This window comes from Sminthopsis crassicaudata, chromosome 3, assembly GCF_048593235.1.
Source record: "Sminthopsis crassicaudata isolate SCR6 chromosome 3, ASM4859323v1, whole genome shotgun sequence".
NCBI lineage: Eukaryota > Metazoa > Chordata > Mammalia > Dasyuromorphia > Dasyuridae > Sminthopsis > Sminthopsis crassicaudata.
In genome coordinates this window covers 15,895,779-16,039,957 of record NC_133619.1, presented here as the reverse complement: position 1 = coordinate 16,039,957, position 144,179 = coordinate 15,895,779, and the positions used below count along the sequence as shown (strand labels likewise).

Below are 144,179 nucleotides of genomic sequence, written 5' to 3'. Positions count from 1 at the left end.
TCAGTCCTGTCTTAGATAAAGAGGAGGTCCTCTTCTTATTCTCCTTTCATTCTGGTTCTCATGCTATCCCATCTTCTACAACAGAATGCCCCCTTTATTGTCTCTACTCTGACTGTCCCTGCTATTATCCAATAGGTCTCCTCCATTTTATGGCTGAAAAAACTGTCTAGATTTGATGCTTCTGCTTCCATTCCTTTCATTCTCTGTTAACTCCTCTGTAGTCTGGCTCCCAATTTCATCATCCAACCACATCTCTCCCTATCCCTCCTTCAAAATATCAATAATCCCTCATTCCATCACCTTTTTTTAGTCCTCTAGACTTTTGGGAACTGTCTGGAGACTATGACACTGTCAGTCACTCTCTTCTCTCCCTAAGTTTTAATGGCAGCACTCTTTCCTCCTTCATAGTTGATTGATCCTTCTCAGTCTCCTTTGCTGGATCTTCACCTATATCATGCCTCCAACAACAGGATTGTTCTCAAGGCTCTGTTTCTTATCCTTCTATACTATTTCCCTTGTTCATATGAATAGATCCCATGGATTTAGTTACAATCTACATGCAAACAATCCTCAGATCTATTGATCTAGTCCTAACCTTTCAACTCTACCAGGTCTCTCATGATTATCTCAAACTAGATGTCCCATAAGCTTCTTGAGCCCAATGTGCCCAAAACAGAACCCATCACTACCTTCCCATTCAGATTTTCTGCTCTTTATGTCAAGGGCACCAGTATCCTCCTGGACATGATGTCTGCAACCCCCTGGACCCCTCATTCCCCCAATGGCACATATAAAACCTTTGCTCCCTTCAGTCCCTCTTTGCCATGTCCCCTCCTCTCTAGTCGCACAGTAACAGCTCAGGGAAGCCCATTCCCTTTGCTTTGTGCTGGGACTACTGCCTCAGTTTGCTGCTTTTACTTTCAAACTCCTCTCTGCCCATTCGGATCCATCATCCCCTGAAATGCCCAAGGGATTTTGCCAAAGCCCAGGTCTGATGAGACAACCCTACTTCTCTCTATAGCTCCCTCTTACAATTCCACTCCTAACCAAAGAAACCATTCTTACCTTCCCAGCGGATTGCACAAACCCAACGATCCAGGGATACTGGACTTCTGGCTACTCACAGTACTTTATTCCCTGCCTCCCGGGCTTTCCATTAACCATCCCCCATGCCTAGGATTCTCGATGCCCTTATCTCTGGATTTTGTCTTCAAGTCTCAGTTAAAATCTCACCCTCAACAAGAAATTTTGCCCATTTTCATTTCCAATGGATTGCACAGTGCTAGTGGCCTGCGCCTTTGACCTGGAGGCACATGAAGACACAATAAAAAATTATCACAAAATTGCAAATCTATACAACATGACAAACTCTTTGAAATCAAGTATATTAAAATTGCATCAGACACATTAAAAATAATTTTAAAAACAAATAGATTTTGAAAATCTAAAATGATGTTTTGCCTATTTAAATTTCAAATTTGATTTTAGCTAAATATGATCTGCTGTTGATTCACTGGTCATTATTTTCCATGGAGATAATCATTACTCCATGGAACAATAGCTTCCTATCCATTCAGTTCACAATGCAAAGATTTTTAGTTTTTAACATTATGCTACATGTCTATAATGTCACATAATCAGAAAGGAGGTGCCTAGATCAGAGTCTAAAGTACAATGTTTAGATTTTCATTATTCACAAATTTCTGATTTTTCCCATCAGCATCATTTCATAACAACCTGACCCTATGCAGAATCAACCAAAACAATTCTTAAAAAGATTTACTGATATCAACATGGTAATGGAGGAATCATCAATCAATCCAAACAATCAATATTAAGTACTTTTTGTTCATATAAACCAAGATGGCCCTGAAATTGTTTTGGAATATTAGAATAAAATAAAGACAAAGTCTCCTTCCTTCTTAATTTTTTTTCTCTGCAACATGTGATCTCATTCTGGTGACTTTCTCTCATCTTGGCTTCAGAGATACAAACATTATCCTTGTCCTCCTTCTACTTCCCTACATAAACTTTTTAGTGTCTCTGCTACCCAGCTATGAAATTCTTTTTGTTTTATTAATTTTATAATTATAATTTTTTTTGGCAGTACATATGCATGGATATGACCTTTCTAAATAAAGCTTTACTTTTTTTTTTTTTTTTCAAATTCCCATTTAATTCTTCTGATTAAAAAAAAAAAAAGCCATAAACCATTTTTAACACCTTCAACATCTGTTATTTTCTGATTTTCTGAAACGGAAGGGAGGCAACTAAAAACAAAAATAAAGTCATTTATTCAAAGATTTTCATGGCATTATTATTTCCATCGAACTGGAAGCAATTACAATATCCAACCACGAGGGAAGTGCTCAAATAAATATAATAGAAAATGATAAATGCCATTAAAGCAAGCATCTTGAAAGTTTTCTTTTTGTTAAATCATGCAAAGGAGGAAAAAAAATGGAGAATCAGATAGACTTTAGACTAACAGTAAACATAGCAAAAGAAAAGTAAACACGGATGGACAAAGGATCCTGATGTTGACCTGATATGACTTCAGGTTACAACATCCCATGAACTAAAATAATTCATATATGAATAATTACTAGATAAAGATTGAATATTAAATAATTTAACAAATTAAAATTGAAAAGGAAAAGATCGGTATGACGTCAGGCAAAGTGGAAGGGCAAATGGAACTATGACAATCAAGAAATAGTGCAAATATTTAAAACTTGGATATGCTAATTTACAAAGCCAGGGATTTTCCTGTGTTTATTGCTTAATAAAGAGTTACTAAATGTTATTACATACATCCAACACTATATTAGGTACTGTAACATTAAAGAAGTGAAGAATATGCACCCTGCCCCAAAGATCTGCTACAATAGAGACAGAGTATGCAACCATTGTTTCCTATTTCTGTAATAAATTTTATTTGCCATCTATTAGTGAAAATCAATTCTTTGAACCTCAAAACCGCCATGATACTTTTTGCTTATTCAGTTTCTATTATCAATTCTTCCTGCATTTTCTCCTCATATAAGGTTTACCTCTATGATCCTGTTACTATTTTTTCCCCTCACGTTGTAAATAGTGGTTAATGTTCATTCTGGCAGATAGTTAACGTTTATCTGTGTTGTTTTACTTATACTTCGCCACTTAAACTTAACAAGTGCCATATGTTTAAGCACATTAACATTAGAACTAATGGTTGTAACTGCTTTATTTCTATTAGTTTATTTTAAAAAGTGATGTTATTGTAAAGGTAAGGAAAATAAATATGGAGGAGAGTTTTCAGAATATCACTTGAAAATTATTTAGGTATACAGCATTAAATAAATATAACCATTTCAAATTTTTATTTCTAAACTGTTGTTGCTGAATTAAATAGGTAAATTTATTTAAATAAAGCACACACAAATCTTTCTCCAGTTCTTCAATACAACTTTTTGCCTTGTTGAACATCAACAAATAGAATAAAATACAAATATTCCTTGAATTCTCCTTAAGATCCAATGGAATGGACCTTAAGTCTTTTGAAGAACCTCCAGTGCTTAAGTTATAGAAACACAAAAACTTGGGCAGGTTTTGAGTTTAATGCTCAGGATGCTTGTGCTTTCTCCTTTAACCTAAACTTTTCATGTCTAATATGAAATCTTATGTTATAGCCTATAAACTTTACAACTAATGGCAAGAATAAAATTGCTTCAAAATATTAGTTTTTATGCCCCCAAAGTCCAATGATTAAACTTTCCTGTCTTTTTTTGGTGCAAGGATAACATGGTGAAAAGCTGCTCCAATTTCAAAGCTTTGTATGAGCTAAACAAAAGACAAATATCCAGATATTTTTTGTGTTCCACTTTGAGAGCTTTTACAGAGCCTTGTACAAAAGATAGAGTCAGTGTGAGCAACAGCTCAAGGTGTATTTCCCCTCTTTCCTGTCTTTTTGCCACAGTGCATTGGGCAAAAATAAATCTATAATTCTTTAAATTTCTAACTTCTTCAGAATAAAATAGTTATAAAATAATTTAAAATTTTAGCTTGTAAACTTCCAAAAAAAAACTTAATAAAAATTAGGTGTTTAATATCTGCCATTGTTACACATGCCTGATGTGTGACATCATTGGAAAAGTCATGGAAGCTAGAACTTATGTAGATGTAGATTAACTCATTCAAATTCTTCTTTCAAAATACTGCGATTAACAAAAATATGATAAAATAAGCTAGTGCTCACTAAAATGGAGTTCTGAACCCTGGGGACAAGAAAAAAGTGGATACTCATTAATATCATGGAATATCATTATATCATTAGAATAATATTAATATCATTAATATCATAGAAGCTTGTTTATCCCAAGGCATTTGAAAGCCATTATTAGCTTTTTTTTCCCCCAATCTTCAATTTCCTTGATTTCTTTCCTACTAGAGAGTTTATTTTCCTTTCGCTTCACCCTAAGCCAAGGGCTCCTGGGCTGGGCTATATGAGCCACCATTCCCGAATGCTCTCTCCCGTCCCTCCATCTCTTGAAATTCCAGTTTCCCAGAAGACTCAGCTCAGTAGTCACTCTGAAGGAGGCTTTTCCTAGGTTCCAGAGGTGCTCTGCATAGGTTTAGCACCTCACTGTCTCTGCATGTGCTCCTCCCTGATCTCGAGCTCCTAACATACTAGCCCTAGCACACAGGAGGAACTTCCTAACGCTTAGTGACTGACTTCCTCTGCTGCTCCATACCACTACGTCCTGACAGTTTTGTGAAACTTCATGCATCCAGAGGTTTTGCAGATAATCAAGATGCTGGCGACCTGGCTCAGGAGAGGTGCTGGAACCTGGGAGGGATGGAGAATCTCACTGGGGGTGAGATCACTGACACTACGGAGAGTCTCATTCTCTCCCACAGTTTCCAAGACCACCTCCAATAGATGATTCCACTGTCTCATCAGCCCCTCAAATAAAATGCGTGAAAACTGGTGATTCATAGATAATATGTATGAATCAATCAATATATTGGAGGTTTGTTGTTTTTTTTTTCAAAAAAAATTTTTTTTTTTTCCTGAAAAGTTAGAAAAGTCTGGCCAGTACTTTAAAGAATGAACCGTCACCATCAAGCTTCCTGTGATTCCCATTTCTGGCCGTGATGTTCTATCTCAGACCTCACATGAACTGACTGTGTGTTTGATCCCGTCCTGGTGCTTTATCCCTCTAATAGCAAGACAAAAAACAGACATTTTATAATCCTTCAAAGACCACAAAGAGCATTTGACATGATCTTGTTTCTATCCACCAGCTCTCTGAGTCAGCTGCTGCCCGTTATTCCCATTTTATAGATTAGGGAATTCGCGCTCCATGGAGGGGAAAGCCCTGTCCATGAGCTGTGGCTTACCTCTGCCTATGGCTGACTCTGACTCAAACCCTACCGGGGCCAGGCAGGAAGCCTTGGCTAATCTTTGGGATCTTCCCTTATTAATGTAGAGGCATTTTCAGTATAAAACTGATTGGGACCACATTACATTTTTGCCTACAAATATTCTCATGAATTAAAATTGAGATGACAAATAGATCTTTTCCAAAAGGAAATAACTATTAGTAACTTCTGTTTTCTTTCTAAGATGTAAAACACAGAATCCATGGCACAAAGCGGGTACTTAAAGTTTAGTACATTCAAAATGTTAAAAGTTAAGTACATTCAATAAAAGAAAGAAAAAAAAAACACAGCTCTATAAATTTCAAGAAGAAACTACATTTTAACAGAAAAATGTCAATGAAATATCTCACTCCCCTATGTCCCCCAAACTAGCACAGAGCTATCGATTAGTAAATTTTTATCCTACTAAGCCAATGGAGCAGACCCTTCTGAAATAGGAGAAAATCAACGCTCTAAACAATATATGTCAAAAGGCAAATATTAAGATTACCATACAAACTTAGTAGAATCAAAGAAATTTCCAAACTAAGAATCACATATTTTACAGTAAGGTATTGCTTCCAACAATTTATTAAATAAACTTCGCTCAAGTGATATTAAAAGCAATATTAGAAATTAGCATTTTAGAAACATAGTAATGGCATATTGTAAACTGTCTATTCATCATTATAATATGCAATCTAATAACTAAAAGATGAATATTAAACTTTATAAGAAAGTCTTTGAAGTAAAAAATGTATAATCATTTGACAAAGTTACCAGAGAATATTTTGCTACTAGTTTCATTAAGCTGTATAGAAATGATTTCTTTTCATAATAAGGCAGCACATGTTCCCCTTGTTAATATGACTTACTTAACTTCTTGTATTTCTTTACAATTACCTACAGTGATAAAATATTCAATGGTAGTAAGAATTTTGCTTCAACAACACTTTCAGGAACTAGACACACTACAAATAAACCTATTTCTAGAGCTTTTCAATAATGCAGAAATCAAGACATCTCAAAAATTGATCTACTTGGGAAATGTAGTTTTTAATATTTTTATATTGAATTCATTTAAATCATGACCAAAAGGTCTTTTCCAAAAGGAAATAACTATTAGGAACTTCTGTTTTCCTTCTAAGATATAAAACACAGAATCTATGTTTAGGTGATTACTGTATCTTTTCAGTTCAGTAACTGCAGGGTGTTTGAAAGCTACTCTGACTACTTAAAGCCCAGTAAAGAGATTACAGATCACACTAACTGGATTTCCACAGCTCCCTATCATTCAGTTTAGATTCCTCATAGGCAGATTAAGAAGGCCCAGTCAAGCAATAATCTTTTTAAAATGCAAGGTGCCTTGGTTCAAAAGAAAAAAAAAAATCCTATATGCTTAAGAATCAAAGGACCAACCAAGATCAAAAAGCAGACAAAAAAAATCCACCTCATTTAAATTTACCTGATAATTATCTCATTTAGAACACAAAAGTAACTCAAAGGTCCCTCATTTTGAAAAAGAAACTGAGGTAAAAAGCAGCAGGAGCAGCCTTCAAATAAGATCCTGTGACACCCAATTCAGAGTTCTTTCCATTCCATTAGGCATTTCTTTAAAAAAATAAATTGGGGGGTGTGTGTGTGTGTGTAATCACTGCCTATTGTCTTTACAATCATTTCACTATAGTGAGATCATCTGATGATGCATTTGGCTTGTATCCTAGCAGTTCTGACTCACAAGAAGGAGGGAGAAAATATGTCATTAATTGTTTTCTAAGACCTTTACTGATTTTTCCTTTATTAAAGGGTGGGAGAACTTGAGGAAAGGAGGACGGAAGAAAGAAGAGAGGAAGGGAAGGAGGAAGGAAGAAAAGGGGAGGGAGGGAGGAAGGAAGGAAGGGAAGGAAGGGGAGGGAGGGAGGAAGGGAGGAAGGGAGGGAGGTAGGAAGGGAGGGAGGGAGGAAGGGAGGGAGGAAGGGGAGGGAGGAAGGAAGGGAAGGAGGAAGGAAGGGAGAGAGGGAGGAAGGAAGGGAGAGAGGGAGGGAGGAAGGGAAGGGAGGAAGGAAAGGGAGGAAGGAAGGGAAGGGAGGAAGGAAGGGAAGGGAGGAAGGAAGGGAAGGGAGGAAGGAAGGGAGAGAGGGAGGGAGGAAGGGAAGGGAGGAAGGAAGGGGAGAGAGGGAGGGAGGGAGGGAGGGAAGGAGGGAGAGAGGGAGGGAGGGAGTAAGGGAGGGAGGGAGGAAGGAAGGGAAGGGAGGAAGGAAGGGAAGGGAGGAAGGAAGGGAGAGAGGGAGGGAGGGAGGGAGGGAGGGAGGGAGGGAGGAAGGAAGGGAAGGGAGGAAGGAAGGAAGGGAAAGGAAGAAAGCAGGAGAGAGAAGGAAAGAGGGAGGAAGTCAAGCTGTTACTGCTGTTATTGTCATTATCCTTTAGTCATTATCATCATTCTCACCTTATCACTACTACCATTTATATTATACTTTAACATTGGCAAATATTACAAATATCTCATTCTTTTCTCACAACATTGCTCAGAAGAAGGAGGGGGGAGTGGGAAGAAAGAAACAAAAATATATTAAGCTACTATGGGTCATGTGCTTTACACATATTATCTTCCTCCATCTCCACGATCACCCCACACCACTCTGAGAACGATCCCTGGGCTCAGAGCAAGCCCGAGGCTAGGCCAGTCCCTGAGGACTCATCCCAACAGGAACCATAAAGCTCTCCCAGCATCTCTTTGCAGCTTCTTCAGCAGCTGTGGCAGAGAAGGGGCAGAGAAGACCTTAAGAATCCCAGGGTTTTTTTTAGACCGTCATAAACATGACCTTAACAGTAAGTTCTCTAAATAGAAGATCCTTATTGGGTGGCCAGCAAAGAAGACATCCAACTAGAAGAACTTAATTCATATCAATATTGATATTCTCAACCAAAGTAAAGGCAGAAGAATGGGTCAAAGGTTCTTCTTAGGGATGTAAATAAAAAAGTAGAAGAGGTAGTTTTATTGTGAGAGGAAGGGGAAAAGATTCAGGCATTTACCAGGCATTGGGCTTTACACTTTACAAATATTATCTCATCTGATTCTCCAAACAGGGCTGTGAAGAATGGCATCACTATTCCCAATCTACAACTGAGCACACTACTGAGCCACCAGTTACATATGACAATAAACATAATTTTCCAGGGACTTCTGCTCAACTCCTATTGCAGTATTCACAGAAAGAATTTATAAAATAAATAAACAGATAACCCCAAACAACAACAACAAACTACTGTAAGTAAAGAAATGAAAACACAATACATATTTATGGATTAATGTTCAAACAAACTGTGGTAGAGGACTGTAACAAATCATTATTGTACCGTAAGAAAAAACAAATTGGTTACAGACAGACCAACTACTTGTCAGGGCAAGATCAAAATCATCAAACATGAGGCAAATGAGACAATGCTATTTCCATTTAAATTTTATTTAAAACATTTTTACTCCAAAAATAACAATGAGTACAAGATTATTACTATTCCCTACAAAAGTTCAAAAAATGAAAATAGAATTATATCAATACCAAAAGGAACAATACCCCAAGTGCATAGAAATAAACAAAGGCCTAGGAATAGAAATATAAGCTAAAAGAAAGTTCCCTTTTCTCAAAAAGCTTAATCTTAATGGAGGGAAGTAAACCCATAAAAGAAAAGAAGGGGTCTGGTGTTACAGTCCAGAAAACCAGGGACAGAGCCAGAAGAACCCTAAAAGATGTCTGTTCTGGGCACTTCCTCAGAATGGAGGTTCCCAAAGGATGTAAAGAGAGTCTACAGAGGCAGAGGCCACGGGGGAGAGACCTCCCTGGGGAAGAAAGCAGCTGAGATCTGGAGGCAAAGTCCTGAGAGTCAGGAATCAAACCAGGAGACAGGGAAGGACGGCTGACTCAGGCACGTTCTTGGAACTGGAAGTTCCGAGAAAAACTCACCAATGGGAAAAGGGGGCTGAAGTGAGAGGAATCTTCCAGTAAAAGAAGGGGAAATGAGAGTTTCCAAGGAGAGGAGCAGCTCAGGAATGGTGACATACAGAGTCAGATGAAGAACAAGAAGATGAGAAACTATCTCAACCAACAAATGATTTTCTTGACACACAGAGAGACATGACAGCCCAGCTCGAGTATAAGCTCATTTGTAAGATCTTATGGAATAGAATGATGTCAAAATCATGAGCCATATCAACAAAAAAGAACAGTGGGTCTGGGGCCAGGATAGAGCAGAGGCAGCAGCATGGGGGCAGAGGGAGGAGGGGTGGCAAGGCCGAGGGCCTGAGCACAAGGTGCCTGGGCAGAAAGAGACCCTGGGGCCCCACCAGCAGGGGAACTGCAATGTCTACCAACTAATAAGACTGTATATGGCTTTGCCTCTTCTGCGCCTCTGGATAACAAGTCTTCCAAAGCAAGGTGCTGGGGATAAAGGGGATAAAGATTGTGAAGCTCTGAGCTCCCATTCATTGGAGAGGGTCGGATTGGCACAAAGTTCTGTCTCAGTTTCTTTTAATGTAGAATGCATAATTCTGGCCCCCACAGCATCCAGATTCTTGAAGGAAAAGTTAAATGAGTCACAGAAGAAAACAAACAATAAAACCATGATAGCAGCATCTCAATTTGCTTCTCTCAGACCTAGATTAATCTAAAGAAATTAACAAGAAGTTAAGGAGGAACAGAATGTTAAATATGATGGTTCGCTGAAGGATACTAAATGGGAATAGAAAGGAGTATATCTATTTCTAAGTTGGACATAAAAGTTTCACAAAACAACAAAATAAACCCAACAACAAAAAAAAAAATCTCACAAATGCAGAAAAGCAGAAGTAATAAGTGCATTTTTTCCCTGACCATAATGCAATAAAAAACCCCAAAACCAATCCAACCCATTCAATAAAAGGCCTTAAAGCATACATTAAGGATTAATTGGAAACATACTTAACATGTTTTGGTCAATCTGCCATCTGGGGGAAGGGGTGGGGGGAAGGAGGGGGAAAATTGGAACAAAAGGTTTTGTAATTTGTCAATGCTGAAAAATTACCCATGCATCTTGTAAATAAAAGGCTAAAAAAAAATTTTTTTTAATTGGAAGCTAAATAACTTAATCCTAAAGAATGAATGAGTTAAAGAGCAAATTGTAGAAACAAGTAATAATCTCGATGAGACAACATGACAAAATTTATAGAATCCAGAAAAGCGATACCTAAAGAGAAAATTTTTATCTCTAAATGCTTAAAAAAGAAGAGGAGTAGATTAACAAATTGGACATGAAATTAAAAAATACAAAAACAACAAATTGAAAGCAATCATTAAAAACCAAATTAGAAATTCTCAAAATCAAAGAAGAGATTTAAAAAGAAAATCCATTGAAGTCACAAATAAAAGAGGGAGATTTTTTTTGGAGGAAAAAACCACCACCACCACAACTACTAATAAAATAGATAAACCACTACTTAATTTAATTTTTTTTTTTTAAAAGAAAACCAAATTATCAGTATCAAAAGTTAAGAAAGAATTCACAAACAATGAAGAGGAAAGAAAAGCAATTGTTAGGAATTACTTTGACCAATTATATACCAATAAAACTGAATGTAAATAAAATGGATGAATATTTAGGAAAATATAAATTGCCCGGGTCAAAAGGACAGGAAATAGTAGATTTGGATAATCCTATCTTAGAAAAAAAATTTAATAAGCTATAAATAGGGTTCCAGGCCCAAATGGATGTAAAAATTAATTCTACTAAACATTTAAGGAACAATTAATTCTAATATTATCCTAAATGTTTGGAAAAAACAAGTAAAGGAATCCTACCAAATTCCTATTATTACATAAATGTGGTATTGATATCTAAAAGCCAAGGAGAGCAAAACATATGGGGAAAATCATAAAGCAATTTATCTAAAGGATACTGATGCAAAAATTTTAAATATAACACTAACAAGGAGATTAGAATACTGTATCACAAAGACCACACATCATGACAGGCACATACCAGGAGTACGGGGCTGATTCAATATTAGGAAAACTATAGGAGTGGAAGAAGACATTCTGCTTTTCTGCAAGGGTTCTATAGCTGTACAAAGTTTAATCAGTCTGGGCAGACTGGCCAGAATCAGTCTTATACCTGACTCAGGTCCAACGGTACTGAAAAGTTTAATAGAGTTCAGTTGCAAAAAAAATCACTAATTGCGTGAGTTTAGTAAAGGTTCATCTCTGGAAAATAGGATAACTCAAAAAAAGAAAAATTTAAAAAACAAACAAGTTCAGAGGTTCCCTTCTACACTAGTTCTTTCGCCTCCAGGGGTACTCCTCAATGCTCTTCCCTACCCTCTTCTTCCCTCTGCTGAAGCCCAGTGGAGGAGAGGGTCCCCAAAGGTCACCATTTGTAGCCTTGTTCTCTGATTTGTCTAGAGATGGCTACAATCATACAAAGGGTATCTCCTGAGTCGCTTTTTCAATGCAATCCCAAATATGTTATGGTTGCTACAGCAATCTTTTAGAAAATGCAATAGCTAAAAGTGGAAGAATTAAGAATAACCAGGCAGTGGTGACGAGGGGCCAGAAACAAATGAGGTTCTCAAGACCATGCTCCCAAGCATGCAGCATCACGTCAGGAAGGGAAGATCTCGGTTCACCCGGTGTAGAAGGCTGACCTCAGACCCTGTGCCTGCCCCCTGCTGTCCCCCTTGGAGGCTCAGTTTGAGTCTCTCCAGTCTCCTCCCCTTTCCCTCTCCTTCACGCTCCCCGGCCTTCTTCGGCCCAGAGGAGGGAGCACCCACATACACAGACACCGCCCACAGTCTGGAGCAGGGCAAGGGCCTCTTTCCTCAGCAGGATCACATCTGGCAATGTGCTGCCCAGCACAGAAGACAGTCTGTCACAGAACCATCCATCAGAAGAGAAAACTTTTGCACACCAACTAAAAGAATTATGAAAAGGATTCTCTTTATTTGATAAAATCAAGTCTAAGTTGCCACCCTGGATATGCTGCCAGTATCTCCAGGCAAATTAAATAATGACACTGGCCAGGATTAACCTTTCTGGAAGACCACAATTTGTCTTATTAAGTGGCCAAAATTCGCTGACAATTTAGACCATTAGAGAAATCCCACAGGAATCCAACACGCGTTCTTTGTAGTTTTCATTTAAAATTTGCATATTAGCAAAGAGCAGATTATATTCCTGCAATTAATGTTAGTCCTTACCCTGGTGCTATTTCAATATCTGAGCCAATACCAAATTCACAATCTAATGCTTATTTATAAATAACAATTAATTTTTTAATTCTTAAAAAGTCTCATTATTTAGTTCTGTCAACACTGACATTTTGAAAGAAGTTAATTTTTGATAGTCAAGTCAAGTCACCGGGTGCTGATTAGTTGCTTAGAGTGTGCCAGACACTATTCTAAATGCTGTGGATACAAAAAAAAGGCTAAAATAGTCCCCGCTCTTAAGAAGCTAACACTTTTTTGATAATTTTGAGATTCAGAAAGCAAATATGCAAATTTAGCTCGTTTGTGTACTTTTTTGTGACCTTTTGTTTCTTCTTATGGAATTACAAGTTACAACCCGTGACAAAGAATAATTTCTCTAGACTGCATATTAATCACTTAATAAACAAATCAGACAAGTTGGTAATATCTTTGTCAGACGGTTTGACATAGTTCTGAGAAATAAGAGAGGCTGAAATGAGTCCATGGCTTCTTCAATCTGTGACAGATGAACCAGCCACCATAGCAGAAGCCGTAGTATTTGAAGGTCCCTAAAGCTCCTGGGTACCCAACACTGAATGTATAAAATACCTATTAATGGAGTCACTTGATTAGGCCAAGGTAATAATATCTCTGGAAGGCCCCTGTTAAAAGGCAGGAAGGCACGACTCGGCCGTCGCTTGGGGAAGCTGAGTTCCTGAAGGAATGAGACAGAGGACAAGGATGTTTTTGTGCAGGGGAAGGAAAGAAGCTGCTCCTTAAGGTGGACAGGACAACGTGAGCCCAGACTGAGGAGCTGCAATCCTCACTAGCCATCCCTTTATGCCAGACCTGCCTCCATGGCAGAGCACTCTGCTCCTCAGGCAGCTGCGCGCTGATCACTGTGCTTCGACTGCCAGCCCTCCCTGACCCACGCGCACAATGAAGTTTCCCCCATATCTCCAAGGTGAAAATGCGCAGACCAATCATGGAACAGGAGGACCGCTGGCAGCCACGCAGGATGCTGGAAGCCAGAGAAGATTCTGAGGCAGGGCGGCCATCAGTCAGCCTGAGAAGCTCCAGCTCTGCCAGAGGCCCTTCCCTGAGGAGACCGCAGACCGCCACTTGTCACAAAGGGCTTGGAGAGCAGAACCATTGCTGGGCCACAGCCAGGTCACGGGACGGGACCGACCCACTCTCCGGCCCACACCGGAAGCACCCCAGGGGTCTCATCTCCTGCCCTGATGCTGCTGCTCAGAGGCTGGTTTTAGTTCAAGTATTTGGGAGGGAGAAGTATATAAACTACTCAAGTCACCTAAATTTAAAAATTTGGAACAAAGCACAAGATTTATTTATTGTTTTCATCCAAATTAACTCTATTAGTGAAAGACTGAAACAGACAGGCCCAGTCAGGGATAGTAAGAGACTAAGTATCAGCAAATTTTAATAGTTTCTCAAAAGGAAGCTTCTAAAATCAAAAGAAAATTCTATGCTTTCCACACTGCTGCCTGCCTTGAGAAGAGAGATGCTTCCTTACTGAGGGCTTACAACAACTGGCGTAGAAGACGACTACCTCATTTGGGTTCAAAATGCACTCAATTACTTATAAGAGTTGCTCTGGTCAGTGAGAGAAATTAAGTACAGCAAGAAAGAAAAGATCATACTTTCAATGAGTCTAATCATGTTCCAATCGCGTTCCAAGCAATAAGATTTTAATACATCATCTTTCTGTTCTTGTTAGTAACAACTTAAAAAAAAAAAAGATTTCACCTTAATCCTCTTTTCAGACACCAAAAAAAGAATAAAACACATAGTGTGCTGTGACATGCGAAATGCCAAGAATCACCATGAATGTGTTCCTCTTAGCATGAACAATGAGCAGGAAGCCAGTGACAGCAGGAAGCAGGGAGACGAAGAGAAACTCCAACATCAGCAAGAGTCAGAAAAAAAAGGCAACGAGGCAGGGGAAGAAAGGCCATATTTGAAGAACTCGCAGGAAGTTACAGGCCCTGGACTGCAGAGCATAGGAAGGGAAATAAAATATCAGAAGGGAGCTGGCAGGTTGTGAAGATAATGGAAAAGAAGATTTTTATTGGCTCCTCGAGGCGACGTTGGCAACTGTAGAAGGAGTGACATGGCCAGACCTCCTCTTTAAAAGGACAATTTGACAGCTGGAGAAGGCAGAGAGCCCAGAAGCAGGCTACTGCAAGAGTCCCACTATGAGGTGAGGAGCATGGCGAGCATGGCGACGTCAAAGCAAAGAAGGCTGCAGGAAGGTGGAAACGAATGAAGAGGGCACCAAGTTGGAAGTCAGAAAGAGCTGAGTGCAAGTTCAGCTTCCACACTCCCTCACTGAGTGACCACTAAATGGGTATGATCCTACTCCCGCATCTCCAGGCTGGTGTGCACCTCTAAGGAAGGGTGCTGATACAAGTGCTGAGCCCAGGGCCCGCCCCGAGGAGAGCCAGAGAACGCCTCTTCCCGGTCTCCCCAGAGGCTGTGGATCACCTCTTCTCTCTCGGTGACTCCTGGCTCCTCTCCTGCCTGTCTGGCTGCTCTTTCCCAGTCTCTGCAGAGCTGCCATCCACCTGACACTGGGAGGAAGCACGTACTAAGTGCAGGCGCAGCACGGAGCACTGTCACAAACAGGATTTCATTCGAGTCTCACAAAAGCTCTGGGAGAGAGGTGTGATTGCTCTCCCCCAGGAAACTGAGGGAGATGAAGTGAAGTGAATTTTCCAGTGGCCAGGATCTCCCCATCAGTGTCTGAGACCAGATTTGAACTTAGAAAGGCAAGTCTTGCTGACCCAGGCTCAGCCCTCTAGCCACCTGGCTGCCCTAATAGACCTATCAGGAGAATATAAGAAGGTTTCTTTGCTGTACTGAGGGCCCTGTCGAGATTATGTCATAAATGAGCGTTTCCATTTTTTCCCAACTCTTTATAGCAATATATGAAAAGGAGTAAAGGCAGAAGGCCCTGGGAATGCCAAGGCCAGGATGGTGAAGCCAGGGCAGGATGAGGAGGGGAGTGCTGCACCAAGGACTGGAGACAAAGCAGGAAGGAGGGCAGTTAATGCACCAGTGATGGCCTGGGAAGGAATCAAGGAGTGGAGGGACACTCGGGATGAAGAACCGAGCAAAATATAAACTTTTTTTAGCCCTACAAGTGTCATTACAGTTGACAGCGCCCTTGGTCTTCGAGTCATGCTGGCTCCCCAATGTGGGGGACTCCGACTCTCCCTTCCTCAGCCACAGCCCAGTCTCTGGCCAAGGCACAGGCCTCTCTCACCCACATCTCCATCCTTCCACCTAGCCTGCGGCGGTGGCCATTTCCCAGGGCTCCTTGCCTGGAGCCTCCTTGTCTCAGGGATCTCCCCACTGAGACGCCAAAGGGATCATAAAGTCCCCGGCTGACCACACGGCCTTCTCTTCAACAAACTCTGGTGCCCTCCAGTATCAAATATGAAGCCCTCTGTTTGGCTTTTAAAAGCCCTTCCCAGCAGGCCCTTCCCGCAGTTTTGAGCTTCTGACACTTGACTCCCCTCTTCAAAGGGCCTCCATCTCTAGACTCAGGGCCTATGGCCCAGCCTCCACCTCTCAGCTTCCCTGGCCTCCTTAGGACTTTGCTCTAAATCAGCCTCCGGAGGGAGGCCTTTACCACTCACTGTCCCTCCCCCAACTAGTGTCAGGCTTGAGTTTACTGATTTGTTCCAAGGTATGGTCAACCTCACCCAAAGACAACGTCCATATTTTTCTTCTTTTTTATATAATCCATATATTGGCAGAAATCTTAATGATGACTGTCAGTGTATTTCAGGAAGACTTATTCATCTTAGCTCACCATCTTCCATCACGAATATAGGCCTGGCTTATTTCAAACACACAACCTTTCTTATTGTACATCAATTTTTTTCTAATGTTTTTCTTTTCATTTTTATCTTTCATAAATGGATAAAATTCCAATCTCTATGCTTATCTAACTGATAAATACACAATCTGTTTCTTGTCCATTACAGGTTGCCCATCATCTGGTGGTAAAGAGTAGCCATTTCAAAGCCTCCTCTAGGAAGTTTTAAAAAAGATATAGTAGCACTCAAAATATTTCTCTAACTGTATATTATATATTGCATTATTGATCCTCACATGTGTAATGGAATTTAAAAGGGGCTTTGGGTTTACATATATAAAAAGATCCAAACTCTAACTAAAATCCATCCCCATCTTCCTGTTGTTATATGCAAGAACGAAACACAAAGACTATCTCCTTAACATGGAATGAAAAAGATTAACCCCAATGACACCATCTGGAATTTTTATTTCATGATATACTCTCAATACATTGAAATCTAAGATGAGCCAACAGCTCTTACATGAACAGAATGCGTTGTAACTTATTCTCCTTTGGTGGAAGAGTGTATCCTACGCCAAACCCAGTGCTGTTCAAAAACTTGAACTAATCTTGAAGTCTAGAAATACTCGCTAGGATTTTAATAACATTTAAACCAGCTGCTAATAAACTGTCCTACAATATCAAGTCAGGACAGAAATATATATCAATCATCATATGAATGTCAAGGTATTCCACATTCTCCTGCCATTTAATCTAAAGTTAAACTTCAAATCTCTGGTTTGGTCAAGTAAAACCAAGGTTTACTTGACATGTCAATTGACACTTTTGTCCCATTTTGAGAATGTCACTCCGTGATCACTGGACTGGGGAGAAAGTCTGTAAGAAGAAGATAAACTAGTTTTCTTCAATATCAAGCAGACTGCTTTGGTTTGATTTAGCATCATTCATATTTCAGGAACTCAAGGTGCTTTGCAATGAGGTATAAAGTAGATATGTGATGACGGATTATAAGTAATTGCTTAGTTTTTCAGGGTATTGCTTACTTATTATGTGGGGGGAAAAAAAGACTAAGATTATTCCATTAAACCTCGACAATAGCACACAACAGTTACCTTCCAGAAATATGAACAACTGGCTATCGCCATGGACTTTAGCTTAATGTCTCAAAAGAAGGGAAGCTGTAAATCTAATGTACTTTCTGATACAAAACTTTGTCTTGAATCAATACAAAGTCAGTTATAGCAATTAAAGTTCCTGAATGAAAATAGTCCAGGAATAAAAAGAACTTAAGACTAAAAATAGGAATTTTAATAAAAAAATTTAATTTAATCTTTCATTTGAATCTGCATTTTCAGGCAACTGATGCTAAATGCTATCAAATACATCAAAGATGAAACCATATTGAAAACACTGGCAATATTTTGTAGAATGGTAAAAAATTTAAAGTGGATAGTTTTATTTTAAAGTAAGGCCATAGAAAGGAAAGAATAATAACTACTGTTCATGAAGAGGAACAAATGCTATTTTTTTCTTTGATAAGTGTCATACTTCATCATTTAGTAATAATATGAGGAATTCTTGGTTATATGACCAATAATATGGCAAGGTAGGCCCCGACAAGGCTAAATCCTTATGAATCCCAGAAATTCACTCATCACCTCTCACCCTTGAAGGTCCAGCAGAGGTGCACAAATGGAGTGCGCCTGAGCTTATGTCTGGGATCTATAATGGGATTCCCATATATGCTTCAGATATTGTTCCAACACACCTCATCCTTTATCAATCCCTACCCCACAAGAAGTAGAAGAGACTGATTCAGATTAGCTAGAGAAAGTAAAGGAGAAAAGCGGGAGGAAATGAAGCAGAGCGATGTACAAGCAGTTGTAAGGGGCCTGAAAAAAGGGACATGGAAACACGGTTCACCCTAATTCTGTCCTTTCAGAAATTATTTAGGTTAGAAACCTAAGTTGGTAAAAAATAAATTATCCAATGTGAGAGAAGACCCAGACAGCTTTGCAATAACCCATAATGCTGTGGGCATCAGAAAAAATGGAAGAAGGATAAAGTAAGAAACCAGGAGTAAAAGGGGGAAAGTCTGAACACTGCAGATTTCAAAAGGAAGAAAACTTGATAAAACCCAAAGCAGAAACAGATAAATTAATAAAGAGGATCCTAAAACTAGATGAGAAAATGAATACAAAATTCTCAGAAAAAAAAAACAAACATCTCTTAAAATATTACAAGATAAAGGAAAGTGAAATAAGCTTTGCTGAAACAAAGAATTCTACAGAATTATGAGAGCACCAAAAAACCAAAAAATTATAAAATGGTTTAAAAGATAAATGAAATTCATACAAGAAATTAGGAGTGAATGTCAAAAATCCTAACTCTCAAGGAAAAAATGTTAAAAACTCAAAAAAGGAAAAGTTTTAGAAGGAAGAAACCTGTTATAAAAATATCAAAAGATAGCAACATTAAAAGAATATATGATTCCTACATAAGCCAGTCACTCATCTAAAAGAGAAGGTAAGGAGATCCATTTTAAGAAACAGTTCTCCATTGAAAAACAGTTCAAGTTCTTCCTCCTATTTCCTGCACCATAGTGAAGTAAAATTGCTGACAACTTTTAAATATAGAAAGCGAAGCACCAATCACAGATCCCCCACCAGCAATTCCAATGACACATAACAAGGTGAGCAAGCAGCCAAGAGCAGGTCATACACCCAGTAAAGAAACCCACTCGCTCCCCAGACCCAGAGAGCACCCCGGACCACACTTCACAGCCCACGTTTCACCCCCCGGCCCAACCAGACTGGACCTGCGGAGACTAGTCTTTGCTTCCAGAAGGAGGTGATCCACTGTGACCGCGCTGTACTTGATTGGTGAAGGAGCACAAACTCCCGCCATGGAGCTGCCTCCAGGTCCTGCTACTCTCCCAGGAAACCTGGGCCTGCCTGGGCATTCTGCCACCTGTTCTGCCACCAGACGTCTACCTTGGCCCTCTGCTCTTCTTTCTACTTTTTGCTGCAGGAACGATAACCAAATAAATATTACCGCTGCTGCTGGAAAAAGCATGACAACTGGCCGTCACATGGCCTGCCTTAAAACCAATAGGCCCAACTCTCCTTTCCCTGGTCCCCGCTTCCCTTTTTGTGTTGTCTTATTCTAGGAGAACAGAAGCTCCTTGAAGTTAGAGACTCTTCTTCACTTTGTACTCACACGCTCAGTGTCTAGACCAGAGCTTGGTGCATGGCAGGCACTTGAAGTACTTTTTCACTCACGGAGACAAGGAAGGAAACAGTAACAAATATCCCATAATCACATCAGCAGACCAAGCACACAGACCATAGGCAGGGCTCTCTATCACATGGGGGGGTTACAGAGAAAGCACACGGGAGTAGGCTCTACAATGTGTTAGGTATAACTTATCACCCCTCACTTATCAGCCCTGGGACAACAGATAGTCCTAGAACTTCTGCAGTAAGTAATGGCTATCAGCATTCTCGGAGCTCCTCAGCCTCCCAGTAGTCCCATATTCTAACAAGGTAAGTGACTACAGACATGGCACTGCCTTCAGTCCCCGGATCAGCCTCTTTATGTGGCTTTAAGTCTCTCAGGGCTTCTTGGCCAGATGAGACATTATGCAAAAAAGGTTCTTGATTAAACCCTCCTATCACCTCCTAGTTGGGCCTGGCATTTCCATAACAAGATATAATTCAGATAGGGTTTTCCAAAGTCTAAGAGAATGCCAACATTTAGTTTTTCTTCCTCCAAATTAGGGTCTGGTATTCCCCATATGGGCCCTTTCTTAGAAGCAAGAAGTCAAATTATATCAGATAAATAGGCCTTGTCCCCAAGCAGGAAGCATTCTAAAAAAAAAAAAAAAAAAGTAGCACTTTTACAGGTGATATATAGACTTCCATCTTAACAGTACATCAGAATTTTAAGAGGTATTCATACTTTGTAGTACAATAAATGACTAACTAGAAAAACAGAAAAAATTACTGAGTGTACAATAGTACATTTGTGTATATTTTGTTGTGACAGGAACTAGATGGTTTTTGGATGAGTAATTATATTAATTCAGAATCACAGATTCTCATAGGGATCTGTTTGAGGGGATCTCCCAGGTGATCCATATGGGAGCAAAAATATCCTCAATATGCTAAAGGCTTTCCAAGAAGACTTCCAGAGAGGTGGATATATTCCTTTGGGTGGTAGCCCATTCTATTTTTGATTAGAAAGTTTTTCTTTACATCAAGGCACAGTAGATAGAGTGATGAACCCGGAGTAAGGAAGACCAGAGTTCAAATCCAGCCTCAGAGACTTAATAACTTGAGTGGCTTCTAGGCAAATCATAACAACAACAAAAACTTCTATCAAGCTTAAACTAGTCTCTTAGCCAGGGCCCCCTCTTGTTCCTAGTTCTGTCCTCTGGAGCCAGGCAGGAAAAAATCAAATCTCTTTTACCCATGACAGCTGTTCAGATACTGGATGCCAGCTCTCCTATCCCCCAAATCCTCTTCTTTTTTCTAGGCTAACCATACATGAGTCTTCAAGTATTTTCATACTGTATCGTCTTGAGATCCCTTTAATGGACCTGGTCTTTTTCCAGCCACTGTCCCAATTCTCCAATATGCTTCCTAAACAGAGTCCTCAGAACCGAAGCAGGTTGAAGAGGTAAAATCATTTCCCTAGGCTGCGATGCCAGAACCACTCTGGGGTTTTTAGGCATAATGTGACACTATGGACTCACAGGGAATTGACGGTCCCCTAAAAGGTGAGGCCTTGATCAGATAAACTGTTCTCTAGAGACAAATCTTCCATCTTGTACTTAAGAAAGTGACTCCTGAGAATCTAAATCTAAAACTTTAAACTTACCTGTATTAAACTTTATCTTATTAGATTTACCTCAATATTCTGATTTGAGATCTTTCTGATTCCTGAAATTCGACATGTCTGTTGTATCTTCCAAGTTCTGGGACATCTGCAGATTTGATAAGTATGCCATCTATGCCATTAGTCAAGTCAGAAATAAAATGTTAATAGCTCGGGGCAAAGCACAAAACACTGGGCCATTCCGTGTAAGATCGCTTTGCAAAGGGTCATTAATGAATAATTGCAAGGTCTGAGTTAGCAGTCCTAGCCCTTCTTTCATCCATTGCCCCCCAATAGAATTTAGAAACCAAATAAAGTAAAAACCCCACATAAGCAAGCTGAACATAATTTTAAATTTAAAAAATACATTAAGTTCATAGGAGTACATTCCATTTATCTGTCCTAATAAAATAAATATTAACTTCTTTCGCTTGCAAAATGACTACTGGTGTTAAAGGTATACTAGCTTGCAATCAAACATTTACCCTTCGCCACTGGTGAAAGGCAACAAGATCTCTTTACAACATCTCGTCTTTTTCAATAAATTTTGCATGAAAACATGTTATCCAAGCACAAAGTTGCCTGCTGTCACACTGGAAGTGTGATAAATGTTTAATGAAAACAACACCACACAGCTTGGTGTCAGACAACAGCTATCACACAGACCTGCTTTGATCTAAACAGACACTTAAAAGGAGTTCTGAGCTTGCTTTGCACCACAGAACTCTATAACCTATATGCAAATAAGAGCAAATTAGCATAAATGACTTCCTGCTGCATAAAGAAGAGGTAAAGAAAAATATGACAGGCTCCATGAGTATGTAGCTGCTGTCAAAACTTGAAGTCCAACATCCCCAAATTACTTTCAACATCTTCTGCCAAGTTTTAGTTAAGAACGATCTTACCAACAGGAATTTATTGTATAAAAACGAACAAGAGAAACAGCTGGAATGCTGCCAAGTGAAACAGAAATGTGGTAACTCCAGGAACTGCATCGGGGCCAAAATGAAAACTCTCGACCAACATATTCTGAAAGAAAAACCTTGTTGAAGCCTGATTTTCAGAAAAGCAGTCGGAATGTTTCCCATCAAATGAAAACGCTTACAAAACTATGGAGTGTGTGCAAGAAATCACTGTCATAAAATTGTAATTCCCAGTGATGTAGATGCTCGTTTTTAAATGGAAAGCTTATAAAACATATCACCAAAAGGCCGCAGGGCCTGGTCTCACCTCTAGACAGAGGTGGAAAGATTATAAAAAAAAAAAAAAATCCAAGAAACCCACGGGAGCCAGAGCGTAGTCTGATTGGAAGAGCCTTTTCAATCTACCAGAAAGTTCTTAACTTGTGGATTCATGTTTTCAAAATCTTTACTACACTAAAAGTATAAGATTTTAAGAAGGGAGGAGAGAGGTTTGGAAAAAAGTAAGACCGCAAGACTGGAGAAGACGATTGTGGGCATCTTGGTGTATATGCTTCTGACCTAGCAGCCATCGTTTGAAAGAGAATTTTTAAAAATAAATAAATAATCGGGGGCAGCCAGGTGGTGTAGTGAAGAGAGCACCAGTCCTGAAGTCAGGAGGACCTGAGTTCAAATCTGGCCTCAAACACTTAGGACTTCCTAGCTGTGTGATCCTGGGTAAGTCACTTAACCCCAACCACCTCAGCAAAATAAACAAATAAATAAATAATCAAGGGAAAAACTTATCTTGACAAAAAAGAATAAAAAGAGAAGCCTAACGTCACAACAAAACAAACAGAATTCATTTTAGTAATGAAAAATGAGTAAGGAGAAATTTTCTATTTTGTGATTTGTGATTTAAATCACAACTGGTTTTAATCTATTTTAAATCAGATTTGCCTTACCTCTACTCTTAAAAGTAGAACTACTAATTCACTATTGATTGGAGGAAGACACATTAAAACCATTTTTAGGTACTATCTTATAACTGTCAAATTGGTTAAAAGACAAAAAAGGGAAACATATATTAATTGATGCAGAGTGAAGGGAACAGAACCAGGAGAATATTATAAGTAGTAATACTGTTTAATGAAGAACTATGAATGACTCAGCCATTCTTAGTGATACAATGATCCAAAACAATTCCACAGGACTAGTGGTGAAGCATTCTTTCTGCCTCCAGAGAAAGAACTAATATTGTGAATATGCTATTTTTTTCTTTTGAGTCTTCTTATAAAAAATACTTAATATGGAAATGTTTTATATAACTACACATATATAACCTATATCTGATTGCTTACCATCTCAGAGAGGGGGGTAAGGAGGGAAGTTAGGAAGGATAGAATTTGGAACTCAAAATTTTAAATAAAAATGGTAAGAAATAGATTTTTTAAAAGTCCAGAAGCAAGTAAAAGGCAACATTACAACTTTAGGTTAAAATGTGAAACATCACTAATATACTGACATATGCATTACCAACTAATCTTTCATTAAAGTCCATAAAACACGGTTTACAATTGTCAGCAGTACCTTACATCATATGATCAAAATCTTGCTCTAAGAAAGTCACAAAAATCAATCTTTCGCGGTTTATCCAGATGATATACCTTATCCACCAACATCTAAAGTTTCAACTGAAACTCTGTGACAATTTTAATAAATCATTTCAACATAATTTTTAAATAAAGCCATGGTTTTTTGATAAAAAAAATATCCAAGGATATCATAGTAAAATGTATATGTATACATCTATCTAGATCTATCTCTTTAATGTGTATTGAGAAACTGCATATGTGTTTTATGTGTATTGATAAATGTTTTACTGTCAAAATAAATGTACTCAACAAGAAAATAAAATAAACTAGGTTTGTTCTAGAAGGAATATTTTTATACAAAGCAAAACAAAAACCAAGTCAACTGTTACTTGTGTGAAAAGTAGTACAATACGAAAAATCTGTGATAAAGTTTTATAGAACTGGTATCTTCCTGAAAAGCTACATGCCAAAAATCTTGACCTAAAGGCACCACCAGCAAAACTGATCATCCAATCAATCTAATGCAAAGAAGGAAAATCACTCTTCTTTCTTTTCTTTTCTTAGGGGAAAGAAAGTTCCCCATTCTTCTGATATTTTTCCGGTTATCTATCACTTCTCAAAATAAACTAGTAGTGAATTACTCGACTATATCAGTAAGGTATCAGGAATTATGTATCACATTTGTAATTACAAATTTCTAATTTGTTGATTTGTTAATTTTTAAAAATGCATATTCATTAATATTCTCCTTTTTTTGTTGTTAATATATGATTGCAAAGATATGGTTTTTCCCCTGAGGACTGCAAGAATTTTGATAAGTTGTTTCATTATTATAATAATTTTCTTCCACATTGTTGGTTCTATGATTTGTTCTCTGGCCCACTGATTATTTAAAATTTCATTGTTAAGTCTCCATTTTGGTTTGAATCTTTTGTTAGTATCTATAAAGGAAATGTACCTAATCGCACCCTTACCCTGGAGAACAAGGCCTCTTGCTGCTTACAGTGGCAGCCTGGTTGGACATACCTACAGCTCACCTATAGCTGTTATTATTTTGTTATAAACTAAGGCAAAATTCTGAACACATGGTGAGGCTACCTATGAAAAAGCCTTTACAAAGCTTGTGCAAAGGTAAACCCAGCAGGGGTGGCCAAATAAGAACCAGGAAGGGTCTCCACTGATTTGTTGTCACAAACTCTCCAAAACCTAAGGCAGGAAAAGGGGCTCCTCCGGGGAAGGCTGCCGCGATCACTCACCCGCGCTTGGCACTGTGCACTTCCTTCTCCTTCCCCCTCTCTCGCTCCTTCTCTCTCTTCTCTTTCTCTCGCCCTTTACGACGCTCTCGTTCTCGAGATCGGCTGCGAGTTCGTCGATGGCTAGATCTTTCACTACTTCGACTATGGGACCGTGGACGAGGTCTTGACCTTGACCTATGGAAAACATGTAATATAAAACAAATCAGTTTGTGTTTTAACGACCAAAAAAGGTTTCTTAACTTTTAATTGCATTTTATCAGAAATTAAGGCACTCCACTGGTGTTAATGAAGTAGGATAATTTATGAACGCACTGCATTTCTAGTGATATAAGCTCTAAACAGAGCGCCGAAGGCCAGATCTCCTTTCCTTACTACTGTCCCCATTTGTCACCCTCCTCTCCTCCCTTGCTTTGGCTAGTCACTACTGCTCCTAATTAATCTGCACTGACCTCCAGCAGTTCCAGGGCAAAGGCTGCTGTGATGGAATCAGCAATGGCGGGATTCACGATGCGGAGCCAGGAAGAAGGGATGGGTCAGTGCTGAGACCCTCCAACTTCCTCTCCATTGCTGGCTCCTCTAGCTCCAGCACCAGTCGCCTTTGAAGGTCCCTGTAGCATTTCCCTTCCATATCTTGTCCCTTTCCCCAGCATCATTCCCTCAGGTTCTGGGACGGCTTACCCAGCCCAGTCCAAATCTAGTTTTCTCCTAAAACACTTATAAGTATATTATTTCAGTCTTCTTTGAACAAGGACCTACCACTAACATCCGAAGATGTCTGAAGAGGATTGAAGGGGGGGAGGGGAGGAGAGAGGAGGAAAGGCAAGGAGAAGGAAAAAAGATGAGGAAAAGGAAATAATAATAGGGAGAATTTAACTGTTCTTAAAAAAGTTGGACAGAAGCAATATGAGGTATCGGCAACGGACAGAGAAGTCGGCGGATCACTCCACTAGACCCTGCATTTAAATTAAAAAAGAAAGCCAAGGGTAACCAGAGCCTGCCAAACCAAGCGTCCCTCAGCGCTGACACTAACAGGACACGGCCCTGCTGCCGCTCCTGCTCCTGAAAGCTCCCCCGCAGCTGGACGCGAGCCCTGCCCCACTGGGTAAATACTCTGGCTCTTGGGCCTTGATTTGGACCTTCCACTCGGCCATGCCTGAGGATTCACTGTAAAGCCTGGATGCTCGTCTCTGCAGTGATGGCGATGGCTCCGTCTCTGGGACAATCCAAAGTTTGTCCTTCCCAGGAACATTAGAGTGGGGTTTGGGAAGTACAGGAGAGAAAGAAGAGGGTCTTATATAATATCTGATGCCATTTCAGATAGTGTAAAGGGCTGACACTCTTAAAAGGTGTGCTTAAATCAGACAACTTAAGGCTAATGACCTATTGGCCAATGATTCTATTAGCATATGTTTGGAAAAATGGCCTTTTTAAAGGTTCTGTGCTGGCTCAATGTTTGGTATATACAGTATATACAGTATATAGTTTGGTGTATAGGTAAGGATTAAGGGGTGGGGTGAGAGAGGCAAGAGAACTTCACTTTGCAGCAGGACCAAGCTAGTGGCAGTTTGTCCATCTCCTTTACTTCTCCCCCTAAAGACCAAGGACTTCTGCTTATCCTGAGTCCAGCTGTTCCCGAGAACTCCTGGGAGCTAGGCCAGATTTTACAAGATAGTCCACCGAATTCTCTCAGGACGTGACATTTAGCTAAAAAGATTATTTAATTTTATTTAATTTTGCAAAATCCCATCTTAAAAACATTTTGAGAAATTATTTAACTAGTAATAGCACCATTAATTTAATTACTACATCATGAACAGTGACCACTGCATCACTTTTATCTTATAATTGGTATTTTTGTCTCATGACCTTTACTTTATTAATTTCTCATCACAAACTTTTCACTATGTGTGGACTCACAGAGGAGTTTTTAATAGGAACTGAATTAACCAGAAAGCTTGAGGGATAGATTTGTTCAGCATTTTAGTCTTGTAAATAATTAAGAGTTAACCTATCCATATAGTTTTGCATTAGAAAACAATATAGAGCATGTTATGAGCTTGAATAATTCAGAATCTTTTAGTACTTCATTATCATCCTTCAGAATAACAGAATAATTAAATATAGGCAATCAAGTATAAAAAGATTGAGTTGTAATGATGTTAGAGAATACCCTGACAATTGCTTTTTTAAATTAATCCCTGATTTAAACTTTAGGAACATAGTAATTTTATCTTACAGTGTTCATGATGAAAAAGTAGACCACTATGAAAATAATTACAGCTTATACATTGACATCAGTCATAGATGGAAAAATAGAAAAGTTCCATGAAGAAGTTGATAAAACTATAAATTATGGCAGATATATCTTGATTTTTGTTCACTTCAAAAACAAAAAAGTATGGGTAGTTAAAATTGTGGGAAAATATGGTTGTGACTACCAAAATAAAAGACAACAAAAGTCTGTCAAATATTTAGCAGCCTAGTGGATTTATATAAATAATGTTTACTTTAACTTGTGATGGAGAGAGCCATCTGCATCCAGAAAGAGGAGTATGGGGACTGAATGTGGTTCACAACATAATTTTTTTTTTTAATTTTTTTTTTATTATATATATATATATATATATATATATATTTTATAATATTATCCCTTGTATTCATTTTTCCAATTTACCCCCCCTCCCTCTATTCCCTCCCCCCGACGACAGGCAATACCATACATTTTACATGTGTTACAATATAGTCTAGGTACAATACATGTATGCGAATATCATTTTCTTGTTGCACAATAAACATTAGAATCCGAAGGTACATGCAACCTGGGCACAACATAATTTTTTTAAACGTTTTTATTGTTGTTGTTTGCTTGCTTGTTTTTTCTTTCTCATTTTTCCCCTTTTGATCTGATTTTTCTTAGGCAACATGATAAATATGGAAATGTGTTTAGATGAATTGCAGAAGCTTAACCTATATGGGATTACCTGTTATCTAGGGGAGATGGGAGGGAGGGAGAGAGGGAGAAAAATTTAGGATACAAGGTTTTGCAAGGGTGAATGCTGAAAGCTATCTTTGCATGTATTTTTAAAAATAAAAAGTTATTATAAAAAAAGGAAAATAACTTGATAGCTATCAAACATTTATTTTACTGAATTCAATGTTGTTTATTGTTTTTAAACATCCAAGTTCAGTTATCATTTTCAATCAGTTTATAAATTTCTCTATTTCTAAATGGGAGATATTTCGAAAAAAAAATTGAGGGGGGAATGCTACTCAGAATTTGTCAACTAATTAAACACTTACTTTCTTTGGTCAAAAATAAGTTATCCTTGAAGTAATATATGTATGTATGTATGTATGTGTGTATGTATGTATGTGTGTGTGTATATATATATATGTATACATATACATATATATATATATACACACACACACATACACACACACACACACACATATATTTACTTTAAAAAGTTACTACAGAAGCTGTAATAACATCCTGATTAAAAAGGCTCTGAAAAAACTGAAATGGATAAAATATGTTTATTTGATTAACACATATAAAAAGAGGCTAAACAATGCAAAATGGTTGCTACTATAAAGAAATCAAAAATTTAAAGATCATGGAAGTGGGATAGCACCCCTGGGACCCAATACTGGAGAGTGTTTCAAATAATTCTTCCTTTTTAAAAATGTTTCTTTTTTAAAATACTGATCTACGTGAGTTGGAGAAAGATTCCTAATAGTACAGTAGTATTGGACTGCGATTCCTAGGGATTTCCTCCTGTCCAGTTTCATCCCCTATTGCCATGATTTTGTACAAGCTATCATCCATGCTGGAATGCTCTCCCTGCTCACTTCTACTTCCTAGAACACCAATCCCATTAAATCCCTTTAAACCCTAGCTCATATGACCCTGCCTACGTGAGGTCTTTCTTGATTCTCCCCAAACACTCCCCATTGCTAAGGCTTTCTCCCCCACAAATTAACTTGTGTTTATTTTGCATATGCTTGCATGTGCACATGTAGCCTTATCCAACTGAATGTAGTTCACTGTATTCAATTTTGTCTTTGAATCCCCAGCATCAAGCACAAGCTTTGGTATACAGTAAGCAGGTAAATGTTTTTAGATTGACATGTCACTAGTAATACCGCAAAACCACACTGGATGGGCAATCTTGTTTGAGATATAACTAATATGATAATAACAGCTACCACTTATGTAGTGTCTATTATGTGTCAGGCACTAATAAGTGACAAATATTATCTCATTTGATCTTTATAACAACCCTGGGAGGTAAGTGCTGTTATTATCCCCATTTTAGAGCTGACAAAAATGAGGCAGAGAAAAGTTAATTGCTGGCTCAAGGCATTAGAGCCAGTAAGTATTTAAGATTGATTTTAAACCCAGGTGTTCTTTCATCCTGGCCTAGTTTTCAATCTACTGAGCCACCCACCTTCCTACATCAGCTTACAAAACACAGATATTAATGGAGATCATGGTGAAAGATGCAGCTAAACTAAAGGATCTGTAAATGAAAGTGGACAACCACAAATGGTCTTAAAGTAGAACAAATCTAGCTGATTCTAGTCATCTATTTTTCACCAACAATGACAAAAATAGAATGTTACATTTAGATTCCACTACCTCCTTCTCCAGAAAATAATGCAAAATGCCAATAGTTCTTAAAAAGACACAATCAGCCAGAGTGACTGAATCTAACAAATAATATACCCAAGAAATTGATGCTGGAATGATGTGCTTCAAAAAGTATGAAGGAATCAATTCTCAGGATTTTCTCAAAAGAAAAAGTTTCCAAAGAAGAAAAAGTTATGACTGTTATTTTGAATTTTAAAAAAATAACTAAGTTGTCACATTTGTTTCTTCATCTCCAAAAGTGTTTGGTGAGTTTGATGCAAACACATATTGAGGCTATCCTTGGTGAAAACAGAAATATGGAACAGGTAGGCATAAACTGAGTGGTGAGCTGGATCCAGAGAAGAATGCTGCATTCAGGAAACTGATTTTAATGGAAGCACACTTTTAATGAGCTAAACTGTCTCATGTTACCAAATCTCATTTCTTAACTCTAACATACTCGTTCTGGTGCTAAAACTCATAAAATAACTTATTAAAATATCAATATTACAAACAATTCAAACAGATGTATAATGGCATATTAAGAACATCTACAGGATGAAATATATCACAGACAACAACAACAACAAAAAAAAGTGTTAAATAAAAAAATCCTCAGGACACAAAGGAGGCAAGTCAGTCATGCAAGAGGAAGACCTGACAGATGGGTAATCCAAGTGGTATTCTGGTGTTAATGAAATAAAAACAAAATATGAAGAAGGTCTTCAGTGAATAAGGTAAGATTTTTATGGAAGAATTATGATAAAATTAGAATAAGAGTACCATGGGATGAAAAAGTAATATAATCTTCTATACTGGTGAAAGAGAGGAAGATACTATAGATCATTCTATATATGAACTTATTTTCTTGGGAATGGTTTCTCATAGGAGTCAAGTATATATGGTTAATTGAGGGTGCCAGTTAGAAGGGTTTAGATTAAATTTAGGTTTCACTGTATCCTACAAAGCAAATATCGTTATGATATTGTCAATCTCTACTTAAGTATTAACTTAAAAGGAAAAGATTACTTGCCTATAATTACGGCTTTCTCACAAATTCACAGAAAAACTGAGTGTTACCCTTCCCTGCAAAGTTAGCGAGATGGAGAATAAATAATATCTCAACTTACATAGACCTTAATATCTTAAAAATATGGGATGAATACCCAGATGTCCAAAGCCACCTCTCTATTTTTTCCCTACAAATCAGCCTAAATCTCAAAATTTAATTCATTTCAATTGTGATAATTTAAAATTTTCCATTTATTAAATTTGATTATGCTTTTCTTCCTGGAGCATTTGGTTAACTGAAATCTGTTAATATTAGTTTTCGATGAGTAAAACCTGACTCATGGAATGATAGTAATAAGGGAAAACTTTTGACATTACTGAGATAAGAAACCAATTGAGAAAAAAGGAATACAGTAGGTTTAAAGCCTTCCACAAGCTTTTATTTGTAGAATTACTTCTCAGACATCAAGTTTGACCCTGGTTTTCCTTGTGACCTGTAAAACCCTTTTCCTCAATCAGCTCACTGTGACTGCTTTAAACTATAGCCTTGCACTCTGTGTTCAAATCTGTAACTTAGTCTACTTAGTAATGTATTTTAACTGAGTTGGAAGGAAGCATGAGGCAATGAATCTGTCTGCCTAAGCCTATGTGACTCTGACTTCTGAGTTATATGGCCTCTGGAAAGCCAGAAAGGGCAAATATTTCTTCCACAAAAAAATGAATGACTCTTTTGCTTCTTCATGATGATGATGATTTGCACATATACATGTGTCTGTATGTATGTGGGAGATATATAGCACACACACACACACACACACACATACACACAATCACTGAACACTTCCTAAGGGCCCCCAGGTGTTAAGACTCTAAGTAAATCCAAAGCACTGTCTCCCCATTCAGCTGTTTGCTCTTTCCCAGGACTGGCTCATATTACAAGTGGACAAACAAGAATGGCAGCTCAAGGACCAAGAGATCATTACATACTTCTGCCATTGCACCTTAGGAGAATGTTCGCTCGCTGTGGCCCCAGGGAGGGCCTGCATTAGAAGCTGTGATGAACCAGAGTGGTTTCTAGGATTTGCCCACATTAAGTTACAAAATGAAGAAAACTACTATACTCTGTAGAGAGAGTTTAGAATTTGGTAAGAAACACTTCTCTGAGAGAGTCCAAGAGCTCTGAACAAAATATAGGCCGTAGGCCTTTGAAAACAAAAAAGAGCAATACTCATGAAGGCAGCTATAATTTTTACAGCATTTACTATATGTGTCAGGAGCTATGCTAACTGCTTGTTATTCTCACAACCAGCCTGGGAGTCAGGTGCCATTGTTGTCCTTTTCCCAAGAAGAAGGAAATTGAGGCAAAAGGGACTGACTGACTTACCAGAGTCACCCAGCTAGTGGAGGGGAGAGCTCCGGTGCTCCTGCCTCCTGGCCCACGGCTCTACTCACTGTGCTTCCGGATGCCAAGACCTAGCTACTCAGTAAACCCTCGTGTACCCAGCACCTCTCTTGACCACCCAAAAAACTGGCAGTCCTCCATGTCTCACTGAGAAAAATCACTACTGCTGGCAGGGATGGCACGTGCCTGAGCCATGGAGAAGCTGAGGCAGGCACTGTCGAGCTCAGAAGTTTAGCTCTGGGATGGTGAGTGCCAGGGAGGGGGAGACCAACAGACTGCCTAAGGAGGGGTGCATCAATCAGGTCAGAAACGTAATCTGTATTGAGTCTGAACCTGGGAGTAGTCCCTGCACTTCTAAGCAGGAGTGAGACAGTCTTATGAAAGGAGAAAAAAATCACTAGTGAGAGTTTTCAATGAATCACAAAGTTGATTATTTTCGAAGTGAACACAGAATCTAACCAATTATAGATAATAATTGTTTAGGCTGTAAGCGGCCATAAAACTCAAAGCTTGCTCAAAGTGCTTTACTCAGTTACTTTTCTAGAAAAACTCAACAGGAAGCCTCAAAAAAAGGTCAGAAGCAATATGGAAGTCTTCAATAAACATTTAACTAAAACATGATAAGGGCAAAAGAGCAAGACATTCTATTAGATCAAATAAATGCTTCCAACATCTATAGAGCAGAATCAATATACATTCAGTTCATAAAATGAATAATTGCTTCATATTAGTCACTTTTTCTAATTAATAAACAAAACACGTAATTAGAAGAAAAACTCTTAAAATTTCTGCCAATCTAAAGTAAATAGCAATGATGGTCTCAATAGTAAAATCCTGATAACTAAGAATGTTTACTATAAAACAAATTGTGTCTCCTTACATTAAAAAGATGTCAAAATAAACTAGCAAGATAAGTGTTAGGTTTGAATAGGTGAAAAAGATATTTGGAACTCAGAAAGCATTTTCCAATAGAAAAATATTATCTATGGCAATTAAGTCCCAAGCAAACCAGTCAATCAGCAAGTATCTAACATTTCACTAGGTTAGGAACAGAGTTAAGCCCTTTGGATCCTAAGATGGACAAGAATGGCAACATAAAACAAACAAATCCATTTAGTTAACTCATGGCATAATTAAAATACAATATATATTAACAGTACTTTTTTCAAATGCACCTAAGAAATAGAATACTGTATTCATGGAAAAATATAATCTAAGTGATCCTAGTTGTATTTAGGATTACAGATGCAGAATTGGAAGGGACTAAAGATGTCCTCAAGTGCAATTCTCTCATTTTCTTTTTTTTTTTAATATTTCATTTTTTTATTAAGTTTATAATTATAATATTTTTTAACAGTACATATGCATGGGTAATTTTTTACATCATCCCTTGCACTCCCTTCTGTTCTGAATTTTCCCCTCCTTCCCTCTACCCCCCCCAGATGATAAGCAGTCCCATACATGTTAAATGTGTTATAGTATATTTTAGATACAATATATATGTGCAGAACTGAATTTCTTTTTGCACAGGAAGAATTGGATTCAGAAGTAAAAGTAACCTGGGAAGAAAGACAAAAATGCAAACAGTTTACACTCATTTCCCAGTGTTCCTTCTCTGGGTGTAACTGATTCTGTCCATCATTGATCAACTGGAACTGAATTAGATCTTCTCTTTGTCGAAGATCTCCACTTCCATCAGAATACCTCCTCATACAGCATCGTTGTTACAATTCTCTCATTTTCTAAGGAGGAAACTTTGGCCCAAAGAGATCTGGCGACTTGCAGGTAGCAAGGTGTGAAGCCAGATCCTCAGACCCAAAGTCAGCCCTGTTTCTACTACACCAAGAACTGATAACTTCATACCTACACCTAAGGGAAGGGAAGAAAGACACTTAGGGAGACATAAATTAGCTCCTGGCTGCCAATAATTTACTAAGTCCCAGAATCTGCATAAAAGAACACTTAAAATATTTTCATATGTGAAATCAACTGGAAAAACTTATTCCTCTGGTTTCATATTCTCATATTATTCCACCACCTATTTATAATAGCTAGCATTTATATAGCATTTTAAGGTTTGTAAAGCTTTGATACTGACTCATTTGCATCTCCAAAGGAACAGAAACTTTGTGAGAGATGCAATTGTTACCCCCATTTTACAGATGATAAAACTGAGGAACATAAAGGTTAAGTAAATTGCAGTGTCACCCGTCTAGAGAGTCAAGAGTCAGAATTTGAATTGAGGTATAGCCTCGCTGCCTCATTTAATCATGCAACAAATGTGTACAACATTGTTTTTCGTTTGGGATCTACTTACATGTATTTCATCTACTTTTCCAAGAATCACTACCCAAGTAATGTCTTCCATAATTATAGAAAGCAGAAGCCTCCAAATAAATTTAATTACAGAATGGGATTCAGAGCTGACGCTATTTTGCATGAATCATTAAAATTTAAAACTGAACTCTAGAATTTCATTTCCAGTATTAAGGATATAGACCCTTGCCCAGCACAGAGTAGGCACTAAATAAATGTTTACTGATTGTATTACACTGTTATTTATTATTCAAAGACAAACTTGTAATTACACTAATAAATCCTGAAAGCCCAGCTCATCTTCTGTCTGGGGGGAGGAGTGCCGAAGAGCATCAGCAGAGGGAGGGAAGGCCAGTGGAGATGGCGGGCACGGGAGCTGTGGAGGCCCAGCGAGAACAACAGAAGCTAATCCCTCGAGATTTGGAGACTTATTTGATCCAAAGTGACGAAAGTGCCACGGTGACTCCACAGACCTTGAAATGACAGGGCTACAGTCCAGGTCTCCTCAAAACCACCCTCACACGCAGCCTGACCAGAAGGGCGCTCCTTCACACCCAAGCACTACGAGAGCAAGGTAGTGCACAAGTCAGCGCCCGTGCCCACGGCTGGCCTGGCCTTCAAGCCACCCGCTACAGTCAGGAAATCGGAGTGAGGGCATACTCCTTGTTTTGGTGCAGCAGCTGAATTAAACAGCTTGCCCAGGACCAGAGGCAGAGTGTGTTAGGCATCGAGCCTGGATTTGAACCCAGACGTCCTGATCCATGCTGGCGCTCCAGCCCCTGCAGTATCCAGCTGCTCCCCTCGTGTCCCGTGGGGCAGTGCTCGGGGCCTCCCATCTTCTTCCTCTTTTTGCCTTTCTCCTTTGGGGGTCTCATGGATCCAGCCCCCGCCCTGGGGATGGGACTTCTCAGAAGCTGGCCTCCGGCCTCGCATCCCCAAGTGCCCAACAGACAAACTACACTACACACCCCTGTGGGCTCTCCTCCTAGTGGACTCCCACTGCTTTCACCCGGGAATCGGGCCTGCTGCCACGGCTGGTGGCTTTGTTGCCCCAACCAGTCTGGTGCAGCACCTTGAGGCTCTCCCTACTCGCCGTACTCCACGGGCCAAATAAATCTTCCCGAGCAGAGCCCACAGTCCCCCCCATATGATCCCCTTCTTCGTCTTGCTGCCTCCTCACTGCCCTCCCTCACAAGTAAGAGCTTCTCCCTGGATCAGATTCTCCTCCAGCTACTATCATCTCCTGCCCCATGTCCCCCCTGTGGAGAAGCTCCTTGGGAGGGCAGTGCATGCTTCCACCTTCCTTCCCCCCATCCTCCTCTGGACTTTTGACATTCGAGCCTCATTGTTCCATGGGCACAGCGGTCTCCAAAGACAGCCACGCCTGCCAGCCCTTGGCCCTCTAGCCAATCCTTCTCCAAGGCCCTGCTCTCCCCTGGCTCTCCCCTACCTCTACGATTGCTCTTTTCCCGTTTCCTTTGCTGAATTTCATGCGAGTGGTGCCTGCAAAGAAATGGGGATCCCCAGGACTCTCCTTACGCTGTATGTCTGGGTGATCTCACCAGGTGCCATAGGTTGGATCAGTGATTCTCAAAAGTTCTCATCCCCCTCTCTGCCGACCTAGGTCCTGAATTTCCAGGTGTCCATCAGGCATCTCAATCTGGATGTCTCACAAACATCTGAAACTCAACTCATCTCAAAGGGAAGTTCCCTTTCACCCTCCTTCCCCCTGCACACTCCCATACCTCCCTGCTGCTGCCCAGAGCTGGTCTTCCTAGACGCCTCCTCTTTCAACCCGCACAGTCCCCTGGGTTTTACCTTTAACCTCCCCCTTTCCCTCTTCTGCCTCTGCTGCCCCCCGCCCCCCCCCCCCCCGCCCCAGTGCAGACCCTCATCCCTTCACCCCCTGGGTTACTGCAGTACCCTGCTGGCTGGTCCTTCTGCCTCAAGTCTCAGCTCATGTCAGTCCATCCTCCATTTGGGTCAAAATAAAGGGCAGAGCTGTCCATGTCCCCTCCCTACTAAAGTCCTATGGCTCCGACAGATCCTTTGTCATTAAAGGTCTTCATCACCCGCTCTGCCCCCAGTGCCCAGGCTTCTGACATCTTGCATCTCCTCCCACTAGCACTGGTCTCACTGCTCTCCCTCAGCCATGACATCCCACCCTCCTTTTCTTTCATTCCAGCGCCTTCCCTCTGAAGTTAACACCAATGTGCCCTGGGCTTGTAGGGTTATTCGCTTGTTGTCTGTCCCATTAGACTGTATCTCAGGACTAGACCATTTGTACTCTCCACACTTCCTTAGCATAAGGTGTGCATGCAGTAGGTGGTTTATAAAGGCTTAATTTGATTTGACATGACCCAGGGATTAGAAATATATTTAAGAAGGAAGCTTGTTATCTTTAATTGACTCAGAGATGACCAGTTTACAACAACACATGTAGATCTTAAAACCAGACTATTATCAAAAGCCCGACCATTGTATACAATTGCCCAGATAAAATACTTAGAAATATAACACTATATACTTAAGAATAACGTTTGTGATAGAAGTCAAAAAACAAATACTTCTAATGTTCCAGCTCTAGGAAGTGAAAATCTTTCAAATTATAAAGACTTCGCAAAGCACCTCCAAAACACGAGGGAACACAACGAAGGAACCTGTCACTTGCTGTCCAGCCTGCTCTTGTGCTAAGGACACTTTTAGGGAGGTCACACAAAACGGACATAAGTTCTTCCGAATACACATCACCTGGCTGGAACTTTATATCGCACTTTGAGGCCAGTGCCTCAACTATCACTTCCCTCCTTTTACAGAGAAGGAAACTGAGGCTGAATGGTTAGGTAACTTTCCCATAGCACAGAGCTGGTGAGTATCTGGAGCAGGATTTGAATCCGGGCCTTCCTGATTAGAAGTCACACTGAATCCATCTGCCAACTCATACAAACCAGAGTCAGGATCTGAGCCTCAGAGCAGGGAATGTAATTTTAAAGCATTTTTAGAAAATAATTCATTTTTATTTTCTAAAATTTTGTTGAAATAAGAACGAACCATACAGAGCTACAAAACACTACTCTCCAACTTTTTGTCTATCATGTCCTAATTTTAAAATGATTATTTTTTTTTAATGGACTAGGGGAGAAAAGCAAAATGAAGTGTGGAATGTCAGGCCAAAAAAAAAAAAGGAAGAAGAAGAAGAAAACAAACTGCTGCCATGTAACCCACCCACTGGGCCAAAGGTTAAGTCATTTAGCAAGTTCAAAGATCTTCAAAGAGTTCTTAGATCCCGATAAGCCCATATGTTACCAAAATTCTGTGAAAAAGCTCTTACTTTCCAATCTGCTTCTCATGTCTAAGTTACAGAACACACAGATGCTTGGCATCGCTCCTCAATCTTCCTAAATTCTCACACCAGATAATCAAGTTCCACCGAGAACTTTGCTGTCTAAAATTCTAGAAATGTCTTTATTCCACCAGGGCTTGGTTCACTTGTAAAAACTGAAAGTGTCCATAAAAGACCATTCAGTTACTGCACAATAAGTGTTAATTTGCTAATTTCTTCACAGGTAATCAATTAAAATGTAAAATATTGGATAAAATTAGTTGCACTAAATTTAACAGCTGCTCCATAAGCATAATTAGTTTCACAAGGGCCATATGTATGCTGAGCAGAGACAGAGTTGAAACAAATAGACAGATTTTAAAACAAGTTTGAGAAAAATCTGCATTTAATTAGCAGGTGGGCACTACAACTACATAATGTTTTTATACATTTATATTTATGAAGTGACAGAAGATCTAAAGGCTTTTTAAAATAGCGTTTATTGTTTGAATGGGAACTGTTTTGCTGCATGCTAAAGTGATTTAAATCCTTATAGCTCTACTTTGAAAAAAATCATAAATGGTGAAAGAAAACATGTGGAAAACTGTAAAACTAGAAAGAATTTGCGACAAAAAACAGATACACATACCATAACCAAAAGGAAACTACACTTAATTAAATGTACACTACATCTGGAATATCAGCCTAATAAAATGTGAAACTATTAATTTTCATTGTTCTAAAGGAAATGAGGTCAGTGTCATTTAATAATTCCCCAATTACACTGGACTAACACAATGGGTTTTATCCTCTAGTAAAATATTATGTTCTTAAAAATATCCTTATCTTACACTATTAAAATAAACAATAAATCTAAATTGTAAAAAAAATAAATAAAATTAACAAGTAAAATTAACTATTGTTAAATGTCATATTCTGAAATGTTGTAACTGGCTGACTTTTTAATTGATTAATATACTGTATTATTCTGTTAATATGCATAATATAATTATTCTTATTAGTGAAAAAATAAAAACATAAAGAAAAAGTAAATATTCAATAATTGATATTCTTTCCTTAAATAATAATTTGATTTTTTCAGTATCTGTTACACTGGATCAGCATTAAAGTCTAATGTTTTTAAATGTGCCAGATGAGATAAAGTAAAAGGAATCCATGGGGAAAATAATTCCTCCATTTAATTCAATGGAATAAGAGCTTAATGCGTAAGAAAACAATATAATTTTTGATGTGAAAGTAATCGGTATTATAGTTGCCTTATTTTGGGGGGAGCAGAGAAATATAATTATCAAATAGACAAATCAATATGCAGAAGGGCTATAATGTTGCTTTTCCTAATACAACAAAATCTTTTATATTTCAAAGATTCTGAACTTAATAACAATAGTAATGACTCACATTTATAGAGCACTTTGAAGTTTGAAAAAAGTGTTGGTTTAGAAATTTAAATTATTTATCAAAATATTGGATATTCCAGATTTCTTTTTCAATTGGGAGTACTCTCAACTAAACAGAATGAAAGATCTCTTTAAGTAATGAGCAAATTTGTACTTCTAAAGTAAAGAAATGTAAAAATTGGAGTAATTCTTCAATTGAAATCTTAAAGATTAAGATAGAATTAAACCAGAATAAAACAATGTTTTATGATACTTAATAAAAGTGTAATGGTCAAAAACATAGCAAATAAAAGACAAATAACAGATATTAATAAAAAATGTTATTTTTTTCCCCTTGAAAACAAGAAATAGGAACCAGTAAGTCAAAAGTAAAAGAAAACTAATCGGAAAGACATTGAAACATGCCTTCAAACAGCCATACCATTGATTTATATAAAATGATATAAACAGTAAAGTGGGAGGAAAAAATTTAAGAAATTAGATACTAACCAGTTCTGCTTAACAAGTAACTATGAATGGCAAGAAAAATCATCATCTGTCATGGACTTGCAACTTGCACTATATTCTTATACAAGTGACAAGAGTGGAAGGAAATAATGGTTGTAAAGTCTATTTTCAAATTTCCTTGCTTCCCACTGTTTTCAGCAAGTTCTAAGCAAGTTTCTATTAGTATTTCAAGTACACATAAATGGATAAAAAGCATTTATTAAGCACTGATAATAGGCAAATACTGGGTTAAATATTCTGTTCCTATACTCCACCTCATCCCAAGCCCCTTGATCTTGCCATCACACCCCATTGGCTTTGCCTTCCCTCATGGAGACCATGATTTCCAGGTCCCTCTCCCTTGCACTCACCACTGCCTCTTCTTCCTCTGTAGACCCAGAACCCCCCACTCTCCTCGTTCCCCAGAGCTCTCATCCAGTTTTGCCCTGACACACTTCACCTTGGCTTGCCACCATCTACCCCACGCACATGCTGCTGAACAACTGTAAAGAAAATCACAAGACTGCTGTGGCCAGGTCCACTAAAGTTCTGGGTTACATGATTTCACCTGGGCCCTCACCCCGCTGGGCAATCCTATCATAGCTCCCACACTGATCTACTACCCTGCTCTCCACAGTTGTTTTTGCAAGCCCTCTTATCCCTCCTCCAACCTCCTATGGTTACTTCTCTCTCAGCAAGAGCCTTCCTCATATCATACAGGAAAAATGGAGGCCATTTCCTGGGAACGCCCCCTTTTCCCCTTCCATCCTGGTTCTCTCTTCTTCTTGCTCTACATTCCTTCACTTGGATGATCTCATCCGTTCCCAAAAATTTAATTGCCATCTCTGTTCTAAGAGTTCCCTGGCCTGTCTATCCGGCCCCGACTTCTCTGGCGACCTCCATCTTCCCAAAGGCAACAGCAATGACAACATCTATGAGAGTGATGATGGCAATAATATAGGCCTTTATTGATCATTATCAACAAGCATTTTTAAATGCCATTGTTCTGAATCGATACTAGGGATACAACAGTAAAAATCATACCATCTCTGAACCAAAGGAGCTTATATTCTAGTAGGAAGATATACCATATATGTATGCAGAAAAGTAAAAACAGAAATTATACAGAATACATAGTAACCTTTTGGGCAGGGAAATATAAAAGGGATACAATCAACCGGGGAATCAGGAAAAGCCTTTTGCAAGGGCATAAAGGAAAAGTTGCTAAGCAAGAAAGAGATCCAGAAGAAATGAAAGATGAAATGTATGTGAAGAAGAGTAAATAGTTCAGTTTGTCTGGAGCACAGAATGAATGAGGAAGGCTAATGGGAAGCTGGGAAAACAGTTTGGAGCCAAATTATGAAGGACTTTAAATATCTTGTAAATAAAGGGTTTGGGTTTTATCCCCAGGACTCACATTGAAATACTTTGATAGATAAGTGGAATTATCAAAAATGTTTAAGGAATATGATTGTGCCTATGTGGAAAAAGGCTTGAAGAGAGGAGCGAGAAGAAACAGAACAATGAAAAGGCTACAGTTATAGTCCGGGTGAGACACTGAGGGTACCTGGTCTAGGCCAGTTGTGCTATGGGTCAAAAGAAGGGGGAAAACAAAAGAGATGTTGAGGTGTTATAATCAAGCAAACTTGGCAAAAAGATGAATATGGGGATAATTGAAAGAAAAACAGTCAAGCATAATGATTAATTTGTAAGCCTGAAATATTGGGAAAATGAAATTGCTTTAGACAGAGATGAGATAATTAAGAGAAGGGATTGGTTTAGGAGGAAAATGAATGTTTCCGTTTCGTATTTGCTGAATTTGGGCTAGCTTAGGGCATCTGTCTGCAAACAGAGAACTATAGTTAACACTCTAGGTTGCCACCTAAATTGTGCAGTATGAGTGTGGGACGGAAAGTAGAAAGAAGTAAAAAGGAATGCAAAAATACAAAATTGCCACAAATTTCAAACTAATGAAAAGAAGCAAAAAATGTAAAAACTTCTTACCCCTTGAAAAAAATTGAAGATAAAAATCCTATCCAGCATTTATCATGCATCATCTTTACAGCTTGCAAGTAATTTTGTTCCTTTTGGCACATAAACATGCATTATATAAAACCTGGTTTGCTTAAAAAGTTTCATGTGTAAAGTAAATGTTTAATTTATAAAGTAGAATTTATTTAGACAATCATAAATTTACAAAATGAATATGCCGCTACATTTTTAAAGTTTTGACTAAAATTATTTACATTTAAGGAAAGTTTTTCCCCCAGTTTATGAAAAATAGACAAAATCTTAAGAATAGAAGAAATAAGTAACAATATAGTGAGGGAAAAAGACATGAGGCAGTGCGGCTTGGGGAAGAGAGGGTCAGTTTTGGAGGACAAGAAGACCTGGTTTCAAGTGCTGCCTTTGACAAACATAAGCAGTCACTTGAACTTCTAGAACTCTCTGCAATGATAAATTACAGATGAGCCGGTGATCCGTACCAGATCAGCCCAATCTCCACTCAAAACAAATAAAACTACTATAGGTTCTGGAATTTGTGTCTTCCACATTGTTACTCAGAAATAGAAAGCATGCATTTAAAATTATTTTTAAAGGTTTAGAAAAAAAAAAATCAAGGACAACATCTTCAATTAAACTCTCATTAAGCATTTACTGGTACTAGAGACTGAAGTAGTTGCTGGGTAAACAGCCAGTCAATAAACATTTATTAAGCTCCTCTTATGTGCCAAATCACAGTGCTAAATGTTAGGTATACAAAAAGAGGCAAAAGACAGTCCCTCTTCTGGAAGAAGTCACAACATCAGGGAGAAGACAATATGAAAACAAACATATACCAAAAAGCCACACAAGCTAAGTGCGAGGCGCTGGAAATAAGAGGGGAAGCTTCCTACTGAAGGTGGGATTTTCACTGGGACTTAAAGGAAATCAGGAGGGAGAAAGGCAGAGGAAGTGGGCAGAGCTGAGAGCTGACGGTCTTGTTGGCCAGGAAGCTGGTGTCCAAGAGGAGGTGTCGGCGAGTAAGCTTTAACCAGCCTGGAAAGGTGGGAGAGGATGAGTCCCGGAAAGGCTTTGAATGCCACACAGAGCATTTCCTACTCGGTTCTGGAAGGGACAGGGAGGCAATAACTGTTACTGGGGAGGGGGGGCGGGGTCTGGGTGTCAGTGACAAGGTTAGACTTGCACTTGAGAAAATCCCTTTAGTGGCTGAAGGGAGGATGGATTAGAGGGGCACAGACTTCCCAGCAACTCCGGCAATAGTCCAGGCACAAGGGGCAAAGGGCTGGGCGGGAGGGCAAGGGGGGTTGGAGGTGAGGGGGATGCACTGCAGAGATGTGTCCAAGGTGAAACCAATAGGCCATGGCAATGACTGGGGGGATGGGGAGAGTCAAGAGCTCCTAGATTGTGGGGGAGCCCCCTACACTAACAGGGAAAATAGAGCCTCATTTATAATGAAAAGTAAGAAAGCCAGTTTGAATGAATGGTAGGGAAGGACAAAAGGGAGTAATATAAAAGATATTATACATACTTTTAATAATATAATCCGATTATAGCATTTCAAGGTAATTTTCACACAATCTCCCATTAAATAAGGTAACCAGAAAGGAATTCAAGTGAAGAAGTATCAGGTAGCCTTAGGCATATCATTAACTTGTTTGCCTCAGTTTCCTCTTCTGTAAAATAGCAGTGAAAAGTGAACCTACTTTCAAGGGTTGCTGTGAGATCAAAATATTATTTATAAAATACTTTGCAAAACTGAAACCATTATTATAACTACTAGATATTATGATATGTATATCTGGACATTATTAGTTTACTTAACATGTATTCTATGAATAACTTTAATACTTAAAATACTATCTGGCACGCACCTATTATAGTGCTTTAAGAATTGTAAAGCATTTTCCTTCTATTCTTACTTGATACTCACCACCCTTTAGGTACTAAAGGAATCATTCTCCTTAAACAGATTTATGGAAAGTAGGTTTGAAGGAGGCTCAGTATCTGGTCATACAAATATAAAATGCAATTCCATACTTTCCCCACAACACCACACCCTCGGCCTCTACTGAGAATCTAATATTTGCTTCCCACATACTATTTCAGTATTTTACGGGCCCCATGATCCCATGGTCCATTAAGCAGAGCACCCCTCACTTGTTCTCACTTTCTTATTGCAAGACCTTGGTCCACATTCAGAGCAGAGGAAGGACCTCCTCCAACAAGGTGCAGATCTCTCCCCTAAACCAGAGATGGGGGAATGTCTGGTTCGAAGGCCACGGTGAGGCCTGCAAAGCCATTTGCTAAGGCAACCACAGACAATAATGAGCTGAAAGCTAGAACCAACAACCAACTGCCCTCTGCCTGAGTTCTACAACCAGACCATTTTGGATGGCCCATGATGATGTTATAAATTTCCAAAAGGCCCACGGCAGAACACAAAGTTTCCCGCCCCTGCCTAAACCCTCCAATATCTTCGAGATCTCACTGAGACCTGGCTCTACTATACACATGCTTCTATGGCATTAGCCATCCTTTCCACAGTGGGGGTCTGTGAGTGAAAGGGCCACCAGCACTTTCACTTACAGACCCCACCATTCATTGTTCTTGGTGGAAGAATCAAAATTCCCATTGCTCCTCACTGGCTAGCCCAGGTTCCCCTTTACCACTCACTGTTGTTGCCAAGAACACTGGTAAGCTCCCGGTCACCCAAGTTCAAACCTCGATGTTATTTGCGACTCTTCATACTCCCCACATACGCAATCTGTGGCTGAGTCTTGCCACTACATCTTCCCAATATTCCCCATCTATATCTTTTTTGTCCATGTAACTAACCATCAAGCCCTCATCATTCCTTACTTGGATTTCTGCTGTGGATTGGTCTTCTAAACTTACCTCTCTCTACTGCAATGCCTTTCACTCAGCTGCCAAAGTGATTTTGCTAAAAGTTGAGTCTGACCATGTCACCCATGCCCACCAACTCAAAAAACTCAATGGCCTTACCTTCAGGGTAATATGGAAACCTATTAAACATTTAAAACTCATTGCAACCTGTCTTGTTCCTTCCTTTCCAGATTTCTCACATTTTATTCTGTTCCACACTCTAAAATTCAAGCTACAGTGCCCTCCTTATGTTTCCCACACAATATACTCCATTACCTAGATCCATGCTCTCCCTATTAGCATCTAACTCTTAGCTTCCCAAGCCTCCATCAAGACTTAGCTCAAATATGACCTTTCTTGAAGAGCTCTTTCTTGGTATCGGTAACCCTGGCTGTTGATGTCTTCTCCTGTAAGATTCCCTTCATTTACTATACATATCTCATATATTTCTACTTAATTATATGTTTTCTCCCCCACTGGGAAATAAGCTTCTTGAGAGCAGGAATTGGGTTTTTTACCTTTGTGTGTGTGTGTGTGTGTGTACCTAGCACTCAGCTCAGTGTACAGCAGAGGGTAAGAACTTAATAAATGCTTACTAACTAACAGCTGGTTGAGACAAGAGCATTTATAGAATCCTACTATTCAAAAGGCAATTTGTGTGACATGCAAGTTAGAATCAGTGAAATTCTCAATTATACTCCGTTCTGTTGTCTTTTTATTTCATTCTAGGTCTGCCTCATTAACCATATCCAATGTTTCTTTTCTTCTAGAGGGAATCCCAAGTTACTATAATATATTCTAAAAAGCAGGTTGGTCTCTATAGAACAGAAGGAGGAACATAAAGACTACCTCTCTACATCTTAGGTTAAAAGAAACAATGAGGTTTTCCTTAAAAAACTTTTAAAAGTTTTCCTTAAAAAAAAGAAAAAAAACTAAAGTCTGGCTTCATGAGAAAAAAGGTAAAAAGATCTCAAGTGTCAAAAGGAAAACCTGTTATGTGTATGTATATGTATATACATACACACATATGGAGGTTGGAGAAATATATGAATGTCTCAAAGAAATGGACAAAAGGAAGACCATTAAAAATACAGAACTAAAAATCACATCTGAAACTCTTTCTGAAAAGATAAGCTTTCAATCAGTTGGAAAATGGCTGAATAAGTTATGGTATATGAACGTTATGGAATATTATTGTTCTGTAAGAAATGGCCAGCAGGATTTTTTTCAGAGGAGCCTGGAGAGACTTACAGGAACTAAATGAAATGAGCAGAACCAGGAGATCATTGTACACAGCAACAAGAAGATTATATGATGATCAATTCTGATGGACGTGGCTCTTTTCAACAATGAGATGATTCAGGACTGTCCCAATGATCCTGTGATGGTGAGAGCCATCTAGGCCCAGAGAGAGGACGATGGGGCTGAGTGTGGATCACAGCATAGCATTTTCACTCTTTCTGTGGTGGTTTGCTTGCATTTTACTTTCTTTCTCTTTTTTTTTCCCTTTTTGATTTGATTTTTCTTATGTATGCATATGTTGGATTTAATACATATTTTTACCATGTTTATTTAGCATGTATTGGACTACCCTCAGTTAGGGGAAGGGATGGGGGGAAAGAGGGTGAAATTGGAATGCAAGGTTTTGTAAGGGTCAGTGTTGAAAAATTATCCATGCATATGTTTTGAAAATAAAAAGCTTTAATTAAAAAAAAAGAAGAAAGAAAGAAAAGAGAAGAAAAGTAGTAAAGAGGAAACATGCTTACACAAGGAATAGTAAATTAGCGTCACTGGTGTTGTCAAGTAAGAGATCCTTCAGTCAGGGTCAAAAGAGAAATAATAATTAGGTGGCTGATGAATGCCTGCTACGGGATCAGGAAGGCAGCTCTGAGTCAATCTAATAAAAAAGACAGGGATGTTGTCATCTTCCTGGGGCATACATCTAAGGCATGACACAGAACCTCCGAAGACTTGTCCAAACGGATTACTACGACCTATTTGGTGATCTGGGAAGGCATAAATGGAACTGACAGAAAGAGCTGCCCCAAACTACAGACTCTAGACAAGAAACTGAAGCCATAAGGAGTGCTGCTGGTGTTTTGTATCATCGCTCTCCACTGGGGGCGAGAAAAGAAAACGACAAAATGCTGATTTGGGAAGGAAAGAGCTGGGTATAGAGATGGTGCCTGAGAATAGGATTTGGAGCTCTCAACTGTGGCTTAAAAAGATAAACAATGATAGGCTGTAGCTAACCATGGGCTAAATGCATTTCACAAAAGGCTAACAAGAATATAATTCCCTGTAGTCATATAAATCGTTATGGGATGGAAATGGAAATAGAAAAATAGGAGGGAGAAAGCATCAAATGCTTATTATGTGCAAAACACTGAGCATATAAATAGCAGACAGCAACTTCACTCTCGAGGAGCTCATTCACTAATGGGGGAAATATTCAGCAGCAAATCAGATGGAGCAGTCACGTGGTCCTTAGGGCACAGGGATGAAGTAAATATTAATGCCTCTTCCTTAATGTCATTTGCCCTGATAAAATAATAGTAATTTCTGATGCTGAATCACGTAACATCCCAAGGACTTTGGGAACAAGAACTTTCTGGGTCTTCAAGAGCTGAGTCTGGAGCACCTGATGGAATGATCCAGATATGAAAGCACTGCTATGGCCCAGGGCTCTTGGGTTTGGGATCCTGGGCTGCCCTTATCAGGAAGAGGGAATTCGGAACACAGAACTATAAAGAGCACCAGACAGTCTTAGTCAGGAAATCCAAGAAAAGTCACAGTGAGTCATTTTCACAGGCCCGATCAGCATAAGGAGACAGACAGAAGTCTGTGGGAATTGGTGAAAGTCTGAGATAGGAAGGTGTCAAATAATCTTCTAGCACATATGACTTAACATTGATCTACAGCTTTGTAATAGGACAAAAACAGATGGTAGACACCGAGTGTCTGTTTTAATGCGGTTCAAGGAACAGAAACAAAATAGTACTGACCCAGTTACAGATACCTTCAGTTTTATATATAAAATAAGAGCACCAAAAAAAAAAAAACTGGAAATGAAATGAGAATTTTATTCTGATATAAATAATGTTGGTACCTGTAAAGAATTTCTTCTTAATGATAATTTTCATGGAATATATTTCTAGAAATGGAATCTCTGGGTCAAATGGTTTAGTGACTTCATTGACTAATTTAAAAATTCTCTCCAAAGTGTTACAATGATTACAGTTAAACAAAAAATACACTGTCCACCTATCAATCTGCCTATCTTCCTACAACTGCTCTAATACTAACTATCCCCGTCTTTTGGTATCCTTGTCAATTTGTTGAATGTGAGGTACAAGCTCAAGGGTGCTTTTAAATTTGTGTTCCAATTATTTACTATTTGAACTATTCTTTCATCTAGTTATTAATAATTATAATTCTCTCAAGAACTGATTGTTCATATTCTTCCACCAGTTATCTAAAGGGAATGGATTTTGGTCACATATCTCTTTATTTATTTATTTATTTGGGGGTGTATGAGGTGTTGAAGAAGCACTAGGATCTCTGGTGTAATGGCTTTCCAAGCACTTTTCAGGTTGCTGCTCATCTCTCTGTTTTTGGTGTCCACCTGATTCACTCAGCTCTCACCAGTTCTTCCAAGAAGTGGAGCCAGGTTTAGGGTGAGTGACAAGCCGCACTCTGTCAGTGAGCTGAAGAGGTGTTTATTCAAGCATGTGAAAACTTTCCCTGCTGGAATGGGTATATGAGAACAATCTGTTCTAATGGTTACGAAGGCTCCTGAAGCAGGTGCCGTGGATCACCTGGAGTTTGTCAGACACTGAAAATGCCAAGGCCATACCCTGCATCCCAGGCCATTGCCGTTGTCCAGACTTCTGTCTTGCCACTGGACAATGACTCAGGAAGACAAAGTGAGGCTCTATCTCCCTTAAATCCAATTCATTCACAAATTAAGACATCACCCATGATGTCACTGGTCCTCTTGGAAAATGAAAGACAAACATTTATTCTGGATAGCAAACCATCTGAAGATTTTGATACAAGTATCTCCTCACCCCCATAATTCCTTTCTTAACTATAATTTTGTTTTTTTCAGAAGTTTTTCAATTAAGGCAATTAAAATAATTTATCTTTTGTAGTAGATTCTACCCCTTGTTTGTTTAAGAATATTATTTCCTATCAATATCTATGATGGATATATAACCTGCTTCTCTTTTGATTATTCTATTAGGATTTTTAATATTAAGTTTATATGTTCATTTTAAATTTATCATGCAATGCACTATAAGATATTGGTCTAAAACTAATTTCTGTCAGATTGCTTTCCAGATTTCCCAACAGTTTTGTTTTTAAATCAAATAGGGAATCATTTCCTAAGGAATTTATGTTTTCCAATTTATCAAAAAAAAAGGATTAAGTTTCATTTTTTATGATTCCCCTTGTATGGTCTCTTCCATTGATCTGTTTCTGTTTTTTAATCAGTACCAAATGGTTTTAATGACTGCCTCTTCATAATATGATTTGAGGTTTGAAAAGATTATTCTCTATTCATCCCTACTTTATTATTTCTCTGATATTTTAGATAACTTGCTCTCCAGATGAATCTCCCTATATTATCAAATTCTGTAAAGCATCCCTTTGACTGTTTCTTGGTTGGCATTAAAACTTGATTAAGTTAACTTTGCCAGTAGTGTAATTTTTATTATACTGACATGACCTATTCCTCCAGTTATTAAAGTGGGTTATTATTTTCTAAAGAAGCATTTTATAAATAAATGAATAAAGTTTTTGTACTTTGGTAAAAACACACTGCGAAAATTTCACGAATGTTATATTTATTTTTAAAAGATACTTCCCTTTATATTTCCATACAGAAATAAATACAGAAATGCTGTTGATTTTTGTGGGTTTCTTATATAGCCTGCAATGTTATTGATGCCATAAACTGTCTTAACTGAAATAGCAAAAAACTGGAAATAAAGTAGCTATGCACTGATTGGGAAATGGCTAACCAAATTATCAGAGAGAAATGTAATGGGATTTAAAAAACAAGAAATATGATGAATACAGAGAAATATGGAAAGACTTACATAAAGTGATTCCGAGAAACATAACGAGAGCCAAGAAAACAAGATTCACAATGAATAAATGAATATAAATGGAAAGAATGACAACCAGAAAACAATAGAAAGTGAATGTTCTGGAACTACAAAGAATAAACACTGCCACAAAGAAGACATATGGGAAACACAATCCTGTATCTTTTGCAAAGATGAGAAGATATTGGGGAGGAGGGATTGTTGACAGTGACTATAGCCTTGAAATTAAGATGCTTATTCTCTGGGAAGAAAGCTATGGCTAATCTGGATAGCATGCTAAAAAGCAGATACATCACCTTGCTGACAAGGGTCCATATAGTCAAAGTTATGGTTTTTCCTCGTACCACATGTCTCAGGGTACTGGACTACATGGAAAGCTGAGGGCCATAATAATGATGTTTCGAATTGTGGTGTCGAAGAAGACTTTTAAGAGCCCTTTTGACAGCAAGAAGATCAAATTAGTAAATACTTAAGGAAATCATTGCATTCTCAAAGAGGACCATGACTTGAGGGAGCTGATACCATGAGATGCAACTGAATTGGATTTCAGTGAGGTGCAAGGTCACCTGCCTCACTCCCCTCCAGAGCCATCTGGGTTGGTTAAAGTCTGAAGCTGAAGATCAAATATTCTGACCACCTAATGAGAACAAAGGACTCACTGGAAAAGACTGATATGAAAGATTGAAGGCAAAAGGAGAAAAGAATGGCACAGAATGAAATGGATAGTTTCACAGAAGCAATGAACATGAGCTTGCTTGGGTGTGCTATAGTTCCTTGGGATTATAAACAACTGCATATTTCTGAATGACTGATCCAATTAAAAAAAAATAATATTGCAAATAAGCAGAAAGAATTCAAGTGCCAAGAAGCTATAATTGGAATGCCATAAGATTTAGTAGTTGTCCTACTAAAAGAGTGGAAAGCTGGGAATATGATGTTCCAAAGTCAAATATACAGGCTTATCACCAAAAATAACTTATCTAGCAAAACTGAATATAATCATACAAAAGGAAAAATATGAACCTCTAATGGAACTAAGAAATACCAAAAATTTCAGATAATAAGACTAGAGCTAAGAAAAACTTTTGAAATACAAATAATATAGTTGTCAAGAGAAAAACAAATATGAGCAAACAATTGGAAAGGATTAAGCAGGGATGAAGTATTTATGTTCAAATAAGGTGAAATACAAGTATACCTTCCGAAGTCTAATGTTATAGATTATAGGTTATTAAATACTTATGAAGGAAGTAAAAGAAATCAAAAGTCTTGGTAGTGGATTTGTTCTTTGGGGTGAAATATACTAGAAAAGAAAGTAGAAAGTAGGAGGAGAGACCTAGTCTCACATAACTCACACAACATACAATGAGGAAGGGGAAGGAGAAGAGGTGACAGTTTGACTTCACTTACATTAAACCAGACAAAGGAAAAAAGGCAAGGGGAGAGGGAAGAAAGGAAAAGAGACCTATGACTAGGGACTTGGAAAGGGAAGTGCAGGAGAGCAGAAGAAAACTGAGTCAAACTGAATCAAACACAGAACATCAGGGCTGAGCCACTACTCCCAATAGTTTGAAAAAAGTATTAAAGAGAACAAGATGGAAGGAAATATAAAATAAGATTATTAGACACAAATGTGAATGTGATAAACTCACTGTAAAATGAAAGAAGATAGCAGTATTGATTGAAAAGCTGAATCCAACAATATGTTCTTCATAAGAAATGCAACTGAAATATAAATATTCACATAGAATTAAAATTAGGAACTGAAGCAGAATTCATTATGCTTTACTCAAGTTAAAAAAGACATATCAATAATGATTTCAAATAAAAAAACAGTAATAATAAACTTGATTAAAAGGAGTCAAATAAGGAAATTATATTATACTATATATAATATATATGGGTAGTTAGATTAGATTGGCACAGTGGAAAAATGAGCACTGCATCTGCCTGGGGTCAGGAAGCCCCATAGTTGTGAGTTGAAATCTGGCCTCAGGCACTTACTAACTGAACAAATCATTCAACCCTATTTGCCTCAGTTTCCTCATCTGTGAAATGAAATGGAGAAGATAATGGCAAACCACTCCAGTATCTTTTACCAAAACAAATAAACAAACAAAAAAAACCCTGGCTATGTGCCAGACAATATGAAAAGCAACGGCTACATCGAAAGAGGCAAAAGGCAGCCTCTGCCCTCAAGAAGCTTATAATCTAGTGGAGGAGATAAGATGCAAACAAATAGATGCAACATACCAATGGGCTATATACATACAGCTAGAGAGAACGCTCAGAGCCCCGAGGTGTGATGTCTTGTTCATAGAACAGCCATGAGACTGATGTCACTGATCTGAGAGGGGGTGTCAGAGAGTAAAAAGGTGGCTAGATTATGAAGGGCAGTGAATGTCAAAAGACATTTTTATTTACTCCTGAAGGCAAGAGGAAGTCACTGGAATTATACTGGATAGGAAGGTGACATAATAGACCTTCATCTTAAAAAAATCCTGTACTGGCTGAATGGAGGATGAATTAGAATGAGAAGAGACCCACTAGCTGCCATTGTAATAATTAAAGCACTAGGGTGGGCAGAATCAGGAGAGAGAAGGCAGCCTACCTGAGAGAGATGTCGGGTAAAACTGACAGGCCTTGCCAACAGACAGCATATGGGGAGTGAGGGAGAATGAACAGTAGTGGATGTTTTAGGGGGAAGGCGATCAATTCTGCTTTGGGCATCCATCTCTAGAAGCTGTGAGACCAGAAGTCAGCAGAGAAGTTGGGGCAGGATGGGGAGACCTGAGAATGATCAGAACTGAGATGGCAAGTAAGTCCATGGGAACTCGTGAAATCACCAAATAAAGGAAGGTAGAGCAAGAAGAAAAGAGAACCCAGAATGGAACTACCCGTGAGAGATACCTACTGTTAGAGGAAGAACAGTCAGATAAGTTAGGAAGAGAACCAGGACATCATCCAGAAGGAAAGGGTGACCCACAGTGTTAAAAAACCTTACAGAAGTAAGAATGAGAATTGAGAAAAGGCCACCAGGTAACTAAGAGATCATAAGTAAGTTTGGAGAGAGGCTGAATGATGAGATCAGAAGCCAGATTTTAAGGGGTGATAAGTGAGAGCAAAGGTAGGAGAGGTATTTGTTATGGATGATCTTTTCAAGGAGTTTGGTTACAAAGGGCATAGGAGACACAGGACAATAGTTGGTGGGAATGGAAAGATACTGAGGTTTTTTCTCAGAATGGAAGAGACATGTTCATGTCTGTAGATAGTAGCCAATAGTCAGGGAAAACTAATGAACAGAGTGGGGATGACAGAGGGGGCAGACAAAATGTGGATGCTTGGACAGGAGAGGGGTGAGATTAGGGATTGAAGGCGCATCATCGTATGAGACAGCGGTGCAGGAGGAGAGGTGGCAGAAGTCATCTGAGTGAAAAGATGAGGAAAAGGGGAGAAGAGGGTGTTCCCAGGAAATGGCCTTCATTTCTTCCTCATAATATGAGGGAAGTTTCTCAGGGGAGAAGGAAGGAGCCATAGGAGATTTGAGGAGAGATAAGGAGTTCTGCAAGAGCAGCTGTGGAGAGTAGGGTAGTGAGCTGATGTGGGAGCTATAACAGCACTGCCCAGTTGAATAACACAAAACTTTAGCTGACCAGTCACAGCAGCTGTGTAATAATATTAAAACAAAATCAAAAGACTGAAAAAATAGAAGAAAATATAGATATTAATATTAAAAACAACAGAATTGGAAAACAAGTTGAAGAGAGAGAATTTAAGGATCGCTGAACTACCTGAAAGTCATGACCCTCCCCCCCCAAAAAAAAGGAAGAAAAGGAAAAAGGGCCGTGACATCATGTTTCAAGAAATAAAAAAAGAAGACTGCCCAGATCTTTTAGAATTAGAGGGAAAAGTAGAAATAGAATTTAACAGTACCCTTTGGAAAGAAACCACAAAGTGAAAAGCATCAGGAATAAAGCCAAAACCCAGGGTTTCCATAACAAAGAAAAAAATACTGCAAGCAGTCAGAAAGAATTTGTTTACTGAAGAGCCACACTAAGGATCACTTTAGCAGCCATCACTAGAAAGGAGTCAAATGACACAAGCTTACAACCAAGAATAATTTCTCAAGCAAAATTGAATATGATCCCATATGAGAAAAATGGGTTTTTAAAACAAAATAGAGAATATCTAAGCATGCCTGATGAAATGCAAGAGCTGAGAATAAACCTTAAAATATGAGCACAAGATTTTAGAGAAACCCCAAAAAGGTAAACATGAGTAAGCAGTCATAATGGAATGTCTGTTGTTGTTATTCAGTTACTTTTCTGTTATGCAATTCTTTGGAACCTGATTTGCGATTTTTTGGGCAAAGATACTGCGGTGGTTGGCCAATTCCTTCTCCAGCTCATTTTGCAGATGAGGAAACTGAGGCACACAGGATTAAGAGACTTTCCCAGGGTCCCATAAATAGGAAGTGTCTGATGCCATATTTGAAGTCATGTCTTTCTGATTTCGGGCCCAGTGCTCTATCCACTGTGCACCTACCTGCCCTTAAGGGACTAAACAAAGACAAACTATATTCTAATATGAAGAGATGGTACATGTATCCTCTCAGAACTCCTAAATCATCAAGAATCATAGGAGTCGAAACAATCAAAGGGCACAAGATTGGTTCTGTTATGTTCTGGTGACCTTAAAAGAATGGAAAGGGGGGAAAGAAAAGCAAGAATAGGGGAAGTTATCTCTAATAATTGAGGTGTTTCGGCAGAAATCTATACAAAGAAAGAGTAAGTTCTGGCTAATGAATCTCTTTCATTGCAACTGGTTAAGAGAGGGAAGAACACATACACATTATTGGGAAGGGAAAGGAAAGAATAAGAGGGCTTAGTCTTAAGTGAAATAAATTCTTAAAGGGTACGGAAAACAAAGAGTGGAATACATTTTATTGTTGTTGAAAGGAGTTCACAAAAAACAGTTGGGAATTACTTAGTGACTTAGGCCTTAGTTTGGTTTCAATGTTTTATAAGGAAAAATTAGCATAACCTAAGTGGGGTATCATGAGAGCCACTAGAATTCCTCAAGTTCTAGAAGTACAATACTTTTTCTATTTTGACTGCTTAGATCATCCAGTAGGTAAAACCCTTGGTAATTACATATTTTCCTGTAATGTGATTTAAAAAATAGAAGATAAAACACTGAATAAAGTTATTTCTATGATTAAACTTATGAAATTATCTTCTAAGATATGCAAGGACAACAAATTATCATAGAAAAACTTTTAAGTCTTCATTTTTCTCTATGAAATCAAAATAATCACTAAATATAATATAAAAAAATCTTCTGTTCTCATATTTTTAGTAGTATTTTGTTTTTCCAATTACATGTACTGTAGTCATATTTTCATCAAGGAGATGTGTGTGTTTATATACAGAAAACATCTTCTTGAAGATTTTATAGGGGTAAAAAAAGAGTACAAAATCATCAATTGGTGCTATTTCTCTGTGAAAATTGGTGCTATTTCTGTGAAATTAAAAAAAATTTTTTAGCATTTAACTTTTTGTGAGAACTCTTAAAAATCAATCCTTCTGTAACTTGGAATTTGTACTGCTTCAACACAGAGTTCTCCATTGCATTATTAGTCCATTACAGCGGCTCTTCCCAACTTTTATCTTCTCAAGAATCATTTTCTACTTCTTCATATATAAGATGTAAAAACCATTATTGTCTTCAAGGATGAAAATAGGTCACAATGGAAGCACTGGGAAATCTCTTCTATTTTGTGTCTAATTTTTGTCCTTTCAGTTTTATCCACAAATGTTCTTGGGATGAGCTACCTCTTCTAGATTTCATGCAAACGTTTACAAACTGATTTTCCCATCTTTTTCACTGCTTTTCACTGTCTTATAAAAGAATACTCTCTATTATCATCCATCATTCTTCTCAGATAGCAGTATGACCCTGGGAAAGAGGATTCTTCTTCAGGTATGGGAAGAACCAGACAGCTTCTGAAGGCCCTTCCAACTTTATGACTATAATTTGGAGGTGTTTTACAAGAGTTAATCTTCCCTAACTAAATGTGATTAAGCATAATCTACATTGTTACCCTTATCCATTTTCCATTTTAAGTTAACCACTTATTTAAACATGTCATGTTGGAGTATTTGCAATCCCATGCAAAACTTTCTTCTCAATTCTAACACAGTTGGATTTTAATCACTGTTCTAATTAGCCAATAATCTAACCATTCATAAACAGATTATTATGAAATGACTCCAACTCTAGCAGTTTTTTCCTACGTATTACATTATGGAAAAGTTCATCTTTTGTGATAGTTGTTCAATCCCAGCACCTTCCAATTCTTCTTTCGAACATAATATTCATTATAAACAGATGTGAGCATTCTGAGTAGTCTAAAAACCTTTCAACTATTCCTCTTTTTAATCTCAGATCATATTTTCAGATATATTTTTTTGTCATTCTTTCCAGGTTTTTACACTGAAGTTATCAAATATCAGGGTTTGCCCTGACTTGTTTTGGAAGACTTTGACAGGTTCCTCACAGAACTCCATTTCTTCAATCTCTACTAGAAGTAATGATACAAAAACTGAAATTTCCTCTATGGCAGTCTTCTTTTGCTTATATTTATCATTGACACCTCAAGGTAAAATGACCAATGTCTAAGGAAATGATGTCTTTTACTGCTTATGGGTACATAATAAAACAAATTGCATTAACTCTTTTATTTATCCTTTGCTTCACTTTCCAAGGAACTTTCCATTAGTTGCAACTTCTTTGAATTTTTTGGGTTTAAGTTATAGTAAAAGTACATCGATACGAGCAACTAGGTGGCTCAGTGGATATAGCAGCAGCCCTGAAGTCTGGAAAACCTGAGTTTAAATCTGGCCTCAGACACTCCCTAGCTGTGTGACCCTGGGCAAGTTGCTTAACCCCAATTACCTCAGCAAAAAAAAAAAAAAAAAAAAAAAAAGTGCATCAATATTGATATGTACCATTAGATTAATATATATACATATATATACACATATATATATATATGTGTGTGTATGTGTATGTATGTATATGTAAAATTATCCTGTATATAGTTCTGTTGAGCAATTCTTTCTCTGGATGAAGATAACGTCTTTTTATAGATTCTTTATAGTTAATTTAGGTATTAATAACAGTCAAAATAACTTATTTGCTCAAATTCCTTCTTAAAACAATAGAGCTGTTACTGTATTTCATTCTTCATTTTTGTGTCCAAGTCTTCTCACATTTTTCAAAGAAGAACACTGGGCTCACCATTCCTTATAGCACAATAGTAAACCATCTTAATCATATGCCACAACTTGTTTAGCCATTCACCAATTGATGGGCATCTTTGGACACAGACTTAGTAGTGTTATTGCTGGGTCAAAGAATATAGGTATTTGATAACTCTTCATCACTGAAAAACTTTTGACCGTTCAAATCTTTTGACCATTTATCAATTTGGGGAATGACTAGTATTTGAGAATAGTTTGAGAAAGTTCTTTCCATATTTTAGATGAGACCTTTATCTCTGACAAACTGTCTATACAATTTCCCTCCAATATTCTGCGTTCCTTCTGATCTTGGCCACATTTGCTTTATTTGAATAAAACTTTTAATGTAAATGAACACTGTAATGATACTTTAAAAAACCACTTTAGAAAAGTGACCCAAGCCAAAAGATGAGCCACTGAAGTAGAATTTCTAAAAAGAGATAAGACAGAGTATTAATCATTAAAGAGTGAACTCAAATAATAAAAAAATCAAACTAATTTTTAAAAATAAGATCATCAGAGTAAGGAAAATACTTTGTAAACTGTAAATCACCATCATTAGATCTTTGTGCACTATGCAAATTATTCTAACATGAATATCAGAATTAATCTGTCAATTAAAGGACCAAAACCCTTAGATTATGGCCAAATCAAAATGTACAGAAGGTAAACTATATCTGACAAAACATCTCCGCTGAAGCATGAACTAATGCTTCATGATGTAGTGGTGACCTAGTTTCTGGAAAATTATACAAACTACAGAGTAGGTCCTGCAAAGCTGGATATTCTCCCAGGCCTATGGTTTAAATACTAGCCCTGTTGAAATCATTTTTCTCTTTTTCCCCTCCTTTTTTCTTTTCTTGGCAAGGGGGTACTTTCTGATTTATTAACATGTTTTGTTTTTACATTACACACATTTACAGATTACTCTCTCTTCAAGAGAGGGCCTTGTAACAAGGTAAAAAATAATTAGGCAAATCTCATAATGTAATAACCTCACCTCATCTTTCATCAGTTTATAAAGTCCTTAAAATTGTTCATTTTTATAATACTGATGTTACAGTATAAATTTTTCTTCTGGTTCTGCCAACTTTACTTTCCATCAGCTCATGCAAATATCTTTCTGACATCATCTATTTCTTCATTTCCTATATAGCACTTCATCACATCAGTTTCCTGTTAGGTTCAAGGAATCTCATAGCCAAGTATAATAATTTTTTTAGACATATTTTAAAAATATATTATCTACTATATCTTAATAAAGTTTAATTTTATCTGAATCAGAACCAGAAGGGAATTAAATATTATAAAGCAATTATGTGCCAAGCACTGTTGCAAAGCACGTCATAATTATTGTCTCATTTGATCCTTACAACAATGCTGGGAGGTAGGTGCTGTTATTATTCCCATTTTACAATTGAGGAACGGAGGCAAACAGAGGTTAAGTGACTTGTCCAGGATCACACACAAAAAGAAGAACCTAAGGCTGGATTTAAAATCAGTTCTTCCTAACTTGAGACTAATGCTGAGCCTTGAGTCTCTCCTCTCTTCCTTCTATACCACTTCACCTGGTTATTTCTTCAGCATCCATGGGTTCAGCTATCATCTCTATGAAGGTGATTCCCAAATTTACATAACCCACCCTAGTCTCTTTTCTAATCTGTGGGGCCCTATCCAGGGCCCTAAACCTTTTTGTAATTCATATTTAAAAGCTTGCTTCAGTTTCTCTATCTTCTCAATCATGAAGGCTCAGAATCTTGGGGTCATTTTCAATTCTTCAATCACACTCATTCTACTTACCTAGTATGTCCAGTCTCACTGTTTCGACCTTCACAACACACAGACATCACCTAATTCGTGTCCTTATCACCTCTCAGCTGAATTACTGTAATGGCCTAATTGGTCTCCCAATCTCTTTTCCTAAAACAAAGATCTGCCCATATCCTTTCCCAATTCATTAAATTGAAATTGTTTCTTATCCTGTTCATGTACCTCTATGAAACAGAAAGTCCTCTGAGGAGTTCTAAAACTCTTTAATTGGTCTCTTTCTGGTCCTTTGGTCTTCTTATACTATGATTATTACTTTCTTCCACAGTCTGAATGATCTGGCAAAAATGGTCTTTTTTCTGCCCTTCCCTCACTCATGACACTCAATCTACTCCCTCCATACTAGAGAACTTTCTGTTCTTTGATTCCAGAATGATCTCATTTGTCACTTCTACCTCTAAAATAGGCCCTCTTCTCTTTTAAAATGCAGCTTAGATATCATTTCTACATGACATCCTCCCATCCCTCCCCACGAATGCAGCAACATAATATCTTCGAAAAACAAAGTGAAAAATAAACCTACGAGAACCCAACCATCTTAAGTCAACTGAATATAATCTAGTTTATTCAACCAAAAAATAAGAGGAAAAAAATTTTAAATAAAGAAAAGCAGTTCTTAAGTAGTAAATAAGTTTATACAGCAATTCAGTCTGTATATGATGAAATCTACCTTTTTTTTTTCATATTTTGGTACTTTGAATTATATATACAATTACAGGGACTTGTTCACAAAGCATATAGGCCTGAAGAATAGCTATCTGAAAAAGTAGGGTTATGTTAATTAGAAGTATTCTTGCCCCCAAGCTATCTTTTTTTTTTTTTTTTTTTTTTTTTAAGCTGGGGTTAAGTGACTTGCCCAGGGTCACACAGGCAGGAAGTGTTAAGTGTCTGAGACCAGATTTGAACTAGGGTCCTCCTGAATTCAGGCCTGGTGCTCTCTCCACTGCGCCACCTAGCTGTCCCAAGCTATCTTTTATTTAGCTACTTTGTGTAATATATATTTATCCTATTTTAATTATTCATTTATTTAGTTAGTTTGCATCTTGCATCTTTCCCATTAGAATGCAAGCTCATTACAAATAGGGACTGTTCCTAACCTATAACTGCAGGGTCTGGCACATATTAGGAGCTTAATAAATATTTGTGGATTGATTAATTTCATTGGTTTCTTTTAAGACTCAGATGAAATCCATCTTCTGCATGAGACCTTTGCCAATCCTTCAAGTTACTAGTGCACTCCACTCTAATATTCCCTTCTATCTCTGTACATGCCCAGTTATTTATACTTTGTCTCTCCCATTAGAATGTGAATTCCTTGAAAGCAGAGACTATTTTCGCCTTTCTTTGTATAGTCAGCACCTAGCAAAGTGCCCTGCACATATTAAATGAGAGATAGATATCTGCTAACTGACTGTATCATGTATTACCAATCCAGTTTCGTGAAAAACTGAACTGGGACCTTGAATTTAATTCTACTACATATATTTTCATACGAGACATATAAAAATGCTTAGGTTATACAACCTTCCATGTTCATTAAATGGTTACCATTAATTCATAAAAAAGTAACACCTAATAAATTGCCAACCGATTGTTGAAATAGCATATATTATTTCATTACTTTGTTGACCAAAGTTTAAATCTATTTAAAGTGTAATCTCAGAGATACTTGAGAAAGATGATTAACATTTAATTACAGAGAGAGGACATTAATCTTTTACAATGCAAAAATTAATTAAATTAAAATCTAAAAGGGGATTAAATGTGAATAAGTACTTATACTGCTAAGAACTTAAATATGCTCCAAAAGTAATTTCCCAAGTAAACACACATAAATATACATTGACCAATTCTAACAAGATCCAATGAAGAATGAACAATTAATAGTGTTAGTGCAATGTAGCAATAAATTTAGAGAAAAAGTAATTGATTAATACTGATGATAATTTCCTCTACTCCAATACCTAAAAATACAAAATACTAAGAAAAAATTAATTTTGATACATCTATTTTCAAGTTTATTTAATTTCAAGTTCAGTTTTTTATAAGAAATTCACACATATAATGAAAGCAACATATCTTTGTACTACATCTAATATCTAGACTTTTGACATCTCTGTCTCAAAGTGTAAACAATAATTACAAAAAATATCTTTAATCACATTAGAAGAACAAAAGATAATTTACCTCTTAGATCTGTAGAGAAGGAAGGAATTTGTGGCCAAGGAAGAACGACAGTACATTATGAAATGCAAAATAGATAATTTTGATCATAGAAAGTTAAAAAGGCTTTGTATAAACAAAACCAATGCAGATAAGAATAGAAGGGAAACAGTAAACAGGGAAAAACAATTTACATCAAAGAGTTCTGCTAACGGCCTCATTTCTAAAATATATATATAGAACTGACTCAAATTTATAACAATACAAGCCATTCTCCAAATGATGAATGGTCAAAGGATATGAACGGATCCATTTCTAATAATATTTTTTAAATGCTCTAAATCACTATTGATCAGAGAAATGGAAATTAGGACAACTCAGGTACCACTACGTACCTCTAAGATTGGCTAAGTGGACAGGAAAAGATAATGATGAATGTAGGAGGATGTGGGAAAACTGGGACCCTAAAAATACATTGTTGATGGAGTTGTGAAGTGATCCAATCATTCTGAAGAGCAATAGGGAACTATGTCCAAAGGGCTCTCAAACTGTGCATACCCTTTGATCCAGCAGTGTTTTTACTAGGCTTATATCCCAAAGAGATCATAAAGAAGAGAAAGAGGCCCACATGTACAAAAATGTTTGTAGTCCTTTTTGTAGTGGCAAGAAACTGGAAACTAAGTGGATGCCCATTAGTTGGAGAATGGCTGAATGTTATGGTATATGAATGTTATGGAATATTATTGTTCTACAAGAAATGATCAATAGGCTGATTTCAGAGAGACCTGGACAGACTTACAGGAACTGATGCTGAGTGAAGTGACCAATAACACTGTACATAGTAACAACAAGATTATATTTTGATCAATTCTGATGGATGTGGTTCTTTTCAAGGTGAGGTCATTTGGGTCAGTTCCAATGGTCTCTTGATGGAGTGAACCATATGAACCCAAAAGGGGGATTTTAAGGACTGAGTGTGGATCACAACATAGTATTTTCACTTTTGTTGTTGTTATTTGCTTGCATTTTCTTTCTCATTTTTTCCTTTTTTGATCTGATTTTTCTTGTGCAGCATGATAATTGCAGAAATATATATAGAAGAATTGCACATGTTTGACACATATTGGATTACTTTCCATCTAGGGGAGGTGTAAGGGGAAAGGAGGGAGAAAAAATTTGGAATACAACATTTTTGCATGGGTGAATGTTGAAAACTACCTATGCATGTGTTTTGAAAATAAAAAGCTTTATAAAAACATACATACATATATATATATATATATAACTTTAATGATAAATGACATTTTCAAGGGGAATAAGCAGCAGCCCTCAAATCATAAAGCAGTCACATACAGCCTCAATTTTATTCTTCCATATAGAATGTAACAGAAATAGTTTGGGACTTAAGAGTGAGTAAATCTAGATTCAAATCCATAAAGCTGAGTTTTTTTTGTTTTGGTTTTTTTTTTGGATTGCCATTTGTGTTATGAATCCCTTTGGCCGTCTGGAAAAATCTATGAACTTCTTCTAATAATCATGTTTTTAAATAATTGGAGGAAATACTAAATTTCAATTGTAAGATAGTGAAAATGAAGATCTTATTTTTTCCCCATTCAAGCCTTTTCAGAGTCCATAAACCCTAAATTACAACTTTTTAAATAACTGGAGGAAATACTAAATTTCAATTGCAGGATAGTGAAAATAAAGATCTAATTTTTTTTCCCATTCAAGCTTGTAGACTTTTTCAAGATCCATAAACCCCAGATTACAATTTCTCCCAGAAAATTCTAAATTAATGTAGGTTATATCATCATTACTCCAATTTGATACAATTATCAAAACTTTAAACTTTAACATTCATTCTTATGATATTTAAAACAAAAAAAGAAAAATATAACTATCTACCCAATGATCAAGAACCTCATCCTAATCCCTACAGCTTTTTGGGTATGGTAAATGAGAAGGAAGGAGCATATGAAAAAAGGTCAAAGTGAGACAGAGAAGAGTCTGAAAAGAAGAAAAGACAAAAAGTAATATAGCTTATCATGCAGCCTTTGGGAAATAGAGGCAGTTACAATGGAATGATATGCTCTAGACACTACTCAATGCCATTTCTTCCCTATTCCTGCTACAGAAAAAAAAAAAAAAAAATCACTTCAAAGTATACAAGAAGTTGTCAACATCTTTTGGCCACAAATTTAAAATTTCAAAATACCATCATTTGTCAAACTTAAGAGTAAATAATAACAGATTTTTAAAAAATTTCCTGACTAGAACTGGTAGCAGAGAACAAGAATATAAAGGACTTTGAATGAAGAACAGAATTTGATCCAGGAGGCATTGGAGTTATTGGGCGGAGGGGGAGGAAGTAATGTGAAAGATGACAAAGGTGGATCTACATTTTAAGAAAATAACTTTGGTGAGGGAAAGAACAGCTTGGAGTAGGAAGAGACTTAAGGCAGACAGACCCATCAGGAGCTTTGCAGGTTTGAAGTGGTAAGGGTTGCATCAGCATGCTGCTAGTGTCAGAGAGGAGAGCACATACAGCAGCGAGGTTGGAATTGAGAGATTGTTGCAAATGGAGAGATCACTGAAATTTAAAAGCTTTGGCAACAGACTGATATGGGGGAAGAAAGTGTAAGGAGGTGAGGATGATCCTGATTTGCAAGAATAAAGGTTTGGAAGGATGCTACAGGAATGGGAAAGGTAGAAGGGAAGGGAAAGGTTTAGGGGGAAAGGTAATGAATTGAGATTTGGACATATCAAGTTCAAGATGTTATCTGAAAAGCAATCGAAAAAATTAGGCTGGAGCTTAGCAGAGATTAGAGCATAATAAGTATATTTAAGAATCACCAGCACAGATATTAACTGAATCCAGGAGATTACCAAGTAAAATAGTACAGAAGGAGAAGAGAAGAGGAGCTCTATCAGGGTCCTTAAGTTCGATCTTTCCTTAAAAAAAAAAAAAAAAAAAAAAAAAAAAATCAGAATTTAGTTTTTGCTTTTCTGACTTAATTCCCAAATAAATAGAAAATTTAAAAAGAATAATAAATAAAAATGTAAAATAATATTTAATAATAAAAGTATTGCAGTTTGCATTACATGTAATTCTAACAATATCCATTTCAATAGACATATCCCCTTTACAAATCCCATGATTATTTGCATAAATAATATCTAATAAAGTAAAATCTACTGACCAAATGTAGTCTTCCCACTTTAGCAAATTTAAAACCATAACACCAGAAAGGAGACTTCTAGATACTTCAGGCAAACTTTGTTATTTGCCAGTACAGATATTAATTGAATCCAGGAGAGCTAAGGAGATTACCAAGTAAAATGGTATAGAGGGAGAAAAGAAAAGGAATTCTATTAGGGCCCTTAATTCAATATTTCCTTGAAAAAAAAATCAGAATTTAGTTTTAGTTTTTCTGACTTAATTCCCAAATAAATAGAAAAATTTTAAAAATGGACAAAAATGTAAAATAATATTTAATAATAAAAATATTAGTTTATATTACATGTAATTCTAACAATATTCATTTCAAGAGACATATTGCCTTTACCAATCCCATGATTATTTGCATAAAGTAATATATAATAAAGTAAAATCTACTGACCAAATGTAATTTTCCCACTTTAGCAAGTTTAAAACCACAACACCAGAAAAGATCTCAGATTTTAAGAGACTTCCAGATACTTCAGGCAAACCTTGTTATTTTACAAATGAGTAAACTTGAACCCTAAAGAAGTGACTTACCCAGAGTCAAGGAGCCAGCAAAGAGGGGTAATAAGAATGAGAAAGATGATGAAACATAGAGTTAAGAGGTAGGAAAGTTTGTTTGGATTTTAAATGGGAGGCGAAGGAAAGGGGGCAAGGGAGAAGGGCTTAGAAGAATCAGGATTTTGTAGATATGGACACTCCTTATGCAGATACTGAACTGAATCCAAGATTCCAGTCGGCTTCCCATAGTTCCCTCTCTATATAGGCCTTACCCAATAAATCAAATGTTCATTAGTTTTTTTTTATTTTTGTTAAATTAACAACTCCAGTTATCAATCAAGCCATTCAACTGTTATTCTAACTCTCTCTCTCTCTCTCTCTCTCTCTCTCTCTCTCTCTCTCTCTCTCTCTCTCTCTCTCTCTCTCTCTCTCTCTCTCTCTCTCTCTCTCTCTCTCTATATATATATATATATATATATATATATATATATATATATAAAAACATGTTATATCCTATCTGTGACTAATAAAACTATAAAGTAAATCCTCCCTTTATGCCCAACATCAGTCTAGACTTTCTTTGTTAAAATAGCATGTTTAGTTTAGGGCCTGAAAATGAAAGCACAACATTGGAAAATTTAGAGCTGATTCAAAACCAATTGTTCCTTACTAATTCCTATTGAAGTTTTGAGAAATGTGCCTAATGAAGCCAGGCTAAAAGGACTGAATTTATGCCCAAGAAAAAGATCTCTGAGCAGTAGACAATTTCAATCTTTGAAACTATGAGGGAATATCACAAATGAAACTGTACAGCTACTCTACATTCACTGGAGACAGGATAAAAGGAACAGCTTTAAAACCGGCAGAAAGGTTTGGGGTTAGATACTAAGAAGAATGTGTTGATTTAATTGATACTATGAAAACTGTGTAAATGGGGAATAGTTTTAAGATACTAGCTGTCTATTCCCAGCAGCTGAGAATAGACAAGGTCACTCTCAGTGTCCCCTACAACACTGATTCATACACTATCATTATTCAAAATTCACAAGGTGGGGAATACAACAATATTATTTTCATTCCTGTCATTTTTTGGTGTCCCTCATTCAAAAGGTATCCAGGATATCATAAGATGACGTCTTGACTCGTGCATGAATTGGATTTATGTGAGACAGTCGTGCAAAGCCATCAGTATCATTCTCTTTTCCAAAGTAATGTCAAGATGACTGGAGATAGTCCTGGATGGTTAGACATCTGTAATGTCCAATCAAGCTCAGCATCTGCTTCCACCACCTTTGTGGCCATTGGAACAAACTGTCCTCATCCACCCATTCCTTGGGAAGAAATTCTTCACACATGTGGGGTAGACATTTCTAACTCACTGATGGGTTCGAGGTTGTCAATTACTCTCAACCTGATTTAGTCCTACAATAATTATTAATGTAATCAGAAGCATTTGATTGTTTCTATCCAGTAAATGAATATTAAAATAATTCCCTTTTATAAGCCAATGTCAATAGAATTCTTCAAAAACCCTCAAAGAAAAATATTTTTAACTGAACTTAGTCATTAGAATAAGGATGTGTTAGAAATCTGGCATCTGCATTATGGCTGCTACTGGATACTGGTGATAAAAGAATGTCATGGTCATAACCTTTTTTGTATCTGATCACACTTTACAAAGCATGTTTTAAAAACTATCTGAAATCCAAAGCATATAAATGTGTGCAATTCTAAAATTAAGATAGAACTATTGTGATAAAAACTACACAGTCTCATTTTTAAAGCAATATTTGTATTATTTGGAATTAAACAAAAATAATTCCTGTGCTATTTTAAAATCACCAAACCTATTTTAAGACTCATTTTTATTTTACTTTGCTCATTACATTTTCTCTCTGATTATCTTAACGTAAAAACAAAAAAAACTTTTTAGATTTTGTTTTAATTGAGTGGAAATTATCCTTTATTTCATGATATTTAGACAGAAAATCCAGTCTATTAAGATGATCCCTAAGTTAATAAAATGTTCTGGTATAGCAGATATAATTCTATAAGCAACATATTTTCTTTTCCTTATATTTCAATTTTTAAATTTCAAAATGACTTACCAAAATTTGAACAAAAAAATTGACTATATTGAAAAGGAATTGATTGCATTGAGGGATGAGAGTTGTAGTAGCTAAATTAATTTGCTTTAAACTGCTCAAACAACAGACTAAAATGCATCATAATTAAGTCAATGCTTGAGAAACATGCACTTACTTGACAAGACATTTAAATCTGAAATTCTTTGAATAATGAAAATGTAAAGGGAATAAACCACACATTTAGTTTCAATAAAATTGGCAATACTTTACTATATCCTACATAAATAATTTTAACCATAAGTTTTATCATTAAGTCAATGATTAGAACCACATTTTTCATAACAAAAGGGAATAACTGACCTTTATTTTATTAGCCTACAATTTGCTTCACCACTGTTTTCTTAAGCTACACAAATGGCATATGTACCTTGACGATATCCCACAGATGGTTATGATTATATGCAACAAGGACAACGTACTTATTGAAAACCTTCACAGACACTTACCTAATGGGATGTCACATTAAATCTGATCTCATCAGATAAAATAACTATATGCCTATTACATTATAAGTAAAAATATATTGGAAATTGACGTTGAGCAGTGCCAAATTAATTAACACAGAGAAAGAGGATACTAACATATTTATGAAAGAATGAGTTTTAAAACAAATGTAAGTATTACCTATCTTACTCCCGTGAAATACTCCAGAGAGAGAGAGAGAGAGAGAGAGAGAGAGAGAGAGAGAGTGTTTTTTGCTGTCAACATTCTAGATATAGATGCCCCTAACTACAAAACTCTGGTAAAAGTCAGAATTCGATTTGACTACTTCTTGCTTCCTCTCTTAATGCTTAATGACTAATTCCTTAGAGATATCCTTAAAAGCCCTAAAATGTTGTCCTTGGGTAGAAACTTTCACTCAGCAATCAATCGGGAGCAAATTAGATGATTGTGTTGAAATGTACTGCACTGTTTAAGCTAACAAATGAATGAAGAAAGGTAGTATATGGGAACATATGCCACTACACTGAAGTCGCTAAAAGGGTCTGTTGGAAGAATATTTGGTTTCCAGTGAAGCTAATATGGTATAAGAAGGGACAGTGATGAAAGAATAGCAAGTCATATGGAAATCCAAATATAGTGACAGACACAATTATTTTACTAATTGCTAATGAATACAGTCAAGTGGCTTCAAAAGGCAAAACTTTGCTCGGACTACTTCAGGTTTTGACCTCTGCATGAGCAAATGCATTTCAAACTGAAGCCCACCGAAATTGATTAACGGCGCCAGCCAAGGCCAGCGTGTAGTTGAAGCTTTTTTCCATCTATCACATGGCCCCAAGGATAGTTAAATGAACCTTAAAATGGCTACAAACAGCTCAATGACTACACAGAGTCCTGCCAATTAGAAATAATTAGGCAGTCATTTTGGTGGTAAGTCTTTTTAAGTGCATACATAATGATGCAATGATGCTTATTAACGATCTCACATGAGCTATGCTCAAACAGCCTGAAATAATTATGCAACTATCACAAAGCCTTGCACATCTCCTCTGTACTTCACCTTAATGCATTGAAAAATCCACTTCATTACCTCCAGTAATTAATCCTCCATTAATTGCAGGAAAAGCCCAGTTTACCATGCCTCATTTCTAATTATCTTATAAATAGTTATGGTTCTAATTAATGTGTTCATTAAGATGAATCTCTTTCTCAAAGCCATGCTCAGAGCAAAGGTTCGGCTTTTTCTCTCAAAAGCCTAACTATCCATAAGGTGAGGCCATTTTGGTTGTATTTGCTTTTATTTTAGTATATTCAACCTCCTAATTGGCATTTAAAATCTAATTTGGAAGACCTTCAAGATGGCTACATAGGGGAAAATAGGGGGAAAAGAATATTTAAAAAAAACTCTTTGCCAATCAATAAGCTTAAAGCTTTAATGGGAAAACTTTTAGTGCATTGTTTTTTATTTAAAATGCCTAACGTATTTAAGTGCACTATATAAGTCAATTTGAATTGCAGACAAACTTAGTTTTCCTCTTTGGTTCAATTAGAAAATAAGACGCTGATGGATAAAATGTTTGCTAGCCTAAAATACATTTAAATTTATACAAATTACATATCTAAATCATCATTGTAAAATAGCTATTTTTAATATTTCATATTAAAGCTATTTTTGCTAGACATTAGAAAAATTATACAGGTTCACAGCATTTCAAAGTATAGCTAGCTTCTAGTTTTTAATAGCTCCAATTTTGTTATTTTTTAAAAAATATTCTCATAGTTCTTTAAAAAAAACACTTCTTAATACTTATTTTTAATAAACTAAATACAGAAAAATCCAATTAAACATTTATTAAGGACCTACTATGTGCAAGAGATTGTGTTGAATTTGAAAAACCAAAAGGAAACAGAATTGTAACAAAAAAAATCCATTTTACTTACTACCAAAGTAAAATACCAAAATTGTTTTTTACATAGGAAAAAAACCAAGCAATTCATTTTTATAAATCAAATGTTTAAAATTCTTTAATAAAAACATCAGAGATTGTTGCTTAAGTAGTGACCCTGTCTTCTTCACTTAAGATAGGAATGTGATAAATAAAAAAGGTTTTACTCTGCATATGATTGATATCCTTTGCAAAAAGGTATTACTCTGCATATGATCAACTGGTCTTTGCTTCTCTAATTTGCTCATGCCCCTTAATCTTTTCCTTCTACTACAGTCTGCATGCATGTAAAATAAACCTACATAATTGTTTCATTTAAAAAAAATACTCTCAAGACAATCTGGAAAAAGACCTCTCATTCATTCAGAATTTAGATAAATTCACTTCTTGGCCTGATTTTCTAAGGAAAACCATTCCCCTTTTATGGTTCCCTCTTATGGCTTAGAACTTTGATTCTAAACAATGGCTTATAAATTAATTTTAAAGCGTAAAGCCCCTAACAGTTTTTAAGAAAGTTGTGGGACACATAACAAAAGCTACCTGAGATATTTATGGCCCCTAATTTCACAGCTTCTCTGTGCCACACACAGGCCATTTAACACTATGTTTTTCAACTACAAAGTGACAAATAGAGGTGCTGTTTAAGTTTCACTGACCAACAAAAGTATAAATATGTATAGGAGAAATATGAAAATGTTTGTGTAATACACTTTTAAAAAGAGAACCAGGTTTGCAGGGCTTGATTCTGAACACAAATGCCAAATAACTAATCCAGGTATAGTTAGTTAACTGGTCTAATTCTTCAGTAAGCTATTAATGGATGATTGAAACAGGAGATAAAATTTACCAAAATACAGAACAATACTTGATTCCACCTCCCAACACACACTATAGTTATGTCCAACTATTTCAAAGTGATAGCACCTAAAATTCCCCAAACCAATTAGCAATAAAGGCATGTGTGAAGTACTAGAAAGTGCTGTAGATCTGAGTCAAATTGAGTCTCTGACGATGCCCCCTAGTAAAGTGACAGTGAGCAAACAACTTAAAACTTCATATTTCAATTTGCTCCTCAGAAAAATGGGGTCACAGTAACAGCACTAAGCCCAAGTGGCTATTGTGTAGATCAAATGGGATAAAATGTTTTCCAAACCTTATAGTTCTATAAGATTATAAGGCTATAAGGTTAACTATTTTTGTTAACTATCATCATATTTATATTCCTTTTTAAAATACGTATAAGTATGAAAAGAATAGAAGGTCACAACCCACCAGATAGTTGGGAAGCACTCTAAATACTGAGAATAGAGTAAGGAAAATTTCATGGCCCATTGCTCCTGGGAAAATGAAACAAGTTAGATTATCTTACAGTCTCATGCCTTCCATAAAGAAACTAAAAAGTAAAGATTTATCAACATCTTTAATAATATGCCAAAATTTTCTTTAAAATAATGCAATAAGTGTCATAGTGATCAAGTTCCCATTTCATGACCTTTAAGGTCTTTCATGCCTAAGCTAATTTCTTGAAGTCTTCTTGTATAAAAGCCTCAAGCTAACTAGCCTCATGAGCTAGCTCTTAAAAACAGTGTGAGAAACAGTGATCCTATCGGAGAAGGCTGAGAACAAATCTGGAGGCAAGGATTACTAAACAAATCCCAATAACCACAACTGTTTTCTAGTATACTTGATTAGAAGCTGAATTTATACCCAGAAAAAAAGCGTTCATGTCTCCCTGCTGAGCTATCTCTGGCTCTTCCCTCTCCTCAGGTAGAACTTGAGGTCCTAAAAGGAGGCCCATCCAGTTTCTTTGAGGGATCTTCAGCACCAGTGTCCTCTACATACTCTGAAGCCTCACAACAAAGTTGTCCTGATGCCCTCTGACTCTAATGTTGCTTACCTTCCAATGCTGTATGTGAAATCTAAACATATATTTCACTTGAGTTCTGACAACATTATGGCAGTTATGTCAAAGGAGGGATGTGAGACCAGGTGCTGAGATAAAAGACTAGGATGTGTCCTCCCCAATCACATCAAGAACAGCCTGGGAGTGGTGACCACAGGCAGCCAGAGGCCCTGGGGCTCTCAGAGCAATCCATCACAACCATTTCCGTGGCTTCTAAAATGGCTTGAACACCAAAATGAAATAGTCCTGCCCATGAGAAGCTTGCATTTTAATGAAGGAGACAGCATGTACTTCAATAAGACTAGGCAAAATGAATGCCAAGGGAGTGGGGGATGGAAGGGGAGGAGAGAGATACCATCAGCAGAGGGGAGAATGTAAAAAGGGTTCATATAGAATAAATGTCCTGGGTTTAGATACAGACACACTCATTTTCTGTGTCATGGACCTTTAGAGCAGGAGACTGAAGCATAAGAACACCTCAGACTGTTTTTAAATGCATGAAATAAAATATGTAGGATTGGAAAAGAAAACCAATTATACTGAAATAGTTTATCTATCTATCTACCTTTGAAGGTTCATGGATTCCAGGTTAAGAGACAGAGTCAAGCAAATTGTGAAAAACAAAACAAAACAAAACAAAACAAAACAAAAAAAAAAAAAACAGCTATTCCAAGAGATGAAAGGTGAAGGTAAAACGCAGCACAAAAGCTAGGAGATGGGAGATGTCATGTCCTGTGTGACAGACAGAATCTGGCCCGCAAGGCTCCTGCCCTGAGATTTTTGAGACACCCTGTACTAGAAGACTGAAAGGGTGGGAAGGAGCCAGATTACACAAAGCTGCAATCACCAGAGCCCACATTTAATCGGAAAGGAACAACTGCCACCAGAGCAATTTGGGACCATGTAAGATTGCTAAAATGAGGAAAGGACCAAACCCAATTGCTTTCACTAAGCTTATTCATGCCACAATCCCCCCCCCTCCACATCGCCATAATATCACTTGCCACAAGGTCCTTGAGTGACCCTGATTTATAAGGTGATTTAAAATAACAGCTGTTAAAGAATTCCAGCCCAGAATCAAACATTTCTGAGAAGCTAACTTCCCATCCCCAAAGATCTTACTTGTACCACCCCTCCTGCCCCACTGTGACAATCTCATTCTTGGATGCTACCAATAACCAAATTGTGAAAATTCCTTTAACTCTCAGCCTTTCTAATAGTCTTGTTTTCACAAGCAAAAGGTACATTTTACCAATTTAGGGTCCATCATGCCTGAGCCCTTTTCTTTTTACTTAGAACAAGGTACCAAATAGTTCGCACAATTCTCAACCATTTTCTCTCACCTAAGAAAAGGACAAAGATTATGAAGGACTGTTCACAAAGTGATTCCAGTTATTCCAAAAGGAAGTCCTGCATAAATACAAATTTGTAGTAGTAGAAACATGGGGGAAGGGGAGCATTTGCTGTTTTTTTTAGTGGGTGAATGGCTAGGAGTATTAAAGAATCCTTTTAAAAATCAGAGGCCTGAGGGAAGGTCATAGATACAGACACACTCATTCATCATAAAAGACTTCAGGGGACATTTTAATAACTACCTGTGGCAGGATGTCTCTCATATTCATTAAAGAATTCCCAGGGCAGACTTTCCCTTCTCATTCATACTCACAAATATACAAAATGGAGTCTTCCCATCAAATGTAGTGTCAGTAGATGTATTTAAACAGTAGTTGTATCACTGCATTCATTATGACTGTATGCATCAGATAAGATAAAAGCTTATAGCATTGCAGTGATCAAACAAAAACAATTACATTAAGGAAAGCCTATTAAAGCTATTTGATGTTCACGTTTATTTTTAAAATGCTTTCCAAAGAATATACACATGTTGGAAATTGACCAACCCATGGACAAACAGCAGAACTGACTCATTTAATTAGTGGTTTTTCTTTTAAATAAAGAGCTTTCATGAAAAGGGTGGGGTTTTTTCCCTCCTTTTAAAAATGAAATGTGTATAGCAATGAAATAATTTCTTTGTGTAACTTTGGCTAAACAGGGTCACTACTCAACCATACCCAATCAAGTACATAGCACACAGAAAATGAAGAGGAGCCAGACAAGATCCTCTGCAAGAGAATTCATTGGTTTGCCTCTCCCTTAATAAAGTACTATTAATCAGGCTGCACTTCATGAAAACCTACTGAATTGAGCTCTTTTCAATGTCTATCCACTCCATGAAAGAGCCAATCACAGTCTCAGGTTCAAGCTAAGAAGAAAGAAAAAGAGGAGGCAACAAGATAAGAAATCTTTCTGTCTTTGTCTTAGAAGAGATTTTCATTGAGATATGTAATGAAATTTTCTTCTTAGCTACAAAACACTTCCTGAAAGGCAACCTCAAATGAAAACTCCCAGGAATATTGGAGTCAACTTTCAGAATTCTCAAGTCAAAGGGAAAATATTGCCAACAGTCAGAAACAGTTCAAATATTATGGAGTCACAGTAAAGATTACACAAGATCCAAAGGAGTTAGGATTACAACTAAGAATCACTTACCCAGAAATCTTCAGGAGAAAAAACACAACTTTTAAGCATTCCTAATGAAAAACTCAGAGCTGAATAGAAAATTTGATTTTCAAATACAAGACTCAAGAGAAGCATAAAAAGGTTAGCAGGAAAGAGAAAGGATAAGGGAATTCAATAAGGTCAAACTATTTACATTCCTAAGAACTTTTTCATTATTAGGGCAATTAGAGGGCATATATACATATTTACATGTGGGGGGGTAGGGGTAGTGGTAATATAAACATATGTATATTATATATACATGTATAAATACATGTGTGTGTGTGTGTGTGTGTGTAGACAGGTAAATATGAAATCCAAAAAATTAAATTTAAAAATCTAAAAAAATTTAAGAGATGAGAAAGAGGAATGCATTGGAAGAAGGAAGAATGGAGGTGTAAAATGGGGAAAATTATCTCACATAAAAGAGATTTTACAGTGGAGAGGGAAATGGGGAATGTAGGTAGCAGTACTTGAACTCTCATCAGAATTTGTTAAAAAAAAAAAAAAAAAGGAATAACACACATTTAGTTGGATATAGAAATCTATTTTACTGTACAGGAAAGTAAGAAAGGAAAGAGATAAGTGAAGGTAGGAGGGAGGACTGATAAAAAGAAGGGCAAATTGGATGAGGGAGGAAGCAGTAATGAGAAGCAAAACACTTTTGAGGGTGGACAGGATGAAACGGGAGAGAACAAGGATAAGTAGGGGAAAATGGGATGTAAATAAAGTAGGGAAATACACAGTAATTAACTGATAAAAACTTTTACATCAAGTAACTCTGATAAAGTTTTTCAACTACATAGAAAACTAATATATTTATTTAAATATATTAAAATTAATAAAATAAATAATATATAATAATAAAAAATAAAATAAATTAATTATATTAAAATGTATATTAATATATTTATTTTTAAAAAAGGAGCCAGTCCCCAATTGATAAATGGTCAAAGGATATGAACAGACAGTTTTTAGAAAAAGTAATCAAAGCTATCTATAGGCATGTAAAAAAAAAAATGTTCTAAATCACTCTTTATTAGGGAAATGCAATAAAACAACCTTAAGGTACCACTTCACACCTATCAGATGGGCTAATATGACAAAAACGAAAATAACAAATCTCATCACTAGGGAAATGGATGAGCAAATGGTATATGACCACGATGTTAATACTATTGTGCCACAAGAAATGGCAAGCAGGATGCTCTCAGAAAAACCTGGGGTACTGTACACAATAACAGCAATACTGCACAATACTTGACTAAAAATGACACTTTTGAGGATGGACAGGATGAAACGGGAGAGAACAAGGATAAGTAGGAGAAAATGGGATGTAAATAAAGTAGCTATTCTCAATAATACAATGATCCAAGACAATTCCTAAGGTCTTATGATGAAAAATGCTATGCAGCTCCAAAATAAGAACTGATGGAGTCTGAATGCAGATCAAAGCACATTTTTACTTTCTTTTTTGCTTGTTTTTGGTCTGCATTTTCTTTTATAACATGAATAATGTGAAAATATGTTTTGCATGATTACATGTATCTAAAAATATCAAGTTGCTTTCCTTTTCAATGAGGGGAAAGAAAAGGGAAGATAACCCAAAGTTTTAAGAAATGAATGTTCAAAATCTTTTACATGTAAATGGAAGAAAATAAAATACTGAATAGGAGGAGGGAGGGAGGAAGGAAGTAAGGAAAGGAGGGAGGGAGAGAGGGAGGGAGGGAGGGAGGAAGGGAGGGAGGGAGGGAGGGAGGGAGGGAGGGAGGGAGGGAGGGAGGGAGGGAGGGAGGGAGGAAGGAAGGAAGGAAGGAAGGAAGGAAGGAAGGAAGGAAGGAAGGAAGGAAGGAAGGAAGGAAGGAAGGAAGGAAGGAAGGAAGGAAGGAAGGAAGGAAGGAAGGAAGGAAGGAAGGAAGGAAGGAAGGAAGGAAGGAAGGAAGGAAGGAAGGAAGGAAGGAAGGAAGGAAGGAAGGAAGGAAGGAAGGGAGGAAGGAAGGAAGGAAGGAAGGAAGGAAGGAAGGAAGGAAGGAAGGAAGGAAGGAAGGAAGGAAGGAAGGAAGGAAGGAAGGAAGGAAGGAAGGAAGGAAGGAAGAAAGACACCTTTTGAAAAAGAGATTACAAAGTAGCCTTGAACTAGCACAGGATTAGGTGCCACATGGTAGCTCTGCAGCTCATCATCCAGTTCTGGATCACAATTCTGGAATGGAGAGGGGAGGTAGTAGTCATGAGGGAACAGGCACCCTATCCCTGTAAATGACCAGATCCCTCCACAAATCATATCACATGAAAAGCACCAAAAACTTAGTGCCTAGACTGAGCTGTGAAAGCAAGAAACAGAAGTTCAGGGCAATCATTGCTCCTAAAGGTGAGCAGTCTAACTCTGACATTAAGTCCATGGTCAAGAAATAGGCCAATAAGCAAACAACAAAAAGAAAACCTGGCCACCAAAATATGGTATGGTGCCAGGGAAGATCAAGACACAAACTCAGGAGACAATAATATCAGAAGCTATTTGTAAACAGCATCTCCATCCCCACCCCACCCCAAAAAAAGAAAATTTCAGACTGGACATAAATCCAACAAGAATTCCTAAAAGAACTTAGACTGATTTTTATCCTAGAGATCAAAGGAAATCACTGATAGTTTTTGAACTAGGAAGTAAAATGGAAAAGTGATTCTTTAAGCTTAATCTGTTGTAAGTATAAAGAATGGATTACAGGGGGCAGCTAGGGGGTGCAGTGGATAGAGCACCAGCCCTGAATTCAAGAGGACCCAAGTTCAAATCTGGTCTCAGACACTTAACACTTCCTAGTGGTGTGACCCTGGGCAAGTCACTTAACCCCAGCCTCAGGTAAAAAAAAAAAAAAAAAAAGAATGAATTAGAAAGAGAAGAAAAGATGTGAATATCTGCTGAGGGAAAATTACAAGAGTTCAGGCATGTAATAATGAGCTAAAATAAGATAATATAGTAGAAGCAGCAATAGACATGAAATCTGACCAATCAGGATCAATCCCCTTAGGGGGAGCAGTATGGCCCCACACAGAGAGTAGAGTCCCTGTTGTGAGGAAGTTGAGGATCCCACGTGAGTTGTCTCTGGGGCTTTTGGTGGATGCTGTTCCTTCATTCCACTGCTCTTAATTTCATCACCTCTAAAATGAGGAATAGATATTTATGATGTTTGAAGTCTTTTCAAGCTAAAATTAATATGAAGAAGCAGAAATGTAAAAGATGAGATTTTTATGTTTATATATCTAAAGGAGGTTTCAGTAATAAAAAAGAGTGAAGTCAGACTACTTCTCAATGCTAGAGGGCAGAGTTTTTACAGGGGAAGTTATATTATCTTTGATTTGTATTCTGTCTGAAATCTTACTGAACCATACCAAAACTAGGGCACATTTAAATCAGTTATTTAACTACAATAAGTTAAACCTTCTTATCAGTAATTTGAATGATTAAATACAAGGCAACCCCATCATATTTTTAAGGATTAAAAAGTTGCATGTTATCAGATTTTGGGACACAGTTTTTAGGGAATGAGGCAACAGTGGGGAAGAAACTAGGATGGGCTGGGACATTTAAATTCACCTAAGTTCAAAATGTTCCCTGAAGTGGACAGAACTTCAAACATCATATCTGGGTGAATGATTAGGGATCTGGTAGGGATCTGGTAATCTACATTTTTTTCCATATGCCTGCTCTTCTTCATATTTTCCCCCCATCCACAACAATCCCTGAAGTAACCATCAGATTACCTTTATGTTGGTGAATAATTATTATAAGGAAGATAGTTCTTTTAATTCTACTCTGCACATCTATTAAGGAAAGATCAAGATGAAAGAGGATTCTATTATATCAGAAGACACAAGTTAAAAATAAGAAGCACTGGCACTAAGAAGGGTAACAGGGAAAGGGGAAAGATTCTCCTTTGAATATAGGTAAGAATGGGATAAAGAGGTATCAACAGCTCCATCCCCCCTTCAGCAGGCAGACTCTGCCTTTAATACCCCCTTGTACTATCCCTGGGGAGCCCACCTTCCTTGTTCTTGGTACAGTGGGCAGAGGGCCAAGCCTGAAGTCAGAAAGACCTGAACTCAAATCTGTCCTCAGACCTTGGCAGATGGGTAACCCTGGGCAAATCACTTTTAAAAAAGAAACTTGTCTCAGATTCCCCCACAAAACCCCTACCTCCCAGAGTTGCTGTATGAAGTGATTACACAGTTCCTTGAACAAGGAGCTAAATAAATGCTTGTTCCCTTTCCCTTTCCCCTTCCCCTTCTTACTGTGTCCTAATAAGGATCTAGGTACAAGTGGTAAAAGAATATGTAAGTAGGATCTAGGTACACGTGATAAAAGAATACGTAAGTAGAGTACTATGCTTGGAAAAATTAAAATTATGAATCTCATTGTTAGAGCCCTAATCTTCTCTCCAGTTGCCATGCCCAAATCAGATTTTACTTCAGACAGAGCCTCAGATTTAAAAGAGGGAAAAGGCAGACTGAGATGGCAGGTGATTTGCTCTTGACAGTAACAACGGGTACCCATTTGCCTAAAGGAAAAAATGCTATAATGGATGATTAGATCTATTATAATTCTACAGTGTAGATACACTATGAGAAACCTTGTTGTTGTTTAGTTATTCAGTTGTGTCCAACTCTCTGTGACCCTATAGATCATAGCTTACCAAAACTATCCATGGGCTTTTCTTGGCAATGATAATGGAGTGATTTGATACTTTCTTCTCCAGTGGATTAAGGCAAAAGAGGTTAAGTGACTTGCCCAGCTAATAAGTGTCACATCTGAACAGAGGCCAGCATTTCTGACTCCAGATCCAGAATGCTATCCAACAGTTTATACTTGTTTAGATTATTCAAAGAACCAAACTAGCCTTTATGATAATTGTTTTAATGAGGTAAAAATTTGAGTTTCAAGTTCCAAACAATCACTGTACAAATGAATTTTGGGAATGCAATTACATTATGAAGTAAAGACTTTTTATACAACACATGTAAAATAAACTCATAAAAATTCTTTGAATACTTAATTGCAAAAGTGTTTACAATTACATATGCATTTCTTAATCTAAGTGCCTTGATAAACTAATAGCATCAGTAATTGCAAATAATGGGGTCACAAATAATAATCAATTAGTACTTGGCAATCATGCGATCACTTTGCAGATAAAAAGTAATTAACAATGTAAAATCTTTAAAGGGCTAAAATGAAACACATTAAATAAACTGGAAAACTGTTTTCTAACTGAAAAATAACATCGAATTACATGACCAAAGGAAGCGCAGCCTGTGTATTACAGTGAGATCTCTAATCCAACTGCCCTCTGGGTAGCACCATCCTTATAAAGACTGTTCAGTGATGCTTCAGATCATATTTATTTTTCTGTTCAGGTCAGAAATCCTGAGTTTTGTGATTTTCTCCAAGATATCAAATTAATTCAGTAGCTGGAACTATCTCTGACCTGGGGAGGCTGACACATTCTTTATGCAGAAGCAAAAACTGGCAAATGCAGTCTTAGGCGGCATAGAGTTCCATGCCAGATTCATGGGGAGGGCAGACGTATTTATGGATTTCTTCTCCCTCTCTTTTACTGTTTCAACAGTCTAGCTGCTGAAATTATCTAATTCCTTTCTGGCTTCTTATTTTTCTGATAAAAAAGGAAAGAATAAGTTTGGCTTAGTTTTCCCTCCATTTTTTTCACTTCTCTCTTAAATATAATCTGGCTACAACCTTTCAGGATCAGAATTCTCTCATCTACTGTCACTGACTCCCTTAGTCAAAGTCAATAACACAAATGATTCTGTTCTTTTAGCCAGCAAAGACAAAGAAAAGTTGACGCGTACCAGCATTGTGATTAGCTCCTAAGCAACTGGCCTATGACTCTCTCACTAAAATCACCCAGTTATTAAACCCAAAGTTGAAGAATTTATGGTGGTTGGATTTTCCTAACTACAGACATTTTTCTTACATTTTTCCCCCTGAGGCTGGGGTTAAGTGACTTGCCCAGGGTAACATAGCTAGGAAGTGTTAAGTGTCTGAGGCCACATTTGATTTCGGGTCCTCCTGACTTCCGGGCTGGTGCTGCGCCACCTAGCGCCTCCTCCCCCTTTCTCTTACATTAATGTTTCTTGGAGACCTGGAAGATCCTTGATGGGCCCTAGCAGACTCAATCATTTCAATCAATTGATCAACACACATTTATTCGATTCCTATCTCCTGCCCTGGCCTCTTCCTGGCAGCCAGAGATCAGACAGATGTCATTCCACTGAGTGCTGGTCTCCGAAGCTGGCTTCTTCCCGCTTGCAGAGGACCCTTTCTCCCTCCAGGAAAGCAGAGAGGCACTATTGCCTCACATGGCTCTTCTGATCCAACCTCCTGCTGCCAGCAAGATGCCATTACATCTCATCCCAGTCCTCTTGGTTGACTGCTTCCTTCCAACAGGAGATAAGACAGACACCACTTCGCAGGGGCTGCTCTCCTGAGCTGGCCCTTTCTGCCTGAGCAGAAAGATGCCACCGAATCACGTGCCAGGCTCCTGATCCGGTCTTTTCCTGCCAGCACGGGATCATAGAGCCCACAGGCAAGTCCCCTGGGTCGGTCTCTTCATCTGCAAGGGGTCCTTTCCTGCCTGATGAGGACAGAGACATCATTACTTCCTGATCCTTCTGCCTATCTCCTGGCCCTGCCTACCTGCAGAAATAAGAGAGAAACACTGCTCATCAGATCCCTCCACTGGCCCCATCATTTGATTTTCTCGCTATACTGAGGACAAAACCTGAGGCTGAGCTCCTCATGATGTTATTAACACTCTTGAATCTATTTGGCAACGATTATCTTACTATTGATCACACTCCTTAACCCAGTAATCCCAAATGCCCAGTTCTCCATTACCTTGAACCCAATCACCCTAAAATCCCACCCCACTGTGCCCTATGGAATGGTTGCTCCATAAATGACAAACTTCCCTTCACCGTGAACCTTTTCCTGTTTGTCTCCTACCATCTTCTGGCAATCACTAAAACCTGGCTCTCCTCTGATGACTAAACGCCCCTAACCCCCCTTTCCAGTAGCGGCTCTATTTTCACTCATTCCCCTCAGCTTACTGGTCCAGGTATGGAGTTAAAATTTTACTTGCTCCCCACTGCCACTTCTGAGTTCTCCCTCAACTCCACCACCATGAATTCAACAATCATTTCTACACTAATAATCTCAAATCTATTTACAGAGCCTCAACCCCTCTGCTGATCACCACTTTCTCTCATTTTTAATTGCCTGTTTGACATTTTGAACTTGATGTTCAGTAGATATCTTAAACACATTATCTTTGCTCTTAAATACTCCCCCCTTCCCCCCTCCCTATAACCACAGAGAGCACCATCCTCCAGTCCTCGGGTTCACAGTCTAGATGCCACCTTGAATCTTTAGTATCTTTCATTCCCCATGACTAATGTGTGGCAAAGATTTATTGACTCCCCCTTAGCGACATCTTTCATAGTCCTCTTCTGCTCTCCGGAGCGTCAAGAGCCGTCTCAGCCCCTCTACACTATGACACCAGCCTGATGCTGAATCTGCTTGACCTAAGCTCTCCCCACTCCAGTCCATCTTCCACTCAGACACTACAGAGATTTTCCTACAAAGTGCTACCTTGGCACTCTCCACTCCTGCTCAAAACAAGACTAGCAGCCACGATCTCATCCAAGCTCAAATGAAAAGTCCTGGTTGGCATTTAAAGCCCTTTACAACCTGGCCCTACCCAATTTTCCCAATCTCCCTAAACACTACACATCTCCCAAACCCCAATATGCTCTGGGACATGGCAACGTTAACCTCCCAGCGTTCTTGAACATGACATTCCAACTCTGCTCTAGGCATTTCTTTGGGTACTCCCTCATGCCTGGAATTCTCTCCCCCTCCTCAACTCTGCATCCAGGCTTCCCTGAACTGCTAGAATTCTTTCAGGTCCCAGACAAAACTCCACCTTCTATAGAAAACCTTTTCTAACCCTCCTTTAATTCTAGGAACTTTTTTCTGTTGATTATTTCTCAGGGAAGGGGATAACCATTTAAGTGACTGTTATGTGTTAAGCACTTTACAAATATCATCTAACTTAACACTTCAACAACCTTGTAAGGTAGGCACTATTATTTCCTATTTTTAAATTAAGGATACGAAGGTAGACGACTTGCCTAGGGTCACACACACTGTAAAATGTCTGAGGCCAATTTGAACTGAAGTCTTCCTGATTCAGGGCTCCCTGGGATAGAGCTGTTTCCATGCTACTCCCTGCCCCCCCCCCAATACACTCTTGTTAGCTCCTTGAGAACAAGAATTGGGGTTGGGGGAGTTGCCCTTCTTTATATCCCTAGCACTTGGCACACTGAAGATGCTTAATAAACGATTACTGATTAACTGCCTACTACCTGCAAAGCACTCTTCCAGGCAAGGAAGAGACAGGCCAAAATGCAACAGTCCCTACCCTTAAGAAGCTTACATTCTGTCAGGAGGCACATACATAGAAGAGCAATGGCAGGGTGGACACTAGCAGCTGCAGGGACTAGCAAAAGCTTTCTTTGGAAAGGGCTACTTGAATTAAGTTTTGAAGGAAACCAGGAATTCTAATCTGTAGAGAGGAGAAAGAAATATATTCTAAGCTTGGAAGACTTGTAATACAAAGACAAGAAAATGAGAGATGAAGTTTCATCTGAGAAAAAGAAATGATTTTGATTTGACCATAAACTACATAAAGAATAAGGTATATAAGGCTAAAAAGATAGGCTGGAACTGGGTTAGAAAAGGTTTTAAATGGCAAATAGAAACATCTGCGTTTGATCCTGGTGGTCCCAGGGGCCACAAGTTTTCTGATCAAAGGTCTAGGTGAAAGGCAATGAAGACCTAAGCCAAAACAGGGTGAGAGTGGAGAGAAGGGAGGGAGGCAAGGGAGGACAGACAGAATCAATAAATCTTAGCACCCGACTGGCTATATGGCCTGAGGAACAGTGGGAGGTCAAAGGTTATACTGAAGTCACCAAGCTGGACTCCTTAAGAGAAATTGGAGCATGGAAGAAGGATAAGGCTGAGGGGGAAAGTAATACATTCTGGCTTTAGGCTTGATAAGACATCTCCAGGGCAACAGGTACCCAGGAGGCGGCTGGATGGAGGACAAGTGCATAAGGCTGAGCCACAGATGCAGAGGAAAGGGCCCAGAACAAGTCCTGGACATTCATCTGCAGCAAGGGGACTGCCTAATCCAGGAAGAGAGACCCAGAGGGCTCAGGCATGTGCTAGGAAGTCTCAATGAAAGCTGCCCCCTGCTCTCCAGAGCTAATCAGGCCTACCTACAACAGAAGATGACACAAAGCACAGAGATGTGATTAGCTCTAAATTTTATTCTCCACCTCAAAGACAACAAACCAGGAGTAACCTTCTGACTGGGACATTCCACTGCCAGCTACACATCTCAAAGAGGGCATTAGCAGAGAAAAAGGATTCCTATGAACTCTGAACTATCCATGGCAGCAAAAGAACCAGAAAAAAAGTTGATGCCATGGCCTGGGGAAGGACCAACCAGAGCATGGTGCATGAATGGAAAAGAACACTGCCATACTACAAATCCAGCAAATATGGTTACTAGAGAAAGCACCCACATGCCCTTGAGGCAAAGCGAAATAGGGAGAGCCCAGAAAACAAAACATTGACTATAAGCATAAACAGAAGGAGCCACGACACAAAAATGAAGCAAGCTGGACCCTAAGGAAGAGGTATGATACCACCAAACCCTCCTCTGTGAGAGAGAGAGAGAGACAGAGACAGAGAGACAGAGACAGAGAGAGAGAGACACACACAGAGAGAGAGACAGAGAGAGAGACAGACAGAGAGAGAGAATGTGTGTGTATGTTTTCAAGAAAAGGCAGAAGCATCAAAGAGAACAAATCCAGGAAACTAAAAATAGAGTATGTTTAAGGGTTCCCCCTCCCTTTTTGTATTTGTCTAAGAACAAAAGGAATGGGGAACTACTCCAGCCTGAGGTCACTGCCTCCCCACAAACAGGGACATACTGGAGATGGAGAAAGGAAGGAAAAGAAATGAGCAGTGTAATACAAGCCCAGAGAAACTTAAAAAGGGAGGCAGATTAAAGATGCTAGAAGGAAAAGAATTCGCAAAAACCCTAGACAATGTTAAGCCAATTAGCAATTCCTTTAATATCAAAATTTTCTACCTGACAAAGATAAAGTATTTTATGCTTAGGGAAGCCTCTTTTGCCAGCAGTAGGTGTTACTTCAAAAACAGAAAAAAGAAGGTAGTAGCTGGAGATACAAATTATATGCCATAATTTATTATTAAAATATAGTGTAGGTGAAGAGAAATATTCAGAGGGAAACACTGGCAAATAAATGCAATATTTTATAGCTAGTATATTGATGAGAACATATATATATATATGTATATATATATATATATATGGCACAATATGCATATAAAGACGTGTAATATTTACATATATGCATATATTTATAAATAAATCACAATTTGACACATTTCCTTTGTAAAAATTATTTTGCAAATTAAGAATTCACAATCCTAGAGCTTTTATACAAACTATATAGAGTCAATCCCTATCCAATTAGTTTATAATACCTTTTAACTATGAGGCACAGTTCAATTGAAATAATACCTCCTATTTGGACAGTGCTAAGACAAATTTCAGAATAATTTCACAATACCTAACATTAAACATTTCGTTCATGAAGCAAATTTTTTAATCTATTCTGTAGCAACTCTATTATTAATTTTCCAAGCGCTCAAACAAGATCTTTCTCACATATCATAAAGAAATATGTGAATTCACAGTTACTCACATTAGGATCCTTTTAAAAAAAAAAAAAAAAGGGAAAAAAGCATGTGACACAGGCTTCCCAAAAGTAAACTAGTGGTATAAATGTAGGGAAAGATATAAGTAAATATAAACATAAGGAGAAAACATAGAAAGAAAATCTTAACTTGGAAGAGGGTTTTATTCTCTCAATTTGAAAAATTGAATCAAAGTATTACAATTTATTTCATGACAGTTTTTGTAAAGAACAAGCAAGAGGGAGAACAAAGTATACTTTAAACAGAAATTTCATTATAAAACTATGTAAATCTACTTCAACCACTTGTCTTTTAGGCCTAAAATTGTTTTAAACCTTTAAAAGTTATCAGCATAACTCAGCAGAACCACACATGCACAATTCATATTTTTAGCTTTTTCAAAAGCTAATAATAATAAAAGGCATCAAAGTACCTGTCACTAGCAGCTATCTGCCCTTATTGATAACTTAAGAGCCTTTGGCTTTGCCGTATGAAGTTTAATTTCCCAAAGCGGTCAATTAGATCTTGGTAATATCCTCATTGGTGAGTTATTGCTTAAGGATATCATGGAAGCCTCTTCTACTACCTTCATCCTTGCTTTGTTTCCTGCAATTCAAGAAGTCTACTTTTTTTTTTAATTTCCTTTGAGGATATCAAAGATCAGGATAACAGAAAAGTTAAGGGAACAGTGTAATAGTAACACAACCTCTACTGCAATCTCAACAGCCAAATAGAAATCTTACAAATTGTTGGTTTATTGATATAAGTAGATTCAGTCATGTTCTGACCTTGATGTCTACTAAGAATTTAAACAAGACTGAATGTACAAATGAATTCCAACTGTTCCACTCATAAAATATCATTTTTTAAAATAAAATCTGAAGAAGCTTTCAATGTTTACTTTAAATATATAACTAAATATCTCATCCCTAGATTATAAAGGTGATTCATCCCATTAAAAAAAAAAAAGGCTTGATTTTTAGATATTTAACCAGGTAATTTTGTAAGGTAGTAGTCTTTTAATATGTGAATAACTTTTTTAAAAAGAGGAGGCAATCTCATTTACGTAAGGAAATCCCTATTAAATAACATTTCCATTTCTCTAATTCTCTCCCTTTAAACATCTCAAGTTTCCTTAAAGAAACATTAAATCATCAATGTTTGTCATATGTTAATACCAAAAATCTCTTTAGAACTCTATAAGTAGATAAGCTTTATAGTCTACAACATTCTCAAAGTCAAGATAAATGCCTAATACTGCAGCCCAAACACCTCAGATGTGCTCTCTCAGAGTTAGGGAAGCTGGACAACATAGGGGATATGCAGTCATTCTTTTAGACATTCAAAAAAATATTCTGTAAACAGTGCTTTAGGGCTTATAATAGAGTGCTTTCCTCAAAACGGGCCTAAGAGATAAATCAGACAGGGATCAGGATGAAATCACTGAGACTCAGATCAAATTATACCCAGCACTTGACCATTCAGGGCCAAAGCCAGGACTAGAACCTTGGCACAGTGACAAGAGTGCTGGCTTTGGGACTCTAAGTATCTGTATTTGGAAAGCTGCTAAAGCTCTCTGCCTCTCATTTGCCACATTATAACATGAAAGAGGATGAACTAGAGGATCTCTTAAAGTCTCTTAATTCCATCTTTAAATCTATGATTCTAAGATTAAGACTTCTGATGCTAGACAGAGTTCTGATAACAATTCATTTTAACACAATATGCACTAAAAATGAAGGAGGAAATGGCAAGCCACTCCAGTATCTTTGCCAAGAAAACCTCAAAATAGGCTCATGAAACAACTGAAAGGAAGGAACAGGTACTTAAGAGTGCTAGGTTGTGACAATATTCAGGAAGCTGAGACTAGAGTCAAAAGAACTGAGTTCAAATCATGATTTAGACATGTACCAAGTATACAAAACCTCAGGCAGTTCACTCATCCTCACTTTGCCTCACTTACCTGAAGGATATAGAACCCCATCTAGTCCTTGAAATAAGGGAAGGATTTCAACAAGCAAATATATCGAAGAAGTTCATTCCAGAAACAAAAGAGGTGGTGAACAAAGACTAAAACCAGAACAGAAGATAGAAGAATCCCATCTACCTCCATCACTGAACATGTGGAAAGGGAGGAATGTGACATAATCCTATTAATAAAACCAGGAGCCCCATTATGAAGGGCCCCGAGGGCCATACGAAGAAGTATAAAACTTCATTTATGAAATTTACTGCTTAAAAAGCAAAACTGAACAAATGGAAAAAAGATACCAAAGCTTATGAAGAAAATGAATCCTTAAAAAATCAGATTGCATTGTTGGTAGAGTTGTGAAATGATACAAGCATTCTGTAGAGCAATTTGGAACTGTACTACCTGTGTCTGTATCTCAAAAAGATAATAAAAGACGGAAAAGGAATCATGCGTGCAGAAATATTTGTAGCAGCCCTTTCTGTAATAGAAAGGAACTGAAAATTGCATAGATGCCCAGAAATTGGAGAATGGCTGAATAAGTTGTGGTATATGAATGTAATACGATGTCATCGTTCTATAAAAAATCATGAGCAGGATGATTTCAGAAATGCCTGGAAAGACTTACATGAACTGATGCTAAATGAAGTAAACACTACCAAGAAAACATTGTACACAATTAAAATAAGATTATTTGATAATCAACTGTGATGGACTTGTCTCTTTTCAATAATGAGGTGATTCAGGCCAATTTCAATAGATTTATGAAAACGCCATCTACATCCAGAGATAAAACCATGGACACAAATGCTTTAATTTTAGGATCAAAGCATGGTATTTTTCCTTTTTTATTGTTGTTGTTTATATACTTGGTTTTTTTTTCTTTGTGGTTTTTTTTCCCTTTTGATCTGATTTTTCTTGTGCAGCATTAGACAGTTAGAAGGACTCTATACAGAGAAAGTGAGAGAGCTGCTTATGGAAAAAGGAATGAAATGGGAGAAGGGAAAGAAAGAATGGGGTGGAAAATATCTCATATAAAAGGAAAACTTTTACATTATAGGTAGTAATGAGGAGGAGGGTAATATTTGAATTCATTTTCATAATTTAATAATTTCATTTTTTAAATGATAATAATGAAGCAACATAGCAAAATTTGTGTGATACAATCAATGTAGTTCTAGCATATCTGCACCAATGTGTGCACCAATAAATATGTGTACCAATAAAATAGAGAAAGAACATATCAGTGAATTGGGGATGCAATTTTTAAAACAAACCTAGAAAAAGAGCAAAATAAAAATCCCTAGTTAACACCAAAATGGAAATCCTGAAAATCCAATGAAATATCAAAAAACATTTTTTTTTTTTTAATCTCACAGAGCTAATAAAGAAAACTTGTAGTGTTACGGATGGTTTTCTGGAGCAGTCTTATTTCAGCAGATTAATTACCACGAGAATAGCCAGGTGTTAAGTCCAAATTCTTTATTATCTCCTTGCTTGGGGCTCGGCTAGCTTTCTGGAAGCCCTTCAGAGCAGCCTTGGTCTCAATGGGGGAAACAGGAAGACAGGCCAGGCACCATGGTGGTGTGAGATGGAGTAAATCTCTCTTCTTGGCTCCAAGAGCTTGAGCTTGAGCTCCCACCTCCAGTCCTTTGTCTTCTCTGAGTCTGACCCTGGCTGAGTTTGTCTCAGCTTATATGCTCTATTATAATTAGATCATTTACAGTATACTAAGTATAAACCAATCATTCTATAACTAGGGAACCATTATTTGTTGTAAGATTAAATCAATCATATTGAACTAGAGAATTATTAATCACCATGTTAAACTAAATAACCAATGTCTTATCAATTCCACTGACATAGCACCTCGTAAGAGTCTTTCTTTGAAGTACAGAGTTCTGGCCCACAACATCTCCCACTTTTTTTTTGTTTTAGGACATAGGTGGTGATGCACCCCAAAAAAGAGGTGATCACGCCCCTCCTGACATCTCAGGAAGGGAGATGAAAACACCAAAAGGAAATAGGTAATGATTTTATAATTTTTTTGTGGTGGCAAATAAATAAAAATTGAAGGGAAGCCCATTAAAACAAGGGAATGGCTGAACAAGCTGTGATATGATTGTGATGGAATACTGTTGTGCTATAAGAAATGACAAGCAAGATGATTTTTAGAAAAACCTGGAAAGACTTATATGAAGTAATTTACAAAATGAAGTGAGCAGAAGCAGAAAAACATTTTACTCAGTAATAGCAGTATTGTAAAGATGATCATCTGGATTGATTTAAACGAGTCTTATCAAACCAATGACAGATGACAATTTCAAAGGATCCATAATGAAAAATGCTATTTACTTCCAGAAAGAGAACTAATGAGCTATGAGGGCGGAATGAAGTATACTTTTTTTCACTTTTTTAATATGTCTTGCTTTTTACTATTGCTAATTTTTTTTTTTTCACCATGGCTAAGAGAGAAATATGTTTTACATGGGGGAAAAAGTGTTTTATACATATTGTCTCATTTGATCCTCATAACAACCTTGTAAAATAGGTATTTTACAGATGGGGAAGGTAAGTCTGAGTGAAGTTAAGTGACTTGTTCATAGTCACACGGTCACTAAGTGTCTGAGGTAGGATTCAAACACAGGTCTTCCTAAGTAAGTCCAATACTCTCTCTGATGAGCCAATTAGTTACTACAAAGATCAAGTATGAGAACAGAACAAAGATCACTGAATTTAGTGACAGGAACACTATTCATAACATTTAAGACCAAAGTTTCAACTAAAACTAGATCGCAAGAGTTTAGAGAATGATTGAGTGAAAAGCAGGTAGAGATACTGAGAGCAGACTACTTTTCCTAAAAGTTTGGTAGGGGAAAAAAACAAAAACATGTAATAGGATCAAGGGAGGGGTTTTTGTTGTTGTTGTTGTTGTTTGTTTGCTATTTTGTTTTGTTTTACTTTAGGATAATAAATATAATTCATATCATAGAAATAAAAATATTTATATATTAAGTGGTAAAGCCATGGAATCTTTTATCCCACAGATAATAAAGGCCAACAATAAAACATTTGGATAAATTGGTAAGAAAAAAATTTTTTTTAAGAGAAGCTAGAAACGTTTACAGAAACTTTCCTTTGAAACTCACCTATAAAGTATCCTGCTGACTTGGTGATAAGACAGCAACAATTAAGTTTACAGAATACAATTATGATTTTTCTTCATTTAGTGAAAAGCTTTAATGGAGCACTAGATATCTTTCATGAAAATAATGTTATCAGGATAGAGTTAAAATGTACAATATAAAAGATATCCTGTCCAAGATCCATTAGCAGAAGGTTTATATTTTTCTCTTTGCCAAAATAATCCTAGAAGGAATACTTAGCAGCATAGCAAAAAAAAAAAAAAAAAAAAAAAAAAATAATAATAATAATAATCTCTGACAACAAACTAGAAGGATAAATTGTATTTTGTCAGTAGTAAGCTCAAAAAATAAAGACAAAATCTTTATTGATTAAAGTGTATTCGTTTGGTCTATTTACTTAAAATTCATTTTTATAAGTTCTAGCAAAGCCATTTTTTTAAAAATAGATTTTAAAAAATAACCCAAAGACTCAACATTATATACCTTTAATTCTACCTGAAGTTATAAGTAATATAATTCACATCTGTTATAAGTCACACATTTAAAGGACTATTTTAAGAAAAATGAAACACAATTCCTAAAAACATGAAAACTAGTATAGATACTATTTGGTCATTAGACCTTCATAACAATCAGATTTGGACCGTTTTTAGCCTATCCATATTCTCCAACTGCTGTCCAGTCTTCCTCTACAAAACCTCCACAGAAGGCCCATCTGATATTGCCAGGATGCCAGGAGAGAACAAAAATTACTGCTCTCTTGATATATTACCAATCCAATTTTTTCCTCATCACACAGTTTTCTGATGACCACTAGTTCTTGGTCACACCTTACTAGTGAAATATGGGAATAATAGGAAATTAGATATAATCAATCTAATAAATATATACATATAAGATAGTTAAATTACTTCTTTATTTCAAGAAATCAATATTATCTTTTATTAGCACAGAGAGACAAGCAAAAACAAATCAACTTTTCAATTTGTTGTAATGAAAAACAGATAAAGATGGGAACTTCTACAAAAATAAAAAATTATCAAACAGTGTATATCAACTTATATATGACAAAAATACAAACTAAGGAGATACAATATTACATTTACCAAAGAAAGACAGTCTCAACTATGAGAGAAATTCTAAGAAAGATGATTATGAAATGTTTCTTTAACAAAGTAGCAAAACATCAACTTTTTAAAAAAAGTTTTTCTTGAATGTTCTACAATGTGGGGAGGAACTTTTTATTTTTTAGCAAAAGAACACTACTGGTTATAATTAGAATGAGTGGGAATGAGTGGGTAAAAATAAAGAGGAAAACAGGAATAAGATTTTTTTAATACACATATATCAGATATGATTCATATCTATACAATTCATTACCAATAAAGGATGGCTTGGGGAAGAATTACTGTGTACTATTATTTGGTTCAGAGTGACTACCTGTTATAGTGGATAGAGCATTCAGCCCGGAGTTAGGAAGAACTGAGTTCAAATATGACCTCATATAATTATTAATTGGTAAGACCCTAGGTAAGTCACTTAAGCCTGTCTGCCTACAAAATGAGCTGGAGTAGGAAAGAGCAAACCATTCCAGTTACTTTGCCCAAAAAAACCCTAATGTGGTCATGAAGAATTAGATATGACTAAAAACAACTAAACAACAAATTGGCTGGACACCATCTCTCCACTGTATGGGAAATCTTGCCACTGAGGAGTCACGATAGAGCACAATAAGGAAGAGAAGTAATGGAGGAGAAAGGCAGAAGAAGGGGAGAGCATTCTCCAAGGATTTCCTAGTAGTATTTACTAGCTGCTACATCACTTGCCCTGCTCTACACAAAAGAGGTCATCATGCTAAGCACTATATGAAGAAGAACAGATAAGTTCTGATGAGCCGTGCTAATGGAAGAAAGCCTGAAGTAACCCAAACTGACAGGTAACCCACTCAAGCTGGCTCGGGCCCTGGCCCCACTATGCAGGAGGATAGAGAAGTGGCCCTGCTCAGAGAAGACAGGAAGGGTCCTTCCCAAAAAATTCCATGTTCACATATCTGATCTCAAGAAGGGCTAAAAACCATCCAATATGAACCGCTTCTGCTAAACAAAATGAGGGAAAAAGGAAGGATTTAGAGAACCATATTTAAATATGTAGAGAGAGACTTCAGGGGGAAATACCTAGCATGAAATTATGAGAAAAGAGTGCTCCAGCTAACTGCCAACTTCTCATTTCTTAAATCTAGCTTTTAAGCATATTTCTGGAAAAGAAACTACTCATTTTGGATGGAACAAACAAATGGGTCAATTTCCAATGTGATTCTTTTGCAATATGAGCAGATTTTAATAACACTAATCATAAGATTTTTAAATCATTTTAAGGACCTGAAAAATAGAAGAAAAACATTGATGAATACTTATCCCAGCTATGTCCCATACCTAGAGCTCTGTTTCTCCTCATCTCTGCCTCCTGGCTTCCTTCAAGTCTCAGCCAAAGACTCATCTTCTGCAGGCTACATTTCTCATAGTGTCTTTCCTCTTCCATTAACCCACAATTTATCCTGTCACCATCATGTGTGCAGACAGTTGTTTGCATCTTTTCTAGATTAGACTAGACAATCCTTGAGAATAGGGACTTTTGTTTGTTTGCCTTTCTAACTAGAGCTTGTTGCACCATAAGAGGTACTTAACTGCCTGTTGACTATCTTAAGATATATTCAGATAATTTTTTAAAATGCCTTATTCACCTACATAATAGGCCCAATGATGAATTATTTTATTGGATTGTATTGTTGTTATATAGATTATACAAACACAAACATGAAGCCAATTAACAAACCAAAATATTTTGAAATTTGATACTTAACTGTCCATCATTTTGCCCATTTAGGTCATATCTGAACAAAAGAAGTCCTAATTAAAGCAGTTTTGAAATAAGTGAAAAAATTTTACACAGTTAAAAAAAAAAAGCCAACTCACCCATCTTTAGGCTACATAAATAGGAAAATATACCTAAATGCATCACTTGCCTCAAAAAAAAAAAATTACATATGCTACTGGTCTCAAGCAAATGAGTATCAGCAAAAATTTATTTTAAAATGTAGGTAAAATTAAACGCATCCACAATTATATGTACTGACTGACACTTTACAAATAAGCATCCTCTAAAAATGAATAATAATTTATGTCAATTCAGGAATAAAAGAAACAGTCACTATCAATACCTAGCTAGCCAACCTGACTGACGTCTTTTCTTTCTTTGCAAAGCTATGTCATTCGATGATCACGATGTCCAAGCTGAGGGAGCCTCTTGGTTTTATGCCCAAGAACAAGGCAACCCTCTTTGGCTTCCTGATGAACTTCATTATTTCCTCTACTAATCTTTGATGAAATGCACTTCATCTGAGAAAGAACCAGAAGAAAGAACCAGAACTAGAAGAGGAAAACCAGGAAATCATGCCAGACCAAAACCAAAACAGATCCTCTGTATAGGGCTAGTTAATAAGTACACCTCCCTCCACTTCTGCCTCACATGGAGGGAAGTAGAAAAGCAAACTGACAAAGAAAGAGGGAGAGAAAACAAAACTCTGCTTGAGCAGGTAGGAAAAGGGAGAGATTCAGAGGTGGAGGCCCTGAGTTCAAATTCCGAGCCTGTTGCTCATTGTCATTTTTAACCTTTTTAACACAACAGCTCTGGGGATTTACACATAACATTAGGGGGCCTGAGAAGGGAAGGCACTTCCAGACTCTCTGCACAAGCTCCTGACCATTTCCTATCCTTTATTGAGAATCTTGGACTCCAGCCTCTTCCCTCCCCAGCTATCTCCTCACCATGCTCCCAATCAAAATAACCCTTCACTTTCCAGCCCCCTTTATGTATCATTCCATTACAATATAAGTTTCTTAACGGCAAGGACTTGTCTGCTTTTATTGGTATCCTAGGACTATAGCATGGCATCTGGCATACAGCAAGTGCTTAAGAAAAGCTTCATCTCTCCAGCTCATCCCAATGTGGTTTCATCATATATCTGGAATTATAGGATCATAAATTCTGAGCTAGAAAAAACCCTAAAAGCCATCTAGTCCAAGTTTCTTATTTTAGGGATAAGTAAATTATTGGCTATAAAAAGAAAGTAATTTGCCCACAGTTACCAAGATAATAACACATTGGAAGAAAAAAAGCATAATATCAATTACTACAAGATTTTATAGGATGTACTTATAAAATAGAATTATTTAATGTTCAATTATAGATCTGTTCTTGTTCACTGATAGTCATAACTTAATTTCAGCTTATTTCCTCTTTCTCATTGATATTAATAAATTAAAGTGATTATGGACAAATATTATGCCACAATAATATTAATGAAGATGATGATGGCTAGCATTTCCAGGAGCTGTGCTAATGTTTTACAAATATTATCTCATTCAATATTCACAACAACCCTGAGAGTTAGGTCCAGTGTATTATCACCATTTTACAAATGACAAAACTGAGGCAGCAGTCAAGTCACACAGCAGGTGAGTGTCTGAGGCGACATTTGAACTCAGGACTTACTGATTCCAGGCCCTGAACACTATTCCTGGCTGCTCAATGACACAAAGGATAGAGTACAGGCCCTGGAATAGGGAAGATCTGAATTTACTACCCAGCCCGACCATTAACTGCTCAGTATCCCAGACAACATTCTAAAACTGCAAGATATAAACAAGTTACTTCACTGGAAATCCAGAAAAAAGAATATTGAGAAGGAATAGCAATAATCTTTGTGAACACCTCATCTATCATTTGCTATATGAAATGAGTACACGGAAAGCTGTTGAAAATTACCTAATACCAATTCTCAATTTAAAGCTAACATCATATGCCAAAACCACAAGGTGGTAAAAGCAACATTTATGGGCTGCATGAATCGAGCCTTCAACTGTCCCAACTATAGAAGACTCAAGAATTAGAGCAGAAATAGTGTAGAATATTAAAAAGAAAATTTTTAATATTAACTGAGAAACAAGACAGTTCTATAATTATCATGGTAAAATACAGCTTAAGATCTACACATAGTCTTCAGATATAGATTTAAAATATTCTCTTCCCATAAATTGCTACATAATTTGAGTTCTATTATTCTAGCAAAGTATCATGCACTAATAAGAACTATCCTAATCTTCACCAAGCAATATTTTCAAACTGATGTTATTATTCTCATTTCCTTGAATAATATCCATACTCCAGGGCCATTTTCCTTCTCATATTCAATATCATGAATACTTGTATCAAGATTCCTTTCTTCATATCCTGTCACAGTATCAATCACTGCCTCCTGTCCACTCAATCCACTTTTGATTTATCAGCCGCCGTCTTTCTGGACTCCATAACTCGACCCAAACCATTTTAACAAGACATTGACAAATAGCACCCAGTATCACATCAACCTGTTCCACTTAGTAAACTAAGAAACAGTAACTGTGACATCTCTGCATAAGTATTCCATTCTATTCCCTAGACTGATGTATATTAATGAGGAGATGGTATTTGAAATGCTTCTTCCACATCAGCATCTGATATGATCAAATTAGGAAATGGGATGATTTATTAAATTTTGTAGAGCTGAAATATTTCTTTATATCGCTCTATGTGTGGTTTCAGAAAGTGAGCTGTTGCTTTCAATTTTTCTACCGAGGATGTGCCTGCATTTCACAGACGAATTATTGTCTTTAAAAAGATTGCAAGAAGGCGAAATGTTATTAAGCAAATGCTCAGTAAAACAAACTAAATCAGTTTTAAAATTCCTAATTTAATGTAAATCTTGGTTGTTTCACTGAAATTCAGTTTGTGATCTTATTAAGTCATATTTGCATCGTACTGTCTTGCTGTAGGACAATTTTAAATTTATAGCATTACCAGGCAGCTTCACTTCTTGACTTTTAAAATATGTCCTAAATAAAATAAATAATTGCAATATATGCACACATTAAGTTCCCATTTTCAGAGATAAGATAAGAAAGCCCAATAGGTTAATAAAAAATACAATATAATCAAAATACTAAAACAGACTGATAAACCATACCTGGCAACTCTTATGATTTTCATAATTAGATGCTAGCATGTTTTATTTAAATGCTTATCTATTTTAGACTCAAAAATAGCCTTGTGAACTTTAAAACATAAAGTATGCTTTTCACATCATATTTTTACATAGAAGAAGCTTTTAATAACTTAGCAATCAAAATCTAGCACTCAAACTCAAAGTGGAAATGAGAGGGATTAAATATAGCGATCAGATTGTTTTATTAGACATTATCCAAATCTACACCTCAGTTTCTAACATCATACCATCCAGAAATTAGACTCTTTGCTTCTTCAACACTGTCAATACCACACACACCATCCAAGTTTAAATTTCAGCTATTAAGACCCATGCTCTTGCCTAGAACATCAGACTTTTCTGAGGTGTTACTTAATTTTGCTGACCTTTTCTTTGTCCTCCTTTTAAAAAATGTTTATTTTAAGGAATAGCTGCTTAAAAGGGAGTGGAATAAAGGATACAATGGGAAATCTAAGTAATATTAAAACAAAAGATTTCCAAAAAGTCTTTCCGTTCTGCCTTTAAACAGAAAGGTATCTGTCAGACAACCATTAATTATCTATTGTTCCACAGTCAAATATATGGATTAAAATTAACCAATGCTAAGGAAGGTTTGATTTAGTATCCTAATTTTAAAATAAAAGCTAAGATAATAGAATGGAATGACAGCACCCAAAGAAAAGTTATATGAGAATAAAAAATAAGATCATTACATTCATATTTGGTTTTGACATCACATACTATACTATGCCTTGCTTTCACAATGGTATCAAAACTTCATTATAATGGAGAACTGTGATATAAAGTAGAAAAGAAAAATCTTAGAATTGACAGATGGTCATTTTTTTTAAATTTAAAAAATTCACTCTTTTCCAAAGGATTTTTCATGTACTTAACAATTTGCTAAAATTTCAATAGTATCCTTCTGATTGTGCAAATAAAGGCCACCTCACAAAGTTAAAATGTTATAAATCCCTCTTCTACTTGCCTTAGCCAGTGGTATCTAAGCAATGAAAATTATCCAGAAAGAGAATAAAACAGAAGCATATATATGCACACAGGCAAAAAAAAAAAAAAAAAAGCATTATGTAAACTAAACATGATCTTTTAGCAGTATTAGACAAGAGGAACCTAGATTTCAAGCTGAGGCCATCTCGTCTAAAACTTTCATTTTAATGGTAAGGTAACTTGAGAACCAGAGAAGTAAACAATTAAGTAATAGAGCTGGAACTAAAACCAATGTAAAGGCTGTCCAAATCTTTCTACTGTCTCAATGGCACATTTAATCAAAAAATAATATGTACAATATTCAGTTCTAATCTCATCTCAGTTCAAATCAGATAATACACAAATAATACTATTTATATGGTAAATATAATACTATTTATATTATTAGCAACAAAGGAAATATAAAGATGACTAAAACACAATTCTTGCCCAGATGAAAATGACATTTTAATAGTAGATAAGAGATACACCAAAAATAAATAAATTAAAACAAAACAAAACAAAACAAAACAAACAAACAAAAAAACAGACTTTAAGTGTATAAGGATGGGGGAGAAGAACTAATTTTTACACTTCTAAGAGAGATCAAACTTGTAGCCAGTGGCCAGAACCTGATCAAAATGTCAATGGGAAATGTTTAACAAATAAATAAATATGCAATATAATACACAGATGTGGCTTTCTAGTTTGATATTCTACCAAAGCAGATCAACTCCTTTTCTGCAAGCCTTAGAAGATAGTCTCCACTAGCAGAGTCATCTCAAATGGAAATGGATCCCACAGGCTGCATATAGGTTTAGAAAGCCACAAATTAGCATAAGTTTTATTATATTTTTATTTATTTTAAACATCTCCCAATGATATTTTAATCTCCTTTGTTTTACAGACCACAATTTGGAGAGCACTGGCTAGAGCAAGGTCACAAAGCCAATATGCATCACAAACAGAATTTGAACCTTGGTCTCCCAGGTTCCAAAGTCAGTTTCTCCATTAAACAAAGGATGCTGCCTCAGACTTATAAGCGAAAGAAAAGCAAGTAGTAGGAATTGTGAGTCAGGAAAGATCACCTTAAGTGGAGAAGATTAGAGAAAGCTTCCTTGACTAGTGGCATATGATCAGGGCCTGAAAAAATCTGTAGGATATTTCAGATCCATATACCTTGAACCCAAATATCTCACGTGAATTTTCATCTCATGCCACTCGCTGATTTCTGAATTTTTCAAATGAATGTCTTGAAGGCATTCCAAACTCAACAGGTCTAAAATAGAACTCATTATCTATGCCTCTCCTCCTTAATACAACCCATTTCTTCTTCCCAATCTTAATCTTACAGGCAGTCACCCAGGTTCCCAAATGTGGAATCATCTCCTGTTGCTCATTCTCATTCACCCCATGCGTGTAATTCACGGCCCAATCATCTCTTCCATCCATTCACACAGCCCCATGGCAAGTTCAGGCCATCTCCACTTTCCCAAGGACTATTTTATTTGGCCTCTCAGCTTGCCCTCAGCTGCCAAGTGATGTTCTCCCACCAAGGGAATACGGGCTCCTTGAAAGCCAGGGCTATTCCCCCTTCCTTTGCATCTCTATCACTTAGACAGGGCCTGACACAGAGTTAGGCTGTAACACATGTTTGGTACCCAGTGGCGTGCTGACTGAGGACAGGATATTTCAAGTCAAAAAAGGCAGCCCATGTCCAGGGAAAAGAGAGAATAATTCAGTTGGATCTTAGCATTGGTGGGAAAGGAGAAATAAGAGATCATTATTAGGCTAGAGTCAGGTCACATAGGGCCTAGAGTCCTAAGCGAAGGAAGCTGAACTACCGAGCAGCAACAGAAAGCCAGCTGACCAGTCAGTTTCTGAGCTGAGAGGTCATATAATTAGGTTGGCAGAACCAACCTGTGGAGGAGAGGAGAAGAGAGAAGGAGAAAGGAAAGAAGGAAAGGAGAAATTCATCTGGGAATTATTTCTGATAACATTAAACTACATGAGTCTCTTCTCCATTGACTTCATATTTGTCACATACAATGCACGTCTCTTAGTGCAGTAATTGTTTTATATATCCCTCTTTATCTATTCAACTGGATTGTAAACTCCATGTGGACTAAGAATACATCTTATACTTGTTTTGATTACAAGTATCCCCTATAGTGTTAGACACACATCAAGCAATCAATAAATAATGGTTGGTTCCAGAAACTAGCATATTAAATAATTAATATAATATAACAAATATTCTTTAAAACATTCTGGCTAAATCTGTGTATTTTTGAAAAAAGAAAGCTAACACAGATTAAAGGGATATAGTAGGATTCTTTATTAATTCCTTCAAAAGAGCTCTTGTAATGAATGGTTGAATGAGTGGTGACAGAGGAATATGCCTGTACATTATCAATTTGCAAGGAGGAAAAAATAGAAATGAAAAAGGAAAAACAGTATTAAGAAAACAGTAGATGTGTATTCCACAGGATAATGAAACAAAAATTCTCTTGTCTGCTAGTAGTTTAACAGAAAAAAAAAAAAATCCAAGATTATCAAATCTTGGTAAAATAATTATAAATTGGGTTGTTTTTTTAAACATGCTTTTCTAAATTATAGCAGTGACAACAAAATAACAAGAAAGAAAGAAAGAAAGAAAGAAAGAAAGAAAGAAAGAAAGAAAGAAAGAAAGAAAGAAAGAAAGAAAGAAAGAAAGAAAGAAAGAAAGAAAGAAAGAAAGAAAGAAAGAAAGAAAGTAACATCACTAACTTGAAAAAATAAGAGGATTAAAAGGTCTATGGTTAGTTCTAAAGAAGCATTATGACAGAGTGGAGAGAACTGGCCTTGGAGCTAAGAAAACTTGGATTCGAGGGCTGTCTCTGAGACATCTTTACCATGTGATTGAGGCAAAGGTTCCCCAAAAATCACCTAGTATACTTCAATACTTATTAAACAAAACCAATAGAAATCCTTTAAGCCCTGAGGCATTGTGGGAAAAAATTACTAAGACACTAAATAGGAACCAAGAAAATTGGGGAACCTCTGCTCTTAAGTTGCAGAGAGAGAACAATCTGGACTGGAGGATTCTTGTCACGTAGAAACTCCCAATACCAATGAAATCAAAGAATTAGGCCATAGGTCTAAAGACAAATCTGCCAGTTTTCAAAATAGAGTTTCTTGTTAAAGAGGAGCAATTCAATGACTTTTGTTTATAATATTATAGATATAAATATATATGAATACAGTAAAACAGATAGGCAGCACACTGTATAGAGCACAGGGCCTGGAGTTAGGAATGCTTGAATTCAAATCTGGCATCAACTGTGTATCCTTGGGCAAGTCACTTTACTTCTGCCTCAGTTTCCCCAATCTTAAAATGGGAATAAAAACAGTACTACCCTCCCAGGGTTGTTGTGAGGATCAAAAGAAATAATAACTATAAAGAGCTCTGCAGACTCAAAAGTACTACAAAATACAAGCTGTTAGCTATAGCAATAGTAAAGTGCAAGGTGATAAAAAATTATATTTACAACGAGCCTCTATTAAACAGCGACATGTTAAATATATGATCATGAATTATTTTACAACCTACTGACAAGACCATGAATTTCCTGATTTTTCAGTTTGAAAGCATTATTAACTGCTTTAACTTACAAATAAGACTGAAAAGCTGAAAGCAAAGCTTTCAAATTTTACATGGTGCTCTAATTACTACAAAATCAAAATCCAGTGTAAATAAATAAGGACTTATTGTACTTGCTTTCTTTTTGTCTTTGGTTAGGTATCTGATTAAAATATATACATTAAAAAATCCATGCAAGAGAAGAAACAATTTTAAAGGTACTCAGGTATTGACTTCCAAACTCTCTTAACAAAAGCAAGATACCAAGGGAATGGAAATCATTATGCTCTCTCTCTCTCTCTCTCCCGCCAAAATGTAGTGACTAATAACTAGCAATTCACATATCTACTTTCTCATTTTCATCATATTTTTACAGGATGTTATCAAAGGAGAATATGTAGATATTCACAAACTATTTTCTACATGGGACTTCTTCCATGTCATCCAATTGATGGATACAAAATGAATACAAGAAATAAGATATTATTTGCTGTATTTTTTTTTCTTCTAAAGGCAACCACAGACTTAAAGACACTCCTCCAATAAGATCTTTTATGATATGCTATAATCACAGAAGATTCCTTGATAGGAAGAGATCTTTGAAAATATCTATTTCAAGTCATTAATTTTACAGCTGAAAAAACTAAAACTCAGAGAATTGAGGTATCCAAGAAACATGCAGACTAAGGATTTGAACTCAAGCCTGCTGAATTCAATCTTCTCCCCATTCTACCACAACATCATCTCTTTTGTTCAAAACGATAATCTTTCTTAGTCTAACATAGTGATTGTTTATACATAAATGGCTGCTCTGTAAATCTGTTACTACCTTTATATATTGACAATCCTGTTAGAAAAATTGCATAAATTCGTATTTTAATCATCCATTTTTTTTTTACATATACAGAAAAGAATGGCTACTTTAGAGGACTCCTTAACCTAAATCTGTACTATTTCATGGCATACTCACAAGAGCCTTTAGTTTTGATTTCTTGAATAAACAGCAAAATATGCCCCTAGCTAATGAATAAAGATTCATGGCAATCAGCCCGGAGATTCAATAAACAGCATGAAGTCCTCATATGGGAATCCCTAGTTCATGAGTGAGCCTGGCACTTCAAATCCCTAAACCACCGGACACCAGCTGCACTCAATAGGTCTTTGGGATGTCGCATAACACTCTGCATTATTACAAGTTCCCATTAGGCAATGAAAGAAAATCAACTCTATTGTAAAGTCTTCAATCCACAGGAAGTGACCAGTAATAGCAGCCAACAAATCATATGGGATGAGTGAAAACCATTATAAAATGAAAATGTGATAGAAAGTTATAAAGTAGAAGGGAGAATCACATAACATTAAAAAAATAAAAAATAAATAGACTGCCTTAAAATTTAGATCTTCAAAAAAGAGTTCTTGAAAAAGTTTGAAAATTGACTCTAGAAACTATCACAACAATCTTATAATAAAACCAAACTGGACAGCATCATATATCTCTTTATAACTTACAAAATGCCTGATATATATTGACTTATTTGATTGTTCCTGTGAAGGTCTGTCCTGATTCAAAAGCCAGCACTTATCCACTATACCATATTTAAAAGGTGATGAGGAAGAGATTATAAGGTCCCATATTTAAGGGAAATGGCTGGCCTTTATTAATATATTTCTCATTAGATACATAAAGCAAAAAATAAACTACAACCAAAAGTTAAAACTATCTACCCTTTCCACAAATAAGCAAATTCTTTAGGAGTTAACTATTTCTTAGCATAACATGGATCATCAACTAAAGTAATTTCAAGGAGTAGCTTGGAATTAATCATGCCAGATATAAAGTTAATAAATTACTCTATAACTTTTTATAAATCACATATAAATTGCAAACATCTGGTACTTAAATAACTATTTTCCACCTGTTTTTATTCCTCAGAATCTAAAAATCTCTCGAATTATTTTGTTCATATAAAACAACAAAGTTCTTTGTATTGCTTTGATTTCCTTAAAATAACGAAGTTTTCCTAATTAAAAATGGAATCACACAAAGAGTATAGTAATAATGCTACCTCAAGTTTTGGGATTATATAACTAACACCTTTTGTGTATAAACACACATACAATTGACATGAGGCTTCAATCCAGCACATTGCTCACATAATGAGGTATTCTTATTAATTTAATTTTCTTGTTAGCTCAAGGCTAACTAGGAAACGTTCAGTTTTGACCTGTGATAGGAAAATCTATCTAAAATAAACAAATACATATAATTATTCAAGAGAAGACAAGTACACTAACATACTGTTAATGGAACTATGAATTGGTCTAATCTTTCTAGCTATTCATTTGGAATTCTTCGGAAAAAGTTAATTATACCTTTAACTCTTTGAAGAAAGGATTCCATTACTAAATATAAACCCCAAGAAGTCAAAGGAAGGACGATTTCCATATTTACCAAAATATTCATAAAAGCACTTTTTGTAACAATAAAGAACCAGAAACAAAGTGGATTCTCACACATTGGGAAATGGCTAAATAAACCATGATATATGATTTAATAAGAGCAACATTGTACAATGAAGTCAACTTTAATTAACTATAATAACCATTCCTTACCTAAATAATAGCTGCTTCATCATGATAGAGAAGGAACTACAAGGGCCAAATACTGCATATATTATCAGACGTAATCACTTTAACAGTTATTTTTGCTTATCTATTTTTTTCTTTTTTTTACAATGCAGCATTTAATTATTGTGGGGAATTAAGAGGGAAAGAAATGCTCTACCTAAAAATGACTGAGGCAAAAAGAAAATAAAACAATAAAAATTATTTTAAGTGCTTATGTGTTTGTATGTACATAGATACATTTGATATTTCACACACATATATGTGCATATACATACACTTCTTTCTTGCTATGGTGAAGAAGAATGTATTAAATATAATTTAATCTTTCTCTGATAATTGGGACGCTTTCATTGCCTCCATATCATCTGGGTAAAGGTAAGTGATAAATACACACTACAAATGCGTATGAGATTAGATTGTGTAGGAACCCCTGACCTTCTTTCTCTACACCCCACAAATATACTCAGTGATCTTCATTTATAAAACAGAGATGATATATGCCTTGACAGCATCAAAGGGTTGTTATGAAGATCAAATCATATAATATCGGCAGAAGAATGTATAGTGGTCTAGTGGAAAGAGCTCAGTTACTGAGAGGTTCAACAGAGTTGGGTCTCAGACTCCTATCGAAGAAATCTAAAAAATCAGAAATCAAATTAGACCTGACTTGACAAAAGATTTACATGTCTAAAAAGCTAGAAAGCGTTACATGAATGAGGTGTAACTAAATTTCAAATAAGGGCACCTAGGTGGGTTGGCGGACAGGAGACAGGTGGACCTCAGTTCAATTTGGTCTCATACACTTGCTGTGTGACCCTGGACAAGTTACTTCACTGTTTGCCTCAGTTTCCTCATCTGTAAAATGAGCTGGAGAAGGAAATGACAAATCATTGCAGTATCTTTGCCAAGAAAACCACTAATGGGTCATAAAAAGTTGGACATGACTGAAAACAACTGAGTAACAAGAGGTCCCAGATATGAGCTTGCTTGTTCTTCCTTTGTCTCTTATTTATAACATGAGAGCTGGACCTGAGAACATTTAAGATTCTTTCCAGCACTAAATCTAAAATGGAAAGGGAATAAGGATTAATTAAGCACCAACTAAGTGCCAGACCTCATGCTAAGTTTTACAAATATTACCTCATTTGATCCTTACAGTGACCCTGAGAAGCAAGTGCTGTTGCTACTCCTACTTTACAAATGAGGAAACTGAGGCAGGCAGATGTCAACAACTTGCCCAGCAACATTTAGCTATGAGTGTCTGAGGTCTCACTGGAAAGTCCACTCTATCCTCTGCACCATCAGACCACCCCTAAGATCCGATATCTATCATCTAATTAAGGGAGATGACCCTGAATAACTGCATGCCCCCCATCTCTCCCTTTCAGTTCTTTCTTGAGCACTTACAGAAGAAGGTGATCTCACTACCTTTCCAGGGCTTCTACTGCTTTTGCCATAAGGATGGCTTCCAGATCTCCATACCTAGCAGCCTTCTCTCCTGAGCTGCAGTTTTTCCACCTGGATTTCCCATTGGCATCTCAAACTCAAACTGTCTGAACAGAATTCATCCTATTTCCCCCAGAATGACCCAGCTTCCCAATTTCATTTGAGGACAATGAACTCTGGGAAAGCAAATGTATAGAGGGGCTAGAATTCTGGAGAGTATACTTGAAACAAGGATACTTAGAACAAGGTGTTAACTCAGTGGAATTGATGAGATGATGGTTCTTTGGTATATATATATATATATATATACTTAGTACTTAGCATGGTGATGTAATGGTTCTCTAGTTCATACATACACAGTGTGCTGTAATGATGTCATCATACCAAGGTATTTAAAAACTGAGAGAACTGGAAATGAGACATTCCATCTTTGACCATCCTCCTGGTGGCTCCCCTGCTTCCTGCCCTCCTCCATTAAGATCAAGGCTGGTCCTGAGGTCCTCCAGAAAGCTAGCCAGAACAACACCAAGCCACAAGAAAGATACAAAGATAGAAAAGGTGCAGGATAGGTCTGAGGGACCCCCAGAGACGGATCAGGAGCCCTACAAGTACAAATGGCAGACATGGCATCGCCAGCGAAGGAGACAGCCAGTGGACTAAGACTTCTCAAGGAGCCGCAGGGCCCTAAGTTTGGGTTAACAAGAGGACAAGAGAATAAGCAGTCCGAGGTACATCTGGAAAGAAGGCCAAGCTTACAGCAGGCCTGACTCCAGCACTAGGGGAGGGATTTGCCAAGACGAACAGGATTCTCTTGGCTAGGACTCAATTGAGTTTGAGACACCAATGGGAGATCCAAGTGGAAAACTGCCCAGCAGGCAGTTAAGGACGTGGACCTGGGGCTCAGAGAGAGGAGGCCAGGAAAGGTCTGGAAGCCATCCTCAGGGAATGATGGGAAGCTGGTGACCTCACCTATTTGTGACCTCTCCTGGGGCTGGCAAAGTGTAACACATCCACAGGGCCACCTGCTCGTTTATGGTCAGAGCTGCAAGTGACTTCTGCATTACATGAGATGTCAGGAGCCACAGAAACAACCAGAGGGGCAAAGCTGAGAGAGCGCAGGGTCATAGGACCCTTCTCTATGCTTACCATACACCCAGGTCCTTTCCATCTACAACCCTGCAAAATGCTAAGGCTTAATTCTCATACGTGTGCACACACATCCATACTTTTTGGGGAAAGTATGAAAAAATATTCTACAATCTATAGAAATGATCATTAAAATGACTGGATATTAGATAAAAAATAGGGAGATTGATCAGCAAAATATATTAGGAAAACAGACAAAAATAAACGAACACAATAATATAGCATTAGTAAACCCTAAGATGGTAGTTACTGGGGAGAACTCATTATTTGACAAAAAGTTCTGGAAAAGCTGGAATGAAGTAGAAATTTGGCACAGACGAAAATCTTTCATTGTATACCAAATTACACTGAATAGATATATGACTTAAAACATAAAGATGATATTATAAGAAAATTAAAGGAACAAAGAAAAAACTCCTTTTCAGACCCATGGACAGAGGAAGAATTTAAGATTAAATAAGCAAAAAAAAGGGGGGGTGACAAAAGACGAAATGGATAATCTGATTATACAGAATGTAAAATCTTACACAAACAAATCTAATGCAATTAAAGTTAGAAAGAAAAACAGGTAACTGGGATAAAAAAATCTTAAAAAAATCTTTTCTGATAATGGTCCCACATCTAAGATATATAAGGAATTGATAGTTATAAGACTAACAGAATTCTCCAATAGAGAAATGGTCAATGGATAGATAGAACAAGCAGTTTTCAAAGGAAGAAACCCAAGCTATCAAAAAAGTCGGAAAAAAAAAAAAGTTCCAAATCACTAATAATTAGAGAAATACAAATTAAAGCAACTCTTAAAGTTTTACTTAAAGATGACATATTGAAGGGCTATGGGAAAACAAGGACACTGATTCACTATTAGTGAAATGACGAGGGCAGCTAGGTGGTACAGTAGACAGAGCACCAGCCCTGAAGTCAGGAGGACCTGAATTCTAATTTGACCTCAGTCACTTAACACTGCCCTGGCTGTGTGACCCTGGGCAAGTCACTTAACCTCAAATGCCTCAGCAAAAAAAAAAAAAAAAAAAAAAAAGGAAGAAACCATGAATTGGTCCAATCATGCTGGAAAGACATTAGGCACGATGTCCAAAAAGATATTAAATTGTGCATACCCTTTGACCCAGCTACATCACTATTTGTCCTATTCCCCAAAGAGATGCCAGAAAGAGGAAGAGGACCTATATGAATAAAAATTTTTACAGTCGCTCTCTTCATATTAGCTAAAACTTGAAAACTATGGTGGAATGAGTAAATAAATGAAATAGAACATTATTTTGCCATAAGAAATGATGAAACAGACAGTTTCAAAGGAAACCCGGAAGATCTCTGATACGAAGGGAGTGACCAGAACTAGGAGTACAATTAACAAGATGATAATATTGCAGAGAAAAATAACTTTGAAAGAAAATAGTGTTATAAGTGCAGAAATCAAACACATTATCTGCCTCTTCCTAAAGAGGCAATGTAATGAAAATGTTAAATGACACAGTTTTAGACACGATCAATGTGTTTTGCTAGATTAATATATACTTGTCTTGAGTTTCTGCTTTTTTTAATTGTTCAGTGGGGGAAAGAGAGCAAACTAAGACTCTAAAACACCAGAATCGAGTGGATTCATAGAAGGTCAAGAGGAAGGCAATCCAATGGGAGAATTTAACATTAAAAAAAAAAAAAACAAAAACACAGCCTATAGATGAAAATAGTAGTGCAACTTGATGTTTTAGGGGGAAAAAAAGAAGCTACCTTCTCGTTCTACTTTTTGACCTTGATCTCTGAGATCTATAGGATTTTCCTCGGCCCCTCGATCTACTCCGACTTCGTTTTCTTCTAGATCCATAAGAAGAGCTACTACTGGAACGGTGCCTGCGTCTGAAACAATTTTACATTGGTTATGCTTTAATGAGAACTGGCTGATGATGTTATTTCTATTGACGTGAATAATATAATTTTACAGATCTGAAATATCACCAATTTTTTCCATGGATTTTCTATAGTCTTCTCTGAACTACCCACTCTCATCCTTCCCCCACCTTAAAAATACTTTCCCTTCAATTTCTATAGTATCTTTCACATTTCTTATTGAACTTCCACTACTCTAATTTCAAGTTGTAAATATTTTTTTATCTATAATACCATGAAATAAACTTCCTGAGGCTGGTGACTATATTTGAATTTCTTTTTAACTCTCAATAGCACTAGGAATATTGCCTTGCAAAAAGTAGGTAGTACTTAGTGTTTATTTAACGAAGTAATTAAGTGTAAAGCAGAGAGAAAAGTATTCTGCTTCCTTTAAATAAACAGAAACAAAACAAAATGTTTCTCTTTTAATACCACTTCTACTCACAAAACAGTATCTACCTGAAGATAATCCAATTCCAGAGGAGTAGTTTTTTGAATAATGTTAGCTATTCTGCTCTATGACTACATTGCAGTACACAAATGCCTCATGAGAATGTACTAAGAGCTTAAAATGTTTATGATTTCTAAGACAAAGATCTGAATTTTTCAACTAGTAAAACAATAGCCCCAAAACACAAGTTGATGGAGTTATTAAACTCTATCTGGAATTTCCTCCACTTTGTTAAATAAGTGAAATTTCTGAGCTCACCTTCTATCATAAGAATGTGAGCGAGGCTGGAGATCTCTAGACCAAGATCTTGACTTGGACCTTGATTTCCTTCCTGTCTTCTTACGGCTGAAGGTTCTACTCTCTGAAGAACTACTTGAAGATGACCTTCTTCTATGTTTTTTTTTCCTCTTACTTCTACTCTCTTCTTCAGTATCTGATGAACGACGTCCCATTTTTATAAACTGAAATTAAAATTAAAATTATAATTACTTCTAAGATAGAACTGTACCATATGTATCTCTCTCTACATATACACACACACACATATATTATTCTTACAGCTGCTAGATGGAGAAATTTCAGAAGAGTATTTTGTAAAATTAAAGTCTTACTTTAAAAAGGCTGTAAATGTGCCAACGTCCTTGATGTGACATGAGAAACAGCTAAGTTATGATTTTTTGGCATTTCAAAGAAATTGCTTTTAGAATTGATGGCTGATTTAAATTTTCCCCCAAATCTTCAAATGCCTTGCAAGAAAGCTAATGCCAATAAAGGACACTATGGAAGTGTCTTTTGTATCTTAAGCTACATTTATCATCAGAAAGCATGGCATATGTTTGGAAGACTTTCTACCTAGTCTTTCAATTTTATATTTTCTGAAAACAAAAGATCTTCAAAACAAAGACTAGAAACTAAAAATATTTCAAGCCCTTTCTTTTAAAAAGTGCACTTCTTGAATAGAACCAGAAGATCGCTGTACACTTCAATGTTCTATGAAGATGTATTCTGATGGAAGTGGATATCTTCAACATAAAGAAGATCCAACTCACTTCCAGTTGATCAATGATGGACAGAAACAACTACACCCAGAGAAGGAACACTGGGTAGTGAATGTAAACTGTTAGCACTACTGTCTATCTACCCTACTTATACCTTCAGAATCTAACACTTAACGTGCAACAAGAAAATGGTATTTACACACATATATTGTATCTGGGTTATATTGTAACACATGTAAAATGTATGGGATTGCCTGTCATCAAGGGGAGGGAGTACAGGGAGGGAGGGGATAATTTGGAAAAATGAATACAAGGGATAATATTATAAAAAAAAATTACTCATGCATATATACTGTGAAAAAAGTTATAAATAAAATTAAATTAAAATAAAAAAAGTGTATTTCTAAAATCCTTTAAGTAACTCATTCCCTGTAAGAGAAGAAATATTCAAGACTACTATCTTTGTGACCTCCACCAATACTACAAGCTTCAATATCTTCATGTATGATGAGTAGGGTTATATGGTCTCAAAGATCCCTTCTATTTATTAAGTTCTATGATCAGTTGAGAAATGTATATGCAGCCAGACTAAGACCTGAGAAAAGAAACATTACAACACCATCCCTGTGCAATACTGATATTTATTTACATAATGCATATATAAATGTCACAGTTTAGGAATGCCAAAAGAATGTAAGTTCCTCAAAGTCAAGACCTGTTTCATTACCATCTCTGTCCCTGGTACACAGGACAGTGCCTGGAACAAAGTTGGTGTTTCCTAAAGTCTTACTGATGATTATCATTAGGTGGAGAACATTCTAGAGGAAGCAAGCAGGATAGTGAAGGATCTCAAATTTTTGTGACATGAGTTTTTCAGCTTGCAGAAATGCGTGGGAGGAAAGGGATAGATGAGTGCCTTTAACTATTCAAAGTGTTGTCAATTCATCTCAACAAGAGAAAGCAAAAGGTAGTATATTTCTTTGTTAGTTAACTTGGTATTTAATTGCTTTTTTTGAATAAATAATGTAACTGCATCAGTGGTAGAAATAAAACTAAATTCAAAAGCTGGTTTTTCTAACTAACTAAAAGAGAGAGAAAACTAAAATGACAGAAAACCTTCGGTCACTTCCACTTAGCCTTGAGTTCGACAGGATGAAAATGAGGGGAAATGAGGAATAATGACTTAGTGCACACCACAAAGCAAGTAAAGACCTCAATGCTCCTGGAAGCTTCATGACATAGAAAACCAGGAAATCTGAGTTTATGTTTCAGCTTCTTTCTATGATCCTGGGCAAATAAATTTATCACTGCAGGACTCAGTTTGTCGCTCTATTAAAAGGAAGGATCCAGACAAGATAACATTCAAAGATCCTTCCAATTCTAATATGATTCTATGAATTCAATGGTTTTTGATTCTCCACTGTGCTTACTGTGAAGGAGAATCAATAATAAAGAGCTAGTAATTCACTTAACTAACTAGACTCCAAATTAGAATGGAGCAAGTGCCTGGTGGAGATCAAACCAAAAGAGATAAGAAAGTGAGGAGGAAGCAATTCCCAATTCCAAGTGGCCAGATGGACAAGGTTTCATGGAACAGGTAGCACTTGAGCTCTTAAAATCCTTTAACAGGTAAAAATGTAGAAGCTGCTCCAGACATGTGGCCTGGCTAGTGAAAAGGCAAGAAAAAGCCAGACAGGATTAAAAGGAGGAACAGCTCATATTCCAGTTTGGCAGCCAGGGTACAGAGGGAAACAAAATAAAAGAAAATTGGAAAAATGAAATTCTTTGAATGACTTCAAGTATCACATTATGCAACTACTTTTATAAGTTCTCATTTACTCATTACATCAGCTGCCCTTACCCCTACACATAACATTGTTAATGCATAACTTGTCTGCTGAATATTTATATATTTTACAAGTTGTTTCCTTTATTTTTGCATTTACAAAACCGTGACTCACCTTAAATACGAATACCTGGAGTACAGGAACTAAAGGTATTTTACTTCATCTACAAAGGATTGGGTTTCCTCAACTTCAGAACATTCTATAAGATGATATCAATTCGGAAAGTCATACCTCCTCAGCACCCACATTCCGTCCCTAATAGCTCCTCCCAGATTTTCCACGAGTTAAGGATAGCACCCACAGAATCTTTAACATTTCTCATTTAGCTTCTTTCTTGGACTTTTATCAGTTTATTCTATAAACTGAAATAAATCTGAAAATATAACTCCTCCCTAGATCATTTCCTTATCTGTACTCTAACTCCCCAGGACTTCATCGTGTTGGTGACTATTTGTATGGGCCCCCCTGAAGAAGGGGCCAGGGGCTGCCTTTGCCTTTCTTTGGAACTCTAATGATTAGCACAGTATTTGACCCACAGTTGGCACTTAGTAAAATGTTTACTGACTCTTTATTCTGAGGGTCCCATACATGAGGAGACAAAATAAAAGCTCTCTGGATAATGAATTGGTCACAGGTTTCTTAGGAGTCCCATCTATTATCTTCTTGTCAATCCAAACCAACCACCTACAAAGGCAACCACCAGTGCAGAAAACCCAGCCACAAGATGACTGCAGCTGCCAATCTTTAACACTGGAAACCTAGGATCTCAGTAGAGTTCTTCACAGCACAACTTCACCCAATTCCTCAAACAAAAAGACAAGGAAGATACTGATTACTGATAACTATTTTATAACTTCAGATAATATTCCTTTCAAAATTTTTTTTTAAAAATAGAAAACTACAATCCATGTTGCCAATTGAAGACATAGAGCCAAAATGAGATAATCCATGGAGAGATTAAAAGGTTTCATGACGGGGGTCAATTTTATTGCATTTTTGTGTCAAGTTGTTGGTTCTTTTCCAGTTTTTAACCCCTTTTTGGAGGCTGACAACTATATATATATATATATATATATATATATATATATATATATATATATATATATATATATTCTCATATGTTTTTAAAAAGCCAAGGAAAATAAGTGTTCCTAAGTAGCACAACTGTTTGAATTTTCCTTGATTCATTATATCTAAAACCAAAATCACCTTGCATGATAAACCTGTCCTTTCCATCTTCTCTCTTTTCCCATTTTTCTCAAGCTCTTGAACATCTTCCATATAGTCCATGTGCAATCAGCTAATACAATGTCATTTCTATCTCCCATTACAACTATCTTCAGGTTCTCATCTCTAAATCAGAGACATCTCAGGTGTAATCCATATCTGAAAAAGAACGTTTCTATATTATATACTGGGTCATCTCGATTTGTTCCAAAGACCTCCAGGAAGAATTCCATGATTGTGCCCTTTGTAGCTAACCTCTTCAGAAAGGTCTTCTCCAGTAGGTACCTCTCTTCTTAATTCCTTACCATCTGGCTTCAAACCTCATCAATCCACCAGAACTGCTCTCTCTTTGGTGCCAGACACAATGTCCTCTGGTCACACCTCGTGCTCCTTGACTCTCTCTCTGTGCAGCCTTTGACACGGCTGGTCACTCACTCATCCCTGATAGCCTCTTTTAAGTTTCTGGACACTCCTCTCTTTCTTCATTCCCCTCTTACCTCTCTGACCACTTTTTCTGTCTCCTTCGGGGGATCCTCTTCCAGATCATACACTCTCACCATAGGTGACCCTTGGAGTTTTGCCCTCTTCTCCTTCCTCTATCCTACTCTCACTCAGTGATCTCCTCAGCACCTTTGCTGATGATTCCAAAATCTATGTATCCCTCCCCAAGCTCTCTGCTGACCTCCAACAACCTCACATCTCTATTTACCTTTGTCCAGTAGACTTCTAAACTCAATATATCCAAGATGGCACTCATTATCTTTCTCCCAGGACCCTTCCATATAACTGAAGAGTACCACACCACCCTTGCAGTCACTCAGGCTCACAACCTAAGAGTCATCCCAGATTGCTTATTATCTCTCACCTTCCCTGCTTCCCCAATATCCAAGCTTTTGCCAAGTTTTGTCCACTTCACTCTCAAAATCTCTCTCCAATACAGCCCCTTCTCTCTGACACTTCTTCTACCCTGATACAGATCCTTATCACCTCACATTTGGATTGTTGGAATAATCTGCTGAGGAATCTTCCTGCTTTGAGTTTCTCCCCACTCTAATCCATGTTCCATCCAAGCACCTGATCATGAAGCCCCTCTATTCACATATACTATTGCCTCCAAGAACAAATACAAACTTCTACCTTTCCTTACTCCCCAACAAACACTCTTCAATTCAGGAACACTGAGCTCCTAGCTATTCCACAAACAAGATATTCCATTTTCTGGAATTTTCTCTGGCTGTCTCTAGGTTTCAAATATCTTCCTTTCTCATATCTACTTACTGGCTTCCCTCAAGTCCCAACTAAAACCACACTTTCTAAAAAAATCTTCCCTAATTTCTAATTCTGGTGAACTCCCTTAGGCAATTATTTCTGGTTTATCCTGTATACTGCTTGCTTTGTATATTTGTTTGCATGTCTCCTGAGGACAGGGACAGTCTTTGGAGTCTTTGTGCATTCCCAACACTTAGAACAGGCCTTGGAATGTAGAAGGCACTTAATATTTCACACCTGATTACTGATTCCATGCAATTCAAAGCAGTCCATCCCAGTTCAGAAGTTATGATAGGGCCAAAATTTATCTTTTTTGGATTTTAGTTTTGTCCTCCAGTCTCATCCTTCTTCAAAAGGCCAGCCCTTTAAATACTAGAAAATAACTTTTCTTCCCCAAACTAATTCTCTCTGTTGCTTCAACTGATTTTCAACTGGTGTGTTCTTAATGTTTAGTTTCTCTTCTAAACATGCTCTTTCCAAATGAGTTACCCAGAATTGCCCAACATCATCTGATACGGGCTGAAATGCTATGTAGCTATTGTTATACTATAGATTCATAATGAATTGGAATTCCATTAACATCCCCAGATCTTTTTAACACAGTGTTGTAACACACGGAATTTATTCCTGTTAAGTTTCATCTTAGGAGGTGGAGCCTGGTGTTATCGGTCAAGGTCTTTCCAAATCTTTGCTCTGTCATCTCAGCTTCTTGTTGGGTGCATTTTGGGTAAGTGTGCCCTCTGAGCCTTCATCAAGCAGAGTCTGTTCTGATAGGATCTTAACAGGCTATGGTCCATCTTGCCGCTCTCGAACTGATGGGGTCCACTGCCTAGCAAAAAGGAAAAACGCCTGACTGGCATTTAAGGCCCTTCATTACCCAGCTCCAAACTACCTTGGCAACCTTTTCTCAAACCATCCTCCTTCACACACTCACCCTTTCAGGAAATTCGACCATTCTCCAGGTCCCTTTGTCTTCTTACTCTAGATGTTGCCTTCTCTTCAGGTAGATACTCCTAACTGTTCTCAGGCAAAATTAATCACTTCCTCTTTATTTTCCTCCTAAATGGACCCGGCTCTGTCCTTGTCCCTGGTCTCATCAGCTCCTCCATTACACGGATTTGTGGTCTTGTCTTTCCTCTATTTGATGGCAGGAGTGACCCAGGCTCCAGTTATGTTTCTCTCCAGAGCCCAGCCCAGGGCCCTGCACAGGGCAAGCACTTAAATGTCTGTTGAGCTTGTTGTATAAGTCAGTGTTTTCAACTTGGCAGTTACTAAATTGAAGCCAGATACTCCAATAAACATTGTATAAAATTGTTCCAGAATGGTTTTTCACATTATAATATGGGTACTCAAATATCGCTGTTCAATCTTTTGTGGCATAGCCATCCCATCCGATCACTAATTAACACAATGCTCTTTTTATGAGATGAAACGGGACTCTGGTTTAGTCACTTCACGTCTGAGTTGAGGACTCCTGTACATGAGGAGGATACTAACATGCTACTAATCTCACCAGATTACGATGAGGATCCAAAGTATATAAAGCTGCTTAGAAACAAACTATGGTACTACAGAAGACTTTTGAGAGTCATGTAGACAGGGGCAGCTAGGGGGCGCAGTGGATAGAGCACCAGCCCTGGATTCAGGAGGACCCGAGTTCAAATCTGATCTCAGACACTTAACACCTCCTAGCTGTGTGACCCTGGGCAAGTCACTTAACCCCAGCCTCAGGGGGGGAAAAAAGAGAGAGAGTCATTTAGACAGCCAAGAAGGCCAAATACATCAATATTAAAAGAAATTAATTCAGGCTATTTGCTGGAAAGTTGAATACTGAAGCTTAAAATGATTTGACCACATAACGAGAAGATAGAACTCACTGGAAAAGACTGGTATGGGGAAAGACTAAAGTCAAAAGGAAAAGGGGAAGACAAGGGATGAGATGTATAGATAGTATCATGGATTCAACAAACAGGACCCTGAACAGGTTTAAGAGACAGCAGAGGATGGAAGGGCCTGTCCATGGGGTCACAACGAGTCAGACATGACTCCACAAGAACAAAAAAACAGAGTCATATAGTGATCAGCTTCTATTAGTTATAAAATCTGAGGTTAGAAAAAAGACCTCCTCAGAGTCTCCTCACTCAACTACACTCCAGCTTCTTCTTCTTCTTTTCCCCCCCTGAGGCTGGGGTTAAGTGACTTGCCCAGGGTCACACAGCCAGGAAGTGTTAAGTGTCTGAGACCACATTTGAACTCGTGTCCTCCTGAATTCAGGGCTGGTGCTCTATTCACTGCGCCCCCTATACTACAGCTTCTTAAACTATGGGGTCTCAAAACTGAATGTGGGGGTCACAAAATTATGATTTCTTATCAGTAAATATGATTGTACATTATTTCATATACCCAGAGTCTCAGACAAAAAGGGTCATGAGTGGAAAGTTTCAAAAGCCCAGGATCCACATGGTACCACCACTCTCCAAAAAAACTAAGGCTTCAAAACTAAACTGTGGCCAAAAAAAGAATGGCTATTCTGTAAGAAATAAGGCTCAATCTCAGGGAATGCTGGGAAAATGCCCATCAACTGACCCAGAGTGAAGTGAGCAGAACCAGAACCGCTTATACAATGACCAGGACACTGTAAAAACAAAGAACTTTGAAAGCCTTCGGAACCTGACAAGCACAATGCCCACCCAGGATTTCAGAAGTCTGATACTCACCTCTTGACAGAAGAGTGTTACGCTCCGTGGGCGTGAGTGAGATGTGTGTATTTTTGGACAGAGCCAATGTTTTGCCCAGCTGTGCAACACAAGGGCTTTGCCTTTTACTTTTCAGTGACAAGAGAAAACAGATTTTCATTCATTAAATAAGACTTTTAAAAGCTGCACTCAAGGCTTGTGTCCGTCTGGCCGTTAAGCTAAAGGGACGCAGCCTCACTGATGGTCAGTCCCACAGGCTTCTGAAGCACCTAGTCCTGGGCGCTTGCAGCCCCGTAAAGAATGGACAACCCCTACTCGTGCGGAGCTCACACCCCAGTAATAAAACTGACCTGTGCGGTGCTCTTTTCATTGTGCAGAGAACTCTGCAAAGATGAGCTCCCCGCGTCCTCTGCTCAAGCCCAGCAGTCCGCTCGGGCCAGTCCCCCACCCAACTCTCCGGGATTCGGGGACGAGCCTCCCCGACCCCTGCCCCGGGACAAGACTTCTTTCGCTGCTCACACGCTGTCTGATGCCCTAGCTCTGAATTTATAATCTGGGGGAACCAAGAAACGCCAGCTTGGGCCACATTGGGAGCATCTCTGCGTCCATCACCAAGGTAGCAGCCCTGCTATTCTCAGCTCTGGGCGTCAAAGCACCCAGGAAGCACTGAGGGCAATGCGGCCGCTGACAAGGGGGTGGGGACGCAGGCCCGAGCTGGTGGACAAAAGGGCCCGAATTCAGATGATGGCTCTGAAACTTGCTAGCTCTGGACCCTGGGCAAAGCATTTCTCCTCTTAACACCTGAGTTTCCTCTGGTAACTGAAGGATTGGCTGAGAGCCCTAAATCCCTCCACATTCCAAAGGGCTTAGCGCATACTGGAATACCCAGTGCTTAATCCCGCCGCTTCTCAGAATTATTATTTTTTTTAATTTATGACTGTTGTTGTTCACTCGTATCCGATTCTCCAGGTCCCACTGGGGGTTTCCTGGCAAAGATACTGGAGTGGTTTGTCATTTGCTTCTCATTTTACAAATGCAGAAACTGAGGCAAAAAAACAGGGCGAAGGCCTTGCGCAAGTGCCGGCTGGGAAGAGCCTGTGGCCACAGGTAGACTCGGGGCTTCCCGACACCCGGCCCCTGCAGCACCCACCTGCCCGCACTTTATAAAGAAAGAAAGTGCGAAACTTCATTTAGAGGCCAGCGAAAACAAAAGAAATTGGGTTTTTGTGTGTTTTTCTCATCCAAGTTCATTGTCCCCCGTCATGGAGCCTTGGGAGGAGCCAGGTTAAGACCCTTCCCTACAGGGAAGCTCTTCCGATCCACCGCCTCCCACACTAATCCCCACGTGCCCCCAGCGCAATGGCCGGCATGTAGTGGGCGCTTAGTAAGTGCTCGCTCCCTTCAGTATGCAGACTAAGACTACATACGTAACATTCTCACACATAACAAACTAGCACACAGACAGGCTCACAGGCACACGCGCAGTCACCTCCAAACTTAACCCTGCCCCGCCTACTCTTACACACACCCGTGCACACACACTGGCGCACTCGGGTTCCCACGCATACAACCCCGGAACCACGGCCATTGACACACGCTGATAGAAACGCCCTTAAAAACACACACATACACATACACATGCACACGCACACGCACTCACACACACTTACTTCTCACCTACACTCAAGTACATTCACGCACACCCAGACAGGGTTTCCGCCCCCTGCCCGTGGCCGGAGATGCGCATGCGCGCTGCGCCCCAGCTCCTCCCTCCCCACTCCCTCCCCCCCCCCCAAGGCGGCGGGTGTCCACGCTATCCCGGCGGCCGGACGGGAGAGGACGGGGGATCTTCTTGGCGCCCTCCCCTGCCGTTCCTTTCCCCCCCTGCCTCCCCTCCTCCTCCGCGCGGCCCGCCAGGCCTCGGCGCCAGCAGCCTCAGGCCTCCTCCGCCGTGTCCCCGGACACGGGGCTCACCTGGCTCTGGGGCCCGGGGCCGCCGCCTCGGCCGAGAGTGCCGCCCCACGGAGCCGGAGCCGGAGCGGGAGCCGCAGCGTGGACGCGCCTCCTCTTGCGCCGCCGCCGTCGCCCGGCCTCGAGCCCACCTCAGTTCAAGCTCAGCGCCTTCCGGGGCCGTCGCCAGGCAGAGGCAGTCGAGCTGCCGAGCTCATCGATGCAGGCGGGCGAGCAGCGAGGCCGAGTGCCGATGTGGCGGATCGGCTCGCCGAATCCTCCTCCTCCTCCTCCTCCTCCTCCCCCCCTCCTCCGCAGCCCCTCCCGGCTCCCGGAGAGCCCGAAGTTAGATCGCCGAGCCGGAGCTGGGTGCGGCTCGCGGGTGGGCTGGGTCTTTCGTAATAAAGGTCAGCCGGGACTCGGTCCGGTCCCAATAAAAAATAGATGGGCCTTGAGGGAGCGGTGCTGGGGCTGGCTCTCGGAACCGCCCCCCCCGGAGTTGGGGGCAGCGGGAAGAAGCGCCCCCGGCCCCCCGCGCCCCCCGCTTGGTTATTGGGGGTTTGACGAGGGGCTCCGGCAGGAGGAGGTGTCCTCGAGTTGGAGGAAAGGGTTGTCTGAGGGCCGTCGGGGGTGGGCGCGGGTGTGAGCCCGGAAGAAGAGTTTTATGTGGGGGGGGAAAGTGGGGGGTCCTTTCCTCCTTTACGCCAAAAGCAATTAAAGGAGACGGGGCGTTTTCTGAAAATGATACGCTCTGTCCTTCCCAGCCCTACTCTCACCGTCAGCCCCAGTGTTCTGTGGAAATCCAGTCCCCCCTCTCTCCCCCCCCCCCCCCGCCCCAAAGCGAAGCCGCGAGATCTGCGACCAGAGGATCTGGAAGGTGGGATCTGGGCACAGGAGCGGTCCGGACCTGTCCCGGGCCGGGTGGCCGGGGCAACGTCCAGCTGCGACCCAGCGAACGGTCCCACGTGTGCCCCTCTTCGCCCCCCTCCCAAATCAGGGACATTTCTTTTAAGCGACTTGTCTGACGTGTATTTAAATTATTTGACTTAAAAATGTAAATCTTCCAACTTGAGCTTTAATTAAAAAAAATAAAAAGTGAAAACCGCACTTTTACAAAGTCCTGCACCACCTGCCTTGGAGGGGATGGGGGGGGGCTATATCGGAACTCTTAAGGAAGCAGCGTTATTAGAACTGGGCAAAGTTAAATGTTTGCAGAGCAATTTAAACTCTCGGTTGTTCAAATAAGCCGTAACTCGGGGGATTCTGTGGCGCAGACGCTGCGGATCCGGGATAACTTCCTCTGAGGACCAACCGCCGCCCCGCCAGCATCTTCCAGGCTCTCATTTAGCTGACTGAAGCACCGAGCTCTTTGTTTTTCATCCTCTTGTAAATTACCGAGCTTTTCATGTGTTCTAAGGTCCTAGCGTTTACCTTTAAGAGTCAGTGCAGGATCTTAAACTTAAGTTCGCATCGAAATGAACCAAAAATAAAAATTAAAAAGACGACGAAGAAACTAGATTAGCTTCTGTCTCACCCAAGACTTCCTAGCCCTGCCAGGGACAACAGATACCGTTGGGGCGTCTCGACTGTTTAAATGACAGCCACATTTGGATAATTCGGAGCTTCACGTTCATTTAATTGGATGCATTCTTGATCTTTCTCATAAGTAATCTGAAAATTGAATAAAAGAGGCCAAAGTTATAGGTTTGTTGCGTTTTAGAGGCCAGAATACATTAGGAATCAAAATGCTTCCTTCCCTGGCAGTTTGCGAGCTAAGTTCTAAACCCCACTTTTAAACTCACAGAGGTCAGTGAATTTGGTGTGCAGTGGGATTAAGTTTTAAGAGAAATAAATGTTTCAGATAATTTATTTAAAAAAATATATCCATGTAAAGCTAGGAAAAGCAGACCCACTTCTAAATACAATGATAAAATACCGCTTCGAAGAATGGAAAGTTGGATTGCCAGAGATCCGATTATTGAAGTTATACCATTTGTGTAAACTGTCCCAAAGGAGGTAAACAAGGGAACGCTCGGAGGCTCTAATATCCTGTCCAGAAATATTAACGGGAAATTTAATCTGCAAAAGGAAGATAAAAAGTATTATCAAAAAAACAAGCAGAGACTCCTTCTTACCTCAGGTCACCGGAGAAGAATTTTCATGAGAAGAATATACTTAAAATTTAGAACCATAATGGTTTCTCTCCCGAATTCCTTTCCCTTTTCCGCTCATTTGTGTCATTGCTCTTGGAAAAACTTTTCTAGTTCTAACTGATTTTTTTTTTTTTTGGGGGCGATTGATATCAGTTCAGTCTTGTAGGCGACTTCATATTGAACCAGATGATTTGACTCAATATCAGTAACAAGTATTTTAATAGTGAACATCATGGAGGTAGCATCTCCTGGAAATTTCCAAATCAGATGTGCATGGAGGGACATATTTGTGAATATGAGCCACATAAAAATGCATTTCTGGGTGTCCTTTTGTGCCTATATTTATTTATATGCAGACTCCTTGGACTCAATGTATTAATGGGTAGAATACCTTGGCCTTCGAATATAGATGCTCCTTTGAGGGAATTGTTTATATAAATTACATTAGAGATGTAGTCTTAAGAACTTGTACACTTCCCCCTACACCAAAGAAAGAATATTTCCGAACTTATTCTTCCAATGAAATGTTTTTCCCCCAGCCTCTGTAAACTGCAGGATAAATGAAAGAGAGACACTATACACAGTTCAGAGTTAAACGAGAATCTCGTTCAAAATTGGAGAATCAAATAAAATGTAACTAAAATGCTAAATACGATGAAAAGAGCACTTTTTAAAAAGGGGTTTGATTTGTTGCTGTTTTTATTGTTTTTCGAGAGAGAGATGATCTGAAATACTAGAGTGTCAGAGCTTAAAGGGACGTCAGAGATCCTCTTGCGCAGTTTTTTAATTTTACAGATTTAGAAACGGAGACCCAAGAATTGAGAAATGACCAGTTTTTTAGTGTATCTTAAATATATTTTGTATAACAAGGAAAATAAAGTAAACACTATTTTTTTTTTTTTTTTTTAGCGTAAATCCTTAAAGAAATTCAAGAAGTGACAACACTTGGAAGGATTCCTCTGCAAAGAAGCAAGGAGAGGAAAGTGGAATGGGGAAAAGGCCACCACACCTGGCTTAAAATACCCTAGTCAGAAAACCTCTCTTCAAGAAATTGGACAGACCAACCTTTCCCAAATATAATTCAACGCATTAGCCAAGGTTTGGAAAAACAAACCAACCAAACGGGGATTGGTGGCCGCCGGCCCTCCCCAAAGTATCAGCCGCGTCTGGGCTGACCCCCTCCGCTGCTTCTCTTCCCTTTGCTTGGATAGCGGGCGGGTCACCTGCGAAGCTTAGCAGCAGCTCCGGCTCTCTGCAAGCGGGCTAAGGAAGACGCGCAGAGGTAGAGCCAGCTCCTCGGCTCTCCCTCCCCAAGCACCACTGTCAGCTCCACTTTGGCCCCTCCCCTGCAGATCCTGCCCTTCTCCCCTGTGTTTAACTAAGTCGGGATACTAGCGCAAGATCCACGCCTAATTAAATTAATTAGGGATTCTTGTCAATCCTGGATTAATGGCCGACAGCAACCCCGGCCACAGCGATCTGAAAACCTGGAGGACCAGCGATCCTTTTTTTTTTTTTTCTCCGCACCCCCACCCCCTCATTTCCCCCACCCTTTCCCCTCCTCCTCCTATCCCTTACTCCCTCCTCCTCCTCCTCCTCCTTCTTCTCCTTCTCTCTCTCTCTCTCTCTCTCTCTCTCTCTCTCTCTCTCTCTCTCTCTCTCTCTCTCTCTCTCTCTCTCTCTCTCTCTCTCTCTCTCACTCTCCATCTCTCCTTGGTGGCTCGCTTGATACAGGAGAAGGGGCTTTATTCAGAATTGCAAGGGGAGATAATTTGCTCAGAACAAGGGGCCGGCTTTGCAAAGTATAAATAGTGCGACTTCAATAAGCAACATCACTATCAGATCCGAACTCTTAGCAGGAAGAATTGTCAAAGATCTTAACATTTAACAAGATCTCTCCAGTTGGGAAACATCAGCTTCCATTTGACTCCAGCCTGCCCTCAACCCTCCTCCTCTCCCCTTCCTCCTGCACCTCCTCCTCTTCCTCCTCCTCCTCCTCTTCCTCCTCTCGTCCTCTTCCTCCTCCTCCTCCTCCTCCTCCTCCTCCACCAGCACTACTACCGCTACCACCTCCTCCCCCCTTCTTTCTCCTCCACCCCCCCCGTCCCCATTGATGTGTTATTATTGGGGGGTTTGGAACAGTAAAAAGAAGAAGAAGAAAAAAGAGAAAGGGGAAGGCGATCGGAGGAAGGAGAGAGAGAGAGCGCGGCAATCGGGCCAGACCATGGAAGAACTTACAGCGTTTGTCTCCAAGTCTTTTGATCAGAAAGTGAAGGAGAAGAAGGAGGTGATCACGTACAGAGAGGTCCTGGAGAGCGGACCGGTTCGGAGCAGCAAGGAGCCGGGGGGTGGCAGCGAATCGAACCGGGAGGACGGCTGCAGCCCCGCAGTGAGAGCTGCGGGAGGAGGCGGCGGCGGCGGAGTAGGAGGAGGTGGAGGAGGAGGAGGAGGTGGAGGAGGAGGTGGAGGAGGAGGAGGAGGAGGAGGAGGAGGAGGAGGAGGAGGAGGAGGAGGAGGAGGAGGAGGAGGAGGAGGAGGAGGAGGAGGAGGGCGGTCTCCCGTTCGGGAACTGGACATGGGCGCCGCTGAGAGAACCAGGGATTCGGGCAGTCCCAAACTCACTGAGGGTAACGGCCAGACCCGAAACACCGCGCTTTCCCCCCTCCCCCCATCCCCTTCAACTCTGGCGGGGAGAGGACCCAAGAGTCCGGGATTCTGGGGGTTGGGGGTTGGGATGGAGAGCCTTGGAAATGCGGCCAGCCTGTTTTAAAAGTCAGCCGGGGGAGGTGGCAAGAGAGGGAGAGTGTGGTTTGATTGTGTTTGTGTGTGTGTGTGTGTGTGTGTGTGTGTGTGTGTGTGTGTGCATTTTGCGCTGCAGACATTGTTGTATTCATTCCACTAAAGTGCATTTTGCTAGCTAGAGTATCTTGTGCCTAGTCTGGGCAGGAGCCCGTGCAGAAAAGTTGAAGAGCGAGAGGCATCCTTTTTAGGCTGCCTTAGGTTTTAGGGGCGCTCGCTTGTTACCCGCCTGAAGCTGAGACTCTTTGCTCGGAGTCTGAGAGGAAGGCTTCCTTTTTTAAGCTCTTGCACTTTCCTATTATAGAAAGATTTGATTTCCTCCCTCTCCGCCTTTCCTTCTCCCCATCTCGCTCTCTGCTCCAGCGAACTCATTCCGGAGACTGCTGCTGCTTTCTCGATTGTCCTAATGTCTATTTATCCATCGAGTAAAGAAGTCTAATCTTTGCAGCCAGCGTTTATCAAAATACGCCTCAACTGGGTCTCTTAAGGCTGTGCATTTTCGATCAGGCCAATGGATTTAGGTATTCTTTGAGGATTTTGTTTTGCTTAAAATGACTTTTCTGGTCCACAATCCGTCAGGACTCTGGTCTTGAAAAAAAAAAAATTGAACTTTGGCCGCCAGGAGAGAGTTAGTGCAGGGGGGAAAAAAAAAACAAACAAACAAAGCAAGCAAACTACAGTTTGTTTTATGGTGATGGTAGAACATCCCAAACTCCAAGGCTTTCGATAATAAAAATTAATCCGGGACTTCACGTATAAATTAACTAGGGTGCAGCCATATTTTTCCAATTAGAAAATATGTGGCAAGCATGGAATCAGCTATTTAAGCAAACAATTACCTTGTTTATAACATGATCTGTTCCTGTTTAGAGACCACTAAGCAGGGAGCCTGGCCTGACACATATTAAATTAAATCTATTAATCGATTTACAATTTGGAATATCTTTTTTTTCTCTCCCTCCCTGCAGTCAAAAGTTTGAAATGCAGCCACCGATGTCTGGGGTGGCACGAAATGGGTAAAACATTTGTGCCTCTTTAGCGGATTTGGGTGCCTATATTTCCCCGCTGATATTTTCCTGAAACAATTTATGACTATGGCTTGGAAAAAAATGGTCCAGGATGTTTGATACAAATTTCCTCTTTCTTTCAGAAAGGGCAGATGCTTGTCAAACTAGATGTCTATCGAATTCGTGATTAGAACAACAGCTAAAATATATGGCAGTGCTAGGGCTGCGATGGATTTGCGTTGCTTAGTTGCTCTGATTCATTCCTTTTTTGTCTTCCCATTTGGAGGATAATTTGGAAGAGGAAATAGGCTGGTTTTTGCATGTTCCCAGGGCCCTCTGCGCTTGAGGTGTATTTCTCTGTTTAAAAAACCTGCATCTGGTGTCCGGGATCGTTTGTTTCAGAGCTCAGGCCAAATGATTTCTGGTGCCCGTCGGAACTCTGAGGACTGAGTCTCCTTAGCAGCAGATTTGATTTGATTTTTTTATGAACAAATACGGAGAGGGATTCTGGCTTGGGAAGAGCTGGAAGAGGGCAGGCCGTGCTCGTTCAAACTCGGACTTCTCGAGCCCAAATGGCATTGAGAAACGCTAAAATAGGGACTGGGAGTTCCTGTGGAAGAGGGAGCTGCAGCTCCTTCACCCGTGGAACTGGGGAGGACGATCGCTCGGTGATTTCCATAACCCAAAGTGTCCATTTGAAAAGAAAAGGGCAGAAAGAAATGGGCCGTATCAGCTGGCGTGTGTCAATTCAGGGCAGGGGGAAAAATGCATGTTTTATTAAACAAACAGAGCTGTCGATTTCACGAACAGGCAGGGATCAACCAATAGAAACACGGGATGGTAAATATAGCACTTAAACCTGTTGATATAGATGGATATATACATGGATATTTACACAAAGCGTTGCTACGTGGTGAGGTTTTTGATTTCGTTTCTTAAGGACAGAAGGAGGAGGAGGGGAAGGACAAATAACGCCTGGCTTGCCCCTCCGCCAGCCCAGAGCTTTGTTTTTCCCCTCTCTGTTGCTGGCGGGAGCCTGGGATGTGGTACCGCCACCGGGAAAGTAAACATGGCGTGAACGAGTCCCCGCTCCCGGGTCCGGAGCGAGGATGCTGGGCGGAGAAGACGAGAGGGGTCGGACAGCATCCGGGTGGGCCTGAGCAATCCAGGCAGTCTGGGCCAACCTTGCTTCTACTGCTGCTGTCCCCTAGCCCCCAAGAACACCGCTACCTACATTTTGACGTGTCAGCTTCTCCCTCCCTCTTGCTCTCCCTCTCATCCTCCCTCCCCCACAAAACGCCTCACTCCGATAGAATGGTTAGCAAATAAGATCAGCAAGTTTGCAGCAGCCAGGGACCGAGGGGATGGCCAGAAAGGAGCTTTTTCTCCACAGGTCAGACCGGAGCGAATAACTCCAGAGCTCTGAGGATCCCATGTGGAGAAGGCCAGAGCCGAGGGTTCGCGGGCGGAGGCATTAATCACTGGCCTGATTCCGCCCAACAATACCCATCTATCTCCTGATCTTGGTGGGAGCCAGAGTAAGGGAGAGACAGAGAGGAGCAGAAACGAGGATTGAGAGAGAGAGAGAGAGAGAGAGAGAGAGAGAGAGAGAGAGAGAGAGAGAGAGAGAGAGAGAGAGAGAGAGAGAGAGAGAGAGAGAGAGAACGTGGGGTGCCAGCCCGTGCCCTGAGAGCCTTCGCCACACCATTCGCTATGGTTGTGTGGCAGTGTGCGGCAGAGATCGGAGCACGGACTGCGTTCCTGAGGTCTTTCAGGAATCACCCAGTCCTCCTCATCTAACGGTCCTCCCAGGCCGGCCTGACCTTTGAGCCTTTCTCAGAGCACGGACTAGCTTATTTTCCCTTTTGCACGCCCGTGTTCGTAGGCAGGAGTGGGGAGCAGGTGGAGCAGCCCTGACACTTGGGCCAACCTTGAATTTGCTGTCGCCGTGTGTGTGTGTGTGTGTGTGTGTGTGTGTGTGCGCGCGCGCGTGTGAGTGTTCGCGGGTGTCCGCATCTGTATTCGTCCTACCCCCCTTGCAGTCTCCCCCGAGCTGAAGGACCGTAAGGAGGATGCCAAAGTGATGGAGGACGAAGGCCAGACCAAAATCAAGCAGAGGCGCAGTCGGACCAATTTCACCTTGGAGCAGCTGAACGAGCTGGAGAGACTCTTCGATGAGACGCACTACCCGGACGCCTTCATGCGGGAAGAGCTGAGCCAGAGGCTGGGGCTGTCCGAGGCCCGAGTGCAGGTATTTGGGCCGCGGGGCACCGACTGGGCTGGTGGCGCCGGCCCAAGCCGAGCGGTGAGTGGGGGCGCGCGCGCACGCGAGGGTCTCTGTGTGTGGGGGAGCGCGCGCGTGTGCGTGAGTCTGCGCGCGCGCGCCAGCCCACAGCAATCGGGCTGGGAGGGGGGATCGGGTGGGTTGCGGGGGGCTTACAGGACCGGAGAGGTAGCTGGTGCGCTATGTCCATCCGCGACCCAGAGGAAGAGGGAGTGCATGGGCCTTTCTTTCCCCGAGTCGGGAGAAAGTGCTTATGGGAAACTCCCCCACTCCCCTCACCCCGGAGAGATTAGCATTCTATTGAGTTTTTATACTAATTTTTCAAAACCTCCTTCGAACAAAACCAAAGCTGCTCAAAGTTTCTCTGAGGTTTTCTCGCTCCCGGCTTCGGGGGGTTTAACTCCTCTTATAAGCATTAAAAAAAAGAAGCAGCCGTGGTGATCGTTGTCATCCTGCGCCGCCGCGGCTATTTGGTTCTCGGGAGCTGGCCTTGATCTAAAATCCGCTCCGGGGGCTGGGTCGGCCACGCGGATACGGCCATTAACTTTATAGATGTAAAGACTATAAACTAAATTAGTAACTGTTAAGGGCAGAAATTTACAGGCCGGTTAACGGGAGACTCAAACTGTGCCGATGGCACAAATTCAGGCGGGTCTCGCGCTCTTTGTTCCCGAGATCGCTAGTTTTCTCGAGTCCTGTTTGCTCCTTGGGGGAACAAGTTAGGGGGCTGTTTTGCGAAACGCTGCTGCCCTTTCCACAGCGTGGGACAGCCGCAATTCAGCCCTATCCAATTGCGTCAAGAATCAGACCTGCTTGTCTTTTTTTTCCCCTCTCGAGGGCGATTGGAATAGCAGAAGCAGCAGCAAGCTTCTCTTCTGTTTTTCGTTCTTTTCCCTTTCGGGGAATCTTCCAGCTTGCCCAGCGAGGATAAATTTAAATGTCTCCGATTGTATTTCCGTTCAAATAATAAAATGGGAGAAAATGATGGTCATTATTTGTTTGAACACATGGAGTAGTTTTAGGCCCCAAACATCTGCAGCTGTTCCGAAGTCTCGCTGTAACAGATACTCTCCTCAATCTTTGTGCGCAGAGACCACCATCTGCACCAGACTATGCACACAATTCTTAGGGGGTTTCCCTGCATCTTGTAATAGGATAAGGACCTAAACAGAACGGTCACGTTGGACCAGAAAAGTCATAGTAAGCGGTCTTTGTCATCACAGCCTCCCCATAAGACCCCTTCCCCTCTCAGGGCTGGCCCACTGAGGGCTCTTCCTAAGTCTCAGAAGCTGTCTAAAATGATAGTAATAATATAGTGAAAGTAGCAGAAAAAATTATGCTAACCTAAATGCTTTGGTGTGGGGTAAGGGTGGGGGTGGGGGGAAGGGAGATGTGCCAGCTCCTCTAAAAGTACAACTAGAGGCAAAATCTGCGCTCTCATCATGCTAAATTGTGGGGTGATTTTTGTTAAGATATACGGATGAAACACTTTCCACTGAAACCAGAACTGGAAAAGTTAGGCAGTCATATCTCATGTGCTATTTGCATTGATTGGCAAAGGAATCAACTCAAGGCTATTTTTGTAGGCAGAGATGTGAAACCAGACTGTGACTTTTAATATATTTTTTTTTGTATTGATAAATTTGCTTCTTTAAACCGGGATATTTATGAAGAAGATGCAAAATTCCAGGAGCTGCTCAATATAAGCCTTCCTCTCCCACACTGAAATTTGAGCCATCTAATTCTTTCCCTCCCAGGAAGTAAACTGTATCATGTCCTCATTTCTCCAGTTTTTTTGTGGGTTTTTTTTTTTTTTTTTTAAGTTTTAAAGATAGCTTTTTGGTTTGCAGCTTCCCAGTAACTTTCAATCTTTTTTTTTTTTTCTATAGAAGCAAATTCGATTATCATATTAACGAGACAATTATTCTGTTTCTATGTTACATTCTACTACACAGAGGAGGAGAGAAATTCTCAACTTCTTTGTAGTGAAGCTTTTATGGCACTAATTGCCCCTCTTCCCCCCACCCCATAAAAGTAAGTCATTAAATGCTTTGGTGGTAGTTTTTCTTGAAGATAAAGCTAATTAATATTACAGTCTATTAATGAGCACACTCTTCCCAGGTCTTACTGCTCAAACATCTAAACCCATTATCACAAGTTAGTATCAGGTATCAGGGAATGATTTAGGTCTTTGGGGACTCTATAATGTGGAAAGATGAAACCAAGGCCCTCAGTAATTTATCAAGAAACAATTTATCTTCCAAATGTCCATGAAATATATCTTTCTATTTGGAAGAGTTCCTTTTGGGTTTTTGACTTTGGAAAAATGAAATTGTAAGATGGAGATTTGAAAGAAATGTGGAGACCCTAATATCATTACTTATAACTCCAATGTCCTTTGATATATAATTTTTTTTTACTTTGAGCTGTAATTTCTATTTCTATTTTGCCCTTTTAGGTTTGGTTTCAAAATCGAAGAGCAAAATGTAGAAAACAAGAAAATCAGCTACATAAAGGTACGTTTCTTAAAATATGTTTGGGTCATTTCCTTCTATAGGATGCTTTTTCTGACATCTCCCCTGGGTGAGAAGCCCTCTCCATCTTGAAATTGCTTTGAATCCTTTTGCATGTTATCTTCTATCTATTTATTTGTGTTTGTTATTTGTCCCTCAAATAGAATGTAAACACCATGAGGAAAGGAACTGTTTGGTTTTGTGTTTTATCTTCCACTTTAGATGTTTAATTACTGGGTTGAATGGAATTGAATTCTGTTAGAAACCTTATTTAGATATAATGTCAACCAGAAGAAGAGCCCTTAAAGATGTTCTTGTTTACTTAATTTATGAGCTGCAATCTGCATCTTTGAAGGGAACATCCAGCTAGATGAAATCATATATCCATTTGAGTGTTTACAGAATACTTGAAAGAGGCCTTGGGGGTATAGGTGTGAAATCTTACATATAAATTATTAATATGAGATTTAACATTAAAGTACTAAACTAAGAAGATGACTCCATTACTCCATATGCTCTAAACAGAATTTAGTCCACTTTGGTGTTTATTTGTATTGTTAACCACATATGTACATATGAATATATATTTAAATATACTTATGTTTATACATATGTATCCTGTATATGTATGTATACAATATACAAATATAATGAGATGTGATTTTTTTTAAATTTTAAACAACGGATTTGTTTCTCTTATTGTTGCAGGCGTACTAATAGGAGCTGCAAGCCAGTTTGAAGCTTGTAGAGTTGCACCATATGTCAATGTAGGTGCTCTGAGGATGCCATTTCAGCAGGCAAGTACTTGAGCTGTTGTGGATTACTCCCACCCCCTTCTCCCAGAGATTCCCCCAGCTGTTTGACGTGCACCTGTGGTATTGATGTTAAGATGATATGATAGACTCATACCCTTTAAAAAAGCAATACACTGTCTGGGATCTGCCCAAACACTTCTTTTTGTTCTCACTGGGAGCTCCACAGAGAACAGGGAGCAGTAACCAGTCCTTTAAAAATGCAGTAAAGATTGCACTTGGGAAGTGGAGAGCAAAGCTTTTTGATTAAGTTTGTCAGTTCCAATGCAGAAGTTAGTGTAAAGGATTTCAAAAGCATCATTCGTGTGTTTTGTCTGTTCTCCAATTTCTAATCATATCCATTCTATATTCTCTGAGTTATTCTCCAATTTTTAGTCAAATGTCTAATCTTAAAACAAAAAATAAGTTTTCCTAAAGTAAAGCCCTTTTCTGATAACGGTTCTTGCCTAACAGAAGAGAAACCCAGCCAGTCTTCCCTGTACTTTCCCAATTCCCATCTTCATCAGTAATGAAACCTTTAAGTTACATCTAAAAAGGACAGTTAGCAGCAAGGATTTGCTCCTGGAAAATTCCTCTTCCCCCTCTACTCTTTCCTGTCAAAGTTAGATATTGTATTTTTGAATCTTCTTTCATGGTTCCCATTCACCTCTACTTTTTATTTTTATTTTTATTTTTTTTTGAAACTGGGCATTTCTGTGTTTTTATGTGCAATACTTCAAATGTTGCATTCCAATTAGATGTTTGGGTGAGGCTACCTTATGATTTGGGGGCTGGTGTTAAAGTGATGATGATTTGTCCAAATTTATTGCCTATCTTGAATCTGGCATTTTAGCTTCTAAAGAGGCTGAAAAAATGGGGATGTGGGAACAGGAGTGCGGGTGTGGAATCTTCAAAGAGGAAGCCTAAAAAGTACATGTTCACACTCAGGTCCCCGTGGTAGACATAGATACCTTTGCAGGCCCCAAAACATTCATTATATACCAGAAAAAGTTTGATTGTTTGCCTGTCAGACTTTAATGCTGTAGTTCAAATCTTTACTCTGTTACTTATAACTGAGTGATCTTGGATAATTCTGTTGCCTGAAGGAACCTCCCTGCCATCGTTTCCATTAATTCCGGCTCTCGTGGAGATGATGGCACTGAGGACTAAATGGCTTTGGAGGTTCCTTTCCAACTTCTGAGGCTTCTCTGGACCTCAGTTTCCTCCCTCACAGGATGATTGTTAAGGAAGCGCTTTTTAAACTCAAGCCCTGACTTGGGTTTTCAGTAGTGTGGGAAATTCTTGGGACAAGATGGGGAGAGGGAAGTTTTGCCTCTTGGGAAAAACAGCTTTAGGGGACTGATTCTTTAAAGGCAAAAAACAAACAAATAAAAAAACAACAAAACAAAAACAAACAAACAAAAAACCCTTCCGGGAACTTGTTTGTAATTTAGTCTCCAAAAGTGCTTCGGAGATGTTAAGTAATTCTCCCAGGCTCGTCCCCAAGTTAGATGAGTACCAGAGAACACTCGGACCCAGACCTCAGCCACCCCAAGATTGCTTTCCGTCGGACAGACAGGGCTTATCCCCATCGCGGGGTCTAATTGTGATGCGAGGAGGTTGAAGAGATGCTGAGGACTGGAGGGGAGGAGGTAGAGTCCCTTCCCCGCACTCCCCCCAGGCAGTGTCTCTTGTGTGCGGGATGAAAGGTTTGAGCGAGCGCGGTGTCCGGCTCCTGCACCCCAGTCCTGGCCGTGCACCTGACGGAACGAGCAGACCCAAACAGTAGGGATGCACTGGCGGATACAGGGAGGAAAGCGGGCCATCGAGGCAGGCAGCACGAGGCAGCGACCCGGGCCTCCGGGGAACGGAGGGCACGGCCAGAGCAGAGGGGAGGCAGACGGGCACTCCCGGCCCTGCCCACACCACGTGCGCCCGGTCTGACCTCCGCCCCCCAGCTCAGCCCCCCTCCCCCTCGGCAGGCTGGACGGACTCGGGGCGCCGCGCTAGGCCGGGCGGTGTTAATGCTCTGTTTTTATTTTATTCTCGTTGTCACCCTTAGGATAGTCATTGCAACGTGACGCCCTTGTCCTTTCAGGTTCAGGCTCAGCTGCAGCTGGACAGCGCCGTGGCGGCGCACGCGCACCACCACCTGCACCCGCACCTGGCGGCCCACGCCCCTTACATGATGTTCCCCGCGCCGCCCTTCGGCCTCCCGCTGGCCACGCTGGCCGCCGAGTCGGCGTCGGCCGCTTCCGTGGTGGCGGCCGCCGCGGCGGCCAAGACCACCAGCAAGAACTCCAGCATCGCGGACCTCAGACTGAAAGCCAAAAAGCACGCGGCGGCCCTGGGGCTGTGACTGCGCCGCCGCCGCCGCCCGGCCCTCCTCATCCTCATCCCGGCATTCGTCCTCAGGCCGCCGGCCGCTGGGCCCCTCACCCCCGGGGCCGCGGGGCCGCCCTCCCCCCTCTCCTTCCTTCCCCTGACCTCCTCTTCCGAGAGACTCTGATCAAGGACACCCGCGTCCCAGCGTCGCCCCCACCCTGTCCTGCCCCCGGGCCAGGCCGGAGGACCCCACGGCCCCGGCTCTCACAAAGGGCCCAGACTGATCCTGCTTTTGTAAAGTCCCGGCACTCGGACGCGATGGAGGGAGGGGTCGGGGAGGGGACAAGGTGGGGAGAGGGAAACTTCGCCTCTTGGCAAAGCCACGGCGGAGGACCGAGGCTTGGAAGGCAAAAACAAAAACCCATGGCTAATCACAGAATCCCACAAAAGACTGAAAAACTAGAGAAAAAGAGAAAGGCACTGATTTCTCATCCCCATTCCACAGAAGCTGGACAACGGTAACAGAATCAAGGAGGAAAAAAAAAAGTATTTACTACAATAAAAAGTTTGGGAATTGACATGGACGAAACTCCAGGTCTTTGGGGGGCGGTACCAACTTTAAAAATTTTTTTTTTCTTTTTCTTTTTTCTTTAATGGGCAAAGACGGCGAAGAGGAAGGAAGATGTATACTTATTTAAAGAATTAAGATGAAAAAGACACGCAGTTGGGAAGTTCACAGGTTTTGAAACTGACCTTTTTCTGCGAAGCTCACTTTACTACAAGACATTTGATAAGAGAGGCGGGCCTCCTTTTACGTTGAGTCAGATACTTTTTAAGTTGAAAACCCACCACGTCTGGAAGAGCGAGAAGAAAGAAGACAAACACGGAGAGAAATGACACTAAGGTGAACAATAAGGACATGGACAATGACGATTTCTCTGCGAAATTCTCATGGCTAAATTGTCCGGACTCCTGACAACAGAATGCGGTTTGCATGTTTCTTGTATTCCATAGATGGTGTCCCCTTCCCACCCTCCCTTACTCCACCTCCCCTCGGGTCACTTGCACTTCATCTTCATCTTTAGTAGGAAAAACAAAAATCAAATGCGGCTGGAAATGGATTTTTCTTCTCCCCTTTTAGTCCTGGAGGGGGAAAAAAGAACCCACCCTCTGTATGGGTCCACGGATTGTCCTGAGAGGATGGAGAAGGGCAGAACAATGTGGGGGAAGAAAAGCGAGAGAGACACGGAAGAGAAAGTGAATGTGAATGTTTTTTACTCTCTCTCGACTTCCCTGAGGTCGTCAGCGAGAATTGTTTCTTGTCCCCTCTCCATAACCGCCCCCCTCCCATTTCCAAATTTACCTTAAAGAAAGCCCAGCTAGGTCCAGGTACTAGGTACGTGTAAGATATGTTGATACACACGAACAAAGTTTATTTTGGCTATAACGTGTGACTTGATAGTTGACTATCAACATTTACATTTTATCTCACAAAGGTGTATCTATTAAGTAACCTTGAAGATTTTTGTTTTGCTTCGTTTTAGTTTCAATCCATAGAGATATTTAAACTGGAGGCACTCCATCTAGGTAATTCCTATCTCAATTTCCCATCCGGCCTCTTTCTTTTCTTTTTTAATTTACAAGAAAGAAGAAAAGCTCTTCTAAACGAACTCTTGTAAGCGGATGGGCTTTGTAACTATTTGTTCTCCATGAAAACAAAATTATTTATATTTACCATATTTTTTCTAGTGTGTTAACTTATTTCGAACGAGAAGATGCTGTTATTTCAAGACCTGTGTTGTCGGTACAATATGTTTCCTTTCATCTTTTGTTAAACCTTTTTAATAAGTGCCAAGTTATCCATTGAAGACACTTTGCGATCAATTGAATGGAATCAGTAAAGTTTGCGTTAACGGGTTCTCATCATTTTTGCTCTTGTTTCTGTTATAAATCACCTGTGACGTCCTTTCTTTCTGATAAACGTGTGCGTGTCTGGCGCCTGTGTGAAGCAAGGGCAGAAGCTACATTCAACCTTTCTATTGAGTTAAACAAGTGTTTTGATGAGGGTAAAAGGGAAGTATTGTACTTTTCATTAACAATTAAATCCAGGATTCCCCCTCCCCCTTTAATCCAGGAAGCGTTAGAAATCAAGTTTCCAGTTGTTCATTTAATGGAGGTATTCAGACTAAGTCGAATAGCGAAACTAAAATATCCCTATCCTAAAAGGGTCTTGCTTAATGGGCATATGAAAAAGATGCTTCAGTTGGAAGTAAGATTTCCCTCAGGAAACTTATTTTGGGGGAAAAAAGATTTCCTTCAGGGTGAACTTAATGGAGTTAGAGACAGATTTCAAGACTTGAACTCCTTTTATATTTCTACTTATATATTTTTTCCAGAATTCCAGACTTCACCCCAGATCCTAAATATAGTGCTAGAATGGCTGAACAGTCTACTGCTCTCCTCCCAACTCTCAATCCCTATCTCTGTTTTGTGCCTTTCTGTGTCTGTCTCTGTTTATCTCTGTCTCTGCGTTAGTCTTTTTCTGTAAGAGGGCTGAATTGGGGAGGTTGGGCACACTAAGAGTCCAAAGCTACTGAATGAGGAGGGGTAAAGTAAAGATAATTGGATTTGTGAAAAATGCTGTAGTCTCTGTTGTAGCTGTACTATTTGAGGAGATATTCAAAAGGCTTAACTAGCAGGAAGAAACTCCTGGCCTATCACTATCCCTTTGATCTTAGTCAGGGATTTTTAACCTGTACTCTGAAAGCTCTGTGGATACATTTCATGGAGTCTGTGAACTTGGATGGGAGGGGAATGAAATCTTTATTTCAACATAATTATTTTACTTTGTCATCCTGAACATTTTGTGCCATTAAAAGTATTATTCTGAGAAGTGATCTATATATTTCAAAAGAGTGCCAAGGGATCCATGATACAAAAAAGCTTAAGAATTCCTGATCTGTATAAAAATGATGCCCTGTATTGGTTGGAGAGTGTTTGACTTTTCTCCTAACAATGCTGTTATAAATCTCAGACATTTTGAGAATAACCTCCCTCTGTTCCTTATTGACTCTGAAACTCTATTTTACCCCTCCTGCTAAGAAGAGAGATTAGTAAGTAGAGTCTTTCCTTTTTTCCTTTTTTCTTCCTTCCTTTCTTTTCTTCCTTCCTCCCTTCCTTCCTCCCTCCCTTCCTTCCTTCCTTCCTTCCTTCCTTCCTTCCTTCCTTCCTTCCTTCCTTCCTTCCTTCCTTCCTTCCTTCCTTCCTTCCTTCCTTTCTTTCTTTCTTTTCTTTCTTTCTTTCTTTCTTTCTTTCTTTCTTTTCTTTCTTTCTTTCTTTCTTTCTTTCTTTCTTTCTTTCTTTCTTTCTTTCTTTCTTCTTTCTCTCTCTCTCTCTCTCTCTCTCTCTTTCTTTCTTTCTTTCTTTCTTTCTTTCTTTCTTTCTTTCTTTCTTTCTTTCTTTCTTTCTTTCTCCTTTCTTTCTTTCTTTCTTTCTTTCTTTCTTTTCTTCTTTTCTTTCTTTCTTTCTTTCTTTCTTTCCATTGAAAACAGCCTTCTACAAAACTCAGAGAGAAGGAACGGATGTGCTTTGGTTCTGTGAGTTTGGCCTGTGTGTGATTGGTTCAAACATTTGTGTCACATGTCCATGGAGTCAGGAGAGGATTTTCCTGTACTCTTTCTTCTTGCCCAATTCCAAAGTAGTAAAGACAGGATCCAGGTGTTGGAGAGAACTGTATATTAAAGAGATAAAAACTAGGGCAGTCTTGGACATTAAAAGAAAACCATACAACTAAAAGGAGGAAAACCCTCTAGAAATCACTAAAATAGTTTAGGATTGAGGAGGAGGTGAAGAGAACTCAACAATATGTGGCTTCTTGGAGTACCACATTCTGCTGCTCTCATAACATGTGCTTGTTACCTCCTGAAATCTAGCTGAAATTAATTTTTCTGTGGATAAATGTTGCTGTTGTTCCCCCAATCCTCTATCCTCTCTTCTGAGTACCAGAATCCATCAAAAGGAGTGGAAGATAAAGACGTCCCTGAAAGCGACTGTCCTCCTTCTCCTCTGGTCACATCCCTCCCGTGTGCTAAGTTTGTCTCCATCTTTGCTTGTCCTTCAGTTCCGAAATAACCATATTTGACAGGCAGAGTGCAGGAAGGGGTTAGGAGCCATTCAACTTCAAGTTAATTAATGCTCAATGCACAAAAATGTTCCCATTGTGACTTCTCCACAGATAAAATCATTAGCTCCCATTATTACTAACCAGCAAGGAATTAAACAGGGTATTTTAAAAAAAGAAAGCACAAAACAATTTCCAGGTCAGATTTGATACCAAAATGACTTTGGGCAAGTGACTTAACTCTTCTGGGTCTCAGTTTCTCCATCTGTAAAATGAGAGTTAGAGCAGATGAATTTTGAGGATTCCTCCAGTTCTATATTTGTGATCCCATGATCCTCTCTTCCTCTCCAGGGCAAACCCTGTAAGTCTCGCAAAGGAATCACTACTGGAGAAATGCTTTGGAGCATTCTGAAATCTGGTTTGGGTTTTCAGTTGTACTGAGTCCAGTTTCCAACTTGGGGAAGTCTTCAGCAACTTTAGTAAAAAAGGACAAGTTTAGGAACTGTGAGCTGGAGGGGATGGGAAGGTCCGCTCCACCCTTGACCCCTGGCCTCTTAGCTCCTCAGTTCTGCCTGATTCTTTTCAGCTTCCTCCCAGCCCCTGCCTGCCAATCTCTGTGCGAAGTGAACTCGGGGGTTTGGTGGGGAAGAGGCCTGGAAGGGTGCGGTGGAGCCGGACTCCTGGCTCTGGCTGACTGGGGGGGAGGGGGGAAGAGATGGGGCTGCTTGATTTGCACTCCAGAGTCCGGCCACGTCTTGGTTCCCTGACTGTCCACGAGTGTCAGGGAGGGTGGGGTGGTGGGGTGGTTAGGACAAAGTCTGGAGAGGAGTCAGAGAGCAGCAGGGACCGTGGCCATGCCCCAAACACTTGGCTCCTGCACTTACTCAGCATGGCAGCGGCGGGAACCCAATGTGTGTGCCCCAGTCCGCTATGCCCACGTGGGGACGAGTGCCAGGGCCAGCCCTGGGCTGCGAGAGCTCCCGGCCTTGCTTCCTTTGCCTCATCCCCCCTCCCCCCCCAGTACAAGGAGTTAGAGACCCGGCGCGGTCTGTCTGCTGCCTTCCCCCGGGGCTGAGTTGCCCCCTCCTCTCGCCAGGGAAGTGCTCCGAGGAGGGAAAAGTCGGGTGAGGGGGAAAGGACTCTAATAGTTCCAGGAGCTCTCGGAACCATTGCTAGCAGCCACTGGTGAATACAAGGGAGCAGGCTCTTGGTGTCGTTAAACCTTTGTTTCGGTACTCGTCCCTCCCCACTCGGACCCTGGCCTTTCAGCCAAGTCATGGACCCCTCCCTCCCCCGCTCTCTTCTCGGTCCTGCCCAGCTGAGTCCCGACTTCTAGAGCTGGCCAGAGTTTGGGGCAAAGTCTCAGGCTGTCCTGCCGCCTTTGGAGCCCTCGGAAGGGCAGGCATGGGCTCCCTGCTGGTTAGGGACAGGGTCTAACCCCCAGAGTTCACAGGAGCTCTGAAAAGGAGCCCCAAACAATTTTGCTTTAAATCCAAAAGAGGCAGGCAGGCAAGAAGCATCGAGATAATTTGGGGGGGGGGGTCAAAACTCAGGAATGCTATTAAATTGATTTTTAAAAAAATCCCCTGAAACTCTTTAAAAAAGGAAAATCAAACCAGGAAGAGTTTTCACAAAGCTTTCCTCTGCTCTAGAATTCAGGAATGGAGGAACGCTCAGTTAAGTGGGATTATTCAAGCCATCATTAATGTTAACAGCCTTGATGCAATAGGCCCAGGAAGATCGGAAACCGTAGCTGGAAGCTGAAATGATAAGCATCTAATTGGAGAGGTTGTTCCCCCCTCCTTATTTTTCCCCCTGCTTATAATTTCAGCTCCTCAGATGGCACTGCTTATCTTGGAATAATGCAATTCTCAAATTTCAGGGCTATCTTGATTTTTTTTTTGGGGGGGGGGAATGCCTTTTTGGCTTGGGAAGACATGGGATCCTGTTGTTGTCTCACAAATCAGTTTACATCACAAATTGCAAACATTTGCAGGAAGATAGAAGGGTTGTTTAGTTTATGTAACCTTCAGCGCTTGCACGCTAAATGCCAAGCCAGAAAGTTTGGGAGATCGGGTTAATGTGTTTGAGAAAATCTAACTCTCAGCAGGCCTTGGCAGTGCATCAACACACAGGTCTAAATTGTTTTGACTGTCACCGATTTCTAATTAGCTGTTAATTTCAAGAGTTGTTCCATAGAGGAAACCTTCACTAAAGTCTTTTTGATTTGCTAAAAACATATAAAGGGAAAAGCAAACAAACAAACAAACAAATAAAATAGGCTTCTCAGAATTTCTCTACTTACCCCTCCTTCCCCAATACTGCACTGGGTAGTTTAAAAGAAAAAAAAAAAAAAAAACCTTCAAGATATTTTAGTTCTAGAAAATAAAATGCGATTAATTCTAGATAATTAGACCTCTAATGGATTCTTAGTGAGCAGAGAAACCAGTCAATCAGGATATGGTATGTAACACGACTGCCAGAGAAATAATAAATGTGTCGATTTAATGGAAGTGTAAGTGTCTGGATAATTTATTCCAAGTAGTTCTTGCATTTCACATGGTATGTCTTAATATGACCAGCTTGAGTCCAGTGATTCCTGTTCTTTAAAATCTAATTTATATCAGTTCTGGATATACATAATTCATAACTCCTGTTGATATATGGATACACACCCCGAATTTTAAATCTTTACAATATGTTTCAGATGCTGACTAACATGTCTTCAAGATGACTGAAATAAAAACATGGAAAAGTGTGATTTATTAAAAAAAATAATTGTAGGCAAGTGTTTCCTCTCCTCCTCCATGTATATCGAAAAGAAGTCATTTTGTAAGAATTCGTGGAAAACTTGAAAATTCAGAAAGGATTAGAAAATGTGAAGACACAGATCTAGACAAGGTACTGAAATATTTTGACAAGGAATATTTTTACAGAGGGAATACTAAAAGCTTCCAGACCTATCGAAAGGAGCTTGGAAAACTGCTGCTTTCTGGAATGTTTCCTTTTAACTCCCTAATTCATAAAAAAGAAAAAAAAAATCCTCCCAATCTTAGGACATTTTGTTTAGGGTATTTTATGGATCAGTCAATGTAAGTATTGCATATGCCTACAGTACAGAAAAATTTAGTCTAGTACTTACATGGAGCTGTGCTGGCATGTGGACAGGATTTAAAGTACAGTCAAATAAATCTTGTAGGGAGGAGTAAACATCCTTTTTTTTCCCCTTGTTAAAGTACTGATCACATGTACTCAGCAGGGATTCTTGCAGATTTTTATTCAAAGGAGCAGCCATTGTTCCCGCAATAAGAATATTAGAAAGGACAATACAAAGTGGATGTCTTACTGGACAGAGTCGGAAATCAGCACCTTTCTCCACTTTCCTTCTTAGCAAGAGAAGATAATAAATAACATGGGAGAACGTTAACTGAAATATTATGGGGATGGGGAAATGTAAAATATACATGGAAAGAAAACTTTTAAATAAGCATTTTCTCTTGCATATAATATTTTGTATATTATTAAAATTTTTGGAGTGAAAATCACCACTAAATTCATCAAGGAACATTATATTTGGCCTATTATATACAAGGCATTAGCCATATAGATAGAGTTCATGTGCTGGGATGGATAAACTAGGAAAACAAGTTTCAAATTCCTCATCTAAGATCATCCATGGGATCCATGACAAGTCTGTTTATTTCAGTTTCTTGACCTATAAAATGAAGATATTAAGACTGATAGGACCTAGCTCACAGAGTTCTTAGGTGGCCCAATTGAGATTGTGCTAATATGGAGGAACTTACATGATTGTTAGATGCTAAGGATGTAAAAAAATAAAAATCAACCCTGTTGATCCCACTTCTTTGGTATCAAGGACATGAACACAAAAGGAAACAATACAAGGTGCCATGTTCTCAAACATATGACTTCCAGCTATGTGGCCATGTAATATATGGGGTTGTTGTGATTTTTTTTTTTTTTTTTTTTTTTTTTTTGCTGAGGCAGTTGGGTTAAGTGACTTGCCCAGAGTCACACAGCTAGGAAGTGATAAGTTTCTGAGATCAAATTTGAACTCAGGTCCTCCCGACTTCAGGGCTGGTGCTTTATCCACTGCACCACCTAGCTGCCCCATTTGTGATTTTTGAAAACAATGAATTTCCCATAGAAATAAGTAGCCCTCTGAACAAAGGCTAATGAGACACCCTTTCCCAGCCACTTCTAGTTTTAGGGAATTGTCTAGAGCAATGATGCAGAACTCAAATAGAAATGGGGGCAACAGTGAATAAGGATCCCAAGTATTGACTTAGAAAACCATATATTAACATTATCTGTGTTCTATTCTATTTTTGTTTATTATATTAAGCATTTCCCAATTAAAATGCAATTTCTGGCTTGGCAGCACTTGGAAGTAATGCCAAGAGACATCTTTGACACCTTTGTCCTACAGTTCTGAAAAGTTTAATGATTTTGCCCAGGATCACATAAAGAAGCTAAATTTCGAATCCCTCTTTGTAATTCCCCTTCTCTGTAAGACTTATGTAAAGGGAGGATAGTTCATTATCAGATTATTAGGTCTCCTTGAAACCAAGTTTCCTTGTCTGCCAAGTAAGGAGTTTAACAAGATTTTGTCCCCAAATCTTCTTCAAGATTTGATCTATGAGGGATTTCAAGGGCTATCTGCTCCAACCAACCTTCTTCATTTTACAAATGAGGAAACTGACCTAGGGAGGTTAAGTAACTTAGATCTCACAGCTTTGGGCCTAGAATTTGAAACCAGATGCTCTTGCCACTCTGCTCCATTACATCTTAGGATTCCCATTCTCAAGCCAGGAATACTCATACTATTATCCCTGAATGGATATACAGATTCCCCTTGAAGAGACATTTTTAGACCTATATTTTTATTTTCCCTAAGGGCATGTTTCCCCCTCCCCCTTCCATTTCTGACACAGAAAGGCTAATGACTTAACCAGGCTGATCCAACAATCTAGGGAGAAATCAGTATGTGAATCGGTGCCTGCCAGGTATTTCTGCTAGAATTACTTCCTGTGAACATATGTCTTATGATTGAAATAAAATCTCCCCATTTTGTGAAGATCAAATTAGCTAACATATGTGAAGTGCTTTGCAAGCCTTAAAGTGCTATATAAATGCTGGCTATTATTATTACAGCTATTATTTTAAAGGGTTTTTTTTTTTTTGTGTGTGTGTGTGTTTTTTTTTTTCTATGAGTAATGCTCCAGAAGGCCAGCTGCTTGGGACACTGCCTCTTTGTGTAGCAGGGAGACAAACTCTTTCTCCATAATAATTCAAGGGCATTCTCGATGCTAAGGTTGCCACTTTCATTTGACCTCAGATCCTTTGTATTCCAGAACGCCCGCCTCCAAATGGAGCTCAGGCATTAACTATCTAGTGCCTTTGATATTGAATTGATTACTGTCTTTCTGTTGCATACTTATTGGTTGCATTTATGAGTTTCCATGCAAAGGAAGAAAGACAAAGACCACCCTTGAAAATGATTTCAATGAATGTGTCAACAGACCAGATTTTTTTTTTTTTATCATGAGAATATTTTTGAGGGATTATAGAACTGGGAGTTTATTCACATAGGGAAAAGCCATTCTTAAAATTCTCTCTACTAATGCAGGTCTGAAAACACATCTGTAACTTCTATAACCTTGCTTTTAGTGGTGGCTCAATTATAGTCTGTCAAAGTTAGGACTTGAATTCAGCTCTTCCTGACTCCAAGGCTTATAGTTTATTTATTTATTTATTCACTTACTCATTTATCTATTTATTTATTCATTCGTTTATTTGTTTACTTATTGTTACAACACATTTCCTTTTAAGATAACTCAGGATAAAAACAACAGCTGCCATTTATACAGCGTTTTAATGTTTAGAAAGAGATGTATGTACATGATCTCATTTGATCCTCAAAATTATCTGTAAGGTATGTACTTCTTTTTCCCTTAGATTTGTGATTTCTTTGGTTAAGGGAACTCTAAGTAAGGAGATTCTCCTACCGAGGCAGGGCAGCAACTTCTCTGCAGCTACAATGTTAGAGTCACTCAGAATTCTGGGGCATGAAAACATCTGCGCAGGGTCACACAAATGGCATATGTCAAAGTCGAAAGTTGAATCCTGATCTTCCTGGTTCCAAGGCCAACTTTTCTTTCTTTATTTCATTTTTTGTTATATTTTAAGAAGTGCCAATATTTAGAGTTATTACTGTTATTCAGTCATTTCAATAGTGTCTGACTCTCTGTGACCCCATCTGGGGGTCTTTCCACAAAGATATTGAAGTGGTTTCCCATTTCCTTCTCCTGCTCATTTTACAGATGAGGAAACTGAGGCAAATAGAGTGAAGGTACTAGGAAATGTCAAAGGCTCCAAGAGATCTAACATATTTAGTGTGTACGTTTGCCAAGTGCTTTTTAATGCTGCTCATCCAACCTTGGTGTCCACCTCTTACCCCACTCTCACCTGTGGCTCCAAAAAGCTGGAGGAGGAGTAGTGAGCACACCTCCTTAAACTGAACCAGATTGAGGTATCAGTGAGTTAGGAAGGTGTCTACCTCAAGCTTCCCTAATGGAATGTGTTGTGATAATTAAAAAGGTTTGATTGACATAATTTATGGATGATGTAATCATTTTATTAATAAGGCCATCAGATTATTAATAAATTTGGCCGATCACTTAATCCAAAGACTCTTAATGGCCATGGGGTCACAGTTATATGCCCTTCCCAGAATGGGTGTTTCCAGGTGTTTATTCAATTCTGATTGGTTGACACAATGGGAAATGGACTATCTTGGGATGTGGACTTAGGTCACTCAAATCCAGGTCAAAGAAACCTCAATTTCCATATCATCTGTCTTGATAACAGGAAGAATCAACATTTTCCCAGATCTGTCTGAGCAAACACAATGAGTAGGAATACACTGGAATTTCTTTTACTGTCTGATTAGATCTTGGCCTGGATAAATCTCTGAGAGATTTCCCATGCTGGCTGATTTCTGGATGAAGAAGTATAAAAGGGGAAACATTTTGGTTCTGATTAAATAATGAGTTATTAAATAAGAGAAAAATAATTAATTTCCCCCAGGGTGGATGAGAACAATTTGTTCCAAAGACCACGAAGGTAACTGAAGCAGGTATTGGAGTGCTTAGAGCTTGGTCAGACATTGAGGGCCCCAAGGTCATCCACATCCACATCCTGGGCACTTGCCAGACCTCCTGACTTTTATCCTGCCACTGAACTTCAATGATTCTGAAAAGGGAAATAAGGCTGATGACTTTATGCATCTTGCCTCACTTAAATTCAATTCACAGAGGAGTCAAGCCATCACCCATTTTGTCATGGGTCATCTTTGAAAACAAAGGACAAAAACAACTATTGTGCAGTAAGAAAAAAGAAAATATATCAATAATAGTATAAAATATATAGATAATAATAGTTTATACTTTACAAACTACTTTGCATGTAAGATCTCATTTTATCCTTATGAACTATGTAGTATCTCCATTTAATAGATGAGGAAAAGGAGACTGAGCAATAAAATAATTATCCAGTATAGTATAAGTAATAAGGGACAGCCTTTTTGAATTAAAATTCAATGCCATTTTTTCAACACCAATCTGTCTTTCCATACCTAATACACTGAGATAGTCTTAATGTACTCAGGTTTACTTGAGTCATCCTAAGAGAAGTAGAGTTTGGGGAACATTTTTATGGAGATAAAATAAGTTTAAAATAAATGCCTAGGACATCCTTGATGGGAAAAAAAGAAGACCCCAAATGACAAGTTGAATAATGTACCTTAGAGAGAAGGGCAGACCTACCAATCTGGTGGTATGTGATGGTATTTATGACTTTCTGTATTAAAAGTTTAAAAGAAACTATTCTCCCTCCCTTCTTTGGCAAAGTATGTACCATGTGGAAATAGACCAAGGTCCCTTCTTCCTTCTTTAGGCTAAATATTACAAAATGGTATTAAGACTTGAGTCTTAAATTCTTGGTCTAATCTGAGTCAGAACCCATACTTTAACCATCAATTTTGAAACAATACCACTGAAATGTTTGTATATCATAATTATTAAAAACCTAACCAGTTTTTAAAGGGATAAAGGTTTAATAAATTCTGGAAAAGTTGAAATTGTTTGGGGTATCACACTAAGAATCCCTTTCATGAATTCATTTAAGTGAAGCATCTCTAGAGGTCACCTTTGGCAAGGTTAAGACAGAGAGAGAG

The 144,179-nt window shown here is 38.7% G+C and overlaps 1 protein-coding gene and 2 long non-coding RNA genes across 4 annotated transcripts; 1 reads left to right on the top strand and 2 right to left on the bottom strand.

The window, feature by feature from the left end:
* Positions 1–78,590: 78,590 nt before the first annotated feature.
* LOC141560226 (uncharacterized) lies at positions 78,591–107,464 on the bottom strand. The gene is made up of 2 exons (XR_012487659.1): positions 107,337–107,464; positions 78,591–80,344 (listed from the first exon to the last, which is right to left on the bottom strand). It is a non-coding gene; the product is annotated as an uncharacterized LOC141560226 (long non-coding RNA).
* An 11,521-nt stretch (positions 107,465–118,985) lies between these two features.
* Positions 118,986–122,443, bottom strand: LOC141560227 (uncharacterized). Its single transcript, XR_012487660.1, has 3 exons — positions 122,322–122,443; positions 119,921–120,009; positions 118,986–119,601 (listed from the first exon to the last, which is right to left on the bottom strand). It is a non-coding gene; the product is annotated as an uncharacterized LOC141560227 (long non-coding RNA).
* Positions 121,765–133,725, top strand: SHOX2 (SHOX homeobox 2). 2 transcript variants are annotated; one of them, XM_074298075.1, is made up of 6 exons: positions 121,765–122,494; positions 122,552–122,710; positions 125,932–126,140; positions 128,632–128,689; positions 129,395–129,483; positions 131,576–133,725. In XM_074298075.1, exons 1-6 carry the CDS (start codon positions 122,197–122,199, stop codon positions 131,834–131,836), a joined length of 1,074 nt encoding a protein of 357 aa, XP_074154176.1. In that variant the 5' UTR covers positions 121,765–122,196; the 3' UTR covers positions 131,837–133,725. The 2 variants fall into 2 exon arrangements, with proteins under 2 accessions (XP_074154176.1, XP_074154175.1); XM_074298074.1 differs by lacking the exon at positions 122,552–122,710 and having other exon boundaries at positions 121,765–122,515.
* The last annotated feature ends 10,454 nt before the right edge of the window (positions 133,726–144,179 follow it).

Bases quoted from the DNA above. Each gene is read 5' to 3' on its own strand.
- SHOX2 (XM_074298075.1), top strand. From the start codon at position 122,197: ATGTGTTATTATTGGGGGGTTTGGAACAGTAAAAAGAAGAAGAAGAAA. The intron at 128,690-129,394 runs GTACGTTTCTTA...TTATTGTTGCAG, and splicing joins AGAAAATCAGCTACATAAAG to GCGTACTAATAGGAGCTGCA. The intron at 129,484-131,575 runs GCAAGTACTTGA...TTGTCCTTTCAG, and splicing joins TGAGGATGCCATTTCAGCAG to GTTCAGGCTCAGCTGCAGCT.